Source organism: Furipterus horrens, unplaced genomic scaffold (genome assembly GCF_987537825.1).
Source record: "Furipterus horrens unplaced genomic scaffold, mFurHor1.1.pri manual_scaffold_3, whole genome shotgun sequence".
NCBI lineage: Eukaryota > Metazoa > Chordata > Mammalia > Chiroptera > Furipteridae > Furipterus > Furipterus horrens.
In genome coordinates this window covers 103875104-104019282 of record NW_028327173.1, presented here as the reverse complement: position 1 = coordinate 104019282, position 144179 = coordinate 103875104, and the positions used below count along the sequence as shown (strand labels likewise).

General features: G+C 42.1%; 2 protein-coding genes across 5 annotated transcripts; one reads left to right on the top strand and one right to left on the bottom strand.

Annotated features, from left to right (window-relative positions):
• Positions 1-25567: 25567 nt before the first annotated feature.
• TSPAN3 (tetraspanin 3) lies at positions 25568-96444 on the top strand. 3 transcript variants are annotated; one of them, XM_090269947.1, is made up of 7 exons: positions 25568-25817; positions 76750-76941; positions 77173-77247; positions 78826-78927; positions 79828-79980; positions 80964-81047; positions 95572-96444. In XM_090269947.1, exons 1-7 carry the CDS (start codon positions 25755-25757, stop codon positions 95662-95664), a joined length of 762 nt encoding a protein of 253 aa, XP_090126073.1. In that variant the 5' UTR covers positions 25568-25754; the 3' UTR covers positions 95665-96444. The 3 variants fall into 3 exon arrangements, with proteins under 3 accessions (XP_090126073.1, XP_090126074.1, XP_090126075.1); XM_090269948.1 differs by lacking the exons at positions 25568-25817; positions 95572-96444 and adding exons at positions 71773-71912; positions 81151-81405; XM_090269949.1 differs by lacking the exon at positions 25568-25817 and adding an exon at positions 71802-71912.
• A 5966-nt stretch (positions 96445-102410) lies between these two features.
• Positions 102411-141745, bottom strand: PSTPIP1 (proline-serine-threonine phosphatase interacting protein 1). 2 transcript variants are annotated; one of them, XM_090269945.1, is made up of 15 exons: positions 141364-141743; positions 125903-126003; positions 125116-125190; positions 116876-116910; positions 116540-116646; positions 114239-114301; positions 113570-113668; positions 112689-112734; positions 111567-111646; positions 110886-110984; positions 109770-109866; positions 109180-109270; positions 104100-104155; positions 103768-103901; positions 102411-102707 (listed from the first exon to the last, which is right to left on the bottom strand). In XM_090269945.1, exons 1-15 carry the CDS (start codon positions 141397-141399, stop codon positions 102576-102578), a joined length of 1251 nt encoding a protein of 416 aa, XP_090126071.1. In that variant the 5' UTR covers positions 141400-141743; the 3' UTR covers positions 102411-102575. The 2 variants fall into 2 exon arrangements, with proteins under 2 accessions (XP_090126071.1, XP_090126072.1); XM_090269946.1 differs by lacking the exon at positions 110886-110984 and having other exon boundaries at positions 141364-141745.
• Between the last annotated feature and the right edge of the window lie 2434 nt (positions 141746-144179).

Sequence of the window (144179 nt, the reverse complement as noted above, 5' to 3'; positions counted from 1 at the left end):
TTCAATTTTCTTGAATTTATTGAGGCTTGTTTTGTGTCCTACCATGTGGTCTATCTCTGAAAATATTTTTTTTTTCAGATTTAATGTGTTTTATTGATTAAAATATTACATTTGTGCCAATTTCCCTTCCCTCTGCTCCCCTCCACCTGGTGGCCCCCCTCCCTCCAGTTGTCCCCCCCTTTTAGATTATGTCCATTAGTTGTGCATACAGTTCCTCCCAACCTCTCTCCGTCTATTCCATTCCCTCCTACCTTGATCCCCAATTCCTATATCATCTCCCTCCCTTTCCCCATTCCCCCTCCCTGTTGACCTCCCCCCAATATGCTTCCCGTACCCACAGTTCCTTTTCCACTCTCGTTGCCTATTTAATTTGCCTTTGTTTCATCTCCCTAGCTTCTGTTTTTTTTTAAACCAGTCCCTTTAACATCTCATATAACAGTGGTTTGGATCTAATGAACTCTTTCAGTTTTATTTTGTCCTGGAAACACTTTCTCTGTCCTTCTATTCTGAATGACAATTTCGCTGGGTAGAGTATTCGTGGTTGTAGGTTTTGGATTTTCATTACTTTGAATATTTCTTGCCAGTCTCTTCTTGCCTGTAGGGTTTCCCTTGAGAAGTCAGCTGATAGTCTAATTGGGACCCCTTTGTACATAATTCTTTTCTTCTCTCTTGCTGCTTTTAAGATTCTCTCTTTATCTTTAACTTTTGACATTTTGATTATAATGTGTCTTGGAGTGGTTCTCCCTGGGTCCAGTCTCTTGGGAACTCTCCTTGCTTCCTGGACCTGCAAGTCTATTCCCTTCCCCAAGTCTGGGAAGTTCTCCTTTATTATATTTTCACTCAATTTTTCAAGTTCTAGTTCATCTTCCTCATTCTCTGGCAAACCAATGATTCTTATGTTGGGCCTTTTATAGCTGTCCCAGAGGTTTCTGATCCTTTCATTGTTGCTTCCCATTTCCTCTCGCTGCATTGGTTGACTGCTTGTTCCTTCTCCATATTCCAGTTTGTTGAAATGAACTCTGGATTTTATTTCCTTTCCTTCTGTCTCGTATGCGGTTTTGTTCCTTTCGTTATGAAAGTTTTTCGCTTCTTTCATATCCTTTTCCTGCTCTTTTGTGAATTCTGTAAGACATCTGTTAACAATGGCCCAGAACTGAGCCTCTGACAGGTTTCTTATCTGTTCATCTGTCAGGTTCTCTATCTGCTGTCTGGTGAGTTGTGTCATCAGGATTTCTATAGTTGTCTGCCTCATTTTGACAGATGCGTTTTGTTTTCTTGGGCCGGCTGTAGAGGGGGCAGTGCCTGTGTACACGTCACAAATCAGCGACCGGCCGGCGCCTGCCTGTCCGCGACCTATTTCGCAGCCCTGTGGTGCTTTCTTTGGGGGCGGGGGTCCAAGATGGATTCACACAGTTATTCAGCTAGGAGACCGGGATCTGTCCTCCCGCCCCCATGGGCCTCACTGTTCAAGGCGATGCGGCGGCCGCTCTCCCCAGCACCGGAGTCGCGCACCGGCAGGGTCTTGGCCGCAGCCGGGATTCCTCGCCGGGGTCGCGCACCGCCAGGGGCTTGACGGATCCGGGATTCCTCGCTGCCCGCCGTTGTCCAGGTGCGACCGCAAACAGCACTGCCCTCTTTAACTCTTACCTGCCCAAATGGCACCGCTGGTTTATAACTTCATATGTTGGACTTCCGTGTAGTTTTATTTTCTGGAATTTCTAGTTATCCTTTGTTTTGAAGTAGTTGTATTCCTCTCTAGTTGTAGAGGGAGACCTAGCGTGTCCGTCTAAGCCTCCATCTTGGCCGGAAGTCTCTGAAAATATTTTATGTGCACTTGAAAAGAATGTATATTTTGCTTCTTTGGGTAGAAAAGTTCTATACATATCAACAAAGTCCATTTGATCTAGAGTGTTGTTCAATATCCTTTGTCTTTCTTTGCTTCAAAGATCTGTCTATTGTTGACAATGGGGTGTTAAAGTTCTCTATTATGAGTGTGTTGCTGTCGATATCTTTCTTGAAGTCTTTGGGTGTTCCTATGTTGGATGCACATATGTTTACAAGGGTTATATCTTCTTAATGGATTTTTCCCTTAAGTATTATGAAATGTCCTTTTTTGTCTCTTTTTATGGCCTTTGCTGTGAAATATGTTTGTCTGATATAAGTATTGCTACCCCAGCTTTTTTTTTTTTTTATGTCCATTTGCTTGAAATACTTTTTTCCATCCCTTCTCTTTCAGTCTGTGTAGATTTTTTGTTTTGAGGTGCGTCTCTTGTAGACAGCATATATGTGGGTCATGTTTTCTAATCCATTTAGCTACCTTATGTCTTTTGATTGGTTCATTTAATCCATTTACATTTAAGGTTATTATTGATAGGTACTTATTCATTATCATTTCCCTTCTTTGTACTTCGTTCCTCTCTGTCTCTCTCTGTTTCTCTATCTTCTTAAAGCAGACCCTTTAGCACCTTTGCAATGCTGTTTTGGTGGAGATGTATTCTTTTCGCCTTCTTTTGTCTGGAAACTCCTTATTTCACCTTCCATTTTGAATGAGAGCCTTGCTGGGTAAAGTAGTCTTGGTTGTGGGCCTTTGTTTTTCATTGCTTGGAATATTTTTTGCCATTCCCTTCTGGCTTGTAGTGTTTCTTTGGAGAAATCTGATGATAGCCTTATTGTAGCTCCTTTGTATGTTAGCTGTTTCTCTCTTGCTGCTTTTAGGATTCTCGCTTTGTCTTTTAATGTTGCCATTTTAATTATGATGTGTCTTGGAGTGGGCCTGTGTTCATCTTCATTGGGACCCTCTGTGCTTCCTGGACTTGTGTGACTTTTTCTCTCATCAACTTAGGGAAGTGTTCTGCCATTACTTTTTCAAACAGTTTTTCTATCCCTTGTTCCTCTTCTTCTCCTTCTGGTATTTCTATTATATGGATATTATAACGTTTCATGTTGTCCTGCAGCTCTCTGAAACCCTTGTCATTCATTTTTAGTCTTTTTTCATTTTGCTACACTGTCTTGAAATTTTTTTCTACATTGTCCACCAGCTTGCTGATCCAATCTTCTGCTTCCTCTAGCCTGCTTTTAATTTCTTCTCTGTGTTCTTCAATTTAGAAACTGTATCCTTTGTTTCTTCCTGGCTCTTATTGATAGCTGCTGTCCTTTTGAATGCAGTGTAATTCTCAGTAAGTTTCTTGTAGTTTCCCTGAAGTTCTTTGTAGTTTTCTTTGAACTCGCTGAGCTCATTCAGCTTCGCTATAATCCATGTTTGAATTCCATGTCTGATAGTTTGCTTTCCCCTATTTCATTTAGCACTCTTTCTATGGTTTTCTTCTTTCATTTTGATGGGGTGGGGGTTGTTTCTTTATCTCCCTATTTTTTGACTCTTCTTGTTTGTTTCTGCTTATTAGATTGGTCTGTACTTCCTGGATCTGCTCCTGGTGGTGTCAGATAATGTACCAGTCTGTGCCTAGGCACCCTGTTGGAGACTACTAGAGATTTACTGCCTTTGTTTCCTTTAGTTGTTAATCTATTCATTATTTGATCAGCCATCAGGCTTAAGCACCGAGGTTAGGGCAGTTTAATTTCTGTGGGTGGGGATTTTGCTTCCCCTCAGACTGACACAACTTGAAGGGTAATGGTCTTCCTGCAGTATGGAGAATGAGTCCACACTGGGACCCGGTTGGCTGCTCCCTCAGTTCTCTCCTCAAAAGCACTGCCCAACACTCTTCTTAAGCATCTCTAGTCCTCTCTGCCCTCCTCTGCTTGAGCCCAGGGTAAGTGGGTGCCAAAATATTTTCATACATGATCCCTTTAAGAGCTCTTTGTTCCCAGCTTTTTCCTTCAGGACAGCAAAAGAAACAAAAACAAACAAACAACAACAAAAAAAAACCCTGCAGCTTTTCACTTTTTAAAGCTGAATGCTATCTTATTTTATGCTCCATTACTGTAGGCTGGGAAGCCTAGCTGGGGGGTTATGTAGACCCTGCCTTTCTCAGAGGGAATCCTAGGCTGCTGAACTGTTTCTCAGTCCCTTCAGCTACCACACTTGGGAGCCCAGTCAGCCTTTTCCTGTCTCCACACTTCCTACCCGTCATGTTGTGATGAGGTGGCCTTTTCTGTCTCTCCATGGTTATAAGACTTCTCCCCAGCTAGTGTTTAGTTGGTTATTTCAGATGATTTCTCCATAATTAAGTTGTAATTTCAGATTGGTCCTGGGAGGTTAGTATAGCTTCCACTAACTCCTCCACCATCTTGGATCTCCAATCCCTAGATTTTCAATGTGTGTTAGCTAATTATATCAAAAAATTAAAAATTAATCTACCCTCGGAGAAGCTTCTACAAAATATTCCTCAGCTAAATTTATGTATCAAAAAAAAAAATTAGTCCCACCCCTATTCCTGGGGCAAAAATCATTTTTATAGATAGGTCAGGAAAAATAGGAAAAAGGGCTATAACCTGGAGGGAAGGAAAAAGTTAGAAAAACTGTGTAAGTCACAATCATTCCTCCGCCGAGAGAGTTGAACTCTCTAGGGCTATTATAGCCTTCCAGCAATGGCTGCAGAAGCCCTTAATTCTAGTCTGTAATTCTGGCTATACAGTATATACTATACTCCATATAAATCAGACTTTACCCAAGGAGTCAATAACCTCCCAATTGCTTAGCCTATTCCTAACTCTACAAAATTTAATTGACAAAAAAAAAAAAAAAAAAAAAAATCCCATATTTGTCATCCATATTTGCTCTCATCCAGGCCTTCCAGGCCCTATAGCAAAAAAGCAACAAACGTGCTGATGCCTTAATCAGTGTATTAACTACCTTCCGAAAGTCAGTTGCCTCTTATCAATTTTACAACCAAAATTCTTAAGCGCTTTGCAGAGAATTTCGCATTCCTCGTTCTCAAGCTAGGCAAATTATCCAAGAATGCGCGGATTGCCAAGAGCTGGGTGCAATACCACCCAGCAGTGGGACCAGCCCTTGAGGATTGGCCCCCCAACTAACTTGGCAAACATATCACTTATTACCCTCCTTTTGGGAGATTTAAATACCCCCATATATCTATAAATAATTATTCTGGAGCATTACATACCATATTTTTTGCTCCATTAGACACACTCCCCCCACCCCCAAAGTGGGGGGAAATGTCTGTGCATCTTACGGAGCAAATATTGCATCCCAGACCATGATATGTATTACCTGATCTGTCAGCACTGGTGACAGCTATTAGAAGAGGAAGTGGTGGGCCCATGCAAAACCCCTGGGGACACTTAAATTCTCCACTTTACTGCTGAATCTCAGGGCATCTGGTCAGTTGCCGTCTGCCTCTGCCCATCACCCAGAACCTGAGAGAGTACAGAGAGCCACCTGACACTCCCACCTACAACCACCGACCTGTCAAATCAGCTAAGGCTAATAATGGGTATGAGGTACAGTGCCAATTGCCAATTGTCTTTGACACTGGGTGGGGTCTGTGTTAGTGGCTTCCAATCACTAATCACTGTGTCTTAAGCTCTGCCAATCATGAGAGGCAGATGAGTGAAGCTGAAGTACAGTAGTCCCTCTTTATATCGCAGTTCACTTATCGGGGCCTCACTGTATCGCAGAAATTTTAAAAATATTATATTTAATTATTTATCGCGAATTTTTCACTATATCGTGGGATTTTTGCAGTACTGTATACATATGTTGTTAAACATAGGTTTAAGAGTGTAGAATATGTTTAAAAACATAAGTAGTGTTTATAAAAGTGTGGAAAAGGTTAATAAGGGAGTGAGAAAGGTTAATAAGGAACTGGGAATGGTTTATAAATGTGTGGGAAGGGTTTATAAAGCCTCAAATATATATAAATATTAAAATAAATGTAAGGTTCCTACTGCACAGATTTTCATCTATAGCGCAGGGCATCTAGAACGTAATACCCACAATAAGTGAGGGAATACTATACACACACACACACACACACACACACGCACATACATATATCTTTGTTTCTTAACCACTCATTCACCATATGTCTTTTAATTGGAGCATTTATTCCATTTACATTTAAAGTGATTATTGATAGATATGTACTTATTGCTATATTACTTATATTTATGTTTTTTCCTTCTTAATGCAGTCTCTTTAACTTTTCTTGTAATATTGGATTTTTGTGATGAACTCATTTTTTGCAAGGGAGGTGTCTGGGAAACTATTTCTTCTTCAATTTTAAGTGGTAGTTTTGCTGGGTAGAGTAATCTTGGTTGTTGAGCTGCTTTTCATCACTTTGAGTTTTTCATGCCAATTTCTTCTTGCCTGGTAAGTTTCTGTATCCCAGGCAGGTGCTCAATCCACTAAGCCATGTTCACCTGCCCTGCTAAGTTTCTGTTTAGAAAGAAATTGATAGTATTATGGGCTGCCTTGTAGAACTGATTGTCCTTTTCTTGCTGCTTTTAAGATTCTCTCTTTGTCTTTAATTTTGACATTTTAGTTATGATGTGTCTTAGTGTGGACCCCTTTGGGCTCATCTTCTTTGGGAGTCTCTGTGCTTCTGGACTTGTGTGTCTTTTTTCTCCACCAGGCTAATGAAGTTTTTGTCATTATTTCTTCAAACAGATTCTCAATCTCTTGCTTTTCTCCTCTCCTTCTGGTACTCCTGTGATGTGGATGTTGTTTACACATGTTGTTTTCCCATAAGCCCTTTAAACTATCCTCATTTTTTTTAGAATATTTATTTTTGCTATTTTGATTGGATTGTTTTTGCTACCTTTTCTTCCAAATCACTGTTTCATATAATTTTCTATTGATTCATTCTAGTGCATTCTTCATTTCAAAAATTGTTTTCTTCATTTTGGACTGGCTTTTTTTTTATGGTTTCTATGCCCTTTTTTATGCTGTTTCATTTTTTGAAGTTCTCACTGAGTTCATTCTTTCTCTGTGTTTCTTGAGCTTCCTTATAACCATCATTTTGAACTCTGTATCTGGTAGATTCTTGCCACTACTTAAGTTAGTTTTTCTTTTCTTTTCTAGTGATTTTTTTCCCCTTCTTTTATTTGAGTCATTCTTCTTTGTCTCCCCATTTTGGCTCTTTCTCTGTATTTATTTCTGTGTATTAGGTAGAACTGCTATGTCTCCCTGTCTTGGTTGTGTGACCTTATGTAGTCAGTGTTCTGTGGGGCTCAATGGCACAGTCTTTCTGATCACCTGAGCTGGTGTTCAAGGAATGTCTCTTGTGTGGGTTATGTGAGCTGTTGTGTTGTAGTTGAGTCTTGATTGCTGCTGGCTCATCCATGGATGTAGTTGACCCTCAGGATGACTGACTGTGAGACTAGACCCCAATCACACTGTTTGAGCTACTGTGCAGGGGCTGACCCCAGAAAGTGAAATTTTCCCCAGCAGAGATTGGTGCTTGCTGGTACTTCCCTGGGTGTGCTCTTCGTGGAACTAGTCTGATATATTCTGAAGCCACCACCTAGAGGGACTGTAGTGCAGGTCAATGTCAGAGTTGCCTGTGACTGGTCCTGAGCTACCTGTTAGGAGCTATAAGCAATCCACGGGTTGCAGATACCTGGGCTGGGCCTGGGTGTGCAAGGGAGGGGCTAAGCTGCATACCAAGGCTGGCTGCCAGCAGTACTAGGCTGAGTGCACGTTAACAAGGTCCCAAGGGACCCTGAGATCTGCTACCCCCTGTTAGCTGCCTGTTGAGCTCAGCCACTGAAAAAGCCTCAGGTGGTCCATGAGTTGTGTGAGGTAGGTTCTCAGTGAGTCGCTGAGGCAAGTAGTGTTCACCAGGTTAATACAGATTCAAACTTTGTGCCAGTCCGGTGTCTTAGGCCACTCAGAAAATGTCTCAGGGTACAACAAGGCCTGCTGACACCCATCTGGGGTCTGGATCTTGGTAGTGGGGTGGGGTTTCTGGGAGTCATCAGCATTCAGCCAATAGAGTTTATCAGACTAACACTGATTAAAATTTGGCTGTGTGGAGGGAAATGTGGTGCCTGTTAGGTGTTCAGGAAGACCTCCCTTTTCCTAAAGACACACAACTCAGCCTCTCCCTGTGTGTCTCTGGCATCCCCTGAGCTTGCCTGGAATTCCTTAAGAGTTTTTAAAGAAATACTGCAATCTGGGCCCAGGCTGGCCACCACCAGAAGATCCCACAGCAATGTGTGATCTTGGCAGTACTGGCCTCAGGAAGTTGGCAGAATGGGGCTAGGGCAGCTCCTCAAGCTAATGTGTTGGTGGGATTGGTGGGCCCAACACAGGGACAGTGTCACCACTGGGGCATTTGGTGAAAAAAATAACCCTTTCCTTAAGCCATACAACTCAGTCTAGTCTCTCCCTGTGTGTCTCTGGCTCCATCTGAGCTTGTTCAAAATTCCTTGAGTTTTTTTTAAGGAAGACTGCAGTATGGGCCCAGACTGGCTGCCACCAGCAGATCTTGAGTGCGAGCTTACCAGGGCAGGATCACAGTTTGCCTCCCTTTCTTTAACCTTGGCCCATGGACAGTACCTTCCCCAATCTCATTATTCCCTCATGCTTACTGTTTGTTGGATAACTGCCCTACCTTGGCCTTTGGAGCTCTCTTGGGCCTGCTTCTCAGAATCACACTTGCCATTTACTCTTTTCTTTGTCTCTCACACTTCTTTATATTATTATTCTGCAAATTGTGTTTGTAATTCTATTCCTGCTCCAATACTCACCTTCTCTGAAATGTCTTTTCTTGACTTTCCAGCATGGCTCTAGCATTTCAGTCACATTTTACTACTGATTACCTCCTCTCGTAAGGAACTCCAAAGTGTTTATCTCTGTCTTTTTTCTTTTTCTTCTCCTTTGTTTTGTCTTAGAGATATTGTCCATGTTATGGGGCCATTAATTAGAGATAGGGAATCTCTTTCATAAAGAAATTTTGCTTCTGGTTTTGCTAGGGTCATTATGCTTAGATGGTGTCAAATGTGTCTGTATACTTGAAAGGAGTGACTGTTTTATGTGAATGCACATGTGCTGTCTTTCCCATTAGATTAGCAGATGAGTGCTCCTCCTCCATTCATCCTTTCAATACTTAAAACATTCCTTATTCTCTTCTGTCTGTGGGTCCTGGGCTGGGCACAGGGACACAGAGAATAGGATATCATTGCTCCCTCAAGGATCGCCCAATGAGCAAGAAAAATTTGGGACCACAGATTGTATTTGTAATGAAACTTTATCCCCTTTAGTAATTGTTAGGCATTTTTTGAACATCTATTATGTATCAGATAATGTGCTGGCACCTCATTTATGTTGCCTCATTCATTCTCACAACTACCTTGCAGGTTATGTATTGTTAACCTCACTTTACAGATGAGAATACTAAGGTCCAGAGAGGTTGGGTAACTTGCACAAGGTGATGTAGTAGGTTCAGAGCTGAATTTTGATTCCAGGATAGTTTGGTTCCAAGGCCAGTCTCCTTCTGTTGGTAGCAGAAGCCCACTCTAAGCTCTGGCATTTTCAAGGAGCAGCTCTTATACTGGTTCCTGATCTTGTTTCTTTTCTACCCTCAGTAGAGCTTGGCCAAGAAGATGAAAAAGAATGTGGTTGCCCTGCACAAGGTGAAGGGTAGGAAGCAATGCTTGTCTATTTGTCTACATACATGCAATGGCAGAGCTAGCAAAGGACAAGGCTGTCCTTGTCTTTTCAGTGTACCAGCATCTTTATATATCTAGGGCCTTTTATAACACCAGAATCACATCGGGCAAGAGCTCCTATCTCAGAAGAAGCCACACTGTTCAAACAACAAACTGTAACTGAGGTCCTCTCATGAATGGAGTGTCAGATAGGGAGACGCATAAGAAATAGTCCATTCTCTACAGGAGCTCATAGGACAGACCATCACAAGCCAATGTGGCAAATAGTTTGATATAAGAATGAGGGGGTGAGGAGGCTGTGGGAACTCAGGGAAGAGGATTTAGTCCAGCTTGAGGGGATAGATCAGGAAGGCTTCCTAGAGGTAATGCTTGTGCTGAATCTTGAAGGATGAGCAGTCCTTCATGGCAAAGAAGAATGAGAAGGGAGGGCATTCCAGGGAAGTGTGTGACATGTTCAGTTGCTGGGAGGGGAGAGAGGGCAGGGTAGTTTTGGAGAACTGAAAGTAGTTTAGTGTGGCCAGAGCCTCAACCAGGGCCTAGTTACAAAGTGACCAGGATTTTTATCTCTATTGAGTAGACAATGAGAATTATTAAAATCCTTTAGGACGCCACTTGGCCGGGAGTGGTCTGCCTGCAGCACTGGGGATGGGTCGGCACTGGGGCCCGGCTGGCCGCTTCCCCAGCTCTCCCCTCAGGGCCACCGCACTGAACTCTCCCAGGGCATTTCTTGTCCTCTCTGTCTTCCTTCTGCTTGTGCCCAGGAGTGCAGATATGAGCCCAGCCAGTAGCACCACTTCACTTCCTGTTAGTCCTCTTACTGAAGAGCCATTGCCTTTCAAGGATATAATGAAAGATGAATGCTCAATGTTGAAGCTGCAGCTGAAAGAGAGGGATGAACTGATTTCCCAACTTCACGAAGAGCTGGAAATAGTAAAGCATTTACAGAAGGCTTTTGCTTCAAGAGTAGATAAATCCACACAGACTGAAGTTCTAGGTTATGATGCCCTGTGGGACCCCGCGTGCTCTGAAGGGCTATTTAAACCAGTGCATAGTTCAGCCTAGCTTACATTAATATTTGACTAAGAATACATCAAGAATTGGTGACATATTAAATGATGAATATAATCAATTTTCCACTAAAAAAAAATCCTTTAAGTGAGGGTAAGGCATGGTCAGACTTTCATTTCCAAAAGATCATTCTGGGAGGCATCTTGTTCTAAATGGTGTCTGGAGAACAGTCCCTATTACAGCTTTTTGCACTTCTCACAGGAAAAAAACAAGAATGCAAAATAATTTTAAAAATTAAAACTGACAGGCAATCAATTACTGGAATCTGAAAGGCAAAGCAATTGCTTGCCTATCCTTTACCTAGAAAACAAAATAATCTAATCCCATAAATTAAAATACACTGAATTCTGTGTCTAGAGACCCAAAATATCTAATAACTGGAAAAATGCACAGCTGCCACTTTTCTATAAATGGAATGCTTTTTGAGGTGGTCAGTACAGTGTTTTAAAATTCCTGTCCTTCTGTCATCTATCTTTCTGCAACTAAATGAGGTTCTAGTCCCAAAATAACAAAAAGAAGGGAAGTAGGGGCACCTGGGGTTTACACTTGGCATCCTGAAAAGTGAAGAATTTCAAGGTAAAGAACTACAGTAGGAGCAAAGGTAGAACAGGGGACCTGGTAACAATGCGTGATGTAGGGTACAGCTTTTAACATATTCCGTTGATCAGAGTGGAAACGACCAGTTGATGGGAACAAAAGAGAATCCTCACCTCTCTGTGGAGCAATAAGTTAGACAGAGAATACAACATTAAGCCCAAGTACAGCAGAAGAAATAAAATAATAAAGATGAATCCAAAAATAAATAAAATAGGAAAAGAAGAGAGAAAAACAATATAATAAATTTAGCAATGTTGCTGGATACACTGTCTATATAAAAAATCAACAGTATTTCTACTAATCAGCTACGAACAAATAGAAAGTGAAATTCAAAAAAGGAGACCATTTACAATAACATTAAAATAACAACAAACACCTAGGAACAAATCTAGTGAAAGGTGGATAAGGCTACATACTACATTACTGAAAGAAATTAAAGAAGACCTAAATAAAGGGAGGGAGGAATATAGCATGTTTATGGATTGAAAAACTCAAGAATAACAGCATTACTCTAAATAGCCTAAAAACTGAAAACAACACAAATGTTCTTCAATGATAGAATGCATAGTCACTGAGATAATCACACAATTGAATATATTTAGCAATTAGACTGAATAAAATACTGCTATGTGTAACAACATGGATGAAAGTCCATAAACAGAATTTGGAGTGAAAGAAGCTAAACACTTATGAGCACATAATGTATGATTTTACTCATAAAAATTTCAAAGACAGGCAAAACTAATCCACGGTGTTAAAAGTCAGGATAGTGTTTATCTTGGTGGCAGTAAACTCAGAGGACTATGAAAGATTTCTGGTGCTGGCTGGCCATTCTCTATTTCTTAACCTGAGTGGTAATTTCACGAGTGTGTTCACTTTACAACCATTAAGCCATGCACTTACAGTTTGTTCACTTTTCTGAATGTGTGTTTTAATTCAGTATAAAATTTGATAAGAAAGGAATAATTTAGGAACTGGAAAATCATGATATAAAGGATTTGTAAGGCTTCTTAAACTGCAGTCTGGTTGAATGCTGTTTATGTGTGTGTCCTGTGACTTAGCAGCAGAGCTGAGCACTTAATGTTTTATCTTCTCTGACTGAGTAGTGCTCTAGGAAATAGATATTATTCTTATCACCCATCCCACTTTGAACAAAGTTGCAAAAATAGGAAGGAAAATATTAGCAAATATCATTCCTCAATTTAAAGACGAGAAAACAAGCACAGAGAGTTTAAAGTAACTTCTCTAAGGTCACAAAACAACTGAGTGGTAAGAAACAAGGGTCAAACCTCAGCAGTTGGGTCCCAGGACTCATTCTCCTTGCAACTCCACTGATTCAGCCTGTCAGCTGTTTCTCTTCAATTTCACTCTTTTCCCAGTTCCTGAAAAAATGTTTCTCAGGCTACATAATTCATTCCATAATTCGTGTGGTCTCTTAGTCACGCTTGATGACACTAAAAACAATAATGATTTCTATTATGTTTCAGTACTTGCTAACAATAGACAAACTTTTTTAAGAGCTTAAGACAGTGCCAGGAAAATAGCTGAATAAACAATCTTCTCCCTTTTTGTCAGTAGAAGCAGAGTTGTGAAGGGCAGTATAATACTTATTTTCACTGCTCAAAACCTGCATAATAATTTTCTGCATATTTAAAGTCCTGAATCCATCAAGACTTTTTATTTTATTTATTTTTATAGACAAAACTTTATTATATTTTGTGTACTTGTTATGTAATATTATATTAATTATATTAGTTTCAGGTGTACAATATGGTGAGTCAACATTTTTATACCTTACTATGTGATCACCCCATGAATTCAGGTAAACATCTGTCACTGTACAAACATCATAAATTATTGACTACACATATTGCCCTTCATATTTTTCACTAATTCCTCTCTCATCCTCTCTGACAACCATCACTTTGGTCTCTATTAGTCTGTTTTTGTTTTGTTTTGTTTGCACATTTGTTTTCTTTTTAGATTCCACATAGAGGTGAAACCATATGGTATTTGTTTTTCTCTGTTTGATTTATTTCACTTAGCATAACACCCTCAAGGTCCATTCATGTTGTTGCAAATGGCAAGAGTTCATTCTTATTTATGGCTGAGTTATATTTGATTGTATATAGGTACCATACCTCGTCTATTGATGAGCATTTAAGACCTCCATATCTTAGCTATTGTAAATAATGCTGCAATGAACATAGGGATGAATATATCAATATATACATAATCTCACATCTTCTTGATCCATTTGTCTATTAATGGACACCTAGGTTGCTTCCAAATCTTGGCCATTGTAAATAATGCTGCAATAAACATAGGGGTACACATATCTTTTCGAATTAGTGTTTTTGTTTTCTCCATTTAAATACCCAGAGGTGAAATTCTTGGGCTGTATGGTAGATCTATGTTTCAGTTTCTGAGGATCCTCCACGCTGTTTCCCGTAGTGGCTGCATCAATTTACAATCCCACCAACAATCATGAGGATTCCTTTTTCTCCATATACTTGCCAACACATATTGTTTTTTCAAGTGTATTTTATTGATTATGCTGTTGTAGCAGTCCCAATTTTTCCCCCCTTTGCCACCTTTCTCCTGGTCCCCACTTCCAATCAGCAGTCCTGCACACACACACACACACACACACACACACACACACACCTTAGTTCATGTCCATGGATCACGCATGTAACTTCTTGGTATAGGAAAGGGTGAAGCCCTCTCTATTTTGTCTAATTTATTCTTACCAATTATGTTTCTTGATCCTTGTACCATTTCCATGTTTCTCCCCTTTCCCCTCCAAGCTGATACCCCCCAAATGATCCCTATAGCTATGATTCTGTTCTGTTCTGGTTGTTTGCTTAGCTTGTTTTTGTTTTTGTTTTTTAGATTCAGTTGCTGATAGTTGTGATTTTGTTATCAGTTTAATGTTCATAGTCTTGATCTTCTTCTTTTTCTTAAATAGGTCCCTTTAATATTTCATATAACAGTGGCTTGGGGGGTGGGGGGTGCTGAGCGGAGGGGAGCAAAGGAAAAAAAATTGGAACTATTGTAACAATATAATCAATAAAATATACTTAAAAAAAAAAAAAAACAGTGGCTTGGTGATGATGAACTCCTTCAGCTTTCCCTTGTCTGGGAGGTACCTATCTGCCCTTCCATTCTAAATGATAGCTTTGCTGCAGAGAGTAATCTAGGTCGTAGGTCCTTGCTTTTCATCACTTTGAATATTTCTTGCCAACCTCTTCTTATCTGCAAAGTTTCATTTGACAAATCAGCTGATAGTCTTATGGGAACTCCTTTGTAAGTAACTCTCTTCTCTTACTGCTTTTAAGATTCCCTGTTTATCTTTAACCTTTGGCATTTTAACTATAATGTGTCTTGGTATGGTCCATTTTGGGTCCAACTTGTTCGGGACTCTGTGCTTCCTGGACTTGTATGTCCATTTCCTTTGCCAAATCAGGGAAGTTTTCTTTCAGTATTTTTTCAAAGATGTTTTCAATTTCTTGCTCTTTCTCTTCTCCTTCTGGCAACCCTATGATTTGCATGTTGGTATGTTTAAAGTTGTCCCAGAGAGCCCTAATTTTCTTTTCATTTTTTTCAATTCTTGTTTCCTCATTCTGTACCGGTTGACTGTTGTTTTCCTCCTTATGTTCCAAATAATTGATTTAAACCCTAGTTTCCATCCTTTCACCATTGGTTTTGTGTGGATTTTCCTTTGTTTCATTTAGCATAGCCTTTACTTCTTCCCTTATGCATTTGCCATACTTAAGCATATCTGTCAAGCCTGTGAGCATCTTTATCACCAGTGTTTTGAACTCTGCATCTATTAGGTTGGCTATCTCCTCGTCTATTAGATTGGCTATCTCCTCATTGCTTAGTTCTCCCACTGGAACCTTGATCTGTTCCCTATTTGGGGCCATACTTCTCTGTCTCCTCATCTTTACAGGCTCCTGTGTTTGCCTCTGTGTCTTAGGTAGAGCTGTCGCACCTGTTACATTGTAAGGGGTGGAGCCTTAGGTATTTGTCAGTAAAGGGTGACCCATTTCACCACATTGTGGTGCTGTATATGGGGGAGGAGTCTGAGAGGGAGCAATGGTGCCTGCACAGCACTGGCCCCTTCTCCAGGCATTTCTCCCACCTCCGTATGGGACTGGCACCTCTCTAGCTGTTTCCCTGGCTGTTGTTCCCAGAGTGGGTGGGTCTGTGGACATTCTAGGACTGTGGGGGCTCTTTCAACAAGTGGACTCTCCTGAGAGACCAACAGTTTCCTCCTCCACCCCAACCCCCACTGGTTTGCACAGTCAAAAACTATGAGGCTTTACCTTCCCCAGTGTTGGAACTGTAAGCTGTGCAGTCTGGTCTGGTGCTGGGAATGCTCCCCAGGTGTCCCTCCCTACCCTCCAAAACATGTGATTGCGCTCTCTGCTGGTCTGCCACTCCTGCCCCTGCCTCCACCACCACACCAGGTCCTCTCTGCCCTGGCTCCACCCCTCCTACCTGTCTGGATGAGTATTTCTTCTTTACCTCTTTGTTTGTTGGACTTCCATGCAGCTCGATTTTCTGGAACTTCTGGTTCTCTCTAGCTTTGAGGTAGTTGTGTTCCTTCCTTGCTGTGGAGGGAGACACAGCATGTCTGTCTAGGCCCATCTTGGCCAGAAGTTCTGGTATTGTTTTCTTAATTTCTCCTTCTGATTGTTCATTATTAATGTAAAGAAATATGACAGATTTCTGTATATTAATTTTGTATTCTGATACTTTACCTAATTATTTTATTAATTATATTAATTTTGGTGGATTATTAAGGGTTTTCCATATATAATATGTCATCTGCAAATAGTGACAGTTTTATTTCTTCCTTTTGAATTTGGATGCCTTTTATTTCTTTTCTTTTTTTGTCTGATTTCTGTGACTAGGACTTGTGATACCATATTGAATAATACTGATGATAGTGGACATCCTTGTCTTGTTCCTGATCTTAGAGGAAAACCTTTTAACTTCTTACCATTGAGGTTTAGGTTTGTCATTTTTGACCTTTATCTAGTTGAGGTAAATCCCTTCTATAGTTACTTAATGAGAATTTTTATTATAAATGGATGTTGAGATTTTCCAACTGCTTTTTTCTGCATCTGTTGAGATAATTATATGATTCATCCTTGGTTTTCTTGATGAGAGAGTCACGTTACTTGTTTTGTAGATATGGAACCAAACTTGCACCCCTGCTATAAATACCACTTGATTATGATATGTAATCCTTTTAATGCATTGTTGAAATCAGTTTTCTAGTATTCTGTTAAGAATTTTGGCATCTATGTTCATCAGGGATATTGGCCTATAATTCTCTTTTGTAGTGTATTTATCTGGTTTTGATATTAGGGTAATGCTGACCTCTTAGAATGAATTTGAAAGCCTTCACTCCTCTTCCATTTTTTGGAATAGTTTGAGAAGAATAGGTACTGATGCTCCTTTAAATGTTTGATATAATTCACCTGTGACACCATCTGGTCCTGAGCTTTTGTTTGTTGGGAGGTTTTTAAATTTCTATTTCAATTTCATTGCTTGCTATCAGTCTGTTCAGATTCACTTCAGATTCACTATTTCTTCTTGTTTTAGTCTTGGAGGGTTGTATGCTTCTAAAAATTTCTTCATTTCTTTTAGATTGTTTAATTTATTGACATGTAATTGTTTATAGTATTTTTTAAACGATCCTTCATACTTCTGTGGTGTCAGTTGTAATTTGTCCACTTTTTATTTTATTTTTGTTCTCTCTTTTTTTGTGATGAGTCAAGTCTTGCTAGAGATTTGTCAATTTTATTTATCTACATGAAGAAACAGCTCTTAGTTTCATTGATCTTTTCTATTGTTTTTCTCTTTTCTGTTTATTTCTTCTTTGATCTTTATTATTTCCTTTCTTCTACTTACTTTGGATTTTGTTTGTTTTTGTATTTCAAGTTCCTTAAGATATAAATAAATTTAGATGGTTTATTTGGGCAGTGTAGCTCCTCATGCACTCAGTTCTCCCCACTCACTCCACATGGGGCAGCCCTATGTGTGGGTACTGCAATGCTTTACTAACTCTTCACTTTCTTTGGCTAGGGTAGTCCCATTATGTTCACACTTTCTCTGGATCAGGCAGTGCTGCATGCAGGTATCATAGCATTTTGATAGCTCCCTACTCTCTTCAGTCAGGAGAGCTCTGTGTACAGGCTCAATGGAGTGGGTGTGTGAAGCAGCATTCTGCAATACTGGTGGAGGAGCCCCTTGTATGCACACTGTGACTCCTTCCTGTTCCTGCTGAATGCAGCTCTAGGAGGGGTGACTGGGGATGTCCTATAGGTCAGCCAAAGAACCTGGATGAGCTTCTGCTCATTATCCACATGCAGGGGAAATGTAAACATTGGTGTTTACTGGTTCCTTGGTCCTGGATTATTCCCTCAGCTCCTGGGGAGATCTCGTGGTTCCCAACTTTCTCTATGTGGTCTCTCCATCTTGCCTGTTGTACAGAAGCTATTTAACTTGCTCTCGGCTGTCTCTCAGAAGGAATTGCTGTAAATATAGGAGTATATTCAATGTGTTTTTGGGCTGGAGCAAGCTCGGTGTTTACCTTCCTATCCTCTTGAACCAGCCTCCATTAAGGCTTTGTAACTGGTATTGAGTGATACATGATGCATATCCACCTCTTAGCACCTCTTCATATCATTTTTTATCTAGGAACCTTTAAAGTTTCTCAAATTGCATAATCATTAGGAGTAATCAATGTATTCTTAGTTTTGTAAAAATACAGAGAACATTTTTTTATGAAATAGACCAAATTATTAACAATAGTTACCTCTCGGTTGTGCTTAAAAAATTGTGCAGGGGGGGAGTAGGAGCGACAGCTCTCCCTAGGACACAGAAGCAAACAAACACAGGAGACTTCCGACCAATATGGACATGCTCTGTCTCCCTTCACAGCTAAGAAAGAATACAACTACCACAGAACCAGACATAACCAGAAGTACCAGAAAATAAATGGAAGTCTAATGTATGAAGTTATAAAGAAGCAGTCCCCATCCGGATGGGTAGGAGGGGTGAAGCTGGGCCAGAGAGGTCAAGCTGTGCTGGCAGTGGCAGCAGCAGTGATGGAGGCAGGACAGCGGTAAGCACAGGCACCTGTATTTAAGGGGAGGTGAGAAGCACCTGGGGAGCACCCCTGGCTGCAGAACAGACCCGTCAGCTTGTGATTCCAAAGCCAGGAAAGGCAGACCTCCATTGCCTTGGCCTGTGAGGCCTGGAGAGGGTGGGGACGGAGTAGGAGGCTCCCAGTCTCTCAGCAGAGAGTGAATGGCAGGAATCCATCTTGGACTCCCACCCCCCGCAAAAAACACCGCAGCATGGTGAGAAGGGTCGCCCCGCTGTGATGAGTGTGTGGGGCTCCACCCCCTATAGCTTAGGAGGTGTAACAGCCCTGCCCAGGAAGCAAAGGTAAACACAAAACTGTAAGGATGGCACAGATCATGATAGAGATCTCAGTGACGCAGCTGACCAGACAGCAAATATCTAATCTAACAAAGCAGCAGATAGGAAATCTTTCTGAGGCTCAGTTTAGAGCTTTGGTTATAAAAATGATTACAGATCTAACAGCAGATCTTAAACAAGATGGGAAGGAATGAAGGCTAGTCCTGTTGAAACGAACAAAAACACAAAATTAGTGGTGAGGGAAAGAAAACCAGGGATCAAATAAACAAATCAGAACATAGGGAAGGAATAAACAGTCAACCAGTGCAGAAAGAGGAAACAAAAAGTGAGGAATATGAGGAGAGGCTCAGAAACTTGTTGGACAGCTATAAGCAGGCCAACATCAGAATCATAGAATTACCAGAAGGTGAAGAAAAAGAACTAGAAATTAAAAAATTATGTGGAAAAAATAATGAAGCAGAACTTCCCTAACTTGGGGAAGGAAATAGACTTACAAGTCCAGGAAGCACAAAGAGTTCCAAAAAAACTGGACCCATGGAGAACCATACCAAGACACATTATAATCAAAATGTCAAAAATTAAGGATAAAGAGAGAATCTTAGAAGCAGCAAGAGAGAAGAGGAGAATCACATACAAAAGGGTCCCAATAAGACTATCAGCTGATTTTTCAAAAGAAACTCTACAGGCAAGAGGGGACTGGCAAGAAATATTCAAAGTAATGAAAAACAAAAACCTACAGCCACGATTACTCTATCCAGCAAAGCTGTCATTCAGAATAGAAGGGCAGAGAAAGTGCTTCCAGGAAAAGTAAAACCGAAGGAGTTCATCAGATCCAAACCACTGTTATATGAAATGTTAAAGGGACTTGTTTAGGAGAAGGAGGGTCAAAACTATGAACATTAAAATGAAAACTGTATCACAACAACCAACAACAGAAGCTAGGGAATTGAAACAAAGTCAGACTAAGTAGGAAACGAGAGTGGGAAAAGAATTATAGGTATGTGGAACATTTTGGGGGGAGGTCAGTGCGGAAGGGGAGAGGGAAACGGGAGGGTGATGATACAGGAATTAAGAAGCATAGTAAGAGGGAGTGGAGTAGATAGGAAGATGTTGAGAAGAACTATATGCACAACCAATGGGCATGGACTAAGGGGCGGTGCAACTGGAGGGAGGAGTGTCACTGGGTGGAGGGGAAAAGAAATTGGAACAACTGTAATAACATAAACAATAAAGCATATTAGAAAAAAAAAGAAAAAACTGTGTGGGGGTATTTTCAGATTTTCTGTAGTGAATATTTGTCATCTTTAAAACTTATTTATTTATTTTTCTATTAGAGTTGTCCCACTTTTCCCCCATTGCTCCCCTCCCACGCTGCCCACCCTTTCTCCCACAGTCAATCCCCACCCCATTGTCCATGTCCATTGGTCATTTATACTAGTGTCTTGACCAGACCCTTCCTCTTCTTTTCCTTCTTCTACTCCCCTACCCCCCAACCCATCCCGCACCTGTTACTGTCAGTCTGCTCCTTGTTTACTTGCCTCTGGTTCTATTTTGCTCATTTGTTTGTGTTGTTCATTAGTGTCCTGTACTAGGCGATATCATATGGTATTTGTCTTTCAATGCCTCATCTTTTAAATTGTACAACAATTTAAAAATCAACTTAGAGTATATAATTTTATATAATCACATAATTGTAATTATGTCAAAATATGCATATAGTTAAAGAATAGAAGAAACCGTTAATAGTTTTTCTTTTCTGGATGTAGAACAACTTATTCTTTTCCTCTTTACTTTTTGGAATTTTCCAGTTTTTCTGTAGTAGTCATTGCATCAGTGAAGATTCTTAATTATAAATAATGGAAATTGGCTTCAGCTACCTTGAGCAGAAAAAATTTGTTGTAGGAACATTAGGTAGTTAGAATCATTTTTAGAAGTGCTGGAGACCGTGGAAGGCTTATTGCGAAATAAAACTCAGATGAGGTCAAGCCGAGGTCAAGCCAAGATCAAGTCAAGGTCAATGGTATGGTTAAAAGGCTGCTGCTGGAACTGCCACTTGAGCACTCGCAGCCATCATTGCTGCTAGACTCCTGAAGTTCTGGACTGCCATCATAAACACTCTCTCTAAGCATCCCTATATCTTCAGGTCATTCTCTGAGGGTTCAGATTTCTGGGCAAGATCAGCTGTTTGCCAACATGAATCACCATCTAGCTTTCTGAAGGCAGGATGACTGTCTGGCTCTTGGCTAGGCCTCTCCCAAGATTCATACAATGGAGATCTTTCCAAATAGGTAGGATGTTCAAATGTGGGATAGCTAAAAAAAGGGACAAATGTCCACTTCAATATAGTACTACTACTATTGCTCCTATTACAATGTTTCAAATTAGGCTGCAGAGCTGGTCTAAGAAACACACCGATTATGGTAAGCAGGCATTACTATTATAATGGAAAGAAAAAGAATCATCCCCCCCCTTTTTTGTTTTTCAAAAGATAGACATTTTGTGTCTTACAATGTGAATCAGAACACATTTTACTTCTTACAGTACAGACTGAGAACAGTTTATTGAGTAAAATTATGAGCCAAGGGTCACTAAAAGAAGGCCAGGAGTGCCCCATTCTCCTGTCATTCCCCAGAGAGGTGTGCAACAGGGCACACTGTGGGTCTGTGTTTCCAGGGAGGGATCTTGCCCCCTCATTTGCTCTTTTTCTTACAGGTACAACTTTGCCAGTGGGGATAAAGGTGAGACTCCTTGGGCAGTAGGAATTGAGAGTGCTAGGAGTTAACCCAGAAAGCTAGTTTTCCAGAAAAGAGAAGGAGTCAATGAAGGAGATTGCGGATCACAGCACTCAGGTAAGATGGTGCACACACTGCTCTTAGAGCTAAGGAACACAGGCAGAATAGTGGCAGTTTCGGAGGAATTGATGAGGTCAGTTTGGGATATATGGAGCCTTGAGCACAAGTCACCCCAGTCAAGGTCAGGATCCCAGTTGCACACTCTTATAGCAGCCTGAGCATTTCTATTTGTATTGCATATCCCAACTGCAATTCAATCAATAATTACATACTCAATGTTGAATCTCTGCTCAGGATTGCAAGCTCTCTGAAATCATGACCCAGATCTAATTACTTAACTGCTATATCTCAACACCTGACATAGGGTTAGGCACTGCATATGTAACAAAAATGTGTTGAATAAATTAATGAATGAGGTAGCAGATATTTGGATATATGGACAGAAAAATGAGAGAAAGACCTGGGAAGAAGCTCTAAACTTAGGAAAGTTCTGTAGTTAGATAGTAACTGAATCCAAGGCACTAGGTAAGATGGGTTACCCACTGGGCCCGGGTGGGTTGAGAAAAATTAGAGTCTAAGCATGTCCCTGGGAAACACCATTACCCAAGGGAGAGGGGGCAGGAAAGAGGAGCTGCCAGAGAAGTTGGCAGAGAACTAAGAGAGTTAAGGGAGGAGTTTTAAGCCTGCAGGAGTCCATGGAGTCAAATGCTACTGCGAGGCCTTATAAGATGAAAACAACTGACACTTACAAAGTACTGTGTGCCAGGCATTGTTAACTGAATTCTTATGATAGCTATCCTGGCAAGTGTTATTGTCATTGTTCCCTTCCTAAGATGAAGATACTAAGGCCCAGAGAGGTCGTGCAGCTTATTAGTGGGGAAGAGGTCTGTGTTTTGAATCCAAGATATCTGATTCCTGAGTCTGTGCTCTTCACCATTATGTATGACGCCTCAGAGAAGGGTAATAAATGGGCTGTTGGAAACATTGGGAGAAACAATATCAGTGATGCTGTGGGGTGATTAAAGAAGTGAATTAGAAGCAAAAGGGTCAAGACCAAGTTCAGCTCTTTGCTACAAAGAGTGGTCCACTTCCCATGGGCCCAGCCCAATCTTATAATCAAACTCTGCATTTTCATAGGTTCTTAGGTTGTTTGGGTGCACAGTGAAGTCTGAGACATGTGAGAATAGATGGTCTTTCAGGAGCTGTGGCTGAGAGGAGAGGGAGAGGAAGAGGAAGAGAGAAATGTAGTGTGAAGTGAGAGGTTTTCTTTTTAGGATGGAGAGACTTAAGCATGGTTATACAGTAAACTTAAATGGTGGTTTGCAAACCTGTAGACATTAGAAGCACCTGGGGTGCTGATTAAAATAACCAATTAGCTCAGGTCCATCTACAGAAAATCTTTCTCTGTGACCTAGGTGATTCTAATGTGTGTGTGTGGGGGGGGGGGTGAAGGCCCATCTGAGGGGAAGGCACAGGTAAGGAAGGACAGGATGGAGGTTCAGGAGCCAGGAATTGGTAAATCAAAGAAGGCCTCCCCAGGGAAATGGGAAGCAATGAGATGAGGATGAAGAAATGCAAAGGAGATGTTTAGGAAAGGAAGAGAAGCAGTAACAGTAAAGCAGAGAATAAATTTGTAGATGGTAGGGACCAGCAAGGAGATAGACACTTGAAAGGAATCATACCTGAGAGCAATGACTGATTCATTGATTTCTTAAAGTTTAAGGGACAATCATAGTGTGGTAAAAATGGTACTTAAAAAACTTAAGTTAGATGGTATTACTGATCTGCTCAAAGCCTTGCAGAATTTTTCCACTACACATGGCTTACTAGACCCTTGGTAATCTGGCCTTGCTGACTTCATTCTCTGCCCTTCACTGACCTCCAGCACACAGGCTCTTCAGTGCTCCTTTTTGTAAGAGTATGTTCCTGCCTCAAAGCCTTCGTACCTGCTGTTACCACCTATGGGCTGTTATTCATCCAAATATTCACATAGCTTGTTCCCTTACTTCATTCACGGCTCCTCTAATGTCTTCTCAGATAGGACTTCCCTCATCACTCTCTATCCCCTTCCTCTGCATTGTTTTCTCTCACTACCAGTATCATGTCATAAACCTACTTGCCTATTTGTTTAAGTTCTGCCTCCTCTACTAGAATGTAACCTCCATAGGAACAAGAATTTTTCTTTCATGGACATGGACAACGGGGAGGGATATGATTGCGGGAGAGGGGGTGGGTTGGGTGGGGGAGAGAAATTAGGGGAAAAGGGGACAACTGTAATTGAAAAACCAAAATAAAAAAAAAATAAAAAAAAAAGAATTTTTCTTGCCCACTATGGAATATCACCACTTAGAACGATAGGCACAGAGGTGGTGCTTGCAAAAAGTTTGATGAGTGAATAAATTTCTGCTGCTGCTTGGGGAAAATGAATAGGGTGCTGAGATGGAAAGGTATTGCTGAGACTGCCTGGGGAAGGTGATTAACCAGGGAGACTGAGAAAAATGAGATGACTGAGGACAAGTAAATAAGCATCTTTAAGACCCTAATTGAAGAGAGAGTGCAGGGTTGCAATAGCAAGAAAGACAGTAAACAAGGCAGTTTCCCTGTGTGACCAAGAACATAGTTTCTACTCCAGACCACCTTCTACTTTTTTCATCTTTCTAAGCCTAAATTACCCCATTGTGGGACTAATAACCATATTACCTTCCACATTAGGTTGTGATGAGGTTAAATGGGCTAATAGCCTTAAAGACCTGGACACAGAATAAGCTCTCAAAAGGTGTTAATTATGATGATCCAAAATTGGGGAAATAATGTAAAATGTTATAATGCAAAAAAAAGATGTTTCTGTAATTGTTCAAAGTCTTGGTCCAAACTTGACGTGTAACCTCTCCCCACCCATATCCCCACACAAACACACCTTTGCCTTGACAACCCCATCACCAGCCTTTTCTCCTTTCTGATGACTCTTCTGAGAGTTAGCCTAGCACCTGCAACCTCCTTAAGGGGTAACAACACTGAGAAAAAAGCTACCATAAAGGCCTCCTGGTGGCTAAGTGGGCTCAACTGTAAAAACGGAGCCTAGCAGCCAGGTTGCACACTGCTTGCCTCTTGGTGCTAAACTGCCTGCCAGCACTGCTTCTGCCATTGAGCCAACCCTTACAGATGAGTTCCTGGAACTTTATTTCAACCAATAGGTCTGAAACTTTTTATGTCCAATTGGAGCCCTGCAGTTAATATCCTCATTAATATCTTCCCTAACCAATCAAAGCAGCTCCATTGCAACCAATCAGGACAGTGCTTTGTGGTCCAATCAAACTGCAAGGATTTGGAATCTTCATTTACATGAGAACAGACCAATCAGGGACCAGGTGGTGGGACTTCTCTCTAATGTCAGCTTTCTGGTGGCTGGGAGAGCTCCCTTTCCCTTTTTATGGAAACCTGTTGGTTGTATGTCTCTGGTTGGAGCTCACGCACTAAAGGTCTCTTGCTACGGCAGGTCACAGCAGGATGAGGTGAAGTAGACCAGATTGGGCCAGCCCACAGTAGAGCTGTGTAGCCGAAGAGGGGCCTGGCACCAGGGCAGCCTGCTCAGGGCTTATCTCACAGCGGTGCTCTTCCATAATTGAGCTGTTACACTATTGAGCTGCTTCACAGCCATGCTGTTCCACAGCTGTGCTGTATCGTGATTGTGCTGTTTGCACTGAATAAAGTTCACTGCCTCATCGGACCTCAAATTGGGGATTCTTATTGGTGTTGAATTGGGGCTAACCGCTGTGGACCAAGGCTTGACAAGGGGGAATAGGCTATGTAGAAAGACAGCATGCTGCAGGCTCTGAATCACTGGACAGTAAACTGGATGGGAGTGGATTTCATCCTCTGGAACTTCCCTAATGAGCCATCTGCAGCCAGGTGGGCCAGAATCAGACTGCCAACAGAGCCTTTGGCTCCTTTAAAAGGCGTGGCCTCGTTATAGCCGGCTGAGGGAGTGATTGGCTGAAGGCGCCTATCCAGGCGGGACTCTGTTGCTAGGGAGCAGGCGTGGGGGCCTTGGGAGGGATCTCAGACGCTGCAGCTGCGCAGAGAAGTGAAGTGCTTGTCGGGGCCTGGGCTATGCAACGACAACAGGGGCTGGTGGGTTTGCCACGCAAGTCCAAGTCCGTGTAGTTCCCGGCCGGGAGGCGCTCTCGCCGTTGCTGTCTTGGTGGGTGAACACATCTGGTTCGCCAGTGCACCTCCTGCACCATGGGCCAGTGTGGCATTACCTCCTCCAAGACTGTGCTGGTGTTTCTCAACCTCATCTTCTGGGTGAGTGGGAGCCGGCGGGCGGGGAAGGGTGAGGGGAGGACGTGAGGCTCCGGTTGAGGCGCCCGCAGAGGGGCGAGGAGGGTCGGTCTCTGGCCAGGTTGAAGGTCCGGGCTTGCGGAGCATGAGCAGAATCCCTCAGGGGCTTCGGACGGCCTCTGCACTCGGGCCTCAGTGCTCGGCTGGCTGCGAGCTGGGGGCTGCGCGCGGACCAGCGGGCCGAGCCTGGGGTTCTCGCCCTGGGGCAGCCTGCGGGACCGAAAGCTTTCACTGCAGATTCGTTCCGGATCTCAGGCTCGAAACAGGATATCCCCTCAAAGGGTCAGGCTTCGCTCTCGTTGGCGGCCCGGAGCCGCCGCAGCTCCGCTTGCCTGCCCCGAGGTGTGAGAGCGAACAGTGCCCGTATCCGGGGACCTGCTCACTCGGGCAAGGTTTTTGGGTTAGAACTCTTAAGTGAGTGAAGAACCGGTTGGCTGGTTACCAGCATGAAAACTGAAAGGCTTCAACTTGATAAATGAAATAATCCTTTGACCAAAAAAATCGTACTGTTTTGGTCATGGGGGTGGGGGACCTGAGATTATAAACATTGGTAAATACACTTGTTTGTCACAGGATTTTAAAAGCAATGAGTTCACTTTCAGTAAAAGGTGGCTTATGATTTTTTTTTTTTTTTTTGACACATCCCCAATGAAGGGTGTTTATAACCGCTTCATCTTACTTCAGGTCCTTATGTCACCAGGGACTTTTGTAGTAACCTGTGTTGGAATTACCAGCGTCTAGCGTCTAGTCCATCTGGACCTTGCAAAACCCCTAAACATTTTTCATCAGTAATGTCCAACCTTCTCCTGGTATTGCAGCTGCTGTCCTCAGTCACCTTTCCACCTCATGACTGGCTGTATTCTTAAACACTTAATGCTCTGGAAAGACTTCTCCTACCACAGTCCCTAGTACGCTCCTTGAGCATTCTCTCTTCCCATACTTCTGTATGTCCCCATTCAACTTCTGTTTCCCACACACTTACCTAGTTTGGAAAAGAATCCTTCTTTGAATCCCATCTCCCTTCCCAACCCCTACTCAGAAGAAAGGATGATCCCACTGCTGTAGCATAAGAGGATAATTATATATAATAATATACACAGATATTGCCATAGAAGTCTTTTAGGGTGTTTATGCTGTGATGGTACCTATTCAAAATATCTCACGTAACATTGAGGTTTTCATGATTTCCTTTTTACCAATTAGTGTTTCTCGTACTTTGGTTTGAGTTACTGTACAAGCGTTTATAAAAGGTATTTTCAGGGATCCTCAAATGATAAACACTCCATTATTAATAAGATACATAGGTAGAGACTTGGCTTTGGACCCTTTAGTTTCTTATGATTTTTATGGTCATAACTATTTGATTTTGAAGAATAATCTAATAGATGAATTCTAGGCTATTTAAACTTAGGGACTGGAATTGTTGTTAATGTAATAAAATATTGGAAATACAGGAGCCACTCTTTAAATAAATAAATTTTTATTTAGTCTCAAATATCAGTTAATTCTAAACGATTGCTCATGAATCTTTGAAAAATGTGTTAGCATATGTACTATAAGTACTTTCTTCAGTGAAAAAGGTTATGTTGAACTTCAATTGTGCTTTTCATAGTGAATTTTTGCCAGGCCTATAAGTCACACTGTGTAGTAAAAATACCCTTTATTTAGGTTAGCAAGGATAGTAAAGCTTTCGTGAGCTGCGATAAAGAAGTTAAGTAGACAAGCAGGGGGAAAAAAGTGGGGTAGAGTAGATTAGTACAACCTAAGTTTTGAGGAAACAATATTATTAGATGTGTCTCCCACCAAATGATTAGTTTAGGGACAAACTATTGGAATCTGATGATGATGATAATGATACTGAAATTTGCATGCTTATACCTAGGTGTCCTGCTAAACACTTTACATGGAGTGTCCTCACATCAACTCCATCTGTCAGGGAATATTATTATGCTTATTTTACAGATGGGAACATTAAGGGTCACTGAGTTAAAAGTGGCATTCTCAGGGATGGCAGAGCCTGCTTTCAAACTTAAGTTGCCCTGTACTTTAGAACCCTTGGTGTTAGAGCAAAGTATAATTTCAAAAGATTTGGAAAGGGAAAGGGTCTCACTAGGCTGTGTGAGAGTTACTTTCTCTATCTAAAACATACTGATTTTAACCTTGTTTAGAACCTATACCAGTATTTAAAATACACTTTAACTTGTCAGTTTAAAAAATTAGGCCATAATGAGGGTGTATATAAAACAGATGTTAATTGGTTCTCTCTGGGAATTTGTAATGCATTCTTTAGTTCTAGTAAGTGTATCCTTATATAGTGGCCCCTTTTTCCTTTTAAGGTGTTAATGAATAAGTGGAAGAATAAACATTTCCTGCATAGGATATATTAAAAGTTTATCTAGGTTCCCTTGAGCAACTTTTTAACTCTGTTGTACTGGCTCTTCACTGCCAGATAGTAATGGCTGATTGTGGATAAGTATTAAAGCTTAATTGCTTTGGCAAGATCTTTAAACTACACCTTTTAATATCTTGATATCCTGGTTCAGTTGGCAGTTTTTTCAATGAACTGTGATGTGGAAATAACATGTACCTGACATACATAGGCCCCACACTAAATGATCTGTCAGCCACAACTGTTAACAGTGACTTGGCCTAGATTATTTTGGATAGTGCAGTCCAAGAAAGTTACTGTGGAAGGACACACACTAAAAGGGGAAATAACGTTCCTAAAATCCTGAAGGTTATGTAATGAAAACAGAGTTCCTCAGTATAAAAGGATGTATAATGTGGATCTCTTTGTTTACATGGAGTGTCATAGCAGTAAATGTAAGTACATTAGTGCTAGACCCACAGTGATTTATGGAGGAAGATTAGTAGTATTTGAGGTACATGATTAAATGCTGAATGCTATTAGAACACTCATTAACTGTTAATGCACCTTTGTACCAAGGTCAGACAGGATTCTTACTTGGGTGAATCACTTGATTTGACCCAGGAGGTCTCATCTAAATCAAGTTTAAGTGTACTTTTTAATTTACAGGTTTTTATTTTGGTAAAGTTATTTGAGCACTTAATTATGTTTCATGTTATACAAATTACCTTTACTTTTTCTACCCTATGAGAAATACCAGTTGGCTAGTATTAATTTTGCTCGTAAGTGTCTTAGGTATTGTAGGGACTGCAATAGAAAGCTTTGTTCATGCTTACAGAATTTATACTTTGGCACAGCTATTTAGGCTGTTGTTTTTCATCTGTATGAGAGGTGATAGTAACATTAAACAGCTATGGAGTAGGAAGTACCACAAGAAGGTCAGAAACAACTTCAGGATGTGGTACTTTCACTAATCATCATTCACTCATATGAAATACCCTGTACATAAAAGTAGTATTTGAAAGCTATACAAAACATTTAAAACTTATCTCATTAAAAAAAAGCTTTTCACATAACAATTTCCTCTGGATACTTATAATTAAATAAAATTGCTTTGTTAAACAAATGTAGCAAATACATGAGCTCCTAGTCTGTACTTGTATTATTGATAAAATTGTGATAAAAACAGTGATGATCTTGGACTTACAGGACTTTCTTTCTGGTGGACCAAGACGTATTATTAAAAATAAGAAAAGTGATGTTATGCAGAGGATTAAAAAACAGGGTTATGTGATAGAGTGATTGAGTGGCTGCCTTAGGTGGGTTAAAGAAGGTTTCTACAAAGCGATGAAACAATCTGGAGTATAAGGAGCTAGTTTCAGGGAGATTTGGCGAAGGTAGAGGTCATTCAAGACAGGGAACAGCCTGCAGGCAGAAATATACTTAATTTGTTCAAAAAAGAAGGTTTAACTATAACTTTGTGCTTTTGTTGAAAATTTTTTTATATTGCAATATTTTAAGGGAAACTTCACCAGTCTCCTTGTACATATTTTATATTTCCAGCACATCTTACACATTCAAATTGGGATTATGGTACTTTAAACTAGAACCTTCATTTGACACCCTGGAATTTGTTTCTTTCTATACCTCTTGTATTTCTGTCATCATAGCCTTTGACAAAGACTGTGTCATTGGAATGCACCTTCAGCTTACAGATTTTTTTTCGTAATTGTTTTTCAATCTGCTGTAAGAAAAGCTAACTTTGTCAGTAAGCAAGTCATGGTACATAATGTTGCTTAACTTATCTTTGACAGTTAAGAAAATGAATATTTTCAATCTTATTAAATTCTCAGTTATCTGTCTGCTAACTAAGTGCCTTGTGGCTCTGAATAATCATTAACTGAAAGAACATATAGCATTGGGAACTTGGAATCAGCTAGGGGAGCATATGCAGAAATACGAGCTTTAGTAGCAATTTAAGGAATAGGTTGTTAATTAGCTTTTTAGGATATTTGTTGTACTTTGAAATATTTTAATGAATGTTATTTCATAAGAGCCAATTCAGGTTAGGGTTTTTGTAGAAAATTTATTCCATGAAATTTATATTTGCACCCAACAAGTATACCCTAAGGATAATTTACTCATTGAATATTTGTTGAATACGCTTTATATCTTTCTGAAAAGTACAAAAAGCAAAATAACATAGTCCCTGTTAACAGCTCACGGGAAGAGGGGACAGAGAGGCAAAATCTAATACTTAATTTAATTTCTAGATGTACCTTCTACCTACCCCACTCCCCAGATCATACTCATGGACAGTCTCAAGTCTTTTATTTAAAAATATTAGCGCACCGCCCCCAACTCTTAATAGTTTGGTAGGATCAATAGATGAGAATAATTATTTGCATTTATGTATTTGTTTTTGATTTATTAAAGGGAGTAGTAAATGCTGACATTGTATCTTTGTTGCTACTACTGATTAAACACATAACCCATGCATGGGTTATGCATGGGTTAAGTAACCCAAGTTCCTATAGTAAAAACTGACTCTTTTTACAGTTAAAGCAGGGTATGGGAATATAGGGTCTCAAAAAAAAAAATGCCAAAACACAAAAGTGCATGTTTAAGTTTCATGCTTCTCATATGTCCCCTGGAACCCTGCAGTCTGAAAACAGCCAATTCCATTGCTGCTATTGATACAGTAATTTGGCTGTGGCAGTTGGTTGATCTCCAGTTTTACTACCACCTGAAGTTTTGGGTCTTTTAACTGGTAGGTATAAATTGGATTAAATAGAACAACTTTGTTAACTGGATAGGCAATAACTATAAAAAGACCAAATAGAGAAAAAGAGAAAATAGGGCAAAATTAAGGAAGATGACTTAGGGGATATCATCAGAGTAATGGAGGTGTAAAAGGATTAAAATATTTCTTTAAGAATAATGGCAATACCCATAGGACATGTACCACATCACCATAATAACACTGGGAGACATAGCAGATCTACCAAATACATAGAAACAAATACAGAGAGGCAGCAAAAATGGGGAGACAAATAAACATTCCCTGAATGAAAGAACAGGAGAAATGAAATACCCAGAAAATGAACTAAATGAACTGGAGGTAAGTGAACTACCAGATACAGAGTTTAAAACAATAGTTATAAGGTTGCTCAAAGAACTTAGGGGAAGAATGGATGAACTTCGTGAGAATGTAAATAGATAGTAAGCATAAAAAAGGACATAGAAACCATAGAAAAGAATAAGTCAGAAATGAAAAAGATAATATCTGAAATGAAGAGACTAAAAGGAATCAACAGCAGGTTAGATGAAGCAGAGGATTGAAGGAGCAATTACGGGGACAAGGCAGCAGAAAGCACCCAACTAGAGCAGCAGAAAAAGAAAAAAATGTGGAAAGTCTAGGGGACCTTCTAGATGACATAAAGCATACTATCCACATTATAGGAGTACCAAGAAGTGAAGAGAGCGAGAGCGAAAGCAAGGGATTAAGAACCTGTTTAAAGAAATAATGAGAGTAAACTTCCCCAGCCTGGTCAAGGAAAAAGACACACAAGTCCAGGAAAAGCAGAGAGTCACAAACAACATAAACCTAAGGAGGCTCACACCAACACACATTATAATTAAAATGATAAAGCATCAAGACAAGGAGGGAATCTTAAAAAACACAAGAGGAAAGTAGTTACCTACAGGGAGCTCCATTGAGACTATCAGCTGATTGCTCAACAGAAACATTTCCAGCCAGAAAGATTGGCATAAAATATTCGAAGTGCTGAGAAGTAAGGACCTACAGCCAAAATTGCTTCCAAAAGAATAAAATACTTAGGAATAAATATAGCCCAAGAATGTAAAAGACCTGTACTCAGATATTATAAGACAATGAAGAAAGAAATTGAAGAAGATGCAAGTAAGTGGAAGCATATCCCATGTTAATGGACAGGAAGAATTAACATCATTAAAATGTCCATTCTGTACAAAACAATCTACAGATTTACACAATTTCTCTCAAGATACCGATGACATATTTCAAAGAATTAGGATAAATATTCCAAAAATTTATATGGAACCAGGAAGACCCTGAATAGCAACAGCTGTGTTGAGAAAGAAAAACAAAGTTGGAGGAATCATGCTACCTAATAGCAAACTAAACTATAAGGCCACTGTAATACAAACAGCAGGGTCGTCGGCAGCCGTCCGTCTCAAGAGACGATGGTGTAGCTTCTTAAGAGTCTATCTGCACTGCCGAGAATGGCTGTGCAGTCCGACTCGGGAGTGACACGGTATCTGTCTCCTCCCGTGTTGAATCGACATCTTGCGATGACGCTGGAGTGTCCTCTCCAGTGAAGCTGAAGCTACAGAGCCTGGGCAGGGTGATATGGAGGGTCTGCTGTTGCCCATGCAGCAGACCCCCCCTCTCTTCGCAGCTGAAGGGTCCAAGGGAAAGACGGAGTCAATACAGCTTGGCTTCAGGTGTGCCGCAGGAGTTGCCGGTGTTGACTACAACGTTAAACCGCCTTAGGGACTCCGGCTCCGGATTTTCTGTCGGGGTTTACTCCCTTAGCCTTTCCCCTGAAGAGGTATGCCGCAAGGCAGCGGAGGTTTTTGGAGTCAGAGTTTTCCTTCTCTGATGTGCCCTGACTGGAAGATCGAACCAGCGACACTTAGCTCGCAGGCCGACGCTCAATCCACTGAGCCAAACCAGCCAGGGCAAACAGCAAGGTACTGGCATAAAAAAAGACACATAGATCAATGAAACTGAATAGGAAGCCCAAAAATAAACCTACACATTCATAGTCAATATTTGACTGAGGAGACAAAAACATACAAAGGACTAAGGATAGTTTTTTGAATGCATGGTTTTAGGAAAACAGGATAGATGATGTACAGAAAAATGAAATTAGACTACCTTCATATATCAGGCACAAGAATAAACTCAAAATGGATTATAGACTTAAATGTTAGACTTGAAGCCATAAAAATCCTAGATGAAAATGTAGACAGTAAAATATTGGACATTGCTCATAGCAATGTTTTTTCTAATATATCTCTTTAGACAAGGGAAATAAATGAAAAAATTAAGAAATGGGACTACCTCAAATTAAAAAGGTTTTGCATAGTAAAGGGAACCATCAACAAAATGAAAGACAACTCACTGAATGGCAGAACGTTTTTACCAATACATCTGATAAGGGGTTATTATCCAAAATTTATAAATAACTTACAAAACTCAACACCAAAAAAATAAATAAATAAATTAAAAAACGGGCAAAGGACCTCTCCAAAGAGTACATGCAGATAGCCAATAGACATATGAAAAGATGCTGAACATCACAAATCATCAGAGAAATGCAAATTAAAACTACAATGAGATATCATTTCACACCTGTCAGAATGGCTATCATCAATAAGTCAAGGATGTGGCAAAAAGGGAACTCTTTTGCACTGTTGGTAGGAATACAGATTGGTGCAGCCTGTGTGGAAAGCAGTATGGAGTTACCTCAAAAAATTAAAAATGGAACTGCTTTATGACCCAGTGATTTCACTTCCTGGAATATATCCAAAGGAAGTCAAAATACTGATTTGAAAGAACATAAGCAACACACAGGAGACTTCTGGCCAAGATGGAAGCCTAGACTGACTCGTTCCATCTCCCTCCACAACTAAGAAGGAATACAACTACTGGTAATGGAAAAAATACAATAATAAAAAAAAGCATGTTGTCCAAACACAATGGTATGAAACTAGAAATCAATTACAGGGAAAAAAGTGAGAGATACACAAGCACATAGGGTAAATAACTTGTTACTAAACAATGAATAGGTAACAGTGAGATTAAGGAAGAAATGAAAATATACATTGAGACAAGTGAAGGTGAAAACACCACAACACAAAAATCTATGGGACATTGCAAAAGCAGTCTTAAGAGAGAAATTCATAGAAATATATTTCTACCTCAGAAACAAGAAAAATCTCGAACAATCTAATCTTACATCTAAAGGAACTAGAAAAACAGCAACAAACATAGCTCAGAGTGAGTAAAAGGAAGAAAAATACTAATGATTAGAGCAGCGATAAATGAAATAGTCTACAAAAATAATACAAAAGTCCAATGAAACTTATCTTTGAAAAGATGAACAAGATTGGTAAACCTTGAACCATACTCATGAAAGAAAAAGAGGATCCAAATCAGAAATGAAAGAGAGGTAACAACTGATGCCACAGAAATACAAAGGATTATAGGAAAATATTACAAACAATTATATGCCAACAAATTGGATGATCTTGGAGAAATGGGTAAATTTCTAGAAAGATACAATTTTCCAAAACTGAAACGAAGAAACAAATTCTGTACCAACTGATTACAACTAATGAAATTGAAGCAGGAATTAAAAAAAAAAACTCCTAATAAAGTCCTAGAATGCATGGCTTCACAGGTGAATTTTACCAAGCATTTAAATAAGAATAACACCTATCTTTCTCAAACTCTTCCAAAACATTCCATGGGAGGGAAGACACCTAAGCTCATTGTATGTGGCCAGTGTTATCCTAAATACAAAAACTGATAAAAACACTACAAGGAAAGAAAATTTAGGCCTAACCCTGGCTGGTGTGGCTCAGTGGATTGTGTGCTGGCCTGCAAACCAAAAGATTGTGGCTTTGATTCCCAGTCAGGGCACATGCTTGGGTTGTGGGCCAGGTTCCCTGGTGGGGGGCCTGCGAAATGCAACCAATGGATGTGTCTCGCACATTCCTCTCTCTGCTTTTCAGTCTCTCTAAAATTAAATTTAAAAAATTTAAAAAGAATTTTTTAAAGTAAAACATTGTTTCATTGGTAGACTTAAAAAAAGAAAAATAGCTATAGGCCTATATCCCTGATGAACATAGCTGCAAAAATCCTCAACAGAATATTAGCAAATTGCATTCAACAGTACATTAAAAATACTAGACACGATGATCAAGTGGGATTTATTTTTGGGATGCAAGGTTGGTAAAATACCCACAAATCAGTTAATGCAATATACCACACAAACAATGAAAGATAAAAATCATACAATTATATCAATAGATGCAGAAAACATTTGAAAAAAAATCCAGCATCCATCTATGATAGAAACTCAGCAAAGTGGGAATAGAGAAGACATAACTCAATGTAATAAACTCCATTTATGACACACCCACAGCTAACATCATACTCAGTGGCATCAAGAACAAGACAAGGATGTTCACTTTCAACATTCTTATTTAATATAGTACTGGAAGTTCTAGACACAGGAATCATACAAGAAGAAAAATAAAAGGCATCCAAATTGGAAAGAAAGAAATAAAACTGTCATTATTTTTAGGTGACAAGATACTGTATATAGAGATCCCTAAATAGTCTAACAAGAACTATTAGAACTGATAAATCAATTCAGTAAAGTAGAATACAAAATAAAAATTCAGAAATCATTTGCATTTTCATACACCAATAGTGAGCTATCAAACAAGGAGACTAAGAAAATTTCTTTTACAATGGCAAACACAACAAAAAATACTTAGGAAGAAATTTAACAAAGAAGGTAAAAGACCTGTATTCAGAAAATTAAACTGAAGAAATAAATTGAAGAATATACTAAAAAATGGAATGATATACTGTGCTCATGGATAGGAAAAATTAACATTGTTAAAAATGTCTGTGCTACTTGAAGCAATTTATAGATTCAGCTAAATTTCTGTCGGATACCATTGGTGTATTTCACAGAACTAGAAAAAAATAATCCAGAAATTTATATGCAACCACAGATGACTAATAGCCACAGCAAATCTTGAGAAAAAAGAACAAAGTTGGACTTAACATGGCACTTGTTATTGAACTATACTACAAGGCTATAGTAATCAAAACAGCCTGGTACTGGCATAGGACCCTTAGATCCATGGAACAGAATAGAGAGCCCAGAAATAAGCCCACACCTGTTTGGTCATTAATTTTTGACAAAGGAGGCAAGAACATACAAGGGGGTAAGGACAGTGTATACAGTAAGTGGTGTTTGAAAAATTGGACAGATACTCCCCCCAAAATGAAACTAGACCACCTTCTTACACCATATAGAAGAATAAACTCAAAGTGGTTTAAAGACAAATGTAAGACTTGAAACTATAAATCTTCTCCAAGAAAACATGGGACTACATGAAACTAAAAAGTTTCTGCCCAGCTAAGGAAATCGTCAACGAAATTTTAAAAAACCAACTTACTGAATGGGAAAAGATATTCACCAATGACATATCCAATATGGGGTTAATACCCAAAATTTAGAAAGAACTCATACATCTCAACACCAAAATAAATAAATAAATAAAAATTAAAAAAATATATATCAATTTAAAAATGTACCAAGGACCTGAATAGACACTAAGAAAAGAACTAAATCTTCCCATTTGTGTGGGTGGAACTAGAGGGTATTTTGCTGAGTGAAATAAATCAGTTGTAGAAAGACAACTACTGTAGGATTTCACTGATATCTGGAATCTAAAAAACAAAATAAACAAATAAAAATGAAAGAGACTCATAGAAACAGAGAACAGACTGATGGTTGCCAGAGAGGGGAGGGGTTTGGGGGACTGGGTGAAAAGGAGAAGGGATTAAGAAGTACAAATTGTTAATTACAAAACAGTCACAGGGAGGTATAAGAAACATATCCAATAATATTGCAATAACTATGTATGGTGCCGTGTGGGTACTGTGTATATTGGGGAGCACTTTGTGAAGTGTATGGGTGACCACTTTGCTGTACACCTGAAACTAATACAAAATAATGTTGAATGTAAACTAATTTTTAAAATTAATGAGAAAAAATAAAAACAAAAATACACAGTTGCCTGTATTAATCATGCAATAGACAGAGAGCTGCATTTAGCCAGGGATGAAGTTTTGCCAGGGAAGTACAACTTAGTGGCAGGGCCAGGGGAATTGAGGGTTTATATAAGGGAATGATTTTAAAGAAGGACCATACAGTCTAACACATAAAGAGGGAGATGAAACCATGAGGGAACAAAGAGACACTTTGAAGAGGTTAGGGTCAGTGGTTTGTAGGTCCTAGTGAGGTAGAAAAGTCATTGGAGTGTTATAGGGAATGACATGATCAGACAGTGGGGTGTTTGAAATTGATATTACAAAGGGTGCTAATTTTTGGTACTGACAAGATCAAGGATTTGACCTTTGTAGTGTGTAGCTGTGGTAGAGATGATCCCAGAACTAAGATGTCAATATTCCAAGCTGATTTTAGTCTCAGCTGAAAATAAGATATCTAAGTCTTTCAGAGATATGTATGTTAGATCACTCCTTTCTACCATAGTATAAGCATCATTGAAGTCTCCCCTCCTATATCATCGATTATCATGTGTAATCAGTAAATGATTTAATATCCCCTTTAAAAAACCTTTGAGGGAGTTGAGGAAAAGAGAAAGTGTATTTACAGATAAATTCTAGGAAAGACCTTTGTGATTTACTGGTTCATGGAACTAAAAAGGAAGTCAGTCAGCAGCTATTAAGTTTTTGAGGTAGTTGTACTGCCAAAGAATTCATGAGGTAACATAAAGGACCTTGACTGTTAAAATAATCTTTGAGTTGTTAAAACTTGCACAACAGCAAGGTAGCTTCACAGCTACCTTGGGCATATTCGTAGTGCTGAGCAATGGTGTGGCCTGGCAGCTAATGAGCAAAAAATAACTTCCCAGGTAGTCAAGAGCAAAGGGTGGTAGGATGCAATGAACTAGGGAGTTCCTCTCAAATAACACAATCCAGGTCAAATAAAGGACCCTTCTCCATTGCCTTGCACCAGAGACTGTGTATTCTCCCTTTCTGAATAACAGTGATATTGGTAATGATGGCACAAGTGGCTTATTATCAAAACTTTATACCCTCAAGAATTAGAATTGTTAGATAATCAGAAAACATCTAAAGATGTGTCGAAGCCAGACAGAGTTAAGAAAAGTAATAAATGGAGAAGATTGGCAGAGATGCTTGAAATATTTGGGATTGAGGAGATGCCTATTTTATGTTGGTGGTTAAGGACAACATAGGAATTCATTGTGAGAAAATGACAAAGTCTCAATTTCAGACATAATTTTAAATATTACTTTACTGACTATGCAGGTAATATATTTACTTTTTAATGAAGATACTAAAAGTATTTTAAAAACCCACATCACTGTAATTTCAATACCCAGAGATATTGGGTTGGCTGAAAAGTTCACTTGTTTTCTTTCTGTAAAATGGTTCTAGTAGTGCTTAATTGTCTTTAACTTCATTTGAAACAATTTCGTTAGATATAGTGAACAGCTGTCATCAGCCTTTATTTTAAAAAACTCATTAAAATTTGTGGATTTTTTGTGTAGTCATTTTAATATTGAAGATGGAAGAAAATATGCAACATTTTCAGCATATTATGCTTTATTATTTCAAGAAAGGTAAAAAATGCAGCTTAACCTCAAAAAAAGATTTGTGCAGTGTATGGAGATGCTGTGACTGATCAAACGTGTCAAAAGTGGTTTGCAAATTTTCATGCTGGAGATTTCTTGCTGGATGATGCTCCACGGTTGGGTAGACCAGTTGAAGCTGATAGCAATCAAATCAAGACATTAATTGAGAACAATCAATGTTATACCATGTGGGAGATAGCTGACATGCTCAAAATATCCAAATCAATAAAGTTATCGGTGAAAATGAAAAATGTCTCTTTTATTTTATGGAAAAATACATATGGCCAACCCAATAATCCATATTGATATTTTGGTGGGTTTTAAAAATGGCTGTATGTGATATGTGTGTGTTTTTCATCTAACACACCACAAACATTATTTGTTCTTTTAAAAGTGTTTATTTTTTAGTTACAATTGACATATAGTATTATTTTCAGTTGTACAACATAGTGATTAGACATTTATAACTTACAAAGTTATCATCCTGATATATTTGATACCCATCTGACACCATACATAATTCTTAAAATATTATTGACTATATTCCCTGTGCTATACTTTATATCACTGTGACTGCTTTCTAACTACCAATATGTACTTCTTTTTAAAATTATTTTTTAAAAATATCAGTTACTTCAATCAGACATTATATAACTTAATAAGTGATCATCCTTTCACCTTTTTCACCCAGCACCCCAACCCTCCTCACATCTGGCAACCATCAAAATGTTCTCTGTTTGTGAGTCTGTTTCTGTTCTGCTTGTTTTTTTTTTAGATTCAGTTGTTGATAGATATGTATTTCTTGCCATTTTATTGTTCATATTTTTTATCTTTCTTTTTCTTTCCTCTTAAAGAAGACCCTTTGATATTTCATGAAATACTGGTTTGGTGGTGATGAACTCCTTCAGTTTTTGGTTTTTGGTTTTGTCTTGTCTGGGAAGCTTTTTATCTGTCCTTTGATTCTAAATGATAAGTTTGCTGGTCAAATCCTTGTTTTTCATCACTTTGAACATTTCTTGTCACTCTCTACTGGCCTGCAAAGTTTCTGTTGAGAAGCGAGCTGACAATCTTGTGGGCTCTCCCTTGTAGATAACTAACTGCTTTTCTCTTGCTGCTTTTAAGAGTCTCTCTTTGACCTTTAACCTTTTGCACTTTAATTATGATATAGCTTGTTGTCGGCCTTTTGGGGTTCATCTTTTTGTGACTCTCTGTGCTTCCTGCACTTGTATGTATTTCTTTAACCAGTTTAGGGGAGTTTTCTGTCATTATTTTTACCAACAGAATTTGAATTTCTTGCTCTCTCTCTTCTCCTTTCAGCACTCCCATGATGCGAATGTTGGTAAACTTGAAGTTGTCCCAGAGTCTTTTTACATTATCTTGGTTTTTTTTTTTAATTCCTTTTTTTTTTTGCTGTTCTGATTGGGTGTTTTCTACTTCCTTATATTCTAAATTGCCGGTTTGATTCTTGGCTTCATCTGCTTTACTGTTGGTTCTCTATAAATTATTCCTCATTTCATTCATTTGACTGGTTCTTTTTTATGGTTTCTGTTTTTTCATGCTGTTGAGGTTCCCACTAAGTTCCTTGAGCATCCTTATAACCAACGCTTGGAACTCTGTTTCTGGTAGTTTGCTTCCTCGATTTCATTTGATCCTTTTGCTGGAGACTTCTCCTGTTCTTTCATTTGGGACCTGTTTCTTTGTCTCTGCATTTTGTCTACTTTCCTATGTTTGTTTCTATGTGTTAGGTACAGCTGCTACATCTCCTGGATTTGGTAGAATGGCCTTGTATAGTAGGTGTCCTTTAGGGCCCAATGGTGCAGCCTCCATAGTCATCCAGGCTGGGTGCTCCTGGTGCTCCCCCTTTGTGGGCTGTGTGCATTGTCTTGTTATAGTCGAGCCTTGATTGTTGTTGATGCCACTCGGAGGGATTGACCTCCAGCCCAGTTGGCTGTGGGGGCTTGTTGCAACTATAATAGGCGAGCTGCTGTGCACTAGCCAGCCCCATGACTTGCTTTAGTGGGGCTTTGCCTCTGGGGTATGTTGCTCGCAGAGGCAGTAGGGTTGTAATGTGGCATGGTGTGAAGATGTCTACTGCGTACACTGGCTTTGGGGCCTCTCAAGAGGTGCAAAGTTAGCCACCACCTGTGCCCTGCCTGGGACCACCCAGCATGAGCTACAGAGTAATTTGCAGATGGCTGCTATTTGTGTTGGGATTGGAGGTACCCAGGAGAGGCCCAGCTGTGAACCAAGGCAGGCTGTCACTAGTATCAGGCCTGGGGCCACTTAGCAAGAGCTAGGGTCTACAAAGAGGCCAGATGCTGCTTGTTTGAGAGATTTTAGGAAAGTCCAAAGCATGAGGCAATAGAGGCCAGTTGTTTGGAAAAGCCACTGGAAATGTGGGCCAGGAAGTTGGGTGGGGCAGGGTCTCAGGGAATTACCAGGGCAGAGCAAACAGGGTTAGCGGGTCTCAGATATGATGCACCACACTTCCTTTGTTCCAGTTCTGTGGGGGGAGGGCTCAGCAAAGGAACAATGGCCTCTGCCAGCATTTCTGCCTCTGAGAAATCTGACCCCAGCTGTAGCTCTCATGCCAGACAATTAATTTTCCTCCCATATGTCTCTGGTACCTTTTGAGCTGCTGCCCCAGTACTAGAGCTCAGAGAGAGTGAATCAGGGTAAGTCTGTACATGGGCCCCTTAACAGGAACACCAGGGACTCTAGCTGCTTCTGTCTTACTCAGTCTTCTTTTCCTGGCACTGGAACCCTGGGCTGGGGAATCTGATGTGCGGCTGGGACTCCTCACTCCTTATGGGTGACCTCCACAGCTGAGATATCCCTCCTGATTTTTATCTACCACTTGTTGGTATGGGATCAGCGTGTTCTTCATCTGTGCCCCTCCTACCAGTCTCTATATGGCTTCTTTCTTAAATTCCTAGTTGTAGGACTTCCATTCAGCTAGATTTCAGGTGGTTCTGAAGGATGATTGCTCTGTAGTTTGGTTGTATTTTTGTTGTTATGGAAGGATGTGAGTACTGTATTTACCTTTGCCTCCATCTTGCCTGGAAGCCCAATTTGTACTTCTTAAGCCCTTCCCTTTAATCCCTGACAACCATCAAAATGTTCTTTGTATCTATGAATTTATTTGTTTTGTTTATTTTTTCTTTTAGGTTTCACATATAAGTAAAATTATATGGTATTTGTCTTTTGTTATTTTACTTAGCATAATACCCTCTGGATCCATCCATGTTGCAGATGGCAAGATTTCATTCTTTTTATGGCTGAGTCTTATTCCATTGTATATATGTACAGCTTCCTCTCTGTTCATTCATCTATGAATGGGCACTTAGGTTGCTTATGTATCTTGGCTATTGTAAACAGTGCTGTAGTGAACATGGGGATACATATATCTTTTCAAATTAGTGTTTTGGGTTTCTTCAGGTAAATACCCAGAAGTGGAATTCCTAGGTCCTTTTTTGTCTCCTGTTATAGCCTTTATTTTAAAGTATATTTTGTCTGATGTGAGTATTGCTACCCCAGTTTTTTTCTTTATTTTCATTTGCATGAAGTGGCCTCTTGTAGGCAGCATATGTATGTGTCTTGTTTTGTTATCCATTCAGCCACTGTATGTCTTTGATTGGAGCATTTAATCCATTTACATTTAAAATAATTGGTAGTTATGTAGTTATTGCTATTTTATTGTCATGTTTTTATCTCTTTTTTCCCCCTTTTTCTTAAGTCCTTTAGCATTTCTTGTAATACTGTTTAATGGTGATGAATTCCTTTAGCTTTTTGTTGTCTGAGAAGCTCTTTATGTCTCCTTCCATTCTAAATGGCAGCCTTGCTGGGTAGAGTAATCTTGTTGTAGGTTCTTGCTTTTCATCGCTGAATATTTCTTGCCAATATATCTGGCCTGCAAAGTTTCTGTTGAGAAATCAGCTGACAGTTTTATAGGAGCTCCCTTGTAGTTAAGTAACTCATTTTCTTGCTACATTTAATATTCTTATTTGCTACTTTAATTATGATGTGTCTTGGTGTGTGTATCTTTTAGTTCATCTTATTTGGGAATCTCTATGCTTCCTGGACTTGTATGACCCTTTCTTTCACCAGGTTAGGAAGTTTTGTCATTATTTCTTCAAATAGGTTTTAAATTTTCTGTTCTCTTTTCTCCTCCTGGTACCCCTATGATGCAAATGTGGTATGCTTGCTGTTGTCCCAGAAGCCTGTTATACTATCCTCATTGTTTGGATTTTTTCTTTTACTTTTTGCTGTTCTGATCGTGTTTCCTGCTACCTTGTCTTCCAAATGGCTGATTTGATCCTCTACTTAATTTAACCTACTGTTTGTTCCTTCCAGTCCAGTGTATTTTTCATTTTAGATATTATATTCTTAATTTTTGACTGGTTCTTTTTATTTTTTCTACCTTCCTTTATATGTTGCCCATCTCCTTGTTGAAGTTCCCACAGAGACCATTGAGTAGTATTATAACCAGTGTTTTGAACTCTACATCAGGGATATTGATTGTCTCTGTTCTTGTAGTTTTGTTTAGTTTTTCATTTGACACATGTGTCTCATTTTGGCTTCCTCACTGTGTTTGCTTTTATGAATTAGATAGATTAGATAGAGTTGCTACATCTCCTGGTCTTGTTAAAGTGGTCTTCTGTAGTAGATGTCCTGTAGGGCCCATTGGCACAGTTTCCCTAGTCACCTGAGCCAGGTGCTCCATGTGTGCCCCTTGCGTGGGTTGTGTGTGCCCTCCTGTCATAGTTGAGCCTTGATGCTGTTAACAGGTCATTGGGAGGGATGGTCCCTCAGGCTGATTGATTGTGAGGACTGGCCCTGACGACAGTGGAGTAGCTGCAGTATAGGAGCTGACCTGAAGGAACAGGTTTCGTTACAGTGGGTCTCTGGTGCCTGCTCAATCTGCCCTTTGTGTGTGTCATTGGTGGGGGGGGTGTTGGGTGGTGCTCTGGTGTGGTCTGAAGCTGGCCACCAGATATGTTGGTTATGGGGCTCTTGGGAGAGGCTCTGGTACAAGACAAGGTCAGCGCTGCTTATCTCCTGCTCAGTGCCACTTGGTATGAGCTAAAAAGTGATCTACAGATGGTTGCTGCTACTGCTTGTCTTAGAATGGCTTATCAAGAGGTGTTGGGCATGCTGAAGCCAGACACTGCTTGTTTGGGGTTTGTGAACCTTTCAGAGATTTTAGAGAAGTCTACAGCATGAGCCAAGACAGGCTGTTTGTATGGAAAAACCACTGCAAGCAGCTTGGTGGACCTGTAAGTAGTGGTGGGATAGGGTTTTGGGGAATCACCACACCAGGGAAGTGTTAACTGTATTAATGGATACTTAGATATGGCACCTGCCTGTAGGCATAGGCTGGGTGGAGAGAGTGCTCAACAAAGGAACATTGGCCTCTGCCAGCACTTCTGCCTGGGAGAAAGCAGCCCGTCCAGCGCTTGCCCTTAAGCCAAACAATTCAGTTCCTCCCCATATGTACCTGGTACCTTTCAAGCTGCTATTCCATTGAATGAGTTAAAGTAAGCCCCTGTGGGCCCTTTAAGAGGACCTCTTGGGACTCCAGAAGCCCTTCAGCTCACCCAGCCATAACTTCACTGGTTTTTACAGCTAGAAGTTATAGTGACGTCTTTGCCTGGTATTGGAATCCTGGGCTGGGGAGTGTAGTGTGGGGCTAGGACCCCTAGCTCCTCAGGGGAAACTTCTTCAGCCAAGATACATGTCCCAATTTTTAATTGCTACACATGTGTGTGGGACTACCCCATTCTGAGTCTCTGACCCTTCTCTCAGTTTTGATGTGGCTTCTGTAAATCCTTAGTTGTAGGACTTCAGCTAGAAATCAGGCAGTTCTCAATGATGGTTGTTCTGCAGTTTACTTGTAATTTTGATGTAGTTGTGGGGGGAAGTGAGCTCAGCCATCTTGACCAAAAGCCCCTAAATTTTTCATTAACAAAGTACTTTAGGGCTCTAATGTAAGTATACATTTGGATGCCAGGGTTTTATTTTTCTTTTATTTTTGTTATTATAATTTTGTCATATTATAACATTTAGATGAGCATACCTTTGTACAAATCTTTGTTTCCATCTGATTTATTTCTTCAAGGATAGACTCCTAGAAGTACAATTAGTAGGTACAAAAGCATATATGCTGTGAGGCTGGTCTGTGTTGCTGGATTGTTTTTCAAAAAGATTATTTTATATTAGCCTTTACTCCATCCTAAAGACCCTTTTCTTGTACTGTCACACATCTTTGAATCTTGGCTTTGTTAGGTAGAAAATGATATAATTATTTGAATAGCTTCAGAAATTCTTGGTAAGAGTAACTTTTAATTTCTGAAAAAGAATTTGAAATCTTTGTAGTCTGTTTTTCTTGAAAGTTGATACGAAAGTAAATGAAATATGCTGGAACTGGACTTCGTAAAGAAGTAATTGTGTTTAATCTGAAGTATTTTATCAGAGTTAGAGTTGAAACAAAGCGTGTTGGACTAGAGAATATTATGATCATTAGAATACTAAAAGACTTAAGGTGAATTTTAACACGCTTATAATGGCACAAGGACGGAGTTTGGGAAAGTCGTCAGAAATGCACTGTATAGGATTACCAGTGCATTCTTTGCAGGAGAAAAGTGAGGTACATAAAAAACTAATATGTCAGTCAGGAAACTCTGCATTAAATGTTAAAAGATAGGCACATAGGATACATTTCCACTAATATTTTTCCCCCTCTCTGCTTCCTTTTTGAAATATGCTTTCTTACAATGCCTAGAATACAGTGGTTTTTGCTCAGTCCTTTCCTGACTATTTTTTTCTCCCAACATTCCAATCACTGCTATTTTACGAATTGACTTCTTAAGGCAAAAATTACTCCAAAGGACTATTTACACAGACAAGCAATAGACACTGTACTTTTAGCTGAACAACATAAAATAGATGGTTTCTTGTCTTTATGCTGTCCTGATTCTTGCCAACATAGACATAAACCCATGACTATTATATACCAAGAAAATAGTTTCTGTCCTTTGCTCTATCTTCACCCAAATGTTCTGTGGGATGCTTCCACCTTCACATTTACTGTATAACTTTCCATATAGATATACTTTCACAACAGAACTGTTTTATCTTTTAGCTTGTGCAAGTCTGTTTCACTTTTAATATTGCCACAATATGGCAAATTTCACACTATTTGATGTGCCTCCTTTCACTTCGTTTTCCTTCTTTCTTAGAAAATTAAAGAATTTGGTAGTTTGTGGATTTTAGCATTTTATCAGGTGTTTCTTTCACAGGTGATTTAAAGAATACCAAAAAAGAGAGAGAGAGAAGAAGAAGAAGAAGAAGAAGAAGAAGAAGCCCAAAAACTAGTTTCTAAACTTCAGAAAAAGCAATTTTATATAACAATGCAATTTCTTATTTTAAAAGAGACTTCACATTTGTGTGTATGTAGTGGAAGGGTAAAAGTATAAAATGAAGTCTCATGGTTCTGGAATTCATACTTCTGAAATTTTATAACAGGATAGCTTTATTTTTCAGAGGAAGAGCATTGTGTTGTGGAAAAGCTCTGGCTCTCCTAAAGTTTTAAAATTCTGTGACTTAATTTAGAGCATGAGTGTAAAGTAGAATGTTTTTTAAAATTATTCTTTCTATAGTTTCAGCTTTCAGTCTTTCCCTTAAGTTTCTCTTCACTTTATAAAAAGGTTGAGTATTTTTAGTATACTGTCCTTGCACAGATCTTCCTTACAGGCTCAGATTTTTTCAGCGGTGACTAAAGCAGTTCAGCTGCTTCTAGGTTCTACATTTCATCTCTGCTGTTTCACCTCTCCCTCTGCAGCTGCTTTGTTGGCAAAGCTCAGATCCTTTGATAGATCCCAATCCAATCATGACCCTCAAAAGAAGTATTTAACCTTGCTCACCTTTAGCTTTTCTAATAGCAACAACTCCTACGTGAAAAACCTGCGTGACTACAGAGTCCCTATGCATACCAGTTCGGAATTACTTAAAACCTCCCTTCCATTTGTCATACAGCTCCATCTTTGTTTCTCCTAGTGCTGGTTGGATGTCATTAAAATAGTTGCTAGTTGCTGTTTTTTAGGTCTTCAGCTGTTGTTAGCACACCTACTGTGTATTTTCAAAAAAAAAAATCTTCAAAAGTTGTTTATTATACAACTTAAGATATAAGAACTATATACATACAGATGTCATTAGAAAAAGAAATTTTGAAAGTTGTCTTCAATTTAGTCAGCAGAGTCTCTATGAGTAATTTGATTGATGTGGTCTCAGCAGCAATCGGTGCAGTTTCTGCTCTGGTGTATATAACTAATAAGTTGCTTCCCACTATCTCTTGCCGAAAATAAACCTCTGTTATGTTCTCAGCTCTGCTTTGTGAATTGGCCATTGACTGGTTTGCACCCTCGGAAAAGAAGTTGCTCTCGAGTTTTAGAAGGGATAGGCAGCTTTACAAATGTCATTTCCTACTGGCCCTTCATTGCATTCCTTACATGTTGATTTGTTTTTCTGCCTTCTCACAGTCTCAGTTTCAGATGACTGCTTCAGTCTTAGCGCAGCATGGCAGCACTGGAAGCACTGAACTCGGCCCGTTCCCACGCAACACCAAATATGAATCTCACAGGATTCTCTTTAGGTTGAAAATTCTTTATTTTGTATTTAAAATTCAAGTAATTCTTCAGTGTTTTATGCTTCAGTCGAGTTGTTGAGTTCATATATCTTCCAGTTTTATTTGTTTTCATTCAAATTTGTGTAAGCTAAACTTTCACTTACTAGAAGCTTAAAAATGGAATTCATTTTAATTCAAGCCTTTTAAGAAATGAATATTATCTTTTAGCATAAGAAAGCCAAGAATCCAAAAGAAAGAGAGATGACTAGAGAAGACAAACTGGATAAATTTGAATGATTTATATTTAGGATTTCTTCTATTTCATTTTGAGAACTGAAAGTGTTTACTTGAGCAAAATTATGTGTGTGTGCTTGTGTGTTTATATGTCACACAAAGTTAAGAAGTAATATTTGGTAAGAGTGTTAAGTAGTCCACGTACTTTTGTAATTAGTGTACACTAACTAATAGGCTGTTTTCCTTCTTTTCCCTCTCCTATGCCTGCCTTTATCCCATTATGATATGCCCCCAAAGTAAGTATGTCAGTGAATTCTAAGGACCTTTGAACAGGGATTATTGCTGTAAGTGCAGAATTTATAGAGTTATGTACTCCAGATGTGATGGTCATCAGGAATTCAGTAAGTGGCTTAAGTTGTCAAATAATGTTTGAATAGTGAACTAAAAACTAAACATTGGAGTGAAGAGAAACAAAGCAAATATAGACCAAAGCTTATGATAGAGATGGGAGGGCAATTTTGAGGGAAGGGATGAAATGAAGTATACTCAATAACTTTTGACTGATACCCATTGTGTGCTTGTATTGTTCTAGGTGCTGGATGGTGATACAGGGCTGAAAGACAAACGGGCAGAGTTTGTGATTGGTAGGCATACTGAGACAGGTAGAGTTATAATTGCAACAATTGTTAAGAAATGCTCTGTTAGTGCTATGTAGTGGGTGACAAATGGGTGGACAAAGGGCACTTAATTCAGCCTGAAATGGTCAAGAATAGCTTCCAAAACTGAATCTTATAGGGTGACAGAGAGTTTCCGGGCAGATTAAGAGAAGGTATTCCAAAGAGAGCAGCAGAGATGAAGAAGTGAAAGAATATGTGGTACATTTGGATATAATGATTTTCTGTTGTTCAGGGTGTTTGAGGGGTAATGGAATCTGAGACTGAAAAGCAAGGGACAACACCTTAGTTTACCCTGATTTTAAACAAGCTAACACCTTGATCTGATTCGTATTTTTGTATGGGACATGGATGGTCAGCAAATAAGGATTAGTGTGAGCCCAAATTAAGACAGAAGCATTGCAGTGGGATTAAAGAGAAGTTAAGATACTCAAGCAGTCTTTTGGAAGTAGTAAACTCGAAGGAATTTGGTGATTGATGGGATATAGAGGTATCGCAAGAAAGAAAATAGATTAACTCAGACATTGACTAGAAAAATTAGATGTCCAGTGTCTTTTGCTGTAATAGGAATATAAAGAAAGATTAGGTGGGGGAAGGAGGAGAAAGGCAGGGAGAGTTTGGGGTAGGGTGAGGGTGAGGTAGGTATCTGGGACTTTCAAGGAGTATGTGTAGTTGGGAGACTACACATGGTGTGGATAATGAGCTGCAGTGATTGGTGAAGCCAGGGATAGTATAGCCCAAGGAGAGCCTACAGAATGACAGATGAATGAAGATCACTGGTAAAAAAGAGTCCATGAAGAAAATATGAGACTGAGCATAAGAGAAATAGGAAGAAAACAAGGGGCAGGGCCCTTGGAATCCATAGAAGAGTTTAAAAGTAATATATTTTATTTTTTAATTACAATTAATATTTAATATTTTATATTAGTTTCAGGTGTACAGCATAGTAGTTAGACAATCATTTAATTTACAAAGTGATCCCCTTGATAATTCTAGTACTCACCTGGCACCATACATAGTTATTACAATGTTATTGACTATCTATGCTATATTTTACATCATGTGAATATTTTGTAACTACTAATTTGTACTTCTTAATCCCTTCCCTGTTTCCTCCAGTCTCCCAACCTCTTCCCATCTAACAACCACTTAAAAATGTTCCCTGTACCTATGAGTTTGTTTCTGTTTTGTTTGTTTGTCTGCTCATTTATATTACACATGTAAGTGAAATCATACAATAGATCTGTCTTTCTCTGACTTATTTCACTTAGCATGATACCCTCCAGGTCCATCCCTGTTATTGCAAAAGGTAAGTTTTCCTTCTTTTTTGGAGGAGTAGTATTCCATTGTGTAAATGCACCACAGTTTTTTTCTTTATCCAGTCATCTGTTAATGGACACTCAAGTTGCTTCCAAATCTTGTCTGTTGTAAATAATGCTGCAGTGAACATAAGGATAGATATATCTTTTCAACTTAATGTTTTGGATTTGACCAGATAAATAGCCATAAGTGAAATTTCTGGTTAATAAAGTAGTCCTACTTTTAATTTTTTGAGGAAACGCCATACTGTTTTCCACAGTGGCTGCACCAATTTGCAGTCCCACCAACAGTGTACTAGGGTTTCCTTTTCTCCCCATCCTTGCCAACAGTTGTTGTCGGTGGATGAATTGATGATAACCATCTTGACAAGTGTGAGATGATTTTTTTAAAATTGTTTTCTATTACAGTTGTCCAAATTTTTCCTCCATTGCTCTCCCTTGCCCCACTCCTCACTCCCACTGTCAATCCATACCCTGTTCATGTCCATGGGTCATTTTTACATGTTCCTTGACTATACCTGTCCCCTTAATTCCACCCATTTCCGCCCTCCCACCTCCCCTTTGGTCACTGTCAGTCTGTTTCTTGTTTCTGTGCCTCTGGTTCTATTTTGCTACTTTGTTTGTTTTGTTCATAAGTTTCCTATTATGGGTGAGATCATATGGGATTTGTCTTTTTCTGCCTGGAATATTTCACTTAGATAATACTCTCCACTTCTATCCATGCTGTTGAGAAAAGAGGGAGTTCCTGCTTTCTTTCTGCTGCATAGTATTCCATTGTGTAAATCTAGCTCAGTTTTTTGATCCACTCATCTACAGATGGGCACTTAGGCTGTTTCCAGCACTTGGCTGTTGTAAATAGTGCTGCTGTGAACATGGGGGTGCATAGGTTCTTTTCAATTGTGGTTTCAGGATTCTTAGGGTATAATCCCAACAGTGGGATCTCTGGATCAAAATGCAGATCCATTTTTAGGTTTTTGAGGAAATTCCATACTGTTTTCCACAGTGACTGCACCAGTCTGCATTCCCACCAACACTGCACTAGGGTCCCCTTTTCTCCAGACCTTGTTGTTTGTTGATGCGCATTCTGACCAGTGTGAGTTGGTATCCCATTGTGGTTTTATTTTGATTCTTTCTGATGGCTAGTGATGTTGAGCATCCTTTCGTATGTTTATGGGACTTGTGTATGTCCCCATTGGAGAAGTGTCTGTTCACGTCCTTTGCCTATTTTTAAATTGGATTGTCTGTCTTTTTGGTGTTGAGGTGTGTAAGTTCTTTATATATTTTGGAGATCAATCCCTTGTCTGAGGTATCATTGGCAAATATATTATCCCATATGGTTGGTTCCCTTTCCATTTTGATGATGTTTTCTTTAGCCATGCAGAAGCTTTTTAGTTTCATGCAGTCCCATTTGTTTATTCTTTCCTTTATTTCCCTTGCCCTAGGAGATATATCAGCGAAAATATTGCTAGGTGGGATATCTGAAATTTTACTGCTTATGTTTTCCTCTAGGACTTTACAGTGTCATGGCTTACATTTAAGCCTTTTATCCATATTGAATTTATTCTGGTATATGGTGTAAGGTGATGGTTTAGTTTCTTTCTTTTTTTTTTTTTGCATGTGCCTGTCCAGATCTCCCAACCCATATGTTGAAGAGACTATTTTTACTCCATTTTATGCTCCTGCCCCCTTTGTCAAATATTAGTTGGCCGTAGAGACTTGGGTTCTTTTTGGGGCTATTTTGTTCCATTGATCTATATGTCTGTTCTTATGCCAGTACCAGGCTGTTTTGATTATAGGGGCCTTGTACTGTCATTTGATATGAAGTATTGTGATCCCTCTGAGGCTATTTGGGGTGATTTTTGGTTCCATATAAATTTTTGAAATATTTGTTCTAAATCTGTGAAATATACCATTGGTATTTTAATAGGGGTTGCGTTGAATCTATGGATTGCTTTGGGTAGTATAGATATTTTAATGAAGATAATTTTTTCATCCATGAACACAGTGCAAATAGTATCTTCCTTAATGTTCTGTGTTTTTCCAAGTACAGGTCTTTTACCTCCTTGGTTAAGTTTATTCCTAGATACTTTATTTTTCTTGTTGCTATAGGAAATGGAATTTTTTTCCTAGTTTCTGTTTCTGATATTTTATTGTTGGTGTACAAAAATGCCTTGGATTTTCGAATATTGAGTTTGTATCTCACTATTTTGCCAAATACACTTATTAGATTGAGTAGTTTTTTGGTGGAGTCTGTAGGGTTTTCTATATATACTATCATGTCATCTGCAAATAATGACAGTTTTACTTAACTTCTTTCCAACTTGGATGCCTTTTACTTCTTTTTCTTGTCTGATTGCTGTGGCTATAACTTTCAATACTATGTTGAATGAAAGTGGTGAATGTAGACACAGTTGTCTTGTTCCTAATCTTAGGGGGAAAGCTTTATTTTTTGCCCAGTATGTATGATGTTTGCTCTAGATTTCTCATATATGGCCTTTATTATGCTGAGGTATGCTCTCTCTATTCCCACTTTGCTGAGTTTTTTTTTTTTTATCATCATATATCAGTGCTATATTTTATCGAATGCTTTTTCAACATCTGTTTATATGATCATGTGATTTTTGTGTTTCATTTTGTTGATGTGTATTATATTTATTGAATTGTGTATTAATTTATTGATTTGTGAATATTATATCATCCCTGCATCTCTGGGTAAATCCCAGTTGATCATGGTGTATGATACTTTTAATGTGTTGCTCAATCCAGATTGCCAATATTTTGTTTAGGGTTTTAGCAACTATGTTCATCAGCAATATAGGCCTGTAGTTTTCTTTCTTTGCTGTATCTTGACCTGGTTTTGGAATTAGGGTAATACTGCCCTCATAAAAAGAATTTGGGAGTCTTCCATCTTCTTGAATTTTTTGAAATAGGTTGAGGCGTGTAGGAGTTAGCTCTTCTCTAATATTTGGTAAAATTCACCTGTGAAGCTTTTAGGTCCAGGGCTTTTGTGTGTCAGGAGTTTTTTGATTATTGCTTCAGTTTCACTAGTTGTTATCAGTCTATTCAGGCTTTCTGCTTCTTCTTGATTCAGTTTTGGAAGATTATACGCTTCTTGAAATTTGCCCTTTTTGCTCAGTTTGTCAAATTTCTTGCATATAGTTTTTCATTGTAATTTCTTACAATCCTTTGTATTTCAGTGGTATTGGTTGGAATATCTCCTTTTTTCTTTCTTATTTTTATTTGGGTCTGCTCCCTTTTTTTCCTATGATTTTATCTTTTGTTTCTTTTGTTTTATTTTTTCAGAGAACCAACTCCTGGATTTATTGATCCTTTGAATTGCTCTTTTAGTCTTTATGTCATTTCATTCTGCTCTGATGTTGAATATTTCTTTCCTTCTACTTTCTGGGCTTTTTTTGTTTTGTTCCTGTAGTGCTTGTAGATATAGGTTTAGGTTTATGTGAGGTTTTTCTCTTTTTTAGCTAGGCCTGTATTGCTGTGAACTTCCTTCTCAGGACTGCCTTCATTGTGTCCCTTATGTTTTGGGCTGTTGTGTGTTCATTTTCTTATTTTTCCATACAATTTTTTATTTCTTCCTTGATTTATTATTTAATAGCACCTATTTAGTCTCCATGTATTTGAATGTTTTTGAGGTTTTCCCTTGAGGTTGGTTTCTAGTTTCAAGCCCTTGTGATCTGAGAGGATTCTTGATATCATTTCAATTGTCTTGAATTTGTTGAGGCTTTTTTTGTGTGTCCTACCATGTGATCTACTTTTGAAAATGTTCCATGTGCATTTGAAAATAATGTGTCTTTTGCTTCTTTGGGGTGAAAATTTCTGTATATATCAAGTCCATTTGATCTAGGGAGTTGTTCAATGCTACAATATCCTTGTTGATTCTTTGCTTGACAGATCTATCCATTGTTGACAATGTGCTGTTAAAATCCCCTACAGTGAGTCCATTGCTATTGAGGTGATATCTTACTGAGATTTTAATTGGCATTTCTCTGATTATTAGTGACATTGAACATCTTTCATGTGTCTGTTGACCATCTCTATGCCCTCTTTGGAGAAATATCTATTCAGATCCTCTGCCCATTTTTAATTGGATTGTTTTTTAGTGTTGCATTGTATGAGTTCTTTATAAATTTTTGATATTAACCCTGTATTGGATGTATTGTTGCTGAATATCTTTTTCCATTTAGTAGGTTGTTTCTTCATTTTGTTCCTTGTTTCCTTTCTGTGCAGAAACATTTTTAGTGTGATGTATTTCTTATTCTTTTTTTTTTACTTTGTTTTTGTTTTGCTCTTTTGTTTGCTTTTTTGCCCAAGGCAATGTATCAGGAAAACATTTCTAAGAGCAGTATAAAAGACTGCATTGTAAGTGCCTTTTTTTAAAGGAGTTTAATGGTTTTAAGCCTTACTTTTGTCTTTAATCCATTTTGAGTTTATTCTTGTATATGGTGTAAGAAGTTGATCCAGTTTCATTTTTTGCATGTATTTGTCCAATTTTCCCATTTATTTACTAAATTATCTTTACCCTATTGTATATCCTATCTCCTTCATTGTATATTAATTGACCATATAGGTGTGGGTTTATTTTCGGACTCTTTAATCTGTTCCATTGATCTGTATTGTCTGTTATTATGCCAATACCATGCTATTTTTTAAATATTTTATTTCTTTTTTAGAGTGAGGGGAAGGGAGAGGGAAAGAGAGGGAGAAAAACATCAATCAGTTGCCTTTCACACAACCCCCAACCAGGGACCTGGCCTGTAACCCAGGCATGTGCCCTGACTGGAAATGGAACTAGCAACCTTTTGGTTCAAAGTCCTCTGCTTAAGCCACTGAGCCATGCCAGCCAGGAGTACCATGCTATTTTGATTACTATAGCATTGTAGTGTGGTTTGATATCAGGTAGTGTTATACCTCCAACTTTGTTCTTTTTTCTCAAGGTTGCTGTGACTATTTGAGGTCTTTTCTGGTTCTATATAAACTTTAGGATTATTTCTTCTAGTTATATGAAATATGCAGCTGATTTTTGGATAGAGATTGCATTCAATTGTTAGATTGATTTAGGTAGTATAGACATTTTAACAATGTTAATTCCTGCTATTCATGAGCATTGTCTATGATTCCATTAATTTGTCTTTTTTTTTTTTTATCAGTGTCATATAATTTTCCAAGACAGATCTTTTGCCTTCCTGGTTAAATTTATTCTTGTGTGTTATATTTTTTTGTTGTTGCAATTGTAAATGAAATTGCTTTCTTAGTTTCTCTATCTGATAGTTTATTATTGGTTTGTAAAAATGCTATCAATATCTGTATCCTGCTATTTTATTGAATTCATTTATCAGTTTTAGTAGGTTTATTTTGGTAGATTCTTTATGGTTATTTATATATAGGATCATGTCACCAGCAGATAATGACAGTTTAACTTCTTTGTTTCCAGTTTATATATCTTTTATTTATATTTCTTGTCCTATTACTGTGACTAGGACTTCTGATATTATGTTGAATAAAATGGTGAAGATACACATCCTTGTTTAGTTCTTTTTAAAAAATTTATTTATTTATTTATTTATTTACTTTTAGGGGAACCCCAGCTCTGTAACAATTCCCCCTTCCCAGACGTAATACCCTTTATAAAGGACAATGGTCGAAGGTCTCATGCTACTCTAACTGCTTCAAGCTGGACATGGTCATTGTCCTGCCTACCATTGGGGCTGTGGAGGGGAGGGTGGCCTTCCTACATGAGGAAGGATCTTGCAAACTCCAGGTCAGTTGGCTGTCGTTGGACAACGGCATGCTTGGTTTAACAGGCTGGCATCCTTGTTGTATTCTGGGGGCAACAGATTTGGCAAAAGGATTAAAAGGCATCATTCAATCCATAACCACTAGATGAAAAAGGCAGGGATTAATTTTTCAATGTCCCACATTAGGAAGAAAAAAAGGCTTCTTTGGAGGAAGATGTGCAAGGCATATCACACCCGTCCAAAACCCTTTTGCCCACTATTCTTAGTTTGGGCTGAGGGGAATATTTTAGGTTTCCCCATCTCAGACCTCTGGGCCCTTTTTACCCAAGCCATTAGGATAGAAAAGATAAACCAGTTTTAAAGTGAAGCCCACAGACCACCCCATACTTCACCAACTCAACCACTTAGTTCAGCCAAACCATTGAGTCTCAGGAGGCAGCGATGCAGACAGGATTAAGTGAGGCCTATGCGTATAAATAATCACTCAGGTAATGAGATCATAGGCTTATGCCCTATGAAAACAGAACACACATGTTAATTTATATAACATAACCCACAAACCAGTCTCTAAATCTACAAGACTGTCTTATTGGTAAGATGTCCAGTTGCAAGGCATTTGACATTCTTCTTGCCTGTAAATTAAGCATCTTTGATGATGTCACAGACATAGTTTAACTTTCAAATGAAAAGAAGCTTTAAATGAAAATACCCTTTAAAGACAGTTATCTGCACTACTTTATAGTCTACCACTGAGCATTGTGATTTTCCTTGAATCGTGATTTTTCTCCTTAAGATTACCCTCCTTGTCATTAAAGGCACTGCATTAAGTTCAGTTTTAATTTATCCTGTTCATTTGCATAAACACAACAAGAACAGTAAATGATCACATATGGTCTTTACATCTGCATTGCTGGAACTTACACAAGGAACCTTTAGGGTGACCTTCAGTCTGCCCCTCATGGCATGGAAGCTGAGCCACATGCCTGGCATTCAGCCTTGCCAGTAAACACCTGTCTTTTCCAAGTCCTTTGGCTTTTTCATTGTGCCTTAAGATCCCTTCTAGCCATCTTTCAGGAAAACAACCTTCATTCCTTCCCTGGAAAGATTGCCATAAACTGCACAACCAACTAAGGTACCGGATCTTTTTTTTTTTTTTTTTTGTGGGCTTTAATTACCTTCAAAAGTCAATCCCAGTTCCTCAGGGTTTTTTGGTAACAACAAGAGCTGAGGCATGCCTCCTTTTGGCATGATATTCCAGTCAAAATCTTGGTCAACAAAGCCTCTGTTAACAACTGGTCTTATTAGTTTTATGCAGAGAACCTTATGTCATTACTTACTTCTTCAGAAAGCCAAATTCTACAGGGATCAGGTAGGGAGAAAAATATACAGTGTGAAGGAAAATCCTTTTCCTAATATTCACTAAATTGCATTTCCATGCTTTATATTTTCTTTTGTTCACTTTTCTACATGTGCAGCTTTTTGGGGAGGTGGAGTTTGCTGGCTCAGTAGTAATTTATTTTGCTTTCACTTTTTTCCCCCCACTATAAATTTTTGTTTGTTTTTCTATTACAGTTGTCCCACTTTTTTCCCCTATTGCTTCCCCGCACCCTGCCCACCCCTTCTCTCACAGTCACTCCCCACCCAGTTGTTTATCTCCATGGGTCATTTATACATGTTCTTTGACTAGACCCTTCCCCTTCTTATACCTTCATTATCTCCCTCCTGCCTCCCCCATTGTCACTGTTAGTGTACTTGTTTACATGCCTCTGGTTCAATTTTGCTTGTTTGTTTGTGTTGTTCGTTAGTCTCCTGATAGCATATGGTATTTTTCTTTCATTGCTTGGCTAATTTCGCTAATCATAATTCTCTAGTTCCATCGATGTTGTTGCATATGGTAGAAATTCCTTCTTTCTTTCTACATAGTACTCCATTGTGTTAATGTACCACAGTTTTTGATTCACTCATCTACAGATGGGCACTTAGGTTGTTTCTGGCACTTGACTATTGTAAAGAGTGCTGTTATGAACATAGGGGTGCATACGTTCTTTTGAATTGGTGTTTCAGGATTCTTTGGATATAATCCTAGCAACAGAATTGCTGGTTCAGAAGGCAGTTCTATTTTTAGTGTTTTGAGGAGATTCCATACTGTCTTCCATAGTGGCTGCACCAGTCTTCATTCCCACCAGCAGTGCACTACGGTTCCCTTTTCTCCACATCCTCTCCAGCACATGTTTGTTAATTTGTGATGATGGCCATTCTGACTGGTGTGGTGTTTATTTGCATCTCTCTGATAGCTAGTGATGTTGAGCGTTCTTTCATATGCCTATGAACCCTCTGTATGTCTTCTTTGGAGAAGTATTTGTTTAGGTCCTTTGCCCATTTTTTAATTGGGTTGTCTGTCTTCTTGGTGTTGAGTTGTGTAAGTTCTTTATATATTTTGGAGATCAATCCCTTGCCTGAGGTATCATTGGCAAATATATTATCCCATATGATTGGTTCCCTTTTCATCTTGCTGATGTTTTCCTTCACTGAGCAGAAACTCTTAGAGTTCGAAATAGTCCCATTTGTTTATTCTTTCCCTTATTTCCCTTGCTGTAGAGTATATATCAGTGAAAATATTGCTACATGGGATATCTGAAATTTTCCGCCTATGTTTTCCTCTAGGACTTTTATGGTGTCACGGCTTACATTTAAGTCTTTGATCTGTCTTGAATTTATTCTGGTGTACGGTGTAAAGTAGTGTTCTAGTTTTCATTTCTTTGCATGTTCCTGTCCAGTTCTCCCAACACCAGTTGTTGAAGAGGCTCTTTTCACTCCATTTGATGTTCCTTCCCCCTTTGTAAAATATTAGTTGACCATGTAGACATGGGTTTATTTCTGGGCTCTCTATTCTGTTCCATTGATCTATATGTCTGTTCTTATGCCACTACCAGACTGTTTTGATTACCATGGCCTTGTAGTATAGTTCGATAACAGGTGTTGTGGTTCTTCCTACTCTGTTCTTCTGTCTCAAGATTGCTGTGGCTTTTCGGCGTCATTTTTGGTTCCATGTAAATTTTTGAAGTATTTGTTCTAGATCTGTGAAATATGTCATTGGTATTTTAATAGGGATTGCATCGAACCTATAAATTGCTTTGGGCAGTATGGACATTTTAATGATGTTGATTCTTCCCATCCATTAACATGGTATATGCTTCCATTTATTTATATCTTCCTTAATTTCTTTCTTCAGTGTTACATAGTTTTCTGAGTACAGGTCTTTTACCTCCTTGGTTAAGTTTATTCCTAGGTGCTTTATTTTTTTTTGTTGCTATGGTAAATGGGATTTTTCTTTTTTAGTTTCTATTTCTGATATTTTATTGTTGGTGTACAGAAATGCCTTTGATTTCTGAATATTGACTTTGTATCCTGCTATTTTGCCAAATTCACTTATTAGGCCGAGTAGTTTTTTTGAGCAGTCTATAGGGTTTTCTATGTATACTATCATGTTATCTGCAAATAATGACAGTTTTACTTCCTCTTTTCCAATTTGGATGCCTTTTATTTCTCTTTCTTGTCTGATTGCTGTGGCTATAACTTCCAAGACTGTGTTGAATAAGAGTGGAGAGAGTGGACATCCTTGTCTTGGTCCCGATCTCAGGATAATGCTTTCAGTTTTTGTACATTAAGTATGATATTGGCTTCAGGTTTCTCGTATTCCTATTTTGCGGAGTGTTTTCATCATAAATGGGTGTTGTACTTTATCAAATGATCTTTCAGCACCTAGTGATATGATCACGTGGTTTTTTTCTTTCATTTTGTTTGTGTGGTGTATTATGTTTATTGATTTGCAAATATTAAACCATCCTTGCATCCCTGGGATGAATCCCACTTGATCATGGTGTATGATCTTTTTAATGTGTTGCTGGATCTGGTTTGCCAATATTTTGTTGAGGATATTAGCATCTACATTCATAAGCAGTATTGGCCTGTAGTTTTCTTTCTTTGTGGTGTCTTGACCTGGTTTTGGAATTAGGGTTATACTGGCTACATAGAAAGTTTTGGAGTCTTCCCTCTTCTTGGATTTTATGGAATAGTTTGAGAAGGATAGGAGTTAGTTCTTTCCTAAATATTTTGTAAAATTCACCTGTGAAGCCATCCAGTCCATGGCTTTTGTGTGCCAGGAGTTTTTTGATTACTGCTTCAATTTCACTAGTTGTTATTGGTCTGTTTATGCTTTCGGCTTCTTCTTGATTCAGTTGTGGAAGATACATATTTCCAGAGATTTGTCCATTTCATCTAGGTTGTCGAATTTCTTGTGATACAGTTGTTTATAATAATTTCTTACAATCCTTTGTATTTCTGTGATATTGGTTTTGATTTTTCTTCTTCCATTTCTGATTTTATTTATTTGGGTCTTCTCTTTTTTCTTGATGAGCCTGGTTAAAGGCTTCCAATTTTGTTTACCTTTTCAAAGAACCAGCTTCTGGTTTTATTGATCTTTTGAATTGTTTGTTTAGTCTCTATGTCATTTAATTCTGCTATGATATTCATCATTTCCTTCGTTCTACACACTCTGGGCTTTGTTTGTTGTTGTGCCTCTAGTTCTTTTAGCTGTAGGGTGAGATTTTTTTTATTTGAGAGTCTTCTATCCTTTTTAGGTAGGCCTGTATTGCTATGAACTTTCCTCTCAGGACTGTTTTTGCTGTATCCCATAGGTTTTGGGTTGTTGTGTGTTCATTATCATTTGTTTACAGAAACTTTTTAATTTCTTCCTTGATGTCAGTGTTAACCTATTCATTATTTAATAGCATGTTATTCATTGTCCATGAGTTTGAATGTTTTTGAATTTTTTTCCTTAAGTTGGATTTCCAGTTTCAAGGCATTGTGATCTCAGTAGATGCTTGATATAATTTCAATTTTCTTGAATTTGTTGAGACTTGTTTTGTGTCATACCATGTGGTCTATTCCATATGCGTTTGAAAAGAATGTATATTTTGCTTCTTTGGGGTGAAAAGTTATATATATATATATAAATGAAGTCCATTTGATCTAGTGTGTTGTTCAATGCCTCAATGTCTTTGGTGTTTCTTTGCTTCAAAGATCTGTCTGTCTACTGTTGACCATAGGGTGTGAAAGTCCCCTACTCTGAGTGTGTTGTTGTCTATATTTTTCCTGAAGTCTTTCAAAGTTTTCCTTACGTATTTGGGTGCTCCTATGTTGGGTGCATATATGTTTACAAGGGTTATATCTTCTTGATGGATTTTTCCCTTAAGTATTATGAAATGTCTTTCTTTGTCTCTTTTTTATGGCCTTTGCTGTGAAATAGGTTTTGTCTGATACAAGTATTGTTAACCCAGCTTTTTATTCATGACCATTTGCTTGAAATATTTTTTCCATCTCTTTATTTTCAGTTTCTGTAGTTCTTTTGTTCTAAGGTGGGTCTCTTGTAGACAGTGTATATGTGGGTCATGCTTTCTAATCCATTCAGCTACCCTATGTCTTTTGATTGGATCATTTAACCCATTTACAGTTAAGGTTGTTATTGATAGGTACTTACTTATTCAATATCTTTTTTCCCCTTTGTACTTGCGTTCCTCTCTGTCTCTCTTTGTTTCTTAATCTTCTTAGAGCCGACCCTTTAGCATCTCTGGTAATGCTGTTTTGGTGGAGATGTATTCTTTTAGCCTTCTTTTGTCTTGGAAATTCCTTATTTCACCTTCCATTTTGAAAGAGAGCCTTGCTGGGTAGATTAGTCTAGGTTGTAGGCCTTTGTTTTTCATTGCTTGGAATATTTTTTCCCATTCTGTTCTGGCTTGTAGTGTTTCTTTGGAGAAATCTGATGATAGCCTTATTGGAACTTCCTTGTATGTTACTAGCTGTTTCTCTCTTGCTGCTTTTAGGATTCTCGCTTTGTCTTTCAATGTTGCCATTTTAATTATGATGTGTCTTGGAGTGGGCCTGTTTGGATTCATCTTCTTTGGAACCCTGTGTGCTTCCTGGACTTACGTGACTTTTTCTCTCATCAAGTTAGGGGAGTTGTCTGCCATTACTTTTTCAAACAGTTTTTCTATTCCTTGCTCCTCTCCTTCTCCTTCTCATATTCCTATGGTATGAATACTATTATGTTTCATGTTGTCCTGCAGCTCTCTTAAAACCTCTTCACTCTTTTTCAGTCTTTTTTCATTTTGTTGCACTGTCTGGGAATTTTTTTCTATGTTGTCCTCCAGCTCAGTGATCTGATTTTTTGCTTCTAGCCTGCTTTTAATTCCTTTTACTGTGTTCTTCAATTCAGAAGTTGTATTCTTCATTTCTTCCTGGCTCTTATTGATAGCTTCTATGTCCTTTTTCATGCTGGTGTAAATCTCAGTACATTCCTTGTAGTTTCTCTGGAGTTCCTTGTAGTTTCCCTGGATTTCTTTTTTGTTTTCTTTGTGCTTGCTGAGCTCATTTTGCTTCCCTATAATCCATGTTTTGAATTCCCTGTCTGATAGTTTGCTTCCTCTATTTCATTTAGCACTCTTTGTTGGGATTCCTCCTTTCCTTTTGTTGAGGGGTTATTTCCCCATTTCCCGATTTTTTTAACTCTTCTTGTTTGTTGCTACTTCTTAGATTGATCTGCACTTCCTGGATCTGCCCCTGGTGGCATCAGATCGTGTACCTGTCTAGGCCTAGGCAGCCTGTTGGAAACTACCAGAGATCTACTGCCTTTGTCTGTCTCCTTTAGTTCTTAATCTATTCAATCTGTGATCAGCCATCAAGCTGAAGCACTGAGGGTGGGGCAGATTAATTCCTGAGGGCAGGGCTTTTGCTTCCTCTCAGGCTGACGCCACTTAGAGGGGAATGATCTGCCTGCAGTATGGGGAATGAGTCAGCACTGAAACCTGGTTGGCTGCTCCCTCAGTTCTCCTCCCAAAGCCACTGCTCCAAACTCTCGCCAGGCGTCTCCAGTTCACTCTGCCCTTTCTGCACTTGAGCCCAGGGTAAGTGGGTGCCAAAATATTTTCGTACGTGATCTGCCCAAGAGCTCTTTGTCTCCAGCTGCCTCCCTCAGGCCAGCAAAATACCCTGTGGCTTTTTGCTTTTCAAAGCTGGATGCTATTTTACTTTTTGCTCTTTTGCTGTAGGCTGGGAAGCCTAGCTGGGTATTTAGACCCTATCCTTCTCAGGGGGAACCCCTCAGCTGCTGAGCTGTTTCTCAGTCCCTTCAGCTGCCACATGTGGGAGCCCAGCTACCCCTTTCACATCTCCACACTTCCTACCGGTCACGTTGTGATGAAGCGTCCTTTTCTGTCTCTCCGTGGTTATCAGACTTCTCTTCAGCTAGTGTTCCATTGGTTATTCCAGATGATTTCTCCACAATTAAGTTGTAATTCGAGATTGGTCCTGGGATGAGGGAAGTGTAGCTTCCACTTCCTCCTCCTTCATCTTGGATCTCTCCCTTGTTTAGTTCTTGATCCAAAGAAAAATGTGTTGCTTTTCCCTGTTGAGTATAATGTTATTTGTGCATTTGTCATATATGAGGTCTGTCTGATAAAAATCTAGCTATTGTTAATATAATGAGAATGGTTTGCACAACATTGGTGTAATCTGGCAGCCAAGGAGAGTGGACTGGAATGTATGTGTCAACAATGACAACTTCACTGTACTACTCAGTGGGGGCAGTAGATGCCGTTAAATGAGTATGTGTACTGTGTGGCTGTCACATTCAAAATGCCTGGGTGGGCCAAAGGAACGCGCCAGCCACCACGGGCACACACTGCTGCTGCAAGAAACAGGAACCTCTGGACCGCCTCATTACACCAGCTGTGGATCCAGAAAAAGAAGACACACAAAGGCTAAACTGAGTAAAAACTTTCCTTTTATATATTTTTTAAATTTTTATTTCTATTTTAGTTTTTTATTTGTATTTTATTTTATTTTAATTTTTTAAATTTCTTATTTTTAGTTTTAAATTTAATTTTTACTTAAAAAATTTTTTTTCCCTTAAATACTATATCTTTAATTTGTTTCATACCATCTCTCCTTCTCATCCTTCCTCTTTAACTTTCGTTTATTTGTTTGTCTGTCCAGTTTAGCCTCCCTTTTACAATAAATAAAAAATATATAATTACTATATAAATCTAATATTGTACAATCCCACTTTCTTACTATATTCTGCATTTTCCCTCCTTTTATTATTATTAACATACAATGTAAATATTACCTACTGTCCTGCATAGTCTCAACACTACTTGCTACTATTATTAATCTATCATCCCCTCCCTCAAAAATCATATTTTTCCTCCTTAAAAACAACTCTTATCTGTTCTTCCTATAGTATAAAAGCTCTAATCTCTCTACATTTATATTAATCCTGGCTCGTTGGCTGACGATAGTGGGATAGAGGGTGGGGGATATCTTTGAAGGTGTGGGTTTCCTGCCTGGACTGTGTGTTTATGTTTTTAACAGCATCTCCACAAAAGAACTCAAGACAAAGTGGATAGAGTGACTCTCAATCAACTAGCCAGAGGGAAGATCATACCAAAGAGCACCTGAAATATAACCAGACAGCATAAACAAACGACATAAAGGTAACCCAAGAACATCAGGCTCAGGAGAGCAAAGAGACTGCACCACTGAAACCCCCATATCTCCTATAAAGAATCTCATACCAGAAAGGTGGGAAGTCAAAGCAGACAAATCCAAAAAACAAAAACAAACAAGAAGAATCCAACATGGTAAGACGCAGAAACAACCTCTCAATGAGAAGAAAAGAGGAATCCCCAGAAAGAGAAGTAGATGGGATAGACATAGCCCAAATGTCAGCCATGGAATTCAAAACAATGGTGGTGAAGAAGCTGAATATACTCGACAACCTCAAAACAACTATGACAACCTCCAAGGAAGTTACCAACAGCTCCAAGAAAATTACAGGGAACTTGCAGAGAACTACACCACCATAAAAAAGGACATAGCAACTATTAACAAGAACCAGGAAGAAATGAAGAATACAATCTCTGAACTGAAAAACACAGTAGAATCAGTCAAAAGCATACTAAACGAAGCAGAGGATTAGAATAGTGAGTTAGTGGACAATGTAGAAGAAAATTCCCAGAAAATACAACAAAATGAAAAAACATTGAAAAAGGACGAAGTAGATGTAAGGGAATTACAGGATACCATAAGGAAAAACAACATCAGAGTCATTGGAATTATAGAGGGAGAAGAGGAACAGGAATAGAAAAACTGAGGAGAAATAGTGACAGAAAAATTTCCCAACTTGATAGGAGAAAAAGTTATACAAGTTCAGGAAGCACAGAGGGTTCCAATGAAAAAGAACCCGAAAAACCCACTCCAAGGCACATCATAATCGAAATGGCAACATTCAAAGATAAAGAGAGAACCCTAAAAACAGCAAGAAAAAAACAGTAAATAACATACAAGGGAGCTCCGTTAAGGCTATCGACTGATTTCTCAACAGAAACACTACAAGCCAGAAGGGAATGGTCAAAAATATTTCAAGCAATGAAAAACAAAAGCCTAAAACCAAGAATACACTACCTAGCAAGGCTCTCATTCAAATTGGAAGGTGAAATGAGGAATTTCCCAGACAAAGGAAGACTAAAAGAATACATCTCCACCAAACCAGCGTTGCAATAGATGCTAAAGGGAATGTTTTAAGAAAAAAAGAGGAGAGGAACAGAGATACAAAGAGAAATGAATAAATACATGTCAATAATAACCTTAAATGTAAATGGATTAAATGCTCCACTTAAAAGACATACAGTAATGGAATGGATAAGAAAACAGGACCCACATATTTGCTGTCTACAAGAAACACACCTCAAAACAAAAGATTCACACAGACTGAAAGTAAAGGGATATAAAAAATATTCCAAGCAAACGGACCTGAAAATAAAGCCACGGTAGCAGTCCTCATATCAGACAAAACGTATTTCAAAGCAAGGGCAATAAAAAGAGACAAAGAAGGACATTTCATAATACTTAAGGGAAAAATCCATGAAGAAGGTATAACACTGATAAACATATATGCACCGAACACAGGAGCAGCCAAATACATAAAGCAAATACTAGAAGACCACAAGAAGGATATTAACAGCAACACACTCATAGTAGGGGACTTTAACACTTCATTATTAATAATAGACACATCCTTAAAGCAAAGAAACACCAAGGATATACAGGCATTGAACAACACACTAAACCACATGGACTTAACTAATAAATATAGAACTTTTCACCCCAAAGAAGCAAAGTATACATTCTTTACAAATGCACATGGGACATTTTCAAAGATAGACCACATGATAGGACACAAAACAAGCCTCAACGAATTCAAGAAAATTGAAATCATATCAAGCATCTTTTCAGATCACAGTGCCTTGAAACTAAAAATCAACCTCAGAGGAAAAAAATCAAAGACACCCAAACTCATGGAGAATTAATAACATGCTATTAAGTAATGAATGGGTTAACAATGACATCAAAGAAGAAATCAAGATATTTCTGGAAACTAATGATAACGAACACACAACAGCCCAAAACCTATGGGACACAGCAAAAGCAGCCCTAAGAGGGAAGTTCATAGCAATACAGGCATATCTGAAAAGGATAGAAGAATCTCAAATAAAAAATCTAACCCTGAAGCTACAACAACTAGGACAACTCAACAAACAAAGCTTAGGGCAAGAAGAAGGAAGGAAATCATCAAGATCAGAGCAGAATTAAATGACATAGGGACCAAAGAAACAATTCAAAAGATCAACAAAACTAGGAGCTGGTTCTTTGAAAAAATAAACAAAATCGACAAGCCTCTAGCCAGGCTCATCAAGAAAAAAAGAGAGAAGACCCAAATAAACAAAATCAGAAATGAAAGAGGAGAAATCATGACTGATACCACAGAAATACAAAAAATTGTAAGAAATTACTACAAACAATTGTATGGCAAGAAATTCAACAAACTAGAAGAAATGGACAAATTTCTAGAAACATATAACCTTCCAAAACTGAATCAAGAAGTAGAAAGTCTCAACAGACCGATAACAAAGAAGGAAATTGAAACAGTAATCAAAAATCTCCCTGCACACAAAAGCCCTGGACCGGATGGCTTCACAGGTGAATTTTACAAAACATTTAGGGACGAACTAACTCCTACCCTCCTCAAACTATTCAAAAAAATCCAAGAAGAGGAAAAAACCCCAAACTCTTTCTATGAAGCCAGTATTACCCTAATCCCAAAACCAGGTCTAGACACAACAAAGAAAGAAAACTACAGGCCGATATCACTGATGAACATGGATGCTAAAATCCTCAACACAATATTGGCAAACAGGATCCAGCAATACATCAAAAAAATCATACACCCTGATCAAGTGGGATTCATCCCAGGGATGCAAGGATGGTTTAATATTCGCAAATCAATAAATATAATACATCACCTAAACAGAATGAAAGACAAAAATCACATGATCATATCAATAGATGCAGAAAAAGCATTTGATAAAGTACAACACCCATTTATGATGAAAACACTCAGCAAAATGGGAATAGAGGGAGCATACCTTCACATAATTAAGGCTGTTTATGAGAAACCTGAAACCAACATCATACTCAATGGACAAAAACGGAAAGCATTTTCCCCTAAAATCAGGAACTAGACAAGGCTGTCCACTCTCTCCACTCCTATTCAACATAGTGTTGGAAGTCCTAGCCACAGCAATCAGACAAGAAAAAGAAATAAAAGGCATCCAAATTGGGAAAGAAGAAGTAAAACTATCATTATATGCAGATGACATGATAGTATACCTAGAGAACCCTATAAACTCCACTAAAAGAGTACTCGACATAATAAGTGAATTTGGCAAAATAGCAGGGTACAAGATAAATATACAGAAATCTAAGGCATTTCTGTACACCAACAATAAAATATCAGAGACAGAGACAAAAAAGAAAATCCCATTTACTATAGCAACAAGAAAAATAAAGTACCTAGGAATAAACTTAACCAAAGAAATAAAAGACCTGTACTCTGAAAACTACATAACATTGAAGAAAGAAATTAAGGAAGATACAAATAAATGGAAGCAAATACCATGTTCTTGGATGGGAAGAATCAACATCTTCAAAACTGCCATACTACCCAAAGTAATTTACAGATTCAATGCAATCCCTATTAAAATACCAATGACATATTTCATAGACCTAGAACAAATACTCCAAAAATTCTTCAAAACTGCCATACTACCCAAAGTAATTTACAGATTCAATGCAATCCCTATTAAAATACCAATGACATATTTCATAGACCTAGAACAAATACTCCAAAAATTCATATGGAACCAAAAAAAAAAGACCCCGAATAGCAAAAACAATCTTGAGACAGAAGAACACAGCAGGAGGAATCACAATACCAGATATCAAACAATACTACAAAGCCACTGTGATCAAAATAGTCTGGTACTGGCATAAGAACAGACATATAGATAAGTGGAACAGAATAGAGAGCCCAGAAATAAACCCAGGCCTCTATGGTCAACTAGTATTTGATAAAGGAGGAAGGAACATAAAATGAAGTGAGGAGAGCCTCTTTAACAAATGGTGCTGGGAGAACTGGACAGGGACTTGCAAAAAAATGAAACTAGACCACCAACTTACACCACACACGATAATAAACTCAAGATGGATCAAAGACTTGAATGTAAGCCGTGACCATAAAAGTCCTAGAGGAAACCATTGGCAGGAAAATTTCAGATATCCCACGTGACAATATTTACATGGATACATCTCCTAAGGCAAGAGAAATAAAGGGAAAAATAAACAAATGGGACTTCATCAAACTAAAGAGTTTCTGCTCAGCAAAAGAAAACATCAGCAAGATGAAGAGGAAACCAATCATATGGGAAAACGTATTTGTCAATGATATCATAGACAGGGGACTGATCTCCAAAATATCTAAAGAGCTTATACGACTCAACATCAAGAAAACAAACAACCCAATTAAAAAATGGGCAAAGGACCTGAACAAACACTTCTCCAAAGAGAACAAACAGAAGGTCCATAGACACATGAAAAAATGCTCAACATCACTGGCCATTAGAGAGATGCAAATAAAAACCACAGTGAGATACCACTTTACACCAGTCAGAATGGCCATCATCAACAAATCAAGAAACAACAAGTGCTGGCAAGGATGTGGAGAAATGGGAACCCTACTGCACTGTTGGTGGGAATGCAGACTGATGCATCCACTATGGAAAAGAGTATGGAATTACCTCAAAAAACTAAAAATGGAACTGCCTTTTGAACCAACGATTTTACTGCTAGGACTATACCCAAAAATCCTAAAACGCTAGTTCAAAAGAACTTATGCACCCCTATGTTCATTGCAGCACTCTTTACAATAGCTAAGTGCTGGAAACAGCTTAAGTGCCCATCTGTAGATGAGTGGATCAAAAAACTCGTACATTTACACATTGTAATACTATGTAGCAGAGATAAAGAAGGAACTCCTGCCATTTGTGACAACATGGATGGAACTAGAGAGAATTATGCTTAGTGAAATAAGCCAGGCAAAGAAAGAAAAGTACCATATGATATCACCTAATACTGGAAACTAAAGAACAACATAAGCAAATGAACTAAATAGGATAAGGAGCAGAATAGCAGTCCATAGGAGGGAGGTGGAGGGAGAGATGGGGGATAAGTAACGGAAGGGTTTAGTCAAGGAATGTGTATAAATGACTCATAGACATGGACAATGGGGAGGGATATGATTGTGGGAGGAGTGGGCTGGGTTGGGTTGGGGAGAGCAATGGGGGAAAATGGGACAACTGTAATTGAAAAACCAAAAAAAAAAAAAAAAAAAAAAATGCCTGAGCAAGTAGAGCAACAAATCTGCATCACATTTTGCATTGAGCATGTCCATTCCTCCAGGGAAACTATTTGGATGATTCAGAAGGCTATAGCTATGAGTAACTGGTATTTGGCAGCTTCTTTATGACAGTGTGCCTACTCATGGATCACTTGATTATGTTGTATGATCTTTTTAATGTATTACTGAATTTCCTTTGCTAATATTTTTTTGAGGATTTTTACAACCATGTTTATCAGGGATATTGGCCTGAAATTTTCTTTTTTTGTAATGTCTTTGTCTAGTTTTGGAATCAGGGTAATGATGACTTGATAAAATAAGCTTGGTTGTCTTCTCTCTGATTTTTTTGGAATAGTTGAGAAGGACAGGTGTTAATTCTTATTTGAATGTTTGGTAAATTCACCTGTGAAGCCATCCAGTTCCGGACTTTTGTTTTGGGGGAGTTTAAAAAAAATTTGTTTTAATCCTCACCTGGGCATACATTTATTGATTTGAGACAGAGAGACAGAGAGAAACATGAAACATCGATTGGTTGCCTTCCTATGTGCCCCAACCAAGGATTGAACCCGTAACCCTTTTGGTATATGGGGTGATGGTCCAGTCAACTAAGCCACCCAGCCAAGGCTAGGAGTTTTTTGATTACCAATTCGATTTCTTGGTAGTAATTGGTCTGTTTGATTTGTTGTTTCTACTTCTTAGGAATTTATCCATTTCTTCCAGATTGTTCAGTTTGTTGGCTATGCAGTGGAACTTTGGTCCTTGACTTAATTTGTTCTGGAAGACTGAGGATATAATTGTTGGAGATAGGAGACTTTTGAGAACCTAGATTTGACTGTGTCAGCATAGAAGGGTTGTCAGGTTGAGAATTGAAGTTTTATTTGACAACTGAGACATTTTTTTGTCAAGAACATGGTTGAGAAGTGAATTGTTCAAGATGGGAGACATTCAAGAACTGAGGTTTGACTGCAATTGGTTATAGTATTTACTTAAAATTATTTGTATTTCTGCTGTGTTGGTTATTTCTCCTCTTTCATTTGTGATTGTATTTATCATACTTGTGTCTTCTCTCTCTCTCTCTCTCTCTCTCTCTCTCTCTCTCTGAGACTGGTTAAAGGTTTATCAATCTTGTTTATTTTTTCAAAGAGTCAGCTCTTGGTTTCATTGATATTTTGTATTGTTATTTTAGAATCAATTTTTGTTTATTTTCACTTTGATCTTTTTTATATCCTTTCTTCTACTCAATTTGGTCTTTGTTGTTCTTTTTCTAGTCCTTAAGGTGCAAAGTTAGATTGTTTATGTGAGATTTTTCTTGTTTCTTAATGAAGGAATGCATTGTTATGGATTTCCCTCTTGTGACTGCTTTTACTCTGTCCTATAGCTTTTCTGTTGTGTTTTCATTTTCATTTGTCCCAAGGCATCTTTTAATCTCTTCCTTAATCTCATTGTTAACCCATTCATTGTTCAGTAAAATGCTATTTACCCTATGCATTTGTGTTTTTTAGTTTTTCTCCTAGTTTCATACCATTGTGTTTGGAGAACATGCTTGATGTGATTTCAGTGTTCTTAAATTTATTGACACTTATGTTTTTGTCCTGACATGTGCCCTATCCTGGAAAATATTCCCTGTGCACTTGAAAAGAATGTGTGTTCTGCTGTTTCAGGGTGAAAATATCAATTAAATACATCTAGTCTAATATATCATTAAGGCTGCTTTTTTCTGTTGATTTTCTGTTTGGAAGTCCTATCCAGTACCATCAATGGGGTATTTGTTACAGTTCTCTACTCTGACTATATTAGTGTCTATCTCTTCATTTATGTCCATCAATATTTGCTTTTTAAATTGAGGTGCTGCCAGGTTGGTGTATAAATCTTAACAGGGTTTATATTCTCTTGTTGGATTAATCTAACATTATCATTATATAATGTACTTTTTCTCTTGTTATAAAAAGTCTTTTGCATGAAATATCTTTTCCATTGTTTTACTTTTAGTTTGTGTGTCTCTCGATCTGAAGTGGGTTCCTTGTTGAAAGCATATGTGTGAGTCTTGTTTTCTTGTCCATTCAACTACCCTATATCTTTTGATTAGAGGATTTAATGCATTTACATCAAAAGTGATTAAGAATAGGTACATAGTTATTGCCATTTTATTACTTGTTTTTCCTCCCCCCCTTTTAAATTTTTTAATATTTTTAAATATTATATTTTATTGATTATGCTGTTACAATTGTCCCAATTTTTTTCCCTTTGCTCCCCTCTGCCCCATATCCCCCTTCCCTCCAGCAGTCCCATACCCCCTTAGTTCGTGTCCATGGGTCATGCCTGTATGCTCTTTGGCTTCTCCCTTTCCTGTATTACTCTTAACTCCCCCCGTCTTATTTTGCACCTACAAATTATGCTTCTTAATCCCTGCATCATTTTCCTATTTCTCCCCTTTCCCTCTCCCAGCTGATAACCCTCCAAATGATCCCCATACCTATGATTCTGTTCCTGTTCTAGTTGTTTGCTTAGTTTGTTTTTATTTTTTAGATTCTGTTGTTAATTTTGAGTTGTCATTTTTAAAAAATTATTTATTTTGTTTTGTTTATTTATTTTTAGAGCGAGGGGAAAAGAGAAAGAGAGGGAGAGAAACTGTGTGGTTGCCTCTCACTCGCGCCCCCAACTGGGGACCTGACGTGCAACCTAGTCATGCGCCCTGACTGGGAATCAAACCAGCAACACTTGGCTCTCAGGTCGACGCTCAATCCACTGAGCCACAGCAGCCAGGTTGAGTTGTCATTTTAATGTTCATAGTTTTGATCTTCTTTTTCTTAAATAAATCCCTTTAACGCTTCATATAATAAGGGCTTGATGATGATGGACTCCTTTAGCTTTACCTTGTCTGGGAAGCACTTTATTTGCCATTCTATTCTAAATGGTAGCTTTGCTGGATGGATAGAGTAGTCTTGGTTGTAGGTCATTGCTTTTGATCACTTTGAATACTTCTTGCCAGTTCCTTCCTTCTTGCCTGCAAAGTTTCTTTTGAGAAATCAGCTGATAGTCTTATGGGAACTCCTTCGTAGGTAACTCTCTTCTTTTCTCTTACTGCTTTTAAGATTCTCTGTTTATCTTTAACGTTTGGCATTTTAAATTATGATGTGTCTTACTGTGGTCCTCTTTGAGTCTAGCTTGTTTGGGACTCTGTGTTTCCTGGACTTGTATGTCTATTTTCTTTGCCAAATTAGGGAAGTTTTCCTTCATTATTTTTTTACATACATTTTCAGTTCTTGCTCTTCCTCTTCTCCTTCTGGCACCTTTATGATTTGGATGCTGGAATGTTTAAAGTTGTCCCAGAGGTTCCTGAGCCTCTTCTTTTTTGTTTGTTTGTTTGTTCTGTTTTGTTTTTTCAGTTCTTGTTCCTTCATTCTGTCCTGGTTGACTGTTTATTTCTTCCTTGTATTCCAAATCATTGATTTGATTTCCTTCCCATCACCATTGGTTTCATGTGCATTTTTCCTTCGCTTCACTTAGCTTACTCTTCATTTCATCTTTTATGCATTTGTCATACTTAATCTTGTCTGTCAAGTCTGAGAGCATCATTATCACTAGTGTTTTGAACTCTTCATCTGTTAGGTTGGCTATCTCCTCATTGCTTATTTCTCCCACTGGAACCTTGATCTGTTCTCTTTTGGGACATACTTCTCTGCCTCCTCAACTTGACCGCCTCCTGTGTTTGCCTGTGTCTTAGGGAGAGTTGTCATACCTGTTATGTTGTAAGGGGCAGGGCCTTAGGTATTCATCAGTGCAGGGCAACCCACTTCACCACATTGTGGCACTGTCTTCGGAGGAGGGTTCTGAGTGGGAACCATGCCACTTGCCTAGCACTCACCCCTTTCCAGGCACTTTTCCCGCTTTGTGTTTGGTACTGGCATCCCTCTAGCTGTTGCCCTGGTTGTGGTTCCCAGAGTGGGTGACTTTGCACATATTCTAGGACTGTGGGGATCCTCGAAACAAACAGACTCTGCTAAGAGACTGGCAGTTTTTTCCACCGCCCCAACCTCCAGTGGTTTTCACAGTCAGAAGCAATGAGCCTTGATTTTCCCGGGCATTAGAGCTGTGAGCTGCTCTGTCTGGCCTGGGTCTGGGATCGCTCCCCAGGTGTCCCTCCCAACTTTTGAAATGTGTAACTATGCTTTCTGCTGGCTGACCAAAGCCACTGCCTTGCTCCTGCCACCGCTGCTGCCACCACCAATGCCATTACACTGCGTCCTCTCCGCCCCTCCTCCGCCCCTCCTTTCTGTCTGGATGAGTATTGCTTCTTTATATCTTTGTTTGTTCGGCTTCCATGCAGTTCAACTTTCTGGTAGTTCTGGTTGTTTTTAGTTTTGAGGTAGTTATATTTCTTCTTATTGTTGTGGAGGGAGGTGAAGTGTATCTACCTAAGCATGTCTGATTGGGTATTACTGCTACCTTGTCTTCTAAATCACTAATATGAGCCTCTTCTTCATCCAATCTGCTATTAATTCCTTCCAGTGTATTCTTTATTTCAGTTACTGTATTTTTCAATTCTGACTGTTTCTTTTTTATGGTTTCTATGTCCATTTTTATGCTTACTATCTTTTTGTTGAAGTTCATTAAGTTCCTTGAATATCTTTATAACAATTCTTTTGAACTCTCTGGTAGATTGCTTATCTCTTTTTTATTTAGTTTTATTTTTTCTGGGGATTTCTTCTGTTCTTCCATTTGGGGCATGTTTTTGTCTCCCCATTTTGGCTGCCTCTCTGTTTGTACGTATTAGGTAGATCTGCTACATCTCACAGTGTTGTCAGGGTTCCTATGTAGTAGGTGTCCAGTGGAGAGCCCTGTAGTTCAATTTCCCTGTTTCCCTGAGCCAGGTGCTCTAAGAGTGTCCCTTCTGCGGATTGTATGTGCCCTCCTGTTGTAGTTGAGCCTTGATTGCTCTGGGCACATCAGTGGGTGGTGGTGACCCTCAGGCTGACTGGCTATGAGGTCATGTTATGGCCATAACCTACAACATGCTGTGTGGGAGTTGCCCCCAAAGAATGGGGTTCATCTGAGCCAGGTTGGTGCTTGCTTAGGCCACCCTTATGGTGTGCCACTTACGGAGCTAGTTGGGCGGTACTGTCTTGTGGTCTGAAGCTGGTCACTGGGTATGTTGTTTCTGGGGCCTGTTGAAAGGGACTTTGTTGCAGGCCAGTGTCAGATGTTGTTTGTGACTGCCTGGGGTTACTTGTTAAGAGCCACGAAGTGATATGTGATTGTTAGCTGCCTCTGCTCATTCTAGATGCACGTGGGAGAGGCCTCTGTGAACCAATGCTGGCTGGCACCAGAATCAGGCCTGCGGGAGGTCAGAAAAAGGTCCAAGGCATCCTGAGACCTGCCACTGGTTGCTGGCTGCCTGAAAGACGCAGCATCTGAAAGAGCCTTGGGCATACATGAGTTGGGTGAGGTGGGGTTCTCAGGGAGTCTGCAGGTGAGTGGTGTTTACAAGGTTAATGTAGATTTAGATTTGGTGCCAGTGCCAAGCCTGACACCAGTAAGCAAAAGTGTGAAGCTACACCAAGGCCAACCACCACTGACCTGAGGCCTGTGGAACTTACGGTGGGGCAGGATCTCAGGGAGTTGTCAGGGTGGGTCGAGTGGTGTTCACCTGGCTAATGGAGATTCAGATTTGGCTATGTGGAGGGAGAGCTCAATACAGGAAAGATGGTGCTTTTTGGTCATGTGGGAGAAGGGCTCAACACAGAAACAATGGCAGCTGTCCCTCAAGCCCTGGCCCTGAGCCACACAACTCAGTTTCTCCCTGTATGTCTCTGGTGCCTCCAGAGCTGCTGTCTCTAAGCCAGAGCCCAAGGTGAGTGCCAGTGAGGAACAGTTTGTGTGCAGGCCTTTTAAGGTTTCCAGCCTTTACCCAGAGGGACAGAATCCCCACTGACTTTCACAGCCAGATGTTGTGGGGGCTCCTCTTTCCAGCACTTGGACTCCAGGCTTGGGAGCCCAGGTGGGGCTGTGACCCTTGACTTCTCAGGTGGCACCTCTGCAGCCAAGATATCCTTCCTGATTCTCAACCTCCTCATGTTGGTGTGGGGCTAACCCGTTTTGTATCTCTGCCCCTTATACCAGTCTCAGTGTGACTTCTTCTGTATATCCTTGGTTATAGGACATCTGTTCAGCTAGTCTTCAGATGGTTCTTCAGGTTGATCTATAATTAGTTGTAATTTTGATATGGTTAAGGCATCACCTATTCCACCATCTTGGCTGGAACCTCTAAAAATGATGTGTTTTTAAAAATTGCCTCCATTATTCTAGTTGTCTTTGAAAAAAGTCCATGTTACTTTAAAATAAAATGTTACTTTCTACTTTACATAAATGTAGTCTTTCTACCAGATCTGATAATGATTCTAATGGTCTAATATAAGAAAACTTACTGATAATGCCCAAGCTTACTGGTTCCATAGACTTAAGAAATAAAGTGAGTTTTCAGATTGAGAGGAATTATTTTCCAGCATCGCTGTGGAGGCTGTTGTGTAGTTTGAAGATTAATGATTTATGTGTTAAATTTTAAAGGATGGTGAAATAACCCTTTTTTAATGAAAATCTCAAAGCTCTACTAATGATAACTCATGAAACTAAATGTTTTAACACTTAGCTTCACATTCACATATAAGCAAGTGGCATTGGACTGTCAGCATCGAGCTGGTACACAGTGATAACAAAGTCGACAGTGCTAGAGGAGGATGTATGGAACTGCAGCTGAAGAATGGTGGCTGGAGCAGCAACTGAAATGAGACATATCTGTTCCATGACTTGCTGCATCATTTTCCCTTTAGGTGCTCTATAACCTTGTTAGTCAAAGTATAGTTCAAGAATCAGCAGCATCAGCATCCCCTGGGAATTTCTTGGAAATGCAGAGCTTTAGGCCCCAACCCCAGACCTACTGACTGAATCAGTCTGCTGTTTAATAAGATAGTCAGGTAATTCCTATTCATGTTAGTTTGAGAAGCACTCTTCTAAACGCTAAATAAACCTGAGGGTTTGCAAAGTTTGTTATAACTGAGCCCTCTGGCTTTACCATTTCACAGTCTCAGCTAGGTCAGCACGTTTTTTGGAAATGGGTATCATGGTTACTAGTTATTGTATTTTCTTTTCCCAGTGGGGTGGATAGAGGTTATAAATACAGATTCTGGAGTCAGATTGCCTGGGTTCACATCCTGGCTCTGCCACACAAAATCTAATTTCCTCATTTGTTAAGGGCAACTGTGATTTGCACCCCATTGATTTTATTGGACTGTAATTGAGCTTCAGATCACCTCTAAAGTGTTTGTGAGATTTATTTTTATCATATTAGTGAATTCATGGTTTCTTGGTCCTAACTGAACCAGTAATTATTGAAAAGTAGATGGAATTTGGAAAACTTTTCAACTTTAGTAAAGAAATGTTCTTACTAATGAGTAATGGGAGACTACAGCTTCTGTAAAAAGTGTACAGATAGATTTAAGAGTGATGGGAAATTTCACTGAATTATAACCTACAAAGAAATAGTAGGAACATTTTACCAGCAGGCCTTGGAGATTTACCAGCATTCTGACCTTGTTTTCTTTAGGGGGCAGCTGGAATTTTATGCTATGTGGGAGCATATGTCTTCATCACTTATGATGACTATGACCACTTCTTTGAAGACGTCTACACTCTCATCCCTGCTGTAGTGATCATAGCTGTAGGAGCTTTGCTTTTCATTATTGGACTAATTGGCTGCTGTGCCACAATCCGGGAAAGCCACTGTGGACTGGCCACGGTAAGTTAGCACTTCATAGACCGCATAAGTCATCATAAAATGTGAGAATATTTCATTTATGTTGCTTCCTTTGAATTAAGCATTAAATTCCATAGACTGGCTCTTGTAATTGGAACAGAATTAGCACTTGTCTTAAAGTTCTAGCAGTTATCTTAGATAACTTTTTTACCAAGAGATTATTTATTGCTATTTCTTCATTTGTATTTACTTTTTGACAATGTTTCCTTGCAGTTTGTCATCATCCTACTCTTAGTTTTTGTCACAGAAGTTGTTGTTGTGGTTTTGGGATACGTTTACAGAGCAAAGGTATGTTGTCTACTATAATTCACATCTTTTAGAAGGTGGTTTGTTTCAAGTGAAATAGAACAAATGCATTTTATCAAAGTAAACATTTTCTTTTGCCTTTAAAAATCTAAAGTTCATTAGACATTATATGTCCAGATTTCTAGTCTCACTTTATATAGTGAAGTATCAATTCTACTACTGTTCTAGTTTGTAGGTATTTAGATTTTTTTTTTTACATTACCTTGAATGGCCCTGGCCAACATGGCTCAGTGGTTGCCTGGGTTGCAGTACAAGTCTCCAGTTGGGAGCATGTGAGAGGCAAGCAATGGATGTTTCTCTCACACATCAGTGTTTTTCTCCCTTTCTCCCGCCCTTCCTCTCCTTCTAAAAATTAATAAATCTTTTTAAAAAATTACCTTGAATGAGCTATAGATGAATAATTGATCAGCTGAGACGTTTGTTCAAATTTCCTCAGCCCATAGATTCTCTATATGAGAGGGGAAATACAAGTTTCCTGATTTATGTTTTATATCCCATTGCTTCTTTTAAAAATGACTTGTTCTGAACATAGAAAAAGACGATTGTGAGTTGTGATCCTACCTCTACCCTGTCCTAAGGAACAAGGTGTCCTGCCAACTCGAACACCAAGGAAGCTTTTGCCAGCTTTCCCTTCTTACTCCCCTTTCTTCTTTTCTAGCCATTTCCTTTTATTTATTTTTTTTCTGTTTCCTTTCTATTTTGCCTGCCTTTGCTGTCCACCTATAGTACCATTTAAGGCTAAACAGGCTCCTTTAAATTAATTAATTTGGGCATAACTTTAGAGCCATGTTATAGAGGCATAATTAAGTCATTGTAAGGTATGGTTTCAAGTCAAAGGCATGATATGCCAATTTAATATTTAAATGATTGATACCAGGCAACTATGGGAAAAAAGAACGCAGTGGATTATGCCCCTTCCTATGACCTTGTTCTCAATAACAGTCTCTCGACATCACTGATAAAATTACCAAATGAGCCTAATCATCTTAAAAGGGTAAAGAGAAGCGGGTACAAACAAACTTTATTAAAGTCATACTTCCTTGTCACTTTAGTAATTGGCAACAAAGTGTCATTTCTAAGGACTGATTTTTTTTTTTTTACCTGATTACTTTGGCATATTTGTCCAAGTCTAATAATTTGCCCCAGAAGTATCTTGTGGTGGTTTTTCAAGTAATTTTATTTTTACCTCCTTTAGGAAAGGAAAATGAAGAGGTCTTCTGAGACTACATTGAAAACTTACCTAAAAAAGAAGGCAGTCCATTTATAATTTAGGACATCCATCTGAAGGCTCAACTGCATTCTCCCTTTTGAGTGGATTGTTAGCCTGCCATCTTGCACACAATCTTCTCTTTGAATGCGTAATCTATGTGATATAAAATGTCTGAATTTTTACATGAATCTGTATAGAGGCAGGAAGGGAGAAAACTTCTTTTTGTAAGAAATTTACAGAGATATCTGGCAACTTTGCAAATATGCCACTTAGGTATTTTAGCTAGAGACTTGACTAAATACTACTTTTGCTAGTATATTAGAGGAACCAAATTCTTTCTTTTGATTCAGGTGGAAAACGAGGTTGACCACAGCATTCAGAAAGTATATAAAACCTATAATGGAACCAACCCTGATGCTGCTAGCCGGGCCATTGATTATGTACAGAGACAGGTGAGCTTTCTTGCGGTGACTTTGTTTCTGAGGGCCAAACACTATTGGGTCAATGTGAAACTTACTCTGCTATTACTACGTAAATTAGCCATGTACCTTCACAGTCATGGTTAACTTCATGATGTGTTCAGTACTTTTATTTTTACCCTTGAAACGTTTTTTCCACTACCACCTAGTTGAAATAAAATAAAATCCATCTTCCCCACCCCACCCCAGATTAATTAATCACAGAGGTAATAATGGAAAGAGATGTATGTGTCACAGGGAATGTGGGAGTCCAGATGGACTTAAGAGGAGGTGGAAGGTCTTCTTCATATATATTTTTAAAAGATAACTGACAAAACTGTAAATAACAGTATGGACAACTTGAAACATATATGGAGATAGAATAGTATAGTAGATCTATATGCCCATAAACCCATATCCAAAATTGTTGGCTTTCTGTCAGTCTTGTTTCATCTGTTAGCCCCACATATCTTTTGCTAGAATATCTTAAAGCAAATCGCAGACACTTTAGACAAAATATTTTTAACACTCTGTCATTGGAAATAGTATTTAACTCAGAACCAGGTACTTCACATGTAAGATAGGAAGACTTTTCTTAGCTATAAACCACCTCTTGTGGGCAGTATGCTTTTCATATGGCGGTTCTAGAGCCATTAGATGTGGCTATTTAAATTAAAATTAAACATTCAGTTCCTTAGTCATAACCAGCCATATTTTAAGTGCTCAATAGCCTATGTACCTAGTGGCTACCATGTTAGACATATAGACATAGAACATTTCTATCAATGCAGAAAGTTCTATTGGATATCACTGTTCTAGAATAATTTAAAGCTCTGCAGTGCACAGAACTCTAAAATTCAGCACAGGAGTAATATCAATTCTCTTTTCCAATAGCTGCACTGTTGTGGAATTCACAACTACTCAGACTGGGAAAATACAGACTGGTTCAAAGAAACCAAGAATCATAGTGTCCCTCTAAGCTGCTGCAGAGAGACCACCAGCAGCTGTAATGGCAGTCTGGCTCACCCCTTCAGCCTCTATGCTGAGGTAAGTTCAATTTCTTGGCCAAAACTTGAATCTTGCCTGGTGACCCATTTTGTTTTTTCTTTGGTTTTTTTGGTGAATCATCTCTACCTGGAACTTCTTTTCTACCATCTTTTGCTTGTCTTTTTCCTAAAGCCATTGTAACCATTTTTAAGTGTAAGTTCAGTAGTATTGAGTATATTCATCATCACCCATCTCCAGAATGCTTTCCCTCTTGGACACTGAAGCTTTATACCCATTAAATAACAACTCTCCATTTTCTCCTCCCTCAATTCCTGGCAACCACCACCCTTCTGCTTTCTATGTCTATGAATTTCACTATTTTAGATACCACATCTAAGGAACCCTACAATACTTGTGCTATTGTGCCTGGCTTATGTTTTTACTTAGCATAATATCTTAAAGTTCATCATGTTGTAGCGTGAGCCAGAATTTCATTCTGTTTTAAGGCTGAGTAATATTCTCATTGTATAGATAGACTACATTATGGTTAACCATTCATTCATGGGTGAAAACATGGGTTGCTTCTACCTTTTGGCCATTTTGAATAGTGCTGCTGTGAAAACAGCTGTACAAATATTCTTTTGAGTCCCTGCTTTCAATTTTTTTTAAGGATTTAAATTATATTATGTATAGACTTTAGTTATATCTTTTTTAATTAAAAACTTAAAGAAAAAATTTTCAATTACAGTTGACATACAATATTATATAATACTATATTTATATAGCTTACAAGCTGATCTCCACAGAAAGCCTGATACCTACCTGGCACCACACATAGTTATTACTGTGTGTTTCTATGCCATAGTTTATATCTCCATGACTTTTGCTTGTCTTTAAAGCTGTTTTATTTTACTGTAAATTATTTTTAAATGCATGGTCTTTTTCTGTCTTTTAGTTTCTGTCATTTTCATTTCTTCCAATGAGTGACCTTGTAGCTTTCAGTTAAAAGAGACATCTAATGAGGATGACTTTGTGTGTTTTAGGGGTGTGAGGCTCTAGTTGTAAAGAAGCTACAAGAAATCATGATGCATGTTATCTGGGCAGCGCTGGCATTTGCAGCTATTCAGGTGAGCACAGCTAGCCAAGCAGTTGTTATCAGAGTGTACTGATCTCTGTTGTCAGTCCTGAATGGTTTTCATCACTAAGTGCTTTTACTCTCTGTGTATATAGATAACTTGAAAGGAATTGAGATATCAAGGATCAGATACCAAGGACCAGTTTCCAACACTTATTTCCTATCTCTAGACCTATCTAGACCCAGAATGGTTTCAAAAAACTAGAGGTTTGGATGGGGGAACCATGTGTGAGAAGACTCTTTGCCTTATTTTTTGACTTGATTAATGAGTGACCTGTTCAGAATACAAGCTGTTGTCATAGTGTATTCTTGGGAGATATTTTAATACAACGTTACAGAATTTTTAAAAATTGTATTCCTTTATTTCCATTTGGAAATAGCTTTTAGATTTTTTAAAAACTTTTTATTCTTTAGTCCTTGTTCTTCTGTTCTCATGAATTTTATATGTTTATATACATAAATCAAGAACTGGTAATACTGGTACTATTGTACAACTCTTCTCTCTTGTACTAATAGGAGTGACTATTGCTTTATAAAAAGGCTTAAAGGCTTGAAAACTGAGGTTCTAACCTCTTCTGCATTTGAGACTCAATTTTTTTAGATGGATAACCATCAGGTGTCCATGATATCACTTGGCACATCTGGAAGTGTACCATGCCATTGTTGGTAGCAGAGGGGACTTGTTTTCCCAATTCCTGACAGTGAAAACAGTCTTTTGCCCCTTAAGAATAGCCTGCATAAAGTAGCTGGAGTGATTGCCTAATTATCTCTTAACTTTACTCCTAGCTCCTGCCCAATGTGCGTGGACACACACACACAGCACCCCCACCACCCCCACCTGAAAATAAAAAAGAAAGACAGCTATTCTTCTGCCCAATACAATTAGTTACATTCTTAAGTATATTCATTACATCTTAGAGATTCTTTTAGAGGAATGTTTTAGAAAAGTTTCAAAACTGGGAATAGCCAACTATTTGAAAGTCCTTTGTGTCAGATTTAATTCTCAGACTGCTCTTTTAGTTCAGCGGTTCTCAACCTGTGGGTCGCGACCCCTTTGGGGGTCAAACGACCCTTTCACAAGGGTCGCGTAAGACCATCGGAAAACACATATATAATTACGTATTGTTTTTGTGATTAATCACTATGCTTTAGTTATGGTTGGGGGTCACCACAACATGAGGAACTGTATTAAAGAGTCGTGGCATTAGGAAGGTTGAGAACCGCTGTTTTAGTTGTTCTTGAAATATGCTTCAGGCCTAGGGAATATATTTTAAGAAAGTGTAGGTTTCTTTTAATTGTTAGATAAAACAAATTGGATTGCTAATTTATAAGTTACTTGGATTGCTTCTCTCTATTTGAACAGAAGCTAGTGTATTTAATGGGCAGTGCCTTTTAAAAGGGCAAAAGGGTGATTATTTACTTTGCTGGTATTCAGACAGCCCTGAAATGATTCATTAAAATGAATAGCTTTGTATTTGCTATGGTCTTTTCCCTCCTAACCATTTACTTTGTGGCATAGCAGTAATCTGTTAATCAACAGGGATGTATTTCATTTTGATTGTCTGTATAAACACACCTGGGAGTTCTCTTTTCTCAAGTGAAATCCTGATCTGTACAGTGTTAATGATTTTATGTATAGTAAGAAAGCTGCACATATTAGTATGCAGCAAAGAAAGCTTTGGAACTGTATAGTGGTTTAGGTCATGAAATATGCAACATGTATGTAGAAGACTAATGAAAATTGTCCCTTTAGTTATGTCCCTTGTCTAGTTAAGCTTATTAACCAACCAGATATTTCATTAACTTTTTTAGTGGGATCTAAAATATTCTAACTAGTCTCTTCTCATTGCATTTATCAACTGATGGTCATTGACACCAATTCAATGCCAATTTTGGGGTATGGTGAAGGAGACTATTCACCGCAAAACAACTCAACTGTGATACAGCATGGCTGTGAAGCAGCCCAGGGAACAGGCCTCTGTCTGACTAGGCAGCTCTGCTCCTTGTTGGTATGCTCTGCTTTGTCCCAGTCTGCTCTGGCTTCCTCTGGTCTGCTCCGCTCTGGTGAGACAGCTCAGCTGGGGAAACACAGTCTTCAGTGGAAAGGAAAAGTGTGCTCCCAGAGGCAGAGGGGAGCTGGATTATATAGACAACAAGTCCTCATTCCTGGTCCCTGATTGGTCCATCCTTATGCAAATGAGGATTCTAGTCTTCACAGATTGGTCCAAAAGGCACTGTCCTGATTGGTTGGAAAGGAACCACTCCGGTTGGTCAGTGAAGATGTTCATGGGGGGTGGATATGGCTTTGATTGGATGGTGAAATAGAACTCCAGGAACTCATCTTTATAAGTACTGGCTCAGATGGCAGAAATAGTGCAGGCAGGCAGGCCGTTCAGTGAAGAGGCTGGTAGTTCAATGCAGGCTTTTCCCTGAAGCACAGTTTACATGAGAGGCCCCTGTGTAGAAATGGCTGCTAGACTTTTTTAATTTGAGCCCAGTTAACTACCCGGAGCCCTTCTCAGTAGGTGTCTTCTTTCTCAGGGTTCACACATTTTATACTTAAATCACCCTGACTTAAGTGATAGCTGATAAAGATTCGATGTTTTAGTTCAGCAAAACTGAGTCAGGGATTCAGAGCTTCACAGACTCTAAACTTGTAGTGGCTTTGAAAATTAAAAAAATAAATAAAACTTTGGTTTTAAGGAAGAGCATCCATTTTAGGTCAGAAGTTTCCCTTATGTTTTCTTTTTTCGAGAGTACCTATAAATGTTCTAAACTTTTGATATTCAAAATCTGATGTGCCTGGGTACTTTGGGTGTGGAAAACCCAAGAAAAGCAGAAACAGTTCAAAGATCATTGAACTCATTTATTTGTATACCAATCTTGGTAGAGAAAATTAGACCTAGAAAGACACTTGGAAATTCTCCAGTTCATATGCCCTTCATTTTAAAGGCCATGAAAATGAGGGGGAACAAGGATAATAGGTCTTATGACTATAACTAAAGCTCGAACCACAGCTCCATTGTATTCTGATTATAAATTGAAGAATTAATATTCACAAAAGATTATATTCCTAAATCTTGTTATGAAATTTGACAGTTAATTGACACTTCAGCTGGATAAAATATATAATGTAATAGCATTGAAATATTATTAGCACTTTCCTTAGGTTCCAAAGGGGGAAGCTCTTAGAGTTATCATAGTAAATACAGTTTGAAATAATGTTAGTAATTGAAAGATGATTTTTGCCACTGTGAGTATCAAAACTTTTGATTTTGAGTGTGATTTGTGGTGTTAATTATTAAGCTACATTACATTGAAGTTCTAATGCATAAAGGTGAGTTTAAGAAGAAATTTTCTTACAAGCCTAATTTACCAATAAAAGGCTCTATTTCAGGAATTAACCATCTGTGTCCCAAATCTAGCTCACCACCTCTTTTTATGTGAGCTACACTTTGTCTGTGACTGCTTTTGTGTTATAGTGGCAAAGCTGAGTAATTGTAACAGATCAATTTCATCTCTTAGTTCACAAAGTCTAAAATATTTAATATATTACCCTTTAAGAAACATGTGCCAACCCTTGCTCTAGTCTAGTTCAATAATCTAGGTTTGATTAGGACCAAAATGATCAAGAAAGAAAAACCTGAAAAATAGTAGTTAATTATTATAACTGGTTTGCTGAATATAAGAGAATGAGATTTTTTAAATTTTACTATACCCTTTATCTTGTTAGCTTATTAATCAGCAAGATACTTCTTTGAGCATAGCCTGCCTCTTAAATTAACAAATGATTAATTATGAATTTCATATTTGAAAGGTCTAGTCTCTGCTATGGTTATGGCTCTCTGCACAGGCAATATGGGAAAAATGGAATTGTCAGTTTTTGGAGCCTCATAAAGTTGGCATGTCCTCAAGACGAAGTGGTTGAGAGCACACTTTCAGAGAACTGTTTCCTAAGTCCATATTGCTTTTTTCTGTTCTATATGCCAAGTGTGAAGGAAGGAGGTTGAGAAGATTGATGAAAATTATCTTCCTTTCCTTTCTGCGTCTTGACTACTAACTTTTCATTGAAATGGGTTAAAATACATAAGTGGATAACACTTCAGATTGAACCCACGGGTAGTTTAGAAATGAGTGGCTTGATTCTTTAAAAGTTTTTCCAAGCAATTCTTCCATAAAAACTTAATCCAAAGCTTGGGAAGCTAATTCTTGAGTAGCTAAGGGTTTTTTCTTTTTCTTTTTTCTTTTTAATTTGGAGGAAATTAATTTTAATTGTTAACTTTTTGAAGGTTTTTTTAAATTAAAAATGGCCATCTGACAATTGTTTTTCAAACAATACAAATTTAGTCTTGACCCCAGTTCTCCAGTCCCCCTTGCAAAGGTCACCACTGTTCTCTGTTTCCTGTATATTCTTTCAGAAGTAGTTTGTGGTTAGAAAAACACACATATATATTTTTATGCAAATAGAAGTTTATAGGATGTAATTTTATACCTTGCCTTTAAAAAATTCAGATTATTACGTATTCACATGCAGTTTTAAGAACTTATACAGACAGAGCCCTTGTATGCATTGTATTTCATTTTGGTAATATATTTTATAATTAATCTACATTAATGGGCACTTATGTAAGTCTTGCTCTTAAAGAAATGCAAGAAATGAATATCCTCTATGTGTGGGCAGACTCTATAACAAAAATTGTAGCCATGAAATTAAGGAGCCAGAGTATTAGTAACTTTTTGATAGGTATTTCCAAATTTTTCTAAGAAAAGGGCATTTCCAATGTACCTTGTATAACAAACAATACCTATTTCCTCAGAATGCCACCTACAAAATATATTGTAGAACATTTTAATCCTTAATGGTTTTTTGTAATCACCATTGGTCTCTGTGCTTAGTAATCATGTTTTGTGATTACTGGGTGTTATATTTGGGCTAAGTATAAATTAGTTATCGTGACTTGAATATTGCAGGGAAAATTTTATTGCGAGAAGTAACACTGGAGCTAAAATATTTGTATGATATTTCCAAGTTTATTATTGGAAAATTCAATAATCAGTGAAATTTCAGTATAGCCAAAACTTTGCAAATGGGCCTATAATACTTAGTGATGAGGTTTGGAGTATAAGAAGTTATTGTGTAGAACTTAATGTTTTCAAACTAACTCATTCCCAAGCATGAGTAGGGTTTTATCAAGCTTTGAAAAATTATTTTAAATTAATATAAGTTGACTTAACTGAAATAAAAGTGAGGAAAGAAATGATGCATATTTCAGACTCCATTTTAAGAATACTGACTCCTTCAGTAGAAGTAGACCAACTGAAAGGAATGTGAGGAAAGTGGGATGGGAAAAGATATTTTTCCCCCCAGCAAATAAGTAATTTCTTTTTTTTTCTGTTTAGTGTATTCACAACTGCAAACCTACTATTGCCCCACTCTGTATATCTCACATTATGTATTGCTAACATCTTCCAGTACGTGACTTGCCTTGCCACTCTTTTACTGTTGCATTTTTATTAACTAAAGTATTTAATTATAATGAAGTCCAATTTATCAACATATTCCTTTGTGACTAGGATTTTTTTTAATTTTTGATTTATTTATTGTTTTTCTCTTACATTTGTCCCACTTTTCCCCCCATTTCTTCCCCCCACACACCCAGCCCACACCTTCTCCCACAGTCAATCCTCACCTTGTTGTGCATGTCCATGAGTTATTTATACTAGTTCCTTTACTAAACCCTTCTTCTACTTACCCCACTTCTCTCCCTCCCTGGTAAGTATTAGTCTGTTCCTTGTTTACATGCCTCTGGTTCAGTTGCTCATTTGTTTGCGTTGTCGATTAGTTTCCTGTATTAGGTAACATTATATGGTATTTTTCTTTCATTGCCTGGCTTATTGCACTAAACATAATTCTCTCTAGTTCCATCCATGTTATTGCAAATGGTAGGAGTTCCTTCTTTCTTTCTGCTGCATAGTATTCCATCGTGTAAATGTAACACGGTTTTTTGATCCACTCATCTACAGATGGGCACTCAGGCTGTTTCCAGCACAGCGTTGCTATGAACATAGGATGCATAGGTTCTTTGCATTGGTGTTTCAGGATTCTTCGGGTATAATCCTAGCAATGGAATCACTGGTTCAAACGGCAGTTTTATTTTTAGTTTTTTGAGGAAATTCCATTTGTTTTCCACAGTGGCTGCACCAGTCTGCAGTCCCACTAGGGTTCCCTTTCTCCACATCCTTGCCAGCACTTGTTTCTTGATTTGTTGATGATGGCCATTCTGACTGGTGTAAAGTGGTATCTCATTGTGGTTTTTATTTGCATCTCTCTGATGGCTAGTCATGTTGAGAATTAGGCCTGTGGACCCTCTGTATGTCCTCTTCGGAGAAGTGTTTGTTCAGGTCATTTGCCCATTTTTTAATTGGGTTTTCTTGTCTTCTTGGTGTTGAGACATATAAATTCTTTATATATTTTGGAGATCAGTCCCTTGTCTGAGGTATCATTGGCAAATATGTTTTCCCATATGGTTTGTTCTCTTTTCATCTTGCTGATGTTTTCTTTCACTGATCATAAAATCTTTAGTTTGCTGTAGTTCCATTTGTTTATTCTTTCCTTTATTTTTCTTACCCTAGGATATAAAGCAGCAAAAATATTGCTTCGTGGGATATCTAAACTTTTCCTCCCTATGTTTTCCTCTAGGACTTTGTGGTGTCAAGGCTTACATTCCAGTCTTTTATCCATTTTTATTTTATTCTGGCGTATGGTGTAATTTGGTGGTCTAGTTTCATTCTTTTGCATGTACCTGTCCAGTTCTCCCAGTGCCATCTGTTGAAGAGGCTCTTCTCACTCCATTTTGTTCCTTACCCCTTTGTCAAATATTAATTGACCATATAGACATGGGTTTATTTCTGGGCTCTATATTCTGTTCAACTGATCTATATGTCTAATCTTATGCCAGTACCAGGCTGTTCTGATTACCGTGGCTTTGTAGTATAGTTTGATATCAGGTGTTGTGATTCTTCGTACTGTGTTCTTCTGTCTCAACATTGCTGTGGCTATTTGGGGTCTTTTTTGGTTCCATATAAATTTTTGAATTATTTGTTCTAGGTCTGTGAAATATGTCGTTGGTATTTTAATGGGGATTGTGTTGAATCTATAAATTGCTTAGGGTAGAATGGACATTTTAATGATGTGAGTCTTCTCATCCATGAACATAGTATACACTTGAATCTATTCGTATCTTCCTTAAATTATTTCTTCAGTGTTATGTAGTTTTCTGAGTACAGATCTTTTACCTCCTTTGTTAAGTTGATTCCTGGGTACTTTATTTTTCTTGTTGCTATAATAAGTGGGATTTTTTTTTTTTAAGTTTCTATCTCTGAAATTTTATTTTTGGTGTACAGAAATGCCTTTGATTTCTGCATATTGACTGTACATGGCTATGTTGCTAAATTCACTTATTATGTCAGGTAGTTTTTTCGTGGAGTCTGTAGGATTTTCTATGTACACTATCATGTCATCTGCAAATAATGACAGTTTTCGTTCCTCTTTTCCAATTTGAATGCCTTTTATTTCTTTTTCTTGTCTAATTGCTGTGAGAAGGACTTCCAAGACTATGTTGAATAGGAGTGGAGAGAGTGGACATCCTTGTTTTGTTCCTAATCTCAGGGTAATGCTTTCAATTTTGCACATTAAGTATGATGTTGGCTTCAGGTGTCTCGTATATGGCCTTTACTATGTTGAGGTATGCTTCCTCTATTCCCATTTTGCGGAGTGTTTTCATCATAAATGGGTATTGTATTTTTTTTAAATATGTTTTATTGATTATGCTGTTACAGTTGTCCCAATTTCTTTTCCCTTTGTTCCCCTCCACCAAGTGACCCCCCTTCTCTCCAGTTGTTCCCCCCCTCTTAGTCCATGCCCATTAGTTGTGTATACAGTTCTTCTCAACATCTTCCTGTCTACTCCACTCCCTCCTACTATGCTTATTTCCTGCACCATCTCCCTACCCTTTCCCCCTTCCCCCTCCCCACTGACCTCCTTCAAAATGTTCCCCATACCTATAATTTTTTTCCCATTCTTGTTGCTTAGTTTGCCTTTGTTCGATTTTCTAGCTTCTGTTGTTGGTTATTGTGATACAGTTTTCATTTTAATGTTCATAGTTCTGATCCTCCTTCGCCTAAACAAGTCCCTTTAACGTTTCATAAAACAGTGGTTTGGATCTAATGAACTCCTTCAGTTTTACTTTGTCCTGGAAGCACTTTCTCTGCCCTTCTATTCTGAATGACAGAGTAATCATGGTTGTAGGTTTTTGCTTTTCATTACTTTGAATATTTCTTGCCAGTCCCTTCTTGCCTGCAGAGTCTCCTTTGAGAAATCATCTCATAGTCTTATTGGGACCCCTTTGTACATAATTCTCTTCTTCTCTCTTGCTGCTTTTAAGATTCTCTCTTTATCCTTAATTTTTGACATTTTGATTATAATGTGTCTTGGTGTGGTTCTCCGTGGGTCCAGTTTTTTTGGAACTCTCTGTGCTTCCTGGACCTGTAAGTCTGTTTCCTTCCCCAAGTTAGGGAAGTTCTGCTTCATTATTTTTTCACGTAATTTTTCAATTTCTAGTTCTTCTTCTTCACCTTCTGGCAAACTTATGATTTGGATGTTGGCCCACTTATAGCTGTCCCAGAGGTTTATGAGCCTCTCCTAATTTTCCTCACTTCTTGTTTCCTCTTTCTGCACTGGTTGACTGTTTATTCCTTCCCTATGTTCCGATTTGTTGATTTGATCCCTGGTTTTACTTCCCTCACCACTTGTTTCGTATGTGTTTTTGTTCATTTCAGCAGGACTAGCCTTCATTTCTTCCCTGTCTTGTTTAAGATCTGCTGTTAGTTCTGTAAGCTTATAACTATTCCTCTGAACTGAGCCTCAGAAAGATTATCTATCTGCTGGTCCGATAAATCATATATTTGCTGTCTGGTCAGCTGCGTGATTGGGATCTCTATCATGATCTGTGCCATCAGGTAAAAAAAAACAGTTTTTGTTTACCTTTCCTTCTTGGGCGGGGCTGTCACACCTCCTGTGCTATAGGGGGCGGAGCCCAGTGTACTCATCACTATCTGGCGACCCTTCTCACCACACTGTGGCGCTTTGTATGGGGGGAGGTTCCAAGATGGATTCCTGCAGTTTACTCTCCGCTGAGAGACTGGGATCCTCCTCATCCATTCCCACGCCCTCTGGCCCTCACAGTCCTAGGCAATGGGGTTCTGACTTCCCCAGCATTGAAATCACGAGCTGATGGATTTGGTCTGTAGCCAGGGATGCACCCCAGGCACTTCTTGCCTCCCCTTAAATACGGGTGTCTTTGCTTACCGCAGTCCCGTAGCCCATCGCCACAGCTGCCACTGCCAGCACAGCTTGACCTCTCTGCCCTGGCTTCGCTCCTCCTGTCTGGTCAAGCACCACTTGTTTATAACTTCATACATTGGACTTCCATGTAGCTTTATTTTCTGGAACTTCTGATTATTTCTGGTTTTGCAGTAGTTGTAGTCCTTCTTAGTTGTGGAGGGAGATGGAATGTGTCAGTCTAGGCCTCCGTCTTGGCAGGAAGTCCGGGGTGTTGTATTTAATCAAATGCTTTTTCAGCATCTATTGATAAGATCATGTGATTTTTGTCTTTCATTTTGTTTATGTGATGTATTACGTTTATTGATTTGCAAATATTAAACCATCCTTGCAATCCTGGGATGAATCCCACTTGATCGTGTTGTATGATCTTTTTCATGTGTCTCTGGATCTGGTTTGCCAATATTGTGTTGAGGATTTTAGCATCTATGTTCATCAGCAATATTGGCCTGTAGTTTTCTTTCTTTGTTGTGTCTTGACGGGATTTTGGAATAATACTGCCTTCATAGAACAAGTTAGGGAGTCTTCCTTCTTCTTGGTTTTTTTGTAATAGTTTGAGAAGGGTAGGCGTTAGTTCTCCCCTAAGTGTTTTGTAAAATTTGCCTGTGAAGCCATCCGGTCCAGGGATTTTGTGTGCCTGGAGTTTTTTGATTACTGCTTCAATTTCACTCATTGTTATCAGTATATTCAGCTTTCTGCTTCTTCCTGATTCAGTTTTGGAAGATTATATGTTTCTAGAAATTTGTTCATTTCATTGAGGTTGTCAAGATTCTTGCCATACAGTTGTTTGTAGTAATTTCTTACAATCCTTTGTATTTCTGTGATATTGGTTGTGATTTCTCCTTTTTCGTTTCTGATTTTATTTGGGTCTCTTTTTTTCTTGATGAGCATGGCTAAAGGCTTGTCAATTTTGTTTATCTTTTCAAAGAACCAGCTTCTAGTTTTACTGATCTTTTGAATTGTTTGTTTAGTCTGTATGTCATTGAATTCTGCTCTGATCTTGATGATTTTCTTTCTTCTACTTGCTCTGGGCTTTTTTTGTTGTTGTGCCTCTGGTTCTTGTAGCTGCAGGGTTAGACTTTTTATTTGGGATTCTTATATCCTTTTTAGGTAAGCCTGTATTGCTATGAACTTTCCTCTCAGGACTGCTTTCGCTGTGTCCCATAGGTTTTGGATCATTGTGTGTCCATTATCATTTGTTTCCAGAAACTTCTTGATTTCTTCCCTGATGTCATAGTTAACCCATTCATTATTTAATAGCATGTTATTCATTGTCCATGAGTTTGAATGTCTTTGAGTTTTTTTCTTGAGGTTGATTTCCAATTTCAAGGCTTTGTGATCTCAGAAGATGCTTGATATGATTTCAGTTTTCTTGAATTTGTTCAGGCTTGTTTTGTGTCCTATCATGTGGTCCATCTTTGAAAATGTTCTATGTGCATTTGAAAAGAATGTATATTTTGCTTTTGGAGGGTGAAAAGTTCTATATATATCAACTAAGTCCATTTGATCTAGAGTGTTGTTCAGTGCCTCAATATCCCTGGTATTTATTTGCTTTGAAGATATATCCATTGTTGACAATGGGGGTGTTAAAATCCCCTATTATGACTGTGTTGCTGTTTGTATCCTTCTTGTATTTTTCCAAGATTTTTCTTGCATATTTGGGTGCTCCTGTGTTGGGTACATATATGTTTACCAGGGTAATAGCCTCTTGATGGGTTGTTCCCTTAAGTATTATGAAATGTTCTTCTTTGTCTCTTTTTATGGCCTTTGCTGTGAAATCTGTTTGTCTAATATAAGTATTGATACCCCAGCTTTTTTTTCATGTCCATTTGCTTGAGATACTTTTTTTCATCCCCTTCACTTTCAGTCTGTGTAGATCTTTTGTTTTGAGGTGTGTCTCTTTACAGCATATTTGTGGGTCATATTTTCATATACATTCTGCTACCTTATGTCTTTTGATTGGAACATTTAATCCATTTACATTTAAAGTAATTATTGACAGGTATTTATTCATTTCCCTTTGTACCTGTGTTCATCTCTCTCTCTCTCTTTTTCTTTTTTTTCTTAAAGCATTCCCTTTAGCATGTCTTACAATGTTGATTTGGTGGAGATGTATTTTTTTAGTCTTCCTTTGTCTTGGAAACTCCTTATTTCACCTTCCATTTTGAAAGAGAGCCTTTCTGGGTAGATTAGTCTTGGTTGTAGGCCTTTGTTTTTCATTGCTTGAAATATTTTTTCCCATATCCTTTTGGCTTTTAGTGTTTCTGTTGAGAAATCAGCTGATAGCCTTATCTGAGCTCCCTTGTATGTTATTTGCTGTTTTTCTCTTGCTGCCATTAGGGTTCTCTCTTTTTCTTTCATTGTTGCCATTTCGATTATGATGTGCCTTATAGTGGGCCTCTTTGGGTTCATCTTCATTGAGACCCTCTGTGCTTTCTGTACTTGTGAGACTTTTTCTCTCCTCATGTTTGGGAAGTTTTCTGTCGTTACAGTAGTCCCTTGCTATATCGCAGTTCACTTATTGTGGCCTCACTGTATCGCAGGATTTTTAAAAATATTATTTTTAATTATTTATCGCGGATTTTTTACTATATTGCGGTATTTTGTGGTACTGTATACATATGTTGTTAAAGTTACGTAGGTTTAATAGTGTAGAATAAATGTAAGGTTCCTACTTCACGGGTGTGTCTGGAACATAATACCCACGATAAGTGAGGGAATACTGTACTTTTTCAATCAGGTTTTTTATCCCTTGGTCCTTTTCTTCTCCTTCTGGAATCCCTATGACTATACTGATATTGTTTCATTTCAAATTGTCCTGAAGCTCTCTTAAACCTTTTTTATTCTTTTGTAACCTTTTTTCATTTTGTTGCAGTGTCTGAGAATTTTTTTCTACATTGCCCTCTAGCTCACTGATCTGGTCCTCTGCTTCATTTAGCCTGCTTTTGATTGCTTCTACTGTGTTATTCAGTTCAGAAATTGTATTCTTCATTTCTTTCTGACTTTTATTGATAATTTCTATGCCCTTTTTCATGCTGGAGTAGTTCTCAGTAAGTTCCTTTTAGCTTCCCTGCAATTTTTTGTAGTTTTCCTGGAATTCGTTGTAGTTTTCTCTGAGTTTGTTGACTTGATTGAGGTTTCTCATTATCATTGTTTTGAATTCCATGTCTGATAGTTTCTTTGCCTCTATTTCATCTATCCTTCCTTCTGGGAATTCCTCCTTTCCTTTTGCTGGGGTCTTATTTCTCCTCCCCATTTTGGGTTTCTCTTCTTGTTGTTTCTGTTCTTAGATTGATCTGCTTTTATTTCCTGCCTTTGTGGTGTGACCTTCTTGTGTACAGTTGTTGAGCTGTCTCTGGCTTATGCCACTTGGAGGGGAGTAGTCTGCTTATGAGATTTCTCTCGTAGCACTGGGGATGATTCAGCACTGCGATCTAGTCCACTGCTCTCCCAGCTCCTTCTCCAGAGCCAGCGCCCAAAACTTTTACAAAGTGCCTGTAGTTCACTTCACCGCCCCCTCGGCCCCCCGCCTTTGGCCTCAGCAAAGGGCGAATGTGCTCTCTCGTGCAGGCCAGGGGCAGGCTCTCAGTAATTTCTGAGCTTAACATTTTTATTGCTTAATTTGGCATTACCTGGGAACATAATTCTGTTTGATTTTATAGCAGTTCTAAGAATGTTTTGCTATACCATGAACAGAAATATGTTACTTAAAGTAATTGATACTAAACATGTCTAGAATTGGCTTAAGATACTTGTTAGACTTTCAACAGTACCCACTTTTAAAATTTCTGTAAGGTGCTTTGCACTAGTAAACACTCAGAAAATATTGATGTAATGAAACTGATGGATTCAAGCAGCAAGTAGACATCCTGATTGGATAGAAAGAATGTAGGCTAATTAAAGACATCCTTTTTCTCTGTATGTGTGTCCCATGAGTCATCTCCCACACAAACTTGGTGCATGCCTGTTTCTGGATTAAGTATATTGTTTTGAAATTAGATGGACCCCCAAGTGCTCAGAGGGCCTGCCCTTTAAAATCAAATAACAGACATTTTGCTCTCAATGAAAAGTTAAGATAGAAAAATAACCTGCTTGTATTTAGTTCTTTTGTTAGTGTATATTTATAAGAAGCCAAGTCAAAAATTCAAGAGTTTTTTCCTCTTTAATGCAGTTTAATGACTTGTGCTTATCCAAAATAACTTGACATGACTTTATTACTATTCCATTTGCTACTACAGAAAGATAAGAGTCTATTAAAATAAAATGATGGAGGAGTGACCCTTACAAAGTAACATGTGTGTATACCACAGAATCAAACCTGGATTTCAAAAGTAATAAATAATTGTGAAAGAAACAAAAACCTTCAAACTACAATTTTTTTTTTTGTATCAAGATTGGTTTTTCACCATAGAAGTTTTGCGCTATTCATGTACTGAGTTTTGTGAGTTGTTATAAAGCCCATCTTCCCCAAATCCACATGCCCAAAATATCCTCAACACAGTCTTTTTAAACATTTTTTCCTTACAGGTTTTATTTATTTCTTTAGAGAGAGAGGAAAGGACGAAGAAAGGGAGAGAAACGTTGTGAGAGAGAAACATGGATCAATTGTCTCTCACACCGGGGACCTGTCCAGGACCTCAAAACACAGTCTTGATCATTCTGCTTTCTAGAACTTTGCTGTCCAGTGCGGTAACCAGTAACCACATATGTCTAAGTTTAAATTAATTTAAGTAAAATAAAAAACACAACTCCTTTGTTGTAGTAGCTTGCGGTACCACATTAGACAGTTCAGATAGAGAAGGTTTCCGTTACTGCAGAAAGTTCTTTTTTGTACAACACTGGTCTAGATTGAGAGTGGGGATGGCAATAGGAGAGCCTTGATTCTTTGCTAGTTTCACAACTTTTTCTTAGGCAAAAATGAAGGAAGGTGCAATTGTACTTAGTTCCTAAAAAGATAATGTATTCATTAGATGTTGCTTCTCTTGCTCTTGTTATTGCTTTTTTGATGATTTGAGGTTACTGGACTTTGAAACAGCTTCATTGCCAACAAAGAAATATATCTGTGCTATGTGAGGGTTTTTAGCCTTTCTTTTCCATTGTTGTTTTCTTCCCACAGCTGCTGGGCATGCTGTGTGCATGCATCGTATTGTGCAGAAGGAGTAGAGATCCTGCTTATGAACTTCTCATCACCGGTGGAACCTATGCATAGTAGAAAACTCAAGCCTGAGCTTGTTATTCTTACTCTGATTTGGAAGGATAATTGAGCAGGTCTACTGCTGTTGGCCTCCTAAGTTCATTTAGTTAAAGCCCATGTGTTGGACAGAGCAGCTTGGTTCTTCATGTGCCCACTTACCTACCCACAACTTTCTTTTCCCCTCTTCTAGCTGACTCTCCCTGTCTCTCAGTTTTTAAGCACTGTGGTAAATGTTCAACTTTCAGGACTATTTGCAAGTTGCATAGTGTGGTGGAATTCAGAAGTGGGTGGGTGCATCTGTTACCTCCCAGTAGCAGTGGGCTTCCTGCTGAAGTACCACTGGGTCCTGCTAGGCTTCACAATGGACAACTCTGGGCCAAAGGGTTTTTGGGGAAGGTGGAGTTCACACCAGATGGTGCCCCTCATGAATGTCATTTCAAATATATATATATATACCGTAGTCCAGTAAGGTAACAATTGCACAAAATGGCTAAAATTGATTTTAGAATCATACTATGTGTATATTGGTTCTTCTTAAAAATCAGAGTGATCTTTGAAACTAGAGGTTTTTAATCAAAGCTGGCTTTATAGGAGGAGTATAATGTATGCACTACTGTTTTAAAATAGTGTGTGTGTGTGTGTGTGAGTGTGTGTGTGTGTGTATGATTGAACCTATTCATTGTAAGTCTAAACCTGTTAGAAATAATGTACCCATTTAGACTAGCAAAATAGTATGTAGATGTGATCTCAGTAAACAGAAAAATCTAATTCAATAAACGCTGTGTTACCCCTTAACATGTAGTTTTTAATTATTTGAGGGTACTTCAATGTTTTAAATTTTGGTTCATCATGATTTGCATGTGTTTTAATCATGTCTGTTGCCAAATCCTAAAGGCCTTGGTATTCAAACCCTCAGATGCTTCCCAGTCCTGTGTACCCACAAATATGGAGAATCTACTTGTGCCTGGTGCTGGGGGTGCAATAATGATGCTGTCCTTATCTTCAAGGCATGTGGAGTCTTAGTATAGCAGTCATACACAAAAGCAGATAATTTCCATACACTGCAGTGATTGTAGTGACAAAGGAAGGGAAGCCCAAAGGAGGTGCCCAGAGAGGTCAGGGGCAATGTCCTGGAGAAGAGGTCCTAGCCCTGTGGCTGCAGAGGCATTGAGGGAGAGGGTATCAGCAGTGTCAAGTAGAATGGAGTGTGTAGGGAGCTACCAGTAGTAGCTCATTGTGCTTGGAGCTTAAAATACAAAGCTGGGAAAAGAAGTTGAAGTGGCATAGCCTGGGTCCTCTAGGGTCTTACAAGACTTGCTGTGGAGAGTCAGACTTTACTTACAGGCAGACGCAGCCATGTGTGATACAAGTGGACCTATTGTAGAGATCTTAGTGGCTGTGGTGGGGAGGACGGATTAAAGAGGCATGACTACGCTTTAGTGAGGTGGTGGTTCAGGATAGTTACTATTTCCTCCCAGCTCATAAACAATCTCTGGAGATATACTATAAGACCATGTAAATATCCTGTTCCTCACCAAACTTCCCCTGAGATTTAGCAAGTATTGCTGATTCAATCTTTACTATGATGATTACTGTTTTAGATTCCATCTTGAATATGATTGTAAAACACTGTTTTCCTCATTTATAAGTCTGTCCTCCTTCCCTTCTTACACAGTAATTTATTTTTATGTATCTATAGTCATTATGGACTGATGGATTCCCATTTTTTCAACGATTTATAATTCACTATTGTCCTTTTTGGGTTTTGTTTTGTTTTGTTTTTGGTTCTAAGTTTCAGATTTGGCCCGTAGGACTTACTTTAAGTTGCTTCTTGTGCTCCAACCATTTTTTGAACATTTATGCAATTTTTAATTATTTTAAGTATGTTTTATTGATTATGATGTTACAGTAGTTCCAATTTTTTCCCCTTTGCTCCCCTCTTCCCAGTACCCCCCTTCCCTCCAGTAATCCCACCCCCTTAGTTCATGTCCATGGGTCGTGCATATAAGTTCTTTGGCTTCACCCTTTCCTATATTATTTTTAACTTCCCCCTGTCTATTTTGTACCAACCAATTATTCTTCTTAATTCTTGCACCATTTCCCCATTTCTCCCACTTCCCCCTCCCAGAGGATAACCCTCCAAATAATCCCCATACCTATGATTCTGTTCCTATTCTGGTTTGCTTAGTTGGATTTTGTTTTACTTTTTAGATTCAGTTGTTGATAGTCATGAGTTTGTTGTCATTTTAGTGTTCATAGTTTCGATCTTTTTCTTAAGTAAGTCCTTTTGACATTTCATATAATAAAGGCTTGGTGATGATGAACTCCTTTAGCTTCACCTCGTCTGGGAAACACTTCATCTGCCCTTCCATTCCAAATGATAGCTTTGCTGGATAGAGTAATCTTGGTTGTAGGTTGCTTTTCATCCCATTGAATACTGTTTGCCAGTCCCTTCCTGCCTGCAAAGTGTCCTTTGAGAAATCAGCTGATAGTCTTATAGGCACTCCCCCCTCACTGTAGGCAGCTCTCCACCTCTCTCTTGCTGCCCCCAGGACTCTCTTTATCTTTCACCTTTGGCATCTCAGTCATGATGTGTCCTGGTGAGGTCCCCTCTGGGTCTAGCTCGCCCGGGACCCGCTGTGCATCCCAGACCTGTATATTCATCTCCTTTGCAAAATTTGGAAAGTTTTCCTCATTTTTTTCAATTCTTGCTTCCTCATTCTGCACTGGTTGACTGTTTTTTCTTCCTTATGTTCCAGATCATTTATTTGAACCCTGGTTTCTTTCCCTTCACCATTGGTTTTGTGTGACTCTTCCTTCGTTTCACTTAGCATAGCCTTCACTTCTTCACTTATATGTTTGCCATACTCAAGCATATCTGTCAAGCCTGTGAGCATCTTTATCAGCAGTGTTTTGACTTCTGCATCTGTTAGGTTGTCTATCTCCTCATCTGTTAGGTTGACTATCTCCTCGTGGCTTTGTTCTCCCACTGGAACCTTGATCCATTTCCCATTTTGGGCCATACTTCTCTGTCTTCTCATTCTGACGGGCTCCTGTGTTTGCCTCCATGTCCCAGGTAGAGCTGTTGCTCCTGTTAGCTTGTAAGGGGCGGTGTCTTAGGGATTCATCAGTACAGGGCAACCTGTTTCACCACGTTGTGGTGCTGTATGTAGGGGAGGGGTTTGAGAGGGAACAATGCCGCCCACTCAGCACTCGCCCCTTTTCCAGGCACTTCTCCCTCTTCCGCACTAGCCTGGCGCCCCTCTAGCTGCTGCCCTGGACATTGTTCCCAGAGTGGGTGGGTCTGAGGATGCTCTAGGACCATGGGGGCCCTTTAAACAAACAGACTCTGCTGAGACCGGCAGTTTCTGCCTCCACCCCAATCTTCACTGGTCTGCACAGTCAGAAACAATGAGGCTTGATTTTCCTGGTGCTGGGACCATGAGCTGCGATGTCTGATGAGGAGCTGGGAACACTCTGCAGGTGTCCCTCCTGACTTTTTAAAACGTGTGACTGCGCTTTCTGCCGGCCTGCTGCTGCCACCACCACACTGCGTCCTCTACACCCCGGTTTTACCCCTCCTACCTGTCTGGATGAGTATTTCTTCTTTATATCTTTGTTTGCTGGACTTCCATGCAGTTTGATTTCCTGAAACTTCTGGTTGTTTCTAGTTTTGAGATAGTTGTATTCTTTCTTAGTTGTGGAGGGAGACCCAGCATATCTGTCTATGCCTCCATCTTGGCTGGAAGTCCATTTCTGTAATTTTTGACATAACAAGTTGTTCCAGGCTCATCTTGTACCTACTGTGCCCCAGTCCTGGAGTCAGTGTCTCTCCAAGGAGCTCTGGGCCCTGGTACTAGCTGTGCTTGTTGCAGCTGTGATCTTTGCTTTTCATCTATCAGAGCTTGTCTTACTGTCTTTAAAAATTGTTTCTTTTTTTTTTTTTTAACAAGAGTAATAGTACCCACAGGTAAGGAAGTTTAGATGTGGTGAGTATCCTTTTAGACTACAGTTGACCCTGGACAACAATGGTTTGAACTGCATGGGCCGACTTATATGCAGATTATTTTTTCAATATACGTATATATAGAGTCAGCCTTCTGTATCCTTGTGTATCACATCCGCAGATTCAGCCAACCACTACTGAAGAGTGTATTTTGGTTCCACCATTAGGAACCTGCAGATGCATAGGGCTGACTGTATGTTCTGTGCCGTTTTCTATAAAGGACTTGAGCACCCATGGATTTGGGTATACACAGGGGTTCCTGCAACCTATCTCCCACAGATAACAAGGGACTATAGTTAAGTTTTGGGGAAAAGTTGTACGCTGATTTTGAACTGCGGGTGGCTAGGATTGGTGCCCGTTAATACCGCTGTTGTTGAGGGTCAGCTGTATTTTTTCTACATGTGCAAAAACAGGTGTTTGTGGTTTTACTTTACCACTATGTGAATTATGTTATACAGGATTCACTTTTTCTCTTCACAGCATAATATGGCACTGTTTCTGTATCAGACTGTAGGATTTGTCATTCCTTTCCCTTAGCTGGGTGGATATGTTAATACCATGATTAACAAATGTATGGTGGATGATTATTCAGGTTGATTGCAACCTTGCTGCAGTGAACACCTCCATACACATAATGTCAGGCATTAAAAAGTTTAATAACTTTTTCCCCTCCACACCCCCACTGTTATTAGGGATTTCTGGACCCAAGGGTAGGTAGGACGACGACCATGTCCAGCTTGAAGCAGCTAGAGGAGCTTGAGACCTTCGCCCATTGTCCTTTACAAGATTACAAAGGGTCTTAATATCTGAGAGGGAGGGATAGTTATTTTTTATGAACCATGGGTATGGACTTGGGGGGGGATGCTGGGGGAGGGAGATACTGGGTGGAGGGGAGTAAAGGGGAAAAAATTGGAACTACTGTAACAACATAATCAATAAAATATACTTTAAAAAAAAAGTTTAATAACTTTTATTCAGATGAAATTTACATAACATAAAATTAACCATTTTAAAGTGAACTACTCAGTGACATTTAGTACATTCACAATGTTGTGCATCCATGTCCCCTATCTAGTTTCAGTTTGCAGTGGCTTATGCCCTCGTTTTACTGATGATGAAACAGGTCCAGAGAAATTGTGACTTCCCTGAGACCTCACAAAGAAGCAGGAGCGTGGATTCCAGTCCTGATGTTCTGACTGCAGAGGCTATGCAGTTATTCATATACCCAACTACAGAGGCCAACTCCCCCTTTCTCTGGTACTATCTCCTCTGTTGGGAATTCTGTCCGTGAGATTGGTTCCCAGCTCTGAGGTTGTGACTTGGTGCACAGAGAATGGAGAAAGCTGTAGAGGCAGTGAATCTGACTTAGATTCGTGTGTGTGTGTGTGTGTGTGTTTTTTCCCTGGTATAAATTGTGACCCAAGAGTTACTATCAGTTCTGTTCTTTGGTTGTCTGGCTGTGTTACATACACTCATTATCCATCACCCCCTGGGGCTCATAGATGCTGCCAGCACCTGTTGGAGATGATAAATATCTAGGCCAAAGTTACTAAAAAAATTTTTGCAGTCAAATGGAATGCTCAATCAAGATGACAAGGTATTTTCAAAGAATAAATAAGCACTGATACCTACTTTTGTCCGCTTTTCTTCCTCTTGGCTACACATACGTGACCTGATCCTGGTGGTCATTCTGCTTGGCTGCCAGCCTTTTCTGGGCCTTGCTCCTCATCTCCTTTCTTCCAGAATTGCTCTCTAGCACAGTGGCCACTTCCCAGACAAACCACTGTCATCTCCACGTAGGATAAGCTTCACCTGGTATCCCAGTCTGACTCTTGCCATGTTCACTGATTACGTTGTATCAGAGGGTACAATTCAGTACCCCTTCTGAGGTCAGTGAACTCTTTGAGGGCACTCTTTATCTAAGCACCCCCTATTATCAAATACAGTGTCAGTCACACAGCCATCAAAATTCCTTGAGTGAATTACTTCTGGGACTGCCGTGTCTCGGGCAACATTTCTCATCCAGGAAAGCATTTTCATAGCCAGGCTTTTATTCACTGACTTTTTTTCTCTCTCCAGAGAGGTATAAGACCAAGCATTAGATGATATTTTTCTCTTCAAATATCCCTACATAGAAACCTCAGACGGGTTAGTTAGGGACAGGTGTGGACATTTGGTCAGTGCTCTCATAGGCTGTGCTTTATGAGGGAAAATGGCATTTCAGGGAGGATTTAAGCCTCAGTGTGATTTTCACTTTATCCCCCCACCCTGTAAGCCTGTCTTCCCCAGTTCCCCACCATGGCCCCTCCCCTCCCAGTGAGACATCTCCTATTTCCTGCCCCAAACTGAACTTGGCTTATCCCTAGAATGTTCCAAGCATTCCTGCCTTCTCCTTGTGCTAGCCTACCTGCGTGACCCTGATGATCTTCTCTTTCTTAAATTCTGTCTGCTGCTGCCCCTTGCAGCCCTTGCTCCAGTCTCTCTGCCCCCAGGAAGCCTGGTTCCCTCCATCGCAGCCCCAAACCCCTGTGGTCTTCTTCCATTTGTGTGAATGGGAATGAATCTCCCTTGCAGTCTGGGACTTTTCCAGGAACTGGAGCCAGGGCTCTTCATCCCCAGCCAACCCTGGCAGAACCTCACTGGATATGTGCAACTCTGCTCTCCCAGGCTTCTCCCCTCACTCCTTTGCCTCCTCTGAATTGAGCATTGGGACATGGGGCAGGAGTGAGAGAGAAAGGGACCCCTACAGACCAAGGAGGAATGCATGCCTTTATTCCCTGTAGGAGAGAATGCTGTGGGAACAGCCATCACTCATGGGGTTAGGGGGCTGGCTTGGTCTTGGGGCTGCAGCCTTGCAGTGATGGAGACACTGCTGGCCCAACAGACAGAGCAGGTCCAGGTGTGGGCTGTTGCCCCTTCCTCAGAGCTTCTCCAGATAGGAGCCAGGAACGAAGCCACGCTGCCCATTCCGTTCCACTGTCCACCAGCCATCCTCCCCTTCCAGAAGGACCTTCAGGATGTCCCCCGCAGAGATGTCCAGTTCGTCAGAATTCTTGGTAACAGAATAGAAGTGCATCAAGCTGAAGGGGCCTGCGGGGAGGATCTGATTGGGCAACCCCCCACTCCAAGCCATAAATTCGAGCTTATCGTCCAGGGTGGCTGAGTCAGCTGACACATGCCCCTCCTCCTGGGGCTGCGGGACCAGACCCCTCTCTCTAGGCTGGGACAGCCCTTGGAGACATAGGATGTGGGATGTGGGGCTTGGCCTCTTGTCTGCCCCACCCCCCTGGTTTCTCATTGTAAGCCTCCCACAAACCTGGGCTTCTTCCCTGCTGTCCCTGCGTTAGGTACGCAGCGTCTTAGCAAGTCAGGGGCCAGGTGTCCTCGCTGTGCCCTTGCCCAAGGGGCACTCTCACTCTAGGCCCACTGCACAAAGCCTCCCCTCTGCTGATGAGCTCTCTTGAGCTTCCTCAGCTCTGTTAGCCCCTATCATGAATACACAGTCCTTCTCCTGGCCTGTATTCCCTGTCAGGAATTGGGCTTTCGGCATCAGTGCAGTTGGACATGCAGCTCCCCAGCCCTGTGTGGGTGCTTGGCCTCAATCAACATGGATGTAAGTCTTGCTCTGCGCTGCTCACCCCAAAGCAAGGAGCAATTTGGACTCTATGGGCATCTTAGCAGAACTGCCCTGTGATTTCATAACCCATCCTCTCCCCATGGACCTCAGGAAACTAAACCCTGCACAGCTGAGGGACCAATTCTGGCTGTAGGTTTCTTGGCAGCTGTGGCCACAGAGAACAGAGTCCTAACCTAAGGGTGCAGAGCTTGACCATTGGGCCATTTCTGCTAGTAGCCCAAGCTCTGTCAGCCTTCCTGCATGTGTGCACATGCACACACACACAGAACACAAAATGCCCATGTCTGCCTGGGCACCACGTGTGTGCATGTGAACAGATTCAGGGAGACACAGGCCCTGATACCCCATTCATCAACATTCACTCAGCAGATACAGAACCCCTCTGAGTGCACACACGCAAGCACACTTGCAGTGCCTGTGCCCACACACGCACACACCTGGACACCCTGAGAGAAGAGGGGGACAAGGGCCTCACCTGAGCTCTGTAGTCATAGAGCGCCCTGTGGTCCTGGACCAGCAGGCTGGGGGGTCCCGGCACCTCCTGTACTGCCACAGCGGCGTAGACACCCTCATTCTGATTGGGGGTGGGAGTCAGTGTGTCTGTGGAGGCTGAGAACAGAGTGAAGCCTGGAGCCCAACCCTTTCATAGGATACTGGTTCCTGAAAGCCCCCCTACTTGGAGCGTCCCCACACTTGGCTTAGCCTTTCTTCCCCCAGCAGTTGGAGGGCCTTCCTGTGCATGTAAAAGTTCTCTCCTTCACCCCAGGGTCACAGTTGTCTGGAGGCCCCCACATCACACCTAGTTACCTGCAGAGGCTGCCAGTGGTGCGCTCTTGGGACTTCCATACAGCAGCCCAGAGAACCTGAGGACGGGGAAGAGAGCAGGTAAGGCAGGTCCTGCAGGAGGGGATGAGGCAGGGAGTCCTCAGAGCTCTAGTGCTAGGGCTGTTCCCAGCCTCCAGGCGCAGGTGTGATTTCTGGGGTGCCCTCCAGGCAGGAGGGTTCCCCCAAGGGTAGTCCTAGTGGCCCTTCTCAGCCCCTAGCCCCAGCAGGTTCTTGCTCCACCCCACTCCAACGGGAAGTGAGCGGGCCCTCAGAGGTGGACCCACTGCACCCACTGGGCTCATCACCTGCTGAGCGCAGCCAGCCCGCCACCCTGAGCTGTTCTCCACTCAAACTAGGCCTTGCCCAGCCACCCCGCAACCGCATGAGGCAACAGTGCCCACTGTACATCTGAGCTCTGCAGGCAGCACTGAGCTGATTCACCCTCCCCCTGTGCCTGGCTCAGGCCTGGACTGAGCTAGAGTCATGAAGTTTCAGTGAATACAAAGCAAACAACACGGAATAAGCAAGAGGCAGGCACTGGGGCCACCTCAGAAAGCCAACAGTGCTAAAGGCTAAAAAATTAGAGGCTACCTGTCTGCCTCAGGGAAGGCTAAAGGCTGCCTGGTGGGGTCAAGTCTTGAAAGACTTAGCTTTCTAACAGGCAGAGACTGGGGGGTGGGGCGTGGGGGTGGGGGCAGCAGAGTGGTGACTGAGCGGAGCAGAGCTCCTGAGGCTGGTGTATGCTCTGCCTCGCTGCCTTGTTTCCCCAGAGTTGTCTACACTTGCAACTCCAATTCCTTCTTTCACTCACTTCCCAGTCCCTGCCCCCTGCCCCTCTCCACCTTGCCTGGTTACTGGCTGACCCAGACAGCGGCCCCTCCCACCCCTGCCCTCTCCTCTACCCAGCAGGACCTCTCTCTTACCTTCACTCCTCTCTGTCCCTTTTTAAAATTTTTTAAATTTATTTTTTAATTACAGCTGACATACAGTAGTAGGTTCAGGTGTACAATATAGTGATTAGACATTTATATACCTTCTGAAGTGATCACCCTGATAAATCTAGTACCCATTTGACATCATACAGTTAGTACAGTATTATTGACAATATTCTCTGTGCCGTGTTTTACATCTCTGGTGACTATTTTTATAACTGACAATTTGTACTTCTTAATTCCTTCACCTTTTTTCTCACCCTTCCAACCCTCCTTTCATCCAACAACCATCAATTTGTTCTGTTTCTATGAGTTTGTTTCTGTTTTGTTTGTTCTTTAGATTCCACAAAGAAGTGAAACTATATGGTATTTGTCTTTTTCTGACTGATTTATTTCATTTAGCCTAGGTCCATTGCACATCACAAGAGTTCATTCTTTTTATGGATGAGTAATATTTATTGTATATGTGTACTATATCTTCATTATCCAGTTGTCTGTTGATGGACACTTGGGCTGCTTCCATATCTTGTCCATTATAAACAACACTGCAATGAACATAGGGGTGCATACATCTTTTCTAATTAGTGTTTTGGATTTCTTCAGATAAGTGCCCAGAAGTGGAATTCCTGGACCCTATGGCAGCTCTACTTTTGCTTTTTTGAGGAAACTCCATACTGTTTTCCATAGTGACTGCACTGATCTGCATTCCCACCAGCAGTCCACGAAGGTTCCCTTTCTCCACATGCTCATAAATATTCTGACAGGTGCGAGCTGATATCTTATTGTTGTTTTAATTTGCATTTCTCTGCTGATTAGTAACATTGAGCATCTTTTAATATATCTATTGGCCATCTTTATGTCCTCTTTGGAGAAATGTCTGTAGGTGTCCACTGTCCATTTTTAAATTTGATTGTGTTTTGAGTTTATTTATTTAATCCTCACCCAAGGATATGATTTTGTATTGATTTTAAAGGGGAAAGGAGAGAGGGAGAGAGAGAGAAAGAGACAGAGAAATATTGATGTGAGAGAGAAACATCAATTGGTTGTCTCCCATATGCACCCCACCAGGATTTACACCTGCAACATTTTGGCATATGGGACGATGCTCCCACCAACTGAACCACCAGCTAGGGCAGATTGTTTGTATTTTTATGTTGAGCTGTTTGAGTCCTTTATATATTTTGGATGTTAGTCCCTTATTGAATGTATTATTTACAAATATCTCCTCCCATTCAATAGGCTGCCTTTCCTTTTGCTGATGGTTTCCTTTATGGTACAAAAGCTTTTAAGTTTTATGTAGTTACTTATGTTTATTTTTGCTTTTGTTTCCCTTGCCCAAAGAGGCATACTCAAAAAAATATTGCTAAGAGCAATGTCAAAGAGTTTATTGCCTATATTTTGTTTTAGGATTTTTATGGTTTCAGGTTTTACATTGAAGTCATTTAATCCATTAATCTATTTTGAGTTGATTCTTGTATATGGTATAAGAATGTGGTCTAATTTCACTTTTTTGCATGTCTCTGTCCAGGTTTTCCTAACATCATTTATTGAATAGACTGTCTTTATCCCATTGTATATTCTTACTTCCTTTGTCATAGATTAGTTGACCATATAGGTATGGGTTTATTTTTGGGCTCTGTATTCTGTTCCATTGATCTATGTGTCTTTTTTTTATGCCAGTACTGTGCTGGTTTGATTACTATAGCCTTGTAGTATAGAGTGCCGTTAGGTAGTGTGATACTCCAACTTTGTTCTTCTTTCTCAAGATTGCTATAGCTGTTTGAGGTCTTTTCTGGTTCCACATAAATGTATGGATTATGTATTCTACTTCTGTGAAAAATGCCATTTGGGTATTGTGGTAGGGAGTACATTGAATCTATACATTGCTTTGGTTAGTATGGATATTTTAACAATGCTAATTCTTCTTATCCATGAGCACAGTATATGCTTCCATTTATTTGTGTCTCCTTCCATTTCTTTCTTTAAAGTCTATAGTTTTCTGAGTATAGATCTTTTACCTCCTTGGCTATATTTATTCCTAGGTATTTTATTCTTTTTGATGCAATTGTGTATGGATTTGTTTTCTTAATTTCTCTTTCACTATTGGTGTATAAAATGCACCAATTTCTGAATATTAATAATTTTGCATCCTGCTACTTTACTGAATTCACTTATTAGTCCTAATTTATTAGTTTTTTGGTGGAGTCCTTAGTGTTCTCTATAGATAGTATCATGTCATCTGCAAATAATGACTGTTTTACCTCCTTCTTTCCGATTTAGATGCCTTTTATTTCTTCTTCATGTCTGATTGCTGTGGCTAGGACTTCCAAGACTATATTCAATAATAGTTGTGAGTGGACATTCTTTTCTTGTTCCCTTTCTGTCTTTTCTTGACACTGTCTAAGGTGAACTCTCATTCAGTTGTTTAAATGACCCTCTGTGATGGGATGCAGGTCCTCACTGGGGGTGCAGGGAGGCCTGAGTCCCCCAAGATTTTGGTAAAATTGTGATGGTATGAATGTCCTTTTCCTGGGGTCACTGCTTTCTCAAAGTTCTCAGAGGAGTGCTCTGTGCTCCCTGTTCTGAGCTTCAGTGGTTCTCATGAGTCTCTGCTTCCCTGAAGCATCCTTCTAGGAGATCCTAGGGGCTCCTGAGGTCTTGGAAATGAGAAGTCCTGAGAGGGCTGGGAACTCCATCTACAACCACCCGACCACCACCACCACCTACCCTGACCTCACCATTTCCCTTCTCTGCACAAGGTTGGAGGGAGAGAGGAGGTCATGGGAACTTCAGGGTGGAGGTGGGGCACAGGTACCATGTGAAACCCACAGATTCTCCTAGAAGCCCACAGACAGTATAGAGTCCCTCCTAAGACCTGGCTGCTGGTGTACTCCCAAAGAAGGCTAAAGCACTCCCAAATGGCTGTCATCATCCAAGGCCTAAAGCAAGAGAGTTCTTTTGTTCTGAGTCTTACCCTAGCACTCATGGGTCCTGGACCTAGAGAAGGTGAGTAACTTGTTCAGGTAACACAGTGAGGCATGGCACTAGGATTCTACCTGAAAAGCCTAGAGAGTTTTCCAAGTGTACTGGCTATGAGGTCTGCTCCTATGTCCTAATCCTGCACCAGCAGGGGAGGGTCACCACTGCAGCCTGACTGTCCAGGGCACCAGCCCAGGCTAGCAGTGGCTTCAAGAGGCAAGAAGCCAGCCTAAGGCATCCCTGGAGCTCTCAGCATTCACTAATGAATATGTGGGGTGTGATTATTTGTTTAATGTCCAGGTCCCCTTGGGCTGAGTGTTTCATGAGACCAGGTTGAGCCTGTCTTGTCCCCAAAGAGTGCCCAGCACCTGAATACAGCACCAGGCATACAGTGGATGATTAATAAATACATATACAAGATCTGTCTGGAAAAAGTACAGCCATTGCTAATATAATGAGAACAGTTTGTGCAACATCAGTATAACCTGACAGCCAAGGAGAGTAGACTGGAACGTGCATGTGTGAACAATGACCACTTCACTGTACTAGTGTACAGTGAGCATGTGTACTGTGTGGCCATTGCATTCAAAATGACTAAGTGAGTGGAGCAATGAATCTGAATCAAATTTTGCATTAAGCTTGAACATTCCTCTGTGGAAACATGATTCAGAAGGCTGTAGCTATGGGCAGCTGGAGATTGGCAGCTTCACGTGACAACATGCCTGCTCATGCATCACATCTCACGCAGAGTGTTTTGACGAAACATCAAATCACCCAGATGCCTCAGTCCCACTACAGCCCAGATTTGGTGCCCTGTGACTTCTGGCTTTTCTCAAAACTAAAATCACCTTTGAAAGGGAAGAGATATCAAACCGTTGATGAGATTCAGGAAAATACAATGGGGCAGCTGATGGTGATTGGGAGAACTGTGTGAGGTCCTAAGGTGCCTACTTTGAAGGGGACTGAGGCATCATTTTCCTGTGTGCAGTGTTTCTTGTGTCTTGTATCTTCTTCAATAAATATCTCCATTTTTTATATTACATGGCTGAATATCTTCTGGACAGACCTCGTAGATCAGCCAGTTGCAGGAGGAGAGGCGGGACCTGCTTCCTTCCCCCCACCCCATCTCTGCATCCTGGTGGGTGTCTCACCTTTTTATCATGCCACAGGATGGTTGTATGCCGGGGCTGCCAGATGATAGGGTGACCTCCCGATCATAGTAGTTCTGGAAAGGCACTGGAGCTGTGGAGAGCAACCCTGTGAGGCCCAGGGGTGCCGAGGGCAGGGCAGGAAGGACATCTGCCACCTGACACCCCAACCTGTCCCCATCCCAGAACCCAGACTGGGGCCCCACTTTCTTACCCTGGCCCTGGCCCACTCTTGCACTTGGGGAGTGGGCCTCTCTCACTTCCATGAGAGAAGTGAGCACCACTGAGACCAAATATTCTGGATTCATAATTTAGTGGGACCAAACAAGCTGAAGTGGATGCTCTGAGGAGGCTCTCCACCTCCATTTCCTCTTCTGAGTATTAAGTGTTATTAAGCTCTGTTTATCCTCTGCCTCAGGGGACCATATTGTCCTTAGCTCCTCCCTGGAATCTGGGGACGTCGCCACCCAGAGGGGATTTGTGAGCCACACCAGCCCTGCCCTGGTAGTTGAGGCTCAGAGAACCAGGACCAGGCCTCCTGGGACAGACAGGCCTGGATCCAGAGTCCGTGTTGCCAGCAGGCCGGGCCTCACCTGGGGGCTCAGTGCCTGTGCTCTTGGCCTGGATGAAACCATCGATGTCGGCTTCCACTCTGCAGCCTTCCAGAGTCACCCGCACTTCCTCATAGAGCTGCAGGGGGGAAAGAACAGCGGCTGAGGAGCCAGGCCTCACCTACATGCCCTCCCTCATCAAAGCCCTGTCTCTATGGCTCTGAACTCTGGACAGGGGCTTCCACCACACCAGCCTCCTCACAGGCCTTGTGTGTACAGCTCAGTGCTTGTATTCGGGGGGTCTTGGGGTGTAACTGCCCTACGTCTGCCAGAGGAGTCAGAGCCCTGGATGAAAGCATCTCCTGGTTTCCTGAACACTTCCTATACACAAAATCCTATGCAGGGAACTTACCTCACTCCTGTACTCTGCAGTAGACACTATTTCCTCTATTTTATAGACAAGGAAACTTGGAGAAGGGAAGTCACTTGCCCAATATCACAAAGCAGGAATTCAGTACAACTGGGCTTTGTTCCATTATGACAGGACCCAGAGCCCACACTCCTTCCTCTGCCACCAAGGAGGCAGAGGAACCCAAAACCCCACAGCCCATGAGCAGAGAGGTCAGACAAAGAACAGCAGTGGGCCTCAGGGAGTCAGGGCTGCCTCAAGAGAGTTCATGGCTCTGGAGCTACCTGAACAGAGGTGAGACCCTGGCGAAGAGGTAGTGGCCCCTCTTGGCTGCGTAGGACCTACCCTAACCACCCAGCATATAGAACAAGTTCAGTAAGGGAACTCGGACGCCCAGGAGATGTCTAAGGGACAGAGGAGGGACTGGTCCTCAGTTCCTACAAATGTCAGGCTTGGAGCAGAGCATCCCAGGGTCCTCCAGTCTCTGCAGACTTCTGAGGGGTGTGTCCACCTGTCTTCCTCACCCTGGCAGAACCAAGAACAAGCACAGCTTCTAGGCAGAGCGGCTATGCTTCTGTGCCACACTGAGCTCCCTGTCCTTGGGGCCCTTGGAGCAGAGGATGAAGTCTGAGGTGTTTGTTGACCAACCCAGGTGGACCTGGGCATGCTGCTGACCAGAAGCTGCTTTCTCTTCACCCGCCTCCTCTACCAGCTCAGTCCATACCCCTCCCTACCCTTGGCCCCCTGACCTCATCATCCTTGACACACTGCATGGAGAGCTGATTGCAGTGCACCCATAGGGCATTTCGGAGGATGGTCAGCCTGTCAGACTCTTGCAGCTGGAAGGCCTGTGTCGGGGGTGAGGAGAGGGAGACAAGAGGCTGAGAAGGGAGCTACAGAGCCAGGCCAGTGCTGGGCTCCACTCACAGCTCAGCTAGGGCTGACAAGCCAGACCCCATCTGTTGAAAGCCAAGTCTAAAGGAAAGACTCTTGCTAGTGGTTCCCACACCATATCTGTGCCAACACCTCAGGCTTCTGGGAAGGAGGCTGAGTAGCTTGTGAGGTTCCTGCCCCCACCACACACTGGAAAGGCCCTAGGATGGTGTCATGAGAGGAGCAATCCTGAGGCCTGCCTCCCAGGTCCTATTCCCCAGTAGGGCCCAGGGAAGCTAGGGGGTTTTTCTGAGCCTCAGGGATGAAGAGTGCCTACCTGAAACAGAGGGGCCCAGGGCACAAAGCCAGGCAGTGAGCTCTCTGGGGGCAGGTACCCAGCCCAGACTGAGGAGTGAGTTCATGAATGGGCAAATGAAGGAATGAGGCCTCCCCACCCCCACCCCCACTACCTTAGTTCCCCCCATGAAGTGGCTGGAGCAGGGAGGAATGTCTTTCCTATTTTACAGCTGTGGAAACTGAGGCCCAGAGTCACTCACCTCACAGGTGGTCCGGTGCTCCTGTTCCCACTCGCCCTGCACCTTCTCTAGCTGCTCAGTGTTCTGTCTGTACACTCGCTCTGGAAGCACAGGTGGCCGTCAGGGAGGCCAGTGGCCTAGACACCCACCCTCACTGCCCACCCCTTTGCTCCTGCAGTGCCCCAGTTCAGTGCCCTCTTCCCCAGAGAGATCTGTCTTGGCTGCTGGTACCTGGTCTGGACACTTATCAGGGCCACCCACTATGGTACTCCTCCTTTTGGGGTAACTCTTAGCTCCCTACTATGCTCCAGTTGCCCAAGTTTGGAGTAAAGCCCGTATACCCAAGGTTAGAGTCCAGGACTCTCACCATCCCCAGTCCCACCATCACTTTCCAGATGGGAAATTGAGGGCAGTATTGAAGGAGGGTAGAGGAAAGTATGGTAACTGTTGGGTTGGGAACCAAGCAGGGTTGGCCATAACCTCTGTCCCCAGAACTCAGGTTCACATGCCCTCCAGCCATGGGAGCAGTTGGGTCCTGGGAGAGGCAGAGAAGGGAGACCTTTCCCAGGAAAAGGGAGCAAGGTGAGCTTTCTGTCCTAAGGGGTGTGGTGGCAGAGACAAGGGGTGTTGTGGGTTTGGGCATCAGGTGAAGGACAGAGGAAACAAGCCCAGAGAAGGGTGTGTGTGTGAGAGAGAGAGAGAGAGAGAGAGAGAGAGAGAGAGAGAGAGATGACTGGGTCTGTCTGCCAAGATGGTGGCTGTGAAAGTCCCAGGCTCTAGAGTCAGATGACCTGGGTTGGATGCAGTCACCACCACTTATTGACTGTGATCTTGGGTAAATTACTTGACCTCTCTGCGCCTCAGTTTAGTCATCTGTTAAAAAGGAGGATAACAATAGCAGTCACCTCAGAGGACTGTTGTACAAATTAGTTAAAACATGCAAACCACTAAGAATAGTGTTGGCAAATGAAAGAATATGAATGTTTTTATTTTACTTGCATAAGTATGAAAGTGAGAGTGACAAGCTTCTGACTCTGTGTATCAGGTGTGAGTGTGTATGTCCCCAGGGTACGAAAGTGTACAGCTGAGGAAAGGCCTGTCTAGTCCACCACCCAGGTCTGAGGAGTTGGGCAGGCCACATACCTGCGTCCATGGCTGAGTCCCGGCACTGCTTGGCTTTGTTCTGGCTCTGAGGAGGCAAAGGGAAAGCAGTGCTGAGTCTCTACCCTGGAAACCACTGCCCCCAGCTTAGGGCTCCCAGACCCTCTGGGTGACTCTGAAGTGCCTGTCACACCTCTCCCTGACTACCCAGGAGGACACTCAGCAGCCAACTGGGAGCAGGTTCCATTATTTACTCCAGCTTCACCCCACAGAGAACCACAATAAGAAAGTTTCCAATAAAAAAACAAAACAAAACAAACTTGCAGCACATGCAGAAACACAGGAAAACTAGACGTCAGAACCTAGAGGGAGAAATGTAGACCAGGGGCCAAGACATGGGGCTCCATGTGGCCAGTGCTGAACCTCCTGGTTGGGACTTGGGCTCCGGCCCCCACTTGCTGCCCCCAACTGACCCTCAGGGCCCTGCCCTCTATGGGCCTCAGCTTTCCTGTATATGCAAGAGGCAAAATGTGTCAGGGCCCTGTGGCTCACCATCATGGCCTCAGCTTCCTACCTGTGACATGAGCCCACTGAGCCCCACTCCCAGGGTTGTATGAGGGCTAGCATCTGCTCTCGTTGCCTGTGAGCTCTGGGCCTGGGCTGCAGAGGGCCTGCTCTAAGAAATGGGTCTTTGGGTGCAGCCTGGAGATGGCAAAAGGGATCAAGCTGACCCTGTCAGTTCATGCCCTGAGATTCTAGGAAACCCGTTTCACAGATGGGGATATGAGGTTCCGAGAGGGGTGGGCAGCTAGCATGTCCCAGAAGCAGACCTTGCCTAGGGGTGTCAGCGGCACCCCTTCCCTGCCTTACCTGCCCTGCCCCAGCCCTGGGTGACAGCATATGGCCTCAGTGGCCCCACGCACCTTTTCCACCTGCTTGTGTTGGCCGTTGGTGCTAATGCGCTCGAAGGCCTGCTCAGCATCATCTGCATCCCGGCACTTCTGCTCATATGTCTTCTTAGACTGGGGGTGTGGAGGAGTATTACTTGCAGGGGCCTAGAGTGAGACTCCCTGAGTCCAGTCTTCCTTCTTTCTGTGGGAGTATGTGGGTGGAGTGGGGGCCTGCCTCCTCACCAGGGACAGGGATATGGAGGTCCAGAACGGTGAGGAGGAGGAAGTCTTGTTCCCAGGCCCCCTTCCGTTGGGGATACTGTAGCCCCGTCCAAGGCCCCAGCCTCTTCAGAGAAGAGTCACATTAAACCACAACCAAGTCCCTGAAAATACCATGTATCGTGATGATTCTAGCCCCTTGTGCAACCTTTTTCTCCTCATCCAGTGTCCTAGGGGACACAGATCAGGGGTCCCTTTTCCCTCCACTCTTGGAGTCTGCAACTGACAGCATGAATCACCCTGGGGGCCACTGTCTGAGACTGACAGGCTGTCCAACAGTCAAGAGTTCCCCAGCAGGGCACCGACCATGTGACAGGCCAATGTGCATGTTACTGGATAAAAAGCCGAGGCCATCTCTGTCCCAGGTCTCCTAGGGTCCACACCTTGTCTGTATTTCTCAAGGCCTAAGAGCCTTGCACCCACCTCCATGGCCTTCTTGTAGAGTGACAGCTTGCTTTTCTGAACACGGTCCATGATGGCTTCATACTGCAGGGGACATGAGGCTCTTAGAATGGAGATTTGGCCTCTGGACCCTCCCCTAAGCCAAGAGGAAGGGGTTTCCCTGGGATGAGGTGCAGCATTCCCTCCCAGCTCTGAAGGGGATAACAACAAGATGCCCTTCATCTCCCATAGCTTGCTTTATCACAATTACTGCTCAGAACAGAGAAAAGCCCAGGGCATGTGCATGCCCATCATGTCCTCTGATTGGCTGCAGCCCCCAGCCAGGACTTGGTCTCTAGCTGGAGAATATCCAATGTATGTGTGCATGCATGCGCGTGCATGCACATACACACACACACATACACAGAGTCCTCACAAGCCTCTGTACCCATTCACAGCTGTCACACACTGTGTACACACTTAGGCACACACATGCACACAAAGTGCCACATGACACACACATGCAGAAGTACACACTAATAGGCCCGCATGCTCCCACTGCTCCCACTTGCACATACAGGTCTTCACACATTCCTGGAGCACCCATAGATACCATACACAAGCACACTCACATGTTCCCTGTGTACAGCGACAGGCCTGTTTGCACAGGTGAACACACACACTCTAAACTTAGTCATGGCCCCCAGCAGGTACACAGGCCACTGCACCTTCACTTCCCTCCCAGGCTCCTTGTTTAGATGGAGAGGGTGATGACACTCGGTCTAGACAGAAATTGGATGTAAGCTATGAGAGGAATTGGAAATGAAGTGACCCTCATGTTGGGGCTGGAGCTAGTTGTACCTGGGTCACAGTAGGGCCCACGCCAGGGGAGAGACTTCAGGTAAGCCACCTGATGACACACAAATACACTGAGACACACTCGTATGCTCATAGGTGTGCACGTGTGTGCCCACATTCTCCCTCACACACACACATGCACAGATGTGCCCAGGCAGGCTTCCCCACATACTGCATCACAGCTCTTTAGTTATGAGTGTGCTGGCCAGTCTGGGGAAGGTGTTACACTGTGTAAAACATTTTCTGCAGACATACAACACCTCTGGCCACAGAAGAGCTTAAAATAGGCAGTCTGGGGCCTCACTGTCAGCAGGCGATTACCTGCTCTACAGGCAAGCACCTGTTCAAAAAGGTCATTTGCTCCAGCACCTCAAGTCTGGATGGGTTTGTAGAGCTAGCTTTGGGGACCCACTGTCTGCTCAGGAACCCAAATTTAGAACCTCAGACAAAGAGTACAGCCACACTGAACAGGAGCCTGGTTCTGGGCTGGGTTCTCAAAGCTTAGAAAGTGGACATAAGTGTCCCACCCTTCAGCTGAGGCGTAGTGAAGGAGGCAACACGTCCAGGCCAGTGTGCCCAGCCTGGCCCCAGCAAGGAGCTGGGTCCTTATTCCCCTTCACAGCTCAGCTGTATGGACTTTTCCACTTTCAATTCTTTGGATATTTTACAGGTACCCTTCCTCTCCAAGTAAGAAGTGTTTCTGTGTGCTGGCCTCTTCCTCCTTGTCCAGAGAACCACCTTCATCACTAAGGCTGTAGAGGCTAAGCATGTGTCCCCACATGTCCCCCTCAGTGGGCCAAATGATCATCCTGTCTCAGGCTTGGGAGGGGGCTCTTGGACACAAAGGTCACAAAGCTCACCTCCCCCCCTACCACGGCAGCTTCCCTGACATGTAGCCTTCAACCTCTGCTTGCACACTTCCCATGATGGGAGCCTCACTTTCTTTCCATACAGTCCTTTCATCTAAAGACAGTCATGTCATACATATGGGGCACAAAGTATCTTTGGACGTGAGGTAAGCGTGACACTGTCGACTCCCTGTAGGTTCTCTTCGCCTCCTCAGCCTTGGGCAGCCCTGAAGAGTGGTCAGTGACTGGCTCCAGGTCTGCCTTTCTCCCAGACAAACAGCCTGGCTCAGGACCAGTTTTTGGTGACTCTCCAATTTGGTTTGCTTTCTTTGGGTAACCCGCAAGCTGTCACTGCCCCTCTACAGTCTGCTGAGGTAGGATGGTCAACAAGACCCATATCTTCCTTTTTCTTGGCATGAGACAGCTCAGAGAAGGACCCCCAGCGGGGCTCCCAGGCCTATGAGCTGAGCCCTTCCAATTCTTCTTCAAATCACCCTCACCCCCAACCCTTGAGTGTTGCCCCCAAACCTCCATGGGCTCTGTCAGGAGGGTCCATCTCCCACCACCTCCACAATGAACATGGCCACCTCCCACTTGGGGTCTTGATGATGGGGGAGCACCCCAGCACCTGCCTCACCTTTTTCCTCTGTTCCTTCTGCCTCTCTCGGAACTCCTCAAGGCTGCGGAGCTCCTCACGCAGGGCCAGGGCCAGCTGTATGTGAGAGCTGCCCACATCCTCGATTTCTGAGGGCAGAGTATGGACATTGTTGGCCTCCCACGTAAAACCTGATGAGCCTGTCACCCACACACTCACCCCATCTAGGCCAGCCTCTGTTGTTCCAAATCCTCCACCAGTGCCACAGGCCTGTGTGCATCCTGAAATCCGGCCTGGCCAGAATCCATCCACCTCTGTCTATGTTCCCAAAAGATCTTGTCACCCTACAGCCTGGTGTAGGGCACAGCTGAGACTTACGCTGCTTCAGGGAGTCAAAGGAGGCCCTCAGTGAGCTGAAAAACAGAGATCAGGGTCAGCAGGAAGAGAGAGGAGTGGAACTTGAAGCACCACCTAGCTCCAGGGACTTTTATTTTGGCAGGAAGACCCCAGGTCACTCACATACACTGACCTGGGATTTCTAGAAGGCAGAGCTTTCTTTGGGAATTATAAAGCAGTCAAACCTCCCCACTGTAGTAGAATGATCCTGGCTTCTGTATGTTCTCAAGGCCCCTTCCCTCCCACCTTGGAGCCCCTCCTCTGGCTGAGGTAGGAGAAGGCAGGGTTCAGACCTGGATTTAGGCAGGTGGCCTGGAGGATATTTTAGCAGAAGGTGGATGGGATGGGGCAAGAATGGAAGGGTTACAGGAAGGGAGAAATGTGGGAGCCTTAGGATAGGGAGAACAGGATGCACAGGTGAGGATAGTGAGAGGATATCTCTGGCGGGGGTGGCTGGGTGGGCAGTGGTGAAGCCTCTGAGGGGGACTCAGGAGGGAAAATGGGGAGTTTTCTTTATGGTGTGCTGAGCTGGGGGTGCCTGAGAGAACCCAGCAAGAGGAGTCATGAGGCAGCAGGGTGGCCATTCTAGTGCAGAGATGTGGCACTGTGCGCTCCAGGGTGGGCCTCAGGGAGAGCAGGAAAGAAGAGGCTGGGATTTGGCATGGAGGTAGAGAAGAGCCCCTTTGGCAGGGTTGCCAGATGGAATAAATAAAAATACAGGTCCAAGTTAAATTTTAATTTTAGATTAAACAACTCATACTTTTTGTGTATAAACATTCCCCATTAATATTTGAACATACTTACATTGAAAAACTATTTGTTGTTTATCCAAACTCCAATTTTAACTGGGCATTCTGTATTTTATCTAGCAGCCTGCCTGGGGGGTTCTTCCCCAGAGCCATGGACCGAGTTGAGGCCTAAGCGAAGGGGTTGGAGCCCAGCCAGGACCCAGTGTTGTCTGCTGATAGGTAACGGGACACCAGGAGGCAGAGTGCTCTTTGGGTCAGTAACAAGGCCTGCGGAAGGAGAGCCTTGCCCCAGCTCATCAGCACGTGGGACAGGGGCCTCTCAGAGGGCGAGCTCCAGGCACTGTGCAGGACAGAGGTGACTTGGAATCCCAGCATGGGGACTAGCAGGACCTGGGTAGGGGCTCCGTCTGGACTCCCACATGCAGACCCTGAGAGGCAGACAGCTTGGGTTCAGTCCAGGCTCTGCCACTCACTATCTGTGTGACCTTGGGCAAGTTACTTACTATGTGTCTGTTTCCCTTTTCTGAAATGGAGATAATAGCACAAACAGGATGGTTGTGAGGATTAAATGAATTTACATTCATAAAGCGCCTCTATCAGGACCTGGTTGTTGATTGTGCAACTCTCTCCTGAGCCCATATCTGCACATCCTGCCGGTCCTGGGTGTCCTCTGGGCCCCTGAACCTGACCTGAGCTGTACCTCCAGTGTCCCACCTAAGAGCTTGCCCACTCTGAGGGGTGAAATTAACTGCCTGTGTTTGTAACCTCCGAACTAAGGAGGCAAAATCCACTGTGGCTCTCCACTCACCAGGATGCCTGAGGAGCTGCAGTAAGTCGAGGCAGATAGGGAAACTGAGGCCAGAGCATGACCAGGCTTGCTGGGTGGGGTCACACAGAGGCAGCTGTGATGTGTTCTGTCACTGGAAGCATTGTGCTGCTGCTGCCCTTGACCCAGCAAGCTCTCTGTGGTTGTCCACACCCCCTCACAGCCTCTCTATAGGAGCAGCGTGTCCAATCCCTGGTGGCCGTATGGCCGCATAGTGCCTGCTTGGACAGCCCTGGGCTCTAGCCCTCTTGCCTGCATCTCCTAGCAATCCGTGCAAGGCAGGCTTTCAAGGGACTTCTTAATCCCATTGGACCGTTAGGGAAACTGAAGCCAAGCTGGAGCAACAACCTGGCAGGACCCACAGGGACCCAGGCCTAGAGGAGAGCTGTGGGAGTCTAATCAGTGCCAGTCCCCTTGCCCTAAACTAAGTGGGTTTCCAAGTGTGGTCCGTACACCAGCAGCATCAACGTCATCTGGGAGTTTATTGGAAAAGCAGACTCTCAAGCTCACACCAGTCCTGAAGCAGAAACTCACTGGGACCCAGCACACTGTATTAGCCTCAGTACTGCTGATGTCCATTCAGATGTGAGAACTGCTGGCCTAAATTATTCCCTCCTCACAACTCTGCTCTTTTACAGATGAGAAAGATCATGGTCAAAGAGGTGAACAGACTGATCCAGGGCCACACCACTAGTGAGAGGTGGTTCTGGGTGAGACCAGTCAATGCTGCCCTCTGCTTCTGGCCAGACAAAGGAGAAGAGTGATTGCAGTGCTGCCGTGGTTGAGGAGTGGCGGGATTCTTCTCTAACAGAACTGACACCTTGCCAGCAGTTATACCTTCAGGCCTTCCTCCTCTGCACACACTCACTTCCTGCCTCAGTCTCCCCAGTCATGGTTAGGGCCCCTCTAGGCTCATCATGGCCTCCCTTCTCCACCCAGCTCTCACTCATACTACCTGTGGATGCCCAACTCCTTTAAGACCACATCCCATTGAGATCCTTCCCAGGGCTCAGGATCTACACATCCACTGCCTCATCCTCACCTCCTTTTAGACCTAACATCTCACAGACACCTTAAACTCAGAGTGTACAAAACTGGACTCAATGCTTCACAAACCTACTCCTCCTGCAGGACTTCCCTGTCAGCAAAGGCGCCACCATCTGCCTGGCTGTCCACACCAAAATGCAGGTGCTAACCTTGAATCTACCTTCTCCCTCCTCTTATACTACCTTCTTTTTTTACTTTCTAAACCTCCTATCTGTCCATGTCTCACTGCACCACCCTGGGCCCTGCCCCATCACCTCCATCCTTCCAGCTTCTCACCTATTAGCCCTGTTCTCTGCTCTCCAGTCACCTGGCCACCCACTAGTTCCTTCTATTTGCTGTGCTCCTTCTTTGCTTCAGGGCCTTTACATGTCAATTTCCTATATGCAGCATCTCTGCCTAGCTGCTTCTTCTGTCCCTTCTGATGACTTTTCCCTGTTGTCACCTTGGGCTGATGCATTGAGTGTCTGTCACCTCACTGAACTGTGAAGCCACTAAATAGGAGCAATGCCTGGTTCTCCTTCCTATTGTTCCCAGGCTTATAGCTCAGAGCAACAAACTCAGCACTCATAAATGCCAAGGCCTTCCTCAACTCCAATCCCCCTGTGCCTCTCCCTCCTTGGATCATGGGCTCAGGTCCTCACTCCCAGGCTCTCAGGAGCATCTGGCCCTTCTCTCCACCCCTACTGGATGCTTAAAGCCCCTTTTTGAGTCCACAGCACTGCCAGGTAGACATTCAGTCTCTGCACCCACCCTGGGACATTCCTGATGGTGACAAAGTCCATGCTCACCTTGGGCTCTCATTTTCCTCACCAGCTTACTGGGCCTTGGGGGCTGCACAGATGAGGGTGCCTGCTGTGCAGGGGAGTGCCAGTTCTTACTACTCCAGGTCTGCCACCTGCTCACCTCTGGGCTACAGGCCTTCTTGTACCAGGCCCTGCTCCCAGTGCTGATACTGGAAGGCCATCATAGTTCCACTCACACAACAAGACACAGGATGCCACCTCTCTCTCTAGGCCCCAGACTTTCAAAGAGATAGCCTCAGCTCTTTGGGTGAGAGGAGGACCTCAACTTTTTCTGGGACCAGAGACAGCCCACTGTGGGTCAGGAAAGACTCTCCCCAGGGGAATGGCCTTAAATTCTAATCTTGTGGAGGATTTGGGGACCGTTTGAAGTATTTCTCTGCCCCATAAGACCCCGCAAGAATGGTTTCCCTTAGCCCTTCTATCATTCCCTGATTTTTCCCCTTGCCATTCAGAGACACTATTACCAAGATCTCCTTGTGCTGTCTTCTATTGTATCTCCGTTGCACTGTCAAGGACAGGGACCCCATGCAGACCTCTACCCTCTGCTATCAGTTGCTGATGTCCTTGTGTGTATCTTATCCAGTTGCCCTTTAAGACATGGCTCTCAGGACGCTCAGCCTGAAATTCTGTGCTCAAACACAGACTACATTTCCAGTGTAAATATCTTCTTTTGTACACCCCACCCCCCACCATGTGGCATGTGCCACCTCAGGTCCCTGCTTTGTCCTCCCTACCTCATGCCCACTTGCTCACCAGGAGGCTGCTGCCTCCCAGCTGACAGGAGTGGCTCCTCTCAGCTCCCTGTGCTGGAGGCTGGGCCTGCAGGGAGCAGGTACCAGAGAACCCCTTCTGGTAACAGGGCTGCCTATCTTGCTACAACATCCTCAGTGATATATTCATTTCTGAACTCAGAGGAAGAGGAACTATGATAAAAATAAAACAACCCAAAACCTCTTCTGATAAGAAAATCACAGCATTTTAGGCTATGGCAAGTGGGGATGAGGTTGGGTCATGAGCGTATAATTACAAATTTAGGTCCGTCCCCCTTGGGGGCTGTCATTGCTTGAGGTAACCACAGAGGGGCTTACAAGAAATTGGCCCCCACCCACCTTGCTTCCCCTTCATTTGTCAAACCCCTGCCCTGTGCAGCATCTAGGAACACATGCCCAGCACTCCAGGATGAGCAAGAGGGGAAGGAGGTGACAGCTTGCTGGGAGAGGTGATATTTCAGCCAAAGCTTGAAGCATGGGAAGAATTTGGCAGGGGAGAAATGGGGCCAAGAGTCAGGTCAAAGGCCTGGAGGTTGGAAGGGACAGTCAAGGGGAGCTTTCTGCAGGGCTGGATGTGTGGTTTAAGCAATAGTGATACACCCCTCTGCCTTCCAAATGCTGTCTTTAAAATGCATGGAGAGGGCCTGCAGGGATGTCTTGAGTGTGGAGACTAGGTCTTATTTGTGCATTTCTCCATTGCACAAATGGAGATTATCCACTGCCCAGTGGATATTTCCTCAGTTAATGGGTGAAGGAGGTGAATGAGAAAAATTGTTTGAAGGTGGGAGTAACTTCCCTTTAATGTATGTGGCTGAGCCTTCAGGCCCCAGGGAGGTTTCTGGCCAGCCGGAAGTCAGGGCTGACAGAGAAATGCTACATCATCAGGCAGCAGAGGTGAGGGAGGCCGAGGAGCTCCACCCTTTTGGTTCTTGCTGAGCTATTTCTGGAGTCACTTTTAGCCCTCTGGGTTTGTTTTTCTTGTTCACCTCCACCCAGCCTGTGCACCTCCAGCCCTCTGCCTGCCCTCCAAGGGGCTGGGAATGAGCATCCTGTGGGATCTGGGCCATGAGAAGGCGGGGGGCTCCTCCCCCCAGGGAATGAGCCCTGCAGGAGAAAGTGCCAGTCCCCATGCTGAACAGTCAGGCCAACTTTCCCAGATGAGCCAACCCTAAACATATCCCAACAAGTGTCCACAGCACAGAAGTGACCCAGGCTATCATCCACTCTTCCCACAAAGAGCCCTCCAAGTTGGTGTGGGAATGGGGTGATCTGGTCTCAGCCAAGACTGACAGTTACGAAAGCTGAAGTATCTGAGAGAGCTTCCTAGAGGAGACAGGACTAAAAGGGCTCTAAACAGAGGAAGGATGAAATCACCCTCAGTATGCTAGACAGTGACCTCAGGATGGTAGGGCCCTTTGTTTTATTTAAGTTTTTAATCCCCTTGACTCAGTGCAGGCCATGGCACATAGTAGGTGTTCCATACAGGCTTAGTGAACAAATGGATGGGTAATGGGTAGTTGGCCCACAGTTAAAGAAAAGAATAATTGAATGGTCTCACTAACCCTAGTACATGCTGCGTGGGTCAACATCAACACTTATTAAGAGACTATTGTGTGCTGGGAACTGCATGGAGCATGGCTGTAGGGGAGGCAGCCAGTGAGCTGAGATGGTATACCACTCCTGCCTCTGTCACTCACTGGCTCTGAATGTACCCTGCACTTTCCCACCTTCAGCTTTTGTCCCTGCCAGTTCTCTGACAGAAAGTTTTCTCCCCTCCATCTCTGCCTCTCCCAGGAGGTGAGCTCCCCACTCCACCCCACTCTGCCTTGCTCTTTGGTTGCCCCAGGTAGATGGAGAGCTCAAGGCAGTGCTGCTTCACACACAGGACTCCCAGCCTGCTCTGGAACCTCCGCGCTGAGCTGTAGAGGCCCCTGCAGGCTTTGTTTCTGCCTCACCTGCTTCAGGTTAGGCACACCCAGCCCAGACTCCAACTCCTCTTGGTGGGCAGCAAGACAGACCCAGACTCTTCTCCTAGCCCCAATCTGGGGCTGCTATGCTGCATGAAGGTTGCCCCTCCGGGGGCTCACAGTTTTTAGCTCTGGGCCAGAAGGGCTGGACCCCAAAGGCAATGGTTGAGGCTGCCCAGTCAGGCTTTTCAGCTCCAAATTAAGCAGGGTGACACCAATTAACTGACATATGGAGAGACCTCTGTGTTTATTAAACATCCTTGTGGGTTGGTGCCTGCTCAACATTGTGACTGCCCAGAGCAAATCTTGAGGGTGACTGTCCCCTTTCATAGTCAAGAAACCCAGGGCTCAGAGAAGGGGAGTGACCATCCCAGGGTCACACAATAAATAGGGCAAGGCAGACCAAGGTCAGCCTCCTATAACCACACAGGGGATCACAGCTGCCCAGAACATTGCCCTGGCCACTCCATAGTTTTAAAAAACAGACAAGATATTGTGTACCTCCCCACCCTTCCCACTTCCCCTGTGGCTCTACTCCTATTTTATGTTGTTCCTTTGTGGCTTCTCCTTCCCTATTTTTAGTCCTCTGTGACTCAGAGCCTCTTAGCTTGGGATCCCATCATGACCCTGCCCCGAGCACCCTCTCCAACTTCCTGCAGGAGATCCTCTTTCTGGTAAAGTTTTTCTCTTACAGCTGGTCTCAGAGCGCAGGAGGCTCCTCCCTGATCATGCTCCCTCAACTGGGGCAGACAAAGAAGGGCCCCAACAGACTACATTCATTCCTCACCATGACCTGAGCCCTTCTCTGCACCGAGCTGGTACTCAGCTTTGACCCTGCACCTGAAAGGTCCTCAGCCCATGTTCCTTTTGATCTGCACAATAGTCCACTGGAGTGGGCAGATGAGAACCAAACTCAGACAGGTTAAGTGACTTCCCCATAGTCACACAGCTCACAAAGGCTGAGTGGGGCTAGAACGTATGAATTCCTACTCTACATTCATGCTTTTTGGTCCAGTGCATCAGCTGAGCATTCATCTCCCATGGCTCATACCGCTTTAAAACCTCCCTTTACCTCTTCCCATGTTTCCTCATGCTCCAGGTGGGAGGCAGAAGCCAGCCAGGGCCCCTGGGTTTTCAGAAGACCTGGAGAATGTTTGGGGCCCTGAACTGAAGGGAGTTGGCTGCAGGCTTTGGAGCTCACAGGTTTCAGTGCCTCTTCCCTTGGGCAGAGCCAGAAAATTGCAGGCCTGACCTTCAGGGTAGTAGAGGCAAGAGTCAGGGGTTGCTATGGCATCTGCAGGCTGCGGTCAGGTGTTGGGGCTCCTGGGGAAGAGAAGGACTCATCAAAGCCCTTTTAGAACTTGGAGTCCAGCACCTTGTCTGCCTCTCAGGTTGGCTCAGTCCTCACCCAGGGGGGTAGTCCACACCTTCCCAAGGCAGCTACTCCACTCCACTTTTAAGAAGTTATCCTTCAGCCCTCCTCAATCGTCACTCTGCCTCTGCTCCCTGCCTGGCAGTCTGCTCACAGACTCAGGCCTCTGGGCTCGAGGTGCCAGGCTGCTCCACAGCAGCAGCTGCCTTTACTGTCTCTCCGCCCAGCCAGGCTGGAGCTGAGCCCCTGGGTTCCTTTAATCTTTGAGGAAGATCATCCTGTCTCACTGATGAGGAAACAGAGGCACGGAGAGTATCAGTGACCAGCCCAAGGTCACACAGATGGTGAATGAGGAGCCGGTACTAGAACCCAACGCGTGTCCTCACCTTGCAGCCTGTCGCCTGCCTCTCAGGACCCTCGGGACTCTGGGAGAGATTGTACAGGCCGCGCTGCAAGCAAAGATGGTTCTGCCCTGCTGCCCAGGGCCTTCCTGCCTCTCAGGCCACTGGGTTTTCTCCCATACACAGAATCTGACCTCTCAATACCTGAGAGCGTTGTCCTCCAGGCGCCGCTGTCCCGGGAGCCATCCAGACCCTCCCTGGCCCTCCCCAGTCCATCCTAAACCCTTTCTAAATGTCCTGAAAGTGCTTGTCAAGGAGGGGGAAGCCCAGGGCCTGGGACCTCTTACTTGATCTCCGTCTGGCCGCCTGCTTTTCGGGCAATCTGCACAAGCTCCTTCCCATAGCGCTCCTCCACTTGGGCCCTGCAGAAACAAAGCAGGGTACTGTGTCTCTTCCAGTTCTGCTGGCTGTGGGTCCCTTGGATATTGGCAGGTCCCTCAAAAGTCTGTAACAGGATCTGGGGGTGCGGGGCAGGCTGACCCTCTAGTCCAGCGGTTCTCAACCTGTGGGTTGTGACCCCTTTGGGGGTTGAACAACCCTTTCACAGGTGTCGCCTAAGACCATTGGAAAACACATATATAATTACATATTGTTTTTGTGATTAGTCACTACGCTTTAATTATGTTCAATTTGTAACAATGAAAATACATACTGCATATCAGATATTTACATTACGATTCATAACAGTAGCAAAATTACAGTTATGAAGTAGCAACGAAAATAATTTAATGGTTGGGGGTCACCACAACATGAGGAACTGTATTAAAGGGTCACAGCATTAGGAAGGTTGAGAACCACTGCTCTAGGCTCTTGTTTGAGAAAGTTAAGCCCCCAGTCCATCCTTTAAATAAATGTTGGCCAAATATAGGTACATTTGAAGGAGTATCAGATTATTTGTTCACTTATGGGAGGCCCACATCTGGTGAAACTCAGCAGAGCCACACTCATGACTTTTTAAAGCAGGAGGTACTCTGATAGCAGGTTGGCCAGTATGAGCAGCTTCAGCCCGGTCCCAGAGCTGGGTGTACAGCGGCCCCCTTCCTCGCCTGCTTTGCCCACCCCGTGGGTGCTCACCTCTGCCTCAGCAGCTCCTCCACATCCTTGCACATCTTCCTGCCATCCATCAGCCGCTGCAGTAGCACCTCGTAGCCTGTGTGGGCCGTGAAGTCTCTGCACTGTCGCACAGGATAGAGAGACGTGTGAGAGCCATACTGGGCAGTGCCGAGTGGGGCACCGCCTGGCAAGTACCCCTTTGACCACCTCCCCATCTACCTCCATCTCCCTGAATTAAAAGGCAAGCTCTTAAGATTCAGGACCTGGCTTCACACAGGAGGTCCCTCCCATCGCATTGGTGGAGGTACCAGGTGCATAAATGAGACCTACCTGGCATCAGAGTTTACAGTCCAGGAGACAACAACTCCCCAACACAAGACAGGCATGGGAAGGGCCACCACCACGAGCCCATGATGACAGCCTTTACAGGGTGCCTGGCACTGCTTGCTCCTGTCACTGTTTCAATAACCTTATTATCTCAGCTGTGTAAGTATGAAAACTGAGGAATAGATCAGTGAAGTGTGACCAGGGTGACACAGTTTGAAAGCTACCTGGGTCAGGTCCATGCTCTTCACCTCTATACTATATGGTCACATAGAGAGTCTCTGTGTGGGCTCAGGCAATCCTCTGGTACCCACCCAGTGAGATGGGCTCTGAAAGTGACTTCAGTAAGAACTGAACACCCTGACACACATGTAGAACTGTAGAATGCAGGTGAGACACCTCACACATCCCGGACACTTAGGGTACATCTAGCACACACCTAGGACACCTGATACACCACAGGTCCACCCCTTAACCAGGGCAGTGGGGGGAGAGGCATCTTGAATAATCCAGAACACAGCTGTTTCTTTGCCTCCCACCCAGTACCTGCTGGGTGTTCTTGACCTACCTGGTTCTCCTTTCTCATCCCTGGAGTGGACTCTGAGCTTCTGGTGTGGGACGTTGCAGGGGGAGTATCATACTCAAGGACTACGAGGGGACAGAAGATCCCTAAGATATCTTTAGTGAGTGGGTCCTGGGGCCAGGCTGCCTTCTTGAAGCCATCTGGGCACCTGACTGCAAGGGAATGGAGCTCCATTTGGGACCAGGTAGTGAAATGCCATACTGAGAATGGGAGTTTTTGTGTCTTTGGCCTCCACATCTATTTTTGAAGAAGGACGCCAAACCCTTAAGGGCACTTGGACAGGCAATTGCAAATCAGGGCAAGCCCTGAGATTCGGCACTTAGTGTCTCCTTTTCCTTCTCCACAGACCCCAAAATAGCCTCAGAGACTGAAAAAAGGGACCCCCATTTCTCTGATCTCACATACCACAACCCCATCTGTCAGAGCTCAGAGAATCAGGGGAAGCTTTCACAAGGCCACACACATTTGGGGGTGGCAAGTCTAATCATCTGAAATTCAAAAGCTGGTAGTGCTCCTGAGGAGAGTCAGAAAGGGCAGAGATGGTGACAATGACTTCAACTGGCCTCATGTTGGACCCAGCCTACACTCAGCAAACTCAAAATAGTGGGATCTCAGGCCTATACTACATTTAGGCCCCCAGCTCATTCCCAGAAATTACTTAGGCCCAGGCTCCACTGGCCACAGGGTGATAAGCAGGGTGTCTGGGTCCTGGTTGACCACTCAGGGCCCCACCAGAAAGAAGTTGTCCCCCCAAACTCTCTGCTGTCCTGTTCTGGGGCCAGGCTGGTGTTGCTGGGCTGCGTGCGCTAGGCCAGAATTCCAGTTCTGTGGGTTTTGTGGGCAGCCACTTGCCCACTAATCAGTCAGCAGATGGTGGCTTCCTGCCCCTCAGTCTATGCCCTCCTTCTGGACCCACAGGGCAGAAAAAAAATGAATCTGGAGTCTCAGCCTCCTGCCTTCTCCCCATGAGGAGGTCACTCTAAGCTGGACATCAGCATTCAGGTCTGAATTCCACAGATCAACAGAAGGGAGACATCTTGCCCAGTGTCCCTCCAGTCCTTGGGGAAACTGAGATCCAAGGAAGGGAAGGACCTGGCTGAGGTCACAGAGGCAGAGGTAAGACAAGAGGGCCTATTATTACTCCAGAATGTCCCTGGGAAAGATGGCAGGTAGCTGTGCAGGGAACTCTGACTGGAGTCCAGCCTGTAGCAGGAGGCTGTTCTTCCCTTCCAGCCCCATGCCCAACTTGACTCTCCAGGGGAGCCCATTCTGTCCTTATTGAGACCCCCAGAATAGAAAGCAAAGAAAAACCAAACCTACGTTGTCTTTTCTGGAGGAGGCAGAAGGCAACAAGGGGCCCTGCAGGCTGGTTCTCCTAGAGGTCATGTCCCCAAAGTGCCACAGACCCTAGAATCTTATTCAGTCTCTCCTTAGAACCATGGTGGTGCTAGTAGGGGCTGCAGCTGAATGAGCTCATGTCACAAGTGACTATTGTGTTCTGAGGAAGTGCCTGACTCCCCAGGAGCTGCAAGTTCCCGCAGACTGCACCCTCCCCCTGGCCACCTCCTCAAGGGGGCAGGGGATTCTGACTCATTGCTCAGAGCTGGCAGAGTCAGGCTCAATATGCTGCTGAGGAAACAAATGAACCGATCATTGAATCAGTTAATCGCTAGGACCTGCAGGTCCACAGTACAGGACCCAGCATCAGATCAGCCGCTCTAGAGCACCCCCTGGCTTTCTCTTCCTGCACCCACCCACGTTCACCCTCTGCGTACCAAGAGCTGCCTGCTGGTCCCCCTCATTTGTGGGCTCAGGCTGACATTTTCACAATGCCAAAGCTGCCTGAAGGAAGGCCTCTCACCTCTTTCTGTCTGCGCAACACCTCTGTCACCTGAAACCTGCCCGTGGCTTTGCCCTTCGTGAAATGACCATTTATGGAGTCCACCTGCCACACACTGCACCAAGAATATCACAGCCATTATCTAACTGAAAACACACACCCAAGGAGGTAAGAATGTAATGAGGAGGCCCAAACAGGAGAGATGACTACCCAAGGTCATTCACCTGGTAAAGGTTAGACTCTGCAACATGAACTCAGATGGGCCTGTTCCCAAATCCACAAACCTACACATCAGTCATTCAATAGACATCCCATCAACAGTGTTTTATTTTAAAACATAAAAAAATGATTTAAAAATAACTTTTGAAAATGATTATTCAAATTCTCTCCACCTCAAATCAAAGCTGCACTTGGGGCTATCATTCAGTCACCATGTATTCATGGAGGCCAGAGGAAGGTGGCCTTGGAGGAGGGCTGTGCCGGCTCTGCAGACTAAGTACTGACAGCCAGCGGACAGCTAGAAGCCCCCACAATATAGCATCTAGTATAACCCACCCTGGGGTAGGGTGCCAGGTGGCCAGCAGATGCAGTTCTCTCCTTTGAGAGGCTTGCTCAAGCCAGGTGTGAGACTTCAGGGCTTTCCATCTATGCTGGGTGGCCCCTCTGGGCCTGACTTTCCTCATGGAGGAGCCGGATCAGGGCTCCAAGCTATCCCTATCCCACAAGGTTCCAGGAGGAAGTACTCAGGAAAGCTCTGGACTGGAGGACCAAAGCGTCAATGCAGTGTGGGGAATGCCTGCATGCCTTGTCCAGGGTCAGCCCACCTGCTTCCCCCTCTGGGTGGATCTGGGTGTGAGCCATTTTCCAGGCCCTGGATGGGTAGAGACAAATTTTCTGTACCCACCATTACTTTCTTCTTTTCTTGCCCATATCACCTTTGGTGGTTGTGGGGACCACTTCCCTTCTTGGGCCCTGGTTTCCTTATTGAGGAAGTGGGGGCAGAGGCCAACCTCTCTCCCAGCCCTGACAGTGACCCCTCTAGGGCACAGCCTCATCAGGACATACTGTAGCTGCCAAGTCAGGGAGGGTGCCTAGGCCTGATCTGAGAGATTGGACAAAGTTCAGCATACTAGATATGGGTTCACACCCCATCCTGCAACCTTGGCTGGCTGTCCTCAACTTCTACTTCTCTCCCTGTAAAAATGGGCCTAATTGTTCCTACTGCCTAGGGTTGATCTGAGAAGCCAATGAAATCATGTCTGTAGGTGAGAATAGTGATCAGAGCTTGCCCTGAGGCAGGTACTAAGCTAAGGGTGATCCCCCCCCTCCCCCATTTAATAGCTGATGACAACGGAATGCAGAGAAGTTACCTACCCTGCCTAGGGACCTGCAGGGCACAGTTCGGATTTGCACTCAGATCTTCCAGACCAAGATCTTGGCTCTTAATCTCTCATTCTTTGCTTCTCTGAAAATCCCCAAATGTACTGGCTGTTTGGCAAGGGGCAGGTCCCCAGGCTCTGTCCTGTCTCTACCTGCTCCACCATCCCCACCAGACAGAGCTTTCCCCTGGCTGCGGCCAGGCTGGAATAGTGGCTATCTCCCCACCACAACCTCCCTTCCCTCTCCCCCACCAGAAAGTCCATTTAAAAGGCTGCAGAACATTTTTCAAATTCTCCTTTACATGGAATATCAGAATATAAAGTATATCAGAGGACAGCCAAATCTCTAACGTTGAAGGAAGAGGCCTGGGTTTTGGTCCCAGTCCCATCTGCCAAGAATAAGCTTGCTAGCCTTGGTAAGGTCCCTTGCCCTCTCTGGGCCTTCCTGACTGTGAAATGGGTATAAGGCAAAGAAGCGATCTTCAACTGACTTTCCAGCAGTGAGGTTGATGTGTGTATGCTGGCTTTTGGAAGCCGTTGTGACCAGTGGCAGTGTCTTACCTAGAGAAGTCTGAAGTCAAATGGGCTGGAGATGCCGGGGAACTGAGGGAAGAGTGAGGTGGAGGCGGGAGTGAGTGAGTGACCTGTCCAGGACCTGGCACTGATATTTTACCTGGGAACTAAGTGGGCCACAGAAGGTCAGTGGGAAGAGCATCCTTGTGACTCTCTGCCCTTGAGAACTGCCTGACAGGGAGAGAGGAGGCACCAAAAGAAGGTGTGTAGGGTGAACTGTTGGATGCAACTGGGAGGGGTCAGAAATAGATGGATAGTGCAGAGGTGTACCCCAGCGGGGGCAGGTAAGCAAAGAACCTGCTGAGGTGCCCAGGAGAGGAAGGGCTGATCTGCTGCACTGCCACCAGCTACAACAGCGGCAGGGAAATAAGACCTTTCACCCCTTCAGAGTCCTAACCCAGCCCTGTCCATAGAGCCTCCAAGAGCAACTGGCAGTGAGTATGGATAGAAAATGGCAAGTGAAGAAATGGACCCTGTTCTCTTTCCCCATCATAGGCTTGCAACATGCAGTTTAAACTAAATGAGAGTGAAATTTTTATCTTAGTTTGTTGAACTGGAGTAAGTTATATCTGAAAAGGACTAGAAAAGCTCTAACATGTGCCCCGGGGTGGGGAGAAGAGATCCAATAGTGGATTTGGAAGGTAGAAGAAGGGAAAATTGTTTCCTGCTTGCACCCTACCTAGTTCAGAAACCATTCTGTAAAGTGTTAGCCATTCTTAGCAAAAACCTTTCTAATGTCTGACATGCTCTTGGGTTGATAGGCTCTTTATTTTTAAAAAGCTTTTTTAAAAAAATCACTTTTTTCTTGGGGGAGGGGAAACAGAACAGAGAAACTAGACTGTCTTCCTCTTGTCCCAGATGAGGACAGCAATTCTGAACAACCCTGAGGGGCAGCTTGGAGCTGAGGCAGCTTTGCCTCTTCACCTCTCACCAGTTTAACAGTAGGGACTTCTGAGGCTAGTTTACTGTTGCTTATCTTCTGTGGACTGAGAAAACAAATCATTAAGATTGTTGGGAAACCTGAGGCAGTGAACACTGAATCCTCCAGAAGGCAGCTCTGTGAAGGTGGGATGGGCCTTTTTTTGTTCTCTGCTGGGTCCTGGTGCCCAGCAAACAAATAGAGCAAGAGATGAACAAAGTGCCTCAGGGAGACTGAAGACACTTGGTTTTATGACTGTTGGCTCCTGAGGTGCCCCATGGAGGGAACCAGACCATTTGCTTGCAGATTCAATGACTCATTACCGAGCACTTATAAATAAACCAGACAGACACATTCCCTCTACTTCTTATAATAGTTGTACAGATATGGAAAATGAGGCTCTGAGAGAATAAGTCAGGCTTTCTCCACTGCCCCTCACCTGTTACCCTGCGGTGGGGTTCACGTTCACTGTTATTGTACAGCAAACTGAGGAAGGCAAAGGACCAAACACCCAGATCTGGCTTGGGTGGATGGATGGAGGGCAAGAGACTTCAGCAGGCAAGCTGGTTGCTTTCCCAGAGTATCCCAGGAGGATGGGTGGGTAAAAAGAGGATCCTAAGCTAAAGCCCTGGAAGAACGCTTGAGAAATGATTTCATCTGTAGACCTTTGTGGGGCCAGGTGTTCTCAGAGGCCTAGCCAGGACTCAGTGAGTGGGTAGACAGGGAGGCCAACTCCAGGTCAGTAAAAGGAAGGGTTTCCAAGAGTGGCCGCAGTTATGGAATGCAGAGCAAGCTGCTTCAACAGGGGGGCAAGCACCTTATCTCTAGCAGTCTGTGAGCAGGTTGGGGATTATGCAGAGAGGATGTGTCCATGTACTAGGTGTTCTGGGTCTAGGAGTCCCCTGACCCAAGGATTGGAGGGGACTGTGCATAAACATATAAATGTGATTTGCAGCTTTTCTAAGATGGTTCAGGATAGGTGTCACAGGGAGAACGCTGAGAAGGCAAAGACAATATTTATTATTAGAGAGCCAAAGTACGTCAAATATGCTTAGATGAAATATTCTGGGATACCTAGCCTGACAAGAGCTTGAGATCAGAAATGTATTTCCATTGCCCCTCCATAATTCTGATGGATGGTCCACGCAGCCCAGCCTCCTAGGCCCCTGACACATCTGGGGCCCCTTGGCTTGGGTTCCTGCCAGGCCTGTGTCTGACAGTCACCTTGCAACCTTCCAGAGCTCTGTGAACTTTCAGGGGCTCCCAGGAATCCCACATACCTGAATGAGGTTGTGGGTGGACAATACAAGCATCAGAAGAGGACCTACTGTGTGTGTCTGCTGCCTCTTATCTCAGTAATATTGACTGAAGGGTGCTAATGTTTGAGGATAATTAGAATGAGAGACATTATGTCATTTGTCCAGGATCAAACAGCAATTGTATAGATGTGCCTGGCTTTTGACCAAGATCTGTCTGGTTTGAAAACTTTGTACTTTTTAAAATTTATTTATTGTTTTTCTATTACACTTGTCTCACTTTTTCCCTATTGCTCCCCCCTCATTCTGCCCACCCCTTCTCCCACAGTCAATCCCCACCCTGTTGCCCATGTCCATGGGTCATTTATACTAGTTCCTTGACTAGACACTTTCCCTTCTTTCCCCTCTTGTCTTCTCCCTGCCCCTCTACCCCAGTCACTGTCAATCTGTCCCTTGTTTACTTGCCTCTGGTTCTATCTAGCTTGTTTGTTTGTGTTGTTCATTAGTTTCCTGGCTGGTTTGGCTCAGTGGATTGAGCGTCGGCCTGCGAGCTAAGTGTCACTGGTTCGATCTTCCAGTCAGGGCACATCAGAGAAGGAAAACTCTGATTCCAAAAAACCTCCGCTGCCTTGCGGCATACCTCTTCAGGGGAAAGGCTAAGGGAGTAAACCCCGACAGAAAATCCGGAGCCGGAGTCCCTAAGGCGGTTTGACGTTGTAGTCAACACCGGCAACTCCTGCGGCGCACCTGAAGCCAAGCTGTATCGACTCCGTCTTTCCCTTGGATCCTTCAGCTGCGAAGAGAGGGGGGGTCTGCTGCATGGGCAACAGCAGACCCTCCATATCACCCTGCCCAGGCTCTGTAGCTTCAGCTTCACTGGAGAGGACACTCCAGCGTCATCGCAAGATGTCGATTCAACACGGGAGGAGACAGATACCGTGTCACTCCCGAGTCGGACTGCACAGCCATTCTCGGCGGTGCAGATAGACTCTTAAGAAGCTACAGCATCGTCTCTTGAGACGGACGGCTGCCGACGACGACGATTAGTTTCCTGTATTAGGTGATATCATATGGTATTTGTCTTTCGCTGCTTGGCTTATTTCACTAGGCATATTTGTTCTTTTGTATGGGCCTCCTCCATTATCAGGAAGGAAAGGCCTCCACTACCACACACCCCTCCCCCCAGGCTGGGATGACTGCCTACTTCCCCTCCACCTCTCAAGTCTTAAAGACAAGCTCAATCCTCCCACCTCTTCATCCTGCTTTATGAAGTCAAAATGGATAGAAAAATACTTAGAACAAGGAAAGGTGGGGATTAGAGTGAGCACAAGTCTGGGTAGAGGCTTAGTGGTGGGAATGAGCTCCTCAGATTCAGGAGCCTGGAAGTTTGATGCTCAGAGCTGTAAGCCCAGGTGAAAGACAGCAGTGAGAGATCTGAAGGGGCAGGGGCAGGTGTCTGAAGATGTGGCCTGAGGCCAGCTAAAGGAGAGCCCTGAGTCAGGCAGAGCAAGGGGTGGGACTTTCCCACAGGCTTAATGGGAGCGGGGGTCAGGCTCCAAGTTCAGGGCAAGGAACTGGGTGGGATGCACACAGGCAGAGTTCAGTGCTCTTGATACCTTATCACCTCTAATTCTCAGAGAACCCTGTAATGTCAGAACTGTGCTGTTATTGCTCCACGTTACAGATGAGCAACTGAAGTTCAGCAAGGTGAATGAATATTGTTCAGCCATAAAAGGGAATGAAATTATGACACATGCTAAAACATGAACAAACCTAAAAGGCATTATGCTAAGTGAAGTAAACCAGACACAGAGGGACAATTATTAGATGATTCTACTTACATGAGGTTCCTACTTAGGCAGATTCATAGAGACAGAAGGTAGAAAGAAGTGGGAAATAAGGGAACAGAGATGGGGAATTATTGTTTAATGGGAGCAGAGTATCTGTTTGGGATGATGAAACATTCTGGAAATAGTGGTGAAGTTTGTACAACATTGTGAATGTACTTCATGGCACTGAATTGCACACTTAAAAATCGTTAAAATGGTTCAATTTTTATATTTACTTACTATCATAAAAAAGTAATTATATAGGATTATTAGGTTAAACAAACAAAACATTTACAAAGGCGTAAAATGAGGTCATGTAAATCGTAAAAAGCAGATGTCTGCTCCTTATCAGCAATGGTTCTCAACCCTGGCTGAACTTTGGAAGCACTGGAGAATTTTGAAAAATACTGATGCCCAGCCCCTACTCCCAAATTCAGAGGTAATTGGCTTGGGGTATAGCTTGAGCATTGGATTTTTTTTTTAATTACAGTACTTTTCGATCTGACTCCCTGTTGCATTTCTGCTTTCCACCTCATCACTCAGCCCCTGTCACACAGGCCTCCTTGTTGTCCCTTGGACATGTCAAACACTCTCCTGCCTCAGCCCATCACCCACTCCTCTCGTCCCCAGTGTGGTTCAGCTTCTGTTTCTCCATTTCCACAGCTGGGAAGCCCTGAGTCCCATCTGGTCTCTCCATCCTTACACTGGCTGCTACTGGAACTCCAGCTAGCACTTCCTGTTGCCCAATAGTGGGTGGCCTGTCAACACCAGCGGAAGGGGCTGTCACCTGCCTGCTTGTGTGGTTACCCATTGCTCAGGGTTCCAGGTCTCGGCAAACCGCCACACCCTCCCACTAACCCCAAAGGGCTCTCTGACCCAGGCCTGGGAATATAGCAGCCAGGCCTTGTTTAGTAACCCCAGAGTCCATCTGGGTGGTATCCCCAGGCCCACATGCCCTTTATGAGCCTTGGTTTTCTCTCTGTAAAATGGGAATAAGAATATCAACCTCACAGGGATATCGTTGGAATTAAATGCATCTTGTCATTTGAAGCCTTGAGAAGGCTCTCTAATGGTGGAATTTAATATGCAATAGTGAAAAGATATGGGGAGGCATTCTGGGAATAAGATGATCCACATATGAGGCTCACCCTGTAAATGCAAATCCAATTATAAGTCTGGGTCCCCTGAAATCTGCTCTATGATGAGCAGCAGAAGGTGGTCCCTTTAGCACTGTCCTGAGCCTCCCCATTTTCAAAGCCTTTATCTCAGGTGAACATCACTCTGATACCCTACAGGTATGGAAACTGAAGTTCAGACAGGGGAAATGATTGTCCAAGGCTCCCTAGCAAGTGAGAGGGGTAGGCAGCTGAGGCCTCAGGTAAACCTTTTCCCTTCTGAGTCTGGAGAATGGAAAATGACTGAGCCCTAAGGGAGAGACCTTCTGGAGCTATCCCAGTGGAGAGCCCTGGTGTGGGCAGGCCCTCAGGCACGGAGCACCACTGTCTCCCATCAATTTGTTTTCTCTCACTCCCCCCAAAGAGCATCACTTTAACTAGTTCTCTGCATGTCGTTCTAGAGATTCTCCTTGTTAAACCAAGTCTATGCCAATATAAATGTTTTTTCTCCCCACTTGTTACAATAGGTCAAATACCAGACACACCATTTGGCTCTGTGCTTCTTATACATAACACTGTGCTTTGAAGAACTTTCCCAGCCAGTACAGAGAGAACTTCTGTCCTCATTCCTTCTGACAACCATGACCAGGGAGGCATTGGGAAGGCAGCTGAAGGCAGAAGAGCCAGAGCCTCCCTCTTCAGCCTCCAAGCCCCTGTTGATCAGGAAGGACCTGTTTCCCAGCCACTGGCTTCCTTGGCCTGTAAGGCCACAGGGCCTTCCTGACTGCACATCCTCCCAGTGTCTGAGCAGAACTCTGAACTCAGTCTTCCAGCTCCTGTTCAGCCAGAGGACTGTGAAGGGTCCCAAAGGGTCTGCTACTGCCAAATGATAGAGAACCCCCGCTTTCTCACCCAGGAAACTTCCCAAAGAAGTAATTCTTGACACACAAAGATCTACCCATTGCACCACTGTCTAGAATAGTAGATAATTGGCAGTAACCTAAATATGTAACTATAGAAGACTGGATAAATAAATCATGCATGTCCACCAAATCCAGAAGCTGGAAGGCTATGCAGTCATTGACAATGTTTTGAAGACAAGGAAATCACACCCACAACCACACATGTTCAAAATGGAATTATGTTGAAAGGGGGGGGGGCAGGTTGCATAACAATGTGAATGTACTTAATACATCTAGACTATATATTTAACATTGTTAAGATGGCAAATTCTATGTTAGGTGTATTTTATCACAATTAAAAATACATTTTAAAATGTCAGAAGAAGGGTGGGGAAGAATACAAAACCACGTGGGCAACATTCTCGCACCTATGTAAAATAATCTTAGAGAAACACAATAGAATATCACATTATCTCTGTGTGATGAGACAACTAAGGCCGCTTTATTCCTGTTTTTCTCTATTTTCCATTTTCCTTTTAGTATTATATATTCATTGCTTTTGTTTAATTAGGAGATATGTTCACAGCTTTAAGTGCCCAGAACAGAACAGGTACCCAATGGGCATCAGCTTCTCCTAATTCTCCATAGGCCCTAGGACCATTGTTGGCAGGTCCTGAGGTGGCGGGACAAGCAGCTAAGGACAGGCCAAAAGTGGGGCCTCTCTCTGTAGCCTCCTAAATGAGGAACCTCAGAATTTCAAAAATGGGAAGGGGAAGAGGCAACAGCAGCTGAGTGGACACATGGGGGAGGCATGAGTCCAGACTCAGCCCCCTGTGTGTGCCTGGTAATTCATCCCCCGCACCCAGGGCATAGTACCTTCCTCTGTCCTCTGTTGGGATCCTCAGCTCCTCCCAACTTGGCACAGAGGTTTCCAGATAAAGCTGGGGAACCCAGATTCCAAGAGGAGAGATATGACCACAAATCAGAAGAAAAAGTTTAGTTCTATTCTATCTGTCCCCCTTGATGGTTCCTACCTAAAGGAGGGGGTGGTTTAGGGGATGGGGGTGGTGAGAGGTCACTGTAGTATCTCTAGCCCAGCCTCCAAAGGGATAGGATGTGACTCTCAATAAAACCTGGTCCAGACTAGAGTTTCCCTCTTAAAACAATATCCCGTGACTTTCTTGCAAAGGCCATTAAATTTATTGGTCTTGGAGAGAGTGAGGTCTGGGAGGAGAAGGCACACTTCAGAACCCTGCTCCCCTTGGTACACAGGGCCTAGCCCAGTTATCAGGGAAACTCTGTTCCCAGCACTGGACAGCAACTTCCCTGAGGACAAAACAGTCTTCATCTGATTAGATGTAGGGGTGAGGCTTAGGGGTCCAGTTTAAATCACCTTGCTGAGAACCCTGCTTAACAAATATTTGTAGAACATAACTAAAGGGAAATAGAGGAGAAAATTGGTTCAGGAAGACAGGTGGAACTATAGAGATATTCACTGTTAATTTGTTCTACAAACGTTGACTGAGCACATACCCCACTTGCCAGTCCTGTGTGGAGGATACACAGATGTTTGTTGCATTACAGCTTGGTTGTCTATTGGGAGCAGAGCCTCTGGTGAGGAGAGCTGTGTGTATGGGAGGGGTTGGGAGAAGCAACCTGCCTCCTCTTATCTTCTATGTTCCTCTGACTTGGTGCTGAGGCAGATTATAGGAGGTCTAAGGTCTTCCTAGCTCAGGCATCTGTATTCTCAGCCTCAACCTTGTCTCACTGACAGGCCCTGTTCTGAGGCTCAGCCACAAACTTCCTGCAAAGCCACTGTGTGTATAACAGAAATCAAATTAGCCCTCCATGTGTGGCTGGCCTGCTCCCACCTCATTCCTACCACAGCCTGTGTCTGAACGCTCTGCTGCAAATGAAAGCAGGCTATAAATAAATGCTGTGTGACCGCTCTGATAGCCTTGCCGACACCAGCCCATTGAGGGACAGAGCTGGTCTACCCCTGTGCTGAATGTTTCCACTGTGTCTGAGCCATTATGTCTGCTTTTTATAATTTTCCTATATCCTCCTTTGTTCTCAGGCTACCAGCTATTTGTGAAACTGTCCCTAACAGTTTAGGCCCACCAATATTTATCAGTCACCAATTGTATATCAGGTTCCACACAGATCCCTACTAAACTGCTGCGTCTATGGGTTAAAAGACAACATGACTGATCTTGTTAAAATCGTGGGTAAAATCAGAGTTCATAGGCCCTAACTAAAATCTACGGGCCATTGTGTATTAAGTCAAGTATATGAGCTGTAGTATAAGCTCTTACCTTTTCAAAAATGACTTTTGTCTCTCTTCTTACTGTGAGCTGGTGCCAGAAACAGGGCTGGTGACACCTGTGTTCTGGAAAGTTGAGGTTGCCGGATAACTGAAGTGCTGTGGTATTAGACATGGTTACTCTAGTTCTAGGGTTTCCTCCTGCTATTAAAGACTAGTCATTTTCCATGTATGGCTGAGCTGCAGCGTTCAGTGGCATGGCCTTGGGCTAGGGTAGAGAAACCATATGGGATGGGGCAGGTAATTAGATAAGTATGTCTTCTGTATTTTTCAGATTGGTGTGTAAACTGAGCTTCAAGTTTCTTCTGTGAACCTTGTCTGATCTTACTTTTCTGGAAGGTAGAAAGGACAGAATTTTTTTGTTCATTTTCCCAATGTGGCCCAAAGATTTAGTGATCTGACATGTTGATAGAGGATAATAAAGCCCACTGGGTGAGAGAACCCAGGCACTGAAGCCAGCCTGTCATGGTTTAGTCCAAGCTGTATGATCTTGGGCAAGTTACTTAAGCTCTCTGTGCCTTAATTTTTTCCTCTTAGTAATATGGATAACAATAGCATCTACTTCATTGGTTTAAGTGAGGGAATTGACACATGTTCCTGTGAGTGTTAGTTGTCCTCATGGGCTGAGGATCAAGGAGAGGTATTAGAACTCAAAGCCCTGGGAGCAATGATGCTGACTGACCTTTTGAGGCATCAGCCCATGCTCAGTGTGACAGGCTCCCACTGGCCACTTTTCTCCCCCTCCCAGCTCTGGTCTTCCCCAGCAAAGCTGTACCCTAAAGTCAGGCACAGGGAGCCATCAGGGGAGGAAAGGAGGCCTCTGGAAGCCATAAGGCCCACAGTGGCTCAGAGGTGGGGCCAGCACAGACTGTGGCAGGATGCCACTCAGGAAGCTGCCTTCTTGCTGCTACTGCTTCTGCTGCTGCCAGTGCTGCCACACCCTGCTCTCTCATACATCATTCCCTGCCACCCAGACACCCAGATCCTGCCATGGGGCTGCTCCTTCCCCTAGCTCTGCCCTAGGGAAGATGGGCCCAGGCACTCTGGTCTGGAACAGATGTCCTGGAGATAAAACAATCAGGGCCTTCTGGGCTGATCTGGGCCACAGAGCAGTCTAGATTCCCAGGCTTTTCCCTTTTTCCCAACCTTGCTCTCCAAGTCAGAGCAGTGATGTGGTGACTTGCCACCCCTGCCTCCCCCACTGCAGCTACCCACTCCCTACATGATCCCCAGATGCCAGCCTGGTACACAGATGGGCTGAACCAGGTCTGCCTCCATGGGCTTCTCTGAGCTGGTCCTACTCCCTCTTTGTAGAGAGAGGGAAACAGAGGCCCAGAAAGGCACAGAGTGCCCTCCTCAGGTGGCCCTCTGCCCACTGTGTGGTCAGTGTAGGCATGAAGCAGGTCATTCACATGCTGGCCACAAGCCCCAGAAGAAAACCCAGGGAGGGGAGGTAAAGGGCCAGGCAGTCTTCTACGGAGCTGGGAGGGCGACCGCTCAAAACAGTCACATTTCTCAGCTCTTACCACAGAGGTCTCAGCTTTACCCCATGAGCCACTGGGGAGAGCCAGAGCTTCAGGAGCAGAGGGGACATCTGAGGGACAGCTGGAAAAATTCTGAGGGGACCTGGGACCTAAACTGGTCTTGCAGGTTGTGTGACTTGGGTCAAGGTATTTAAGCTCCATGAGCCAGCCGGGTGCCATTCTCTTGTAGCAGAAAGGATTTGATTATGTATACCTGCACTGAATTTAAGAAATCGAGCAAAGAATTGCCCAGCCCAGCCCTATTACCTCCTCAAAGGGTCCCTAAAGACTGCAAGGAAGAAGAATCAGGTGAAAGAAGAGGATTAATATTTGAATGCCGCAAGGTGCTGGGGACTTTATTATATTTGATCACCTTGTTTATTAATCCTCCTATCAACTGGTATATTTATTAATATTTATCTCCACTATGTAGATGGGAAAAATGAGGCACAGAGCGGTAAAATGACTTGTCTATCCTTTAAACAGCAGAGCCAAGATTTGAATTCAAGTTTGTTTGGTCCCCAAATCTGACCCATTCCTTTCTTTGCCTCACATGGCCTCCTTCAACTCCCACCTACATATTAGTCTTTCCTAAAAAGGTCCTGGTATGGGGAGAGTGTCACCTGCAGGAGAAATCACTCCAGGAAATGCAGGGGATATCTCTCACTTACTGTGCTGAAGTTTGCAGAGAAATTATACCCCAGGCTGAGGACCCGCTTCATCTTCCAACTTAGATGGGACGGTGGCCCAAGTCACCTCCACAGTTAAGACAAAAAAAAAGTCAACCACCATTTTAATGAGAAGACCTCTCTCTTCTCTTGAAATCACATCCCCATCAACTTCCCCGGGGATATTTCAGCCAATCTGCTCTCCCTGGGACCAATTCCACTTTAACTCCCTGACAGTCTTCACTCACCCAAAAGGCATCTCTGAACTGAAGCTGGGGCATCATCCTCAGGCCGCTATAACAAAGCTTTCTCTTCTGCCCAGACAGGGCTGACTGAGGCCCAGGAGTCGGGTGCGCTGTCCCAGTCCAGGCAGGGTTGGCCCGGGCTCCGTCGGCTTGGCTGGCACTGTCCGCAGCACCACAGAAGGCACCCGCAAGCCAGGGACGAGCTGCCAGAGGGGGGAAAAGGGCTCAATCTGTTTTGTTTGGGGCTAGAATTGGCAGCAAAATGAGGAAGGAGCAGTGCCCAGTGACGGGAGGGCGGGCCCTAGTTTCCGGCCCAGCCCCTCGCCAGCCGCAGGGTACTGGAGCACCCAGTCCAGGCTACAGGGCCAGCAGGGATGGCAGCCCAAGTGGAAAGCAGCGGCCAGCAGGAGAGGCAGGCCGGCACATAAGCCAGGCGGGCAGGCAGCCTGAGCCGTGCGGAAACGTTTGTACAGCCTCCCCTCCGGGGGCAGGCATCAGGGCCCTTCCCCGCCGGAATGGAGCTACTATAGCTCTCTGGTGCAGCTTTGCCTGCCCCCTGCCACCCTGCTGCGCTCCTTCATTTGCTCCCTTTTGATGTCCGAACTGGGCCATTCTCAGAAGGCATAATCTTAGGGAACGTGAGGGCCCTGAAGGTGTGGGCAAGGAGGAACCAGGAACCTGGGTGCTGTAGCCCATCACCCCAGCTTCACTGTAGACCAGGCACATAAATGCTAGACTCTCCACCCCTCACCAGCAAACTATTTGGGACGAGATTCCCCAGGCCTAGGACATTACTATTATTCATCAAACCCTGGCTTCACAGTGTCCCAACCCACAGCCTGCCCTCAAGAAGGCTCATGCAGCGGTAGACATAACTGTGCTGGGGAGCCAAAGAGACACTGAGGTAGGTGAGTGGGTAAATGGACAAGGACTTGAGGCTTTATGGACACTGAACTTCTGTCACCCAGTCTCCAGATTAGACAGTTTCCAGAGAGCAAGCACCCTCTAAAAATGGAGTCTTCATGCTAGAAGACTGTGGTTAGACCAAGAGAGACAGCATTATAAAGGTACAGATGTGGGAGTTCGAAAACCCAGGTTGAAGTAGTTCCTCTTTTGTTTGGGCCCTACTGTTCAGTGGTTGAGGGACCTTAATTAACCCTTCAACACTATGAGCCTCAGTTTCTGCATCTGTCACCCTCAATCTTTGGAAGGGAGAAAGTATTGAGACCATTACTAGAATTTCTGGTTTGGTTGGGCAGTGATAGGAGCACTGTCAAGTATTGCTTTGAGAAGAGGCTTGGGCTGGAATCGCAGATGCAGCTCTGAGGAACCATGGCCTGCCCACTAAGCAAAGATGCCAGTGGAAGCCCTGAGCCCAGGGCCAATTGGAAGAAAGGATGAGTCAGCTTGTTCACAAATCAGCACCCTTGCTGAGCACCCCCATTGATTGGGTCCGAGATGGAGGACACTCAAACTTCTGAAATAGCTATCAAGAGAGAACACATCAGGGAGAATTGCAGAGCAGTGGGGCTGCCCCTAGTAGCCCTCACCTCCATAATCCTTTGTTTTGTGCTAATAAACATCTTCAGCATTGAAGGCACCTCAGTTGCTTGCATCTGAAGATAGCTGTAAACCCTGAAGGAAAAACAAAAGACACCTACTAAGAAGGGCTCCTGATAGCTAACTGGGCTCAAATTTTATTTTATTATTATTTTTTTTATTTTATTTTATTGTATATTTTTGCCATTAACATTTAGCCTCCTTATATCCCTCTCCCTCAGCAATCACCATACTGTTGTACATGTCCGTGAGTCCTTTTTCCTTTTTGCTCAATGCCCTCACCCCCACCTCCCCTGCCCCAATAGCTGTCCATCTATGAGTCCCCATTTTTCTTGTTAGTTCAGTTTGTTCATTAGATTTCACATATGAGTGAAATCATTTGGTATTTGTTTTTCTCTGACTGGCTTATGCTATTCACTTAGCATAATTTTCTCCAGATCTATCCATACTGTTGCAAAGGGTAAAACTCTCTTCTTTTTTATGTCTGAGTAGTATTCCATTGTGTAAAAGTCCCGTAGTTGTTTTATCCACTCATCTACTGATGATACTTGGGCTGCTTCCATATCCTGGCAATTGTAAATAATGCTGCAATGAACACAGTGGTGCTTATGTTCTTTCAAATTAGTGTTTCGGGTTCCTTCAAAAATATTCCCAGAAGTGGGATCTCTGGGAACCATTTTTAATTTTTTGAGGTATCTCCATACTGCTTTCCACAGTGGTTGCACCAATCTGCATTCCCACCAACAGTGTAGTAGGGTTCCCCTTTCTCCACATCTTTGTCAGAGCTTGTTTGTTGATTTGTTGATGATGGCCATTCTAACAAGTGTGAGATGATATCTCACTGTGGTTTTATTTTGCATTTCTCTGATAATTAGTGATGTTGAGCATCTTTTCATATGTCTATTGGCCATTTGTATGTCCTCTTTGGAGAATTGTCTATTCAGATCCTTTGCCCATTTTTTAATTCAGTTGTTTGGTTTTTGGTGCTCAGTTTTGTAAGTTCTTCATAACTTTTGGATATTAACCCCTTAGTAGATATACCGGTGAATGTGTTCTCACATTCTGTGGACCGTCTTTTTATTTTATTGATGATTTCCTTAACTGGGCAAACACTTTTTAGTTTGATGTAGTCCCATTTGTTAATTTTTTCTTTTGTTTCCCTTGCCTAGGGAGTTATATTCAATAAAACATTGCTGCCCACAATGTTCGAGATTTTGCTGTCTATGTTTTCTTCTAGGAGTTTTATGGTTTCCAACCTA

What these genes read in the sequence shown, in the direction of transcription:
- PSTPIP1 (XM_090269945.1), bottom strand. Translation starts at nt 141,399, where the DNA reads ATGATGCCCCAGCTTCAGTTCAGAGATGCCTTTTGG. An exon ending in GGCGGCCAGACGGAGATCAA is followed by an intron (nt 116,911 to 125,115) that starts GTAAGAGGTCCC and finishes TCTGTTTTTCAG; the next exon opens with CTCACTGAGGGCCTCCTTTG. An exon ending in AGCACCGGACCACCTGTGAG is followed by an intron (nt 110,985 to 111,566) that starts GTGAGTGACTCT and finishes CCCCCGACACAG; the next exon opens with GCCTTCCAGCTGCAAGAGTC.
- TSPAN3 (XM_090269949.1), top strand. Translation starts at nt 71,835, where the DNA reads ATGCGCCCTGACTGGGAATCAAACCAGCAACACTTGGCTCTCAGGTCG. An exon ending in CACTGAGCCACAGCAGCCAG is followed by an intron (nt 71,913 to 76,749) that starts GTTGAGTTGTCA and finishes TGTTTTCTTTAG; the next exon opens with GGGGCAGCTGGAATTTTATG. An exon ending in TGGCATTTGCAGCTATTCAG is followed by an intron (nt 81,048 to 95,571) that starts GTGAGCACAGCT and finishes TTCTTCCCACAG; the next exon opens with CTGCTGGGCATGCTGTGTGC.